The sequence below is a fragment of the Vulpes lagopus genome, chromosome 11 (genome assembly GCF_018345385.1).
Source record: "Vulpes lagopus strain Blue_001 chromosome 11, ASM1834538v1, whole genome shotgun sequence".
Taxonomy (NCBI): domain Eukaryota; kingdom Metazoa; phylum Chordata; class Mammalia; order Carnivora; family Canidae; genus Vulpes; species Vulpes lagopus.
In genome coordinates this window covers 48988248-49130988 of record NC_054834.1, presented here as the reverse complement: position 1 = coordinate 49130988, position 142741 = coordinate 48988248, and the positions used below count along the sequence as shown (strand labels likewise).

The 142741-nt window shown below is 48.0% G+C and overlaps 2 protein-coding genes across 9 annotated transcripts in view; both read left to right on the top strand.

Moving 5' to 3' along the window:
* The first annotated feature begins 29849 nt into the window (after positions 1-29849).
* Positions 29850-127816, top strand: ATP2B4 (ATPase plasma membrane Ca2+ transporting 4). 7 transcript variants are annotated; one of them, XM_041773330.1, is made up of 22 exons: positions 29850-30260; positions 74290-74956; positions 87229-87426; positions 88076-88333; positions 88798-88923; positions 89403-89528; positions 90649-90684; positions 92231-92392; positions 95397-95611; positions 95961-96203; positions 96764-97005; positions 100391-100622; positions 101495-101674; positions 102575-102662; positions 104170-104276; positions 109498-109689; positions 110150-110363; positions 111188-111399; positions 112402-112509; positions 114464-114640; positions 118113-118220; positions 123194-127816. In XM_041773330.1, exons 2-22 carry the CDS (start codon positions 74764-74766, stop codon positions 123503-123505), a joined length of 3729 nt encoding a protein of 1242 aa, XP_041629264.1. In that variant the 5' UTR covers positions 29850-30260; positions 74290-74763; the 3' UTR covers positions 123506-127816. The 7 variants fall into 7 exon arrangements, with proteins under 7 accessions (XP_041629264.1, XP_041629258.1, XP_041629261.1 ...); XM_041773328.1 differs by having other exon boundaries at positions 29852-30260; positions 118113-118293; positions 123194-123360; XM_041773324.1 differs by lacking the exon at positions 118113-118220 and having other exon boundaries at positions 29851-30260.
* An 8967-nt stretch (positions 127817-136783) lies between these two features.
* Positions 136784-142741, top strand: part of LAX1 (lymphocyte transmembrane adaptor 1) — a 9199-nt gene continuing 3241 nt past the window's right edge. The window contains exons 1-5 of one of the 2 annotated variants that reach the window (XM_041773512.1): positions 136784-137040; positions 137265-137443; positions 140312-140424; positions 140853-140963; positions 141748-141833. In XM_041773512.1, coding sequence (XP_041629446.1) covers positions 137349-137443; positions 140312-140424; positions 140853-140963; positions 141748-141833 — 405 coding nt within the window. In that variant the 5' untranslated portion in view covers positions 136784-137040; positions 137265-137348. The remainder of the gene's footprint in view (positions 137041-137264; positions 137444-140311; positions 140425-140852; positions 140964-141747; positions 141834-142741) is intronic. The other variant, XM_041773513.1, reaches the window with a different exon arrangement.

Genomic DNA, 142741 nt, shown 5'->3' with positions numbered 1-142741 from the left:
GAATTATTCATCAGCGGGAGTGAGCCAGTGAACTGACTGCAGAAAACCACCGACAAGGGCTTGATGAGCTGTTTCGATATCTCTTATGATGCCCTGACATCATAAGAGACTCACCATCATCATAAGAGACCATCATTTTTCTAACTTGCTCACATCCCACCCAACTTGAGGCATGGAGACCAAAGGACCATGCATGGAGATCTGACTTTCTTACTCTCTCATTTGTGTGTCTGGCTAAAGTACTTGATTTCTCGGGGGCTCCCGACTCTGGCAGAGAAAAATGGTGATTTTGTCCTCTGGTTTCCCAAACATCATAGGAAACATATAAATCTTCTTAAAGTGCTTAAGAGGTTTCTTTGGAAGTTTTTGAAGAAAACGCTATGCTTTTATATTGGCTCCTCACCCTCCTGCTGGCCAGGGGCTCCCAGCAGGAGGCAAGCTTCCTAAGCAGTGGGACCCTGGATGGAGGACAGGATGTAGGGAAAAGGTAAGTAGCCCTCCCTCAGGGAACTCCATTCCGAAGACACATGGCCTCTGCTCTCAGGAAATTTCCAGTCTGGGAGCACCAAGAGGCACAAGAAGGACACATTCACAAAACAAAATAATAATGACACAAAGCCCCCTAAATCATAAGTTAAAGGTAGCTACACTTCTCTGGTGGAGGATGGTGAGGACAGTGAGGGCAGCAAATGCAAGGGGTGGGGGCAGGTGTGAGCACTGCTCCTGGACACTGACCCCCCGCCTGTCGGGCTTTACCCATAGGAACCCCCAATAGCAACCCCTGGGCCATAGAGAACAGATGGAGAAACTCAGGGCGACAGCCTCAGACCTCATGTCCCTGCCTTCTGAGGCTGCTGCCTGCAGAGAACCATGGGCTACCTGAGGGCAAAGGGCCAGAAGCTTGCCCAGACTACTCTTCTCATCCAGGGCAACCAAAGCCTCCTCTGACTTCAGAGGGGAAGATCTGGGATGTCGGTGTTTGCTGGTCCAGTTTGCTGTGGAGCTGACTCACTCACTTCCAGACCAAAGTGCTTAAATGGGCCAAGGGGCCATTCTGTTCTATCCTGACCACTAACCTGTCCCATCCAGCCCAGGCTGCAGTGGTAGGAGGAGAGGCAAGGCAGAAGGGCGGAGGGAAACCTAAAGATGAATCGGGAGCAAGGGGGAGGGTGCAAACCTGAGGGTCCCAGTCTTAGCTGCTGAGCTTCTCTAGGAAAGGAAAAAGTCAAAATTTTGGATGGAAGAACTTCTCTGCACTGGGCACAAAAGAAGCTTTTTATTTTACTTTATTATAATTTACAGGGTGGGAGGGGCAGAGGAAGAGAGAGAGAATCTCAACCAGGCTCCACACCCAGCGCAGAACCCTATGTGGGGCTCCATCTCACAACCCTGAAATCATGAACTGAGCTGAAATCAAGAGTTGGATGCTTAACAAACTGAGCCACCCAGGTACCCCCAAAGAAGCTTTTCTTTTTTAAGATTTATTTATTTACGAGAGAGTGAGAGCATAAGTGGGAGGGGCAAGGGGAGAGGAAGAGAGATGTGGGTCTCTCCTTGTGGAGCATGATACCAGTGCAGGCCTCGATCTCATCATCCTGAGATCCTGACCTGAGCTGAAACCAAGAGTGAGTCTCTCAACTGACTGTGCTACCCAAACACCCTCCAAAAGAAGCTTTTTAAAACGTATGTTGGATGAGCTTTGGTGAACTGATCTCTACCACACATCCTCTGTCCCTTCTTTCCTGCAGATGGGGCTGTCTGTCACCAGCCTAGTCGGTGAAGACAGTAGGTCTTCTCCCCACCCAACCTGATCTGGGCCCAGTGCTCTCTGCAGCCAATTTGGCCAATTTGAGGCATTACAGAGCAGAACAATGCAATTGGGCTCAGCCAACTCCAAGGTCCCAAATCCCAGCCCCTGCTCAGAGGAAGGGCTGGATGCAGCCTCAGGCCTTGAAAGAGAAAGCCTGAGACTAACCCAAAGGGGCTGTTAATAAAAACAGCAGATGTGTGGCCCTGGGACTTACAGATACTTGTGTATACATGCACACATGTCCTCCCATTTACACAGATTTGCCAAACCACCCCTTTTTCAGGTACAGAGATACACACACACACACACACACACACACACACACACACACACTCATAAAGGCAGAGATGCTGACTTTCAGGTCCTGATATACCCTCCCTTCTCTCCCCACCCCACACTAGATAGTCACACAAAGTCACACTCCTACCCTATTCCAGTTGCCACTGACTCCTTCCAGAGAGAGCACTTTCTGGGCTTCTTCCAGAAAGTCCAGGGCCCAGGGAGGGGGAGTAACTGGCACCATCATGCATTTTTCCCAGGGAGGGAGTGGCACCTGCAGCCCATGACCTATCCTTGCCATAGACCGACAGCCTGACACCCCTGGATTTCACCCAGCTGCTCTGGGGGGACGTGTCTTTCTCTGCTCCCCTCCCAACTGCTCTTCTTTCCTCAGGATGGCTCTGGGCTCCAGCCTACCAAACTAGATCCTGCGTCCCTGCACACAACACCCCAGGACGCTGACCTGCCCTCTGAGGGAGTCCAGCCCACTGTTCTCTCTCTGGGTGTCCTCCTAGCACCTCTTTTCCATCCCTGCCCCATACTTGCCTCCTCCAGGAAATCTTCTCTGATTCCAGCTGTTTTGTTCTAGATGTTATGACTCCCAAGACTTCTGGAAGGAAATGGCTTTTTATCCATTGCTTATCATCCGTGCTTATATCAGGTTGGACTCACCAAGTGCATCTCCCCCATCAGATGGGGGCTTCCTGATCCTCAAAACCATGTCTCTACCACCACCACCACCACCACCACCCACCTCCGGTCCTGCAGAATCCTGTCCTGGGAGCAAACTCAGGAGCAGGAGTCCTCTGTCCGGGCAGCGCAATTTTCAAGACCTCTGTTGCTGGTTGGCAGAGGAACCTGATGGTGCTCAGGACCCCTAGGAAATAGGAACAATGATACCAGGCTAGAGCCATTTGGGTTCCAAGAGTTAAAAGCTTTTCCCAGAAATGATGATTAAGTCTCTGTGGAGAGCAGCTCCCCAGCTGGTTCCTGAGGTGGGAGATGCTTCTTACCCATTTCCTTGAATTCTCCGAGGAAAGGCATCCTGTGCCATGGACCAGAGCTGGCGAGGTGCGCAGAGCAGTCACACAGAGGTCCAGGAGGACAGGAATCAGGAAGGAGAAAGGAAAAGGGAAAGAGGGCAGGGAAAGAAAGCATGGAGTGGAAGACAGCAGAGAAATAGCACGTAGGGGAAAAGGTAAGAGGAGAAGAGAAACAGAAAAAGGAAAAAATAAAGAATGACCAAAAATAAAAAAAAAAATTTAAAAAAAGCACTGTGACAGAATGAGAAACTGGATGACCCAGAAACACAAACCAAGACCAGGACAAAACTATAAGAATATCTCCATCTGGAGCTTCAAGAAGTGTTCTCAGGAAGCGAAGTGTCCCAGCTGGGGGCCGGGGATGTCAGCATCTGCTCACCTTGTGACACCCCTAGGTGGTCAGCACTATTGTTAGTGACTCTTTACCCATCAGGAACCCCAGATTAGGGAGGTGAAGTGACATCCCCCTGGTCACACAGCTAAGACATGTCAGGGCTAAGATTCAAGTCCAAGTCTGACTCTGAAGCTTGTGCACTGTGCATTAGGCTTCCACACGGTTCTCCAGCTATGAAAGCACTCCCTAGGCTTTTTCCCCAGCATGTCAACAAACATTAATTACCTGCTGGATGCCCAGCAGCATCAAAGAAGAGGTCTCTGCCCCACATGGTTTACAGTCGGGCTGGGGTTGCCAAAATTCCTCTGGCGTTCGATGGCTTGGTCTTGAATCTCCCCAGGCCGACAGGATCCCCCTAACGTGGAAATGGCTATCCCTTTGCTTCAGAGTCCTGTCCAAGTTCCTGACAGGGACAGAGGGGATTTCAACCCCTATCTTGGTCACCAAATCTGGATCCATCACATAGGGACATTTTCTCATGGAAATTCTTAGCCTACTCTGTCCCCAGTACTCCAAGAAGTCATTTGTCTTAGGAAAATGGGAATAAAGGAAGAGGGAAGTCAGAAGGTTGTCTGGAGTCTGTGCTTCTCTCCCAAAGGCCCACTTTCCCTGCAAGGCCTCAGACATCCCTTCCCTTGCTGGCTGCTGAGACTGTGGGGCCAGCGGGGCAGGAGGAGGAATAAGAATAATGGAAGCCACTGCCCAGAGCCCACAGCAGAGGTTGTCCTTCCTCACCCAGAGAAGGCACACCTTGCCCTGACCAAGCGGGAGGAAGGGCACAGAGCAAGACGAGGCCCGGGTTGTGTTGGGGACTTAGGAATTCCTTTAGAGCTTTAAACTTAGAGCATCACCAACTTCCAATGGACTATTGGCAGGTCTTGCACAGAGGCTGGAAGAAGGATTCCCCGAGCTCTCAGGGTCACTAAACACACTGTGCCATGGACTATTCACATACACAGAAAACATGAAGAACAAGGCCATATTCGCACGCTGTAGCTGTTCTTAGCTTGCATCAATAAGTGGCCGTGAATACCTCCGGAGGCCCTGCTCGCTCTCCTTGATGATAAGCTCCTCTTCCTCCCCCAGATGACCACTCTCAGAGATTCGGTATTTACCACCTTCCAGGGTACTCTGCACCCTAGCATCCCTGCCTCTTCTATGCGGAGCAGGCCAAAGAGGTTCTTGGGTCCATCTTTGGCATTAGGATTCCACTCACCCAGGGCTGCTGATAGGACTCCACCTCCCACCCCGCTTCTCTCTCCCTTTCCAGATGGCTGAGCAGACAATCAATATTTATGTGAATCCACCAGGCCTGTTGGACAGGGAGGCCCAGCAGACAGAGGCAGAGTTCCCTTCCCCAGCATGGACAGGTTATAACTCAGACACAAAACAGGTGACTGACGAGCCGGCCAGTCCTCGCGATTCCAGTGGCCAGGTATGGTGTTTGCTCCTTGTCCCATGGGGGCATCTCCTCCCACCCCTGCCAGAGGTCCTCAGTGCCTGTTTACTCTGGTGGTAGGCAGGGCACAGTCCCTGCGTGAGGCTGCAGAGACAATAATCAGCAGTTTATTCCCCTACTATGCAGACAGCAGCACAGCTGCCTGGCTGTGGGGAGTCCTGGGGCGAGAACCACGGCACCCCCAGGGTCCCAGCCCACCCACGAGCAGCACTCTTTCCTCCAGCTCATTACATGCACATCACTCTCCTGAAGGTACACCTGCTGTCCAGCATTCTGCGTGGGTCACCCCACCTCCTCTCAGCGTGCCTCCTGGTTCTTGTCATACTGGCTGGGCCTCGTCCTCAGGAAGTTGTTCTTAGCTAAGCCTCTCTGGCTCTGGGTGCACATCCTCCACATTCCTTAGTCCTCGCACAACTGACTGGCACAATTTCCTCTTGTGAAAATACAGCCTTGTGTGCTATGAATGGTCTTCTGTAAGCTTCTGTAATGTCCCACTGTTAGCTTCTAGAGAGCAGGGACCATAGCCGATCCATCCTGGGCATCTTTCACACCACTTTCACAAGTGGCTCCGTAAGTATTTATTGAATGACTGGATGACTTCTACCCCCCACATCTGCCTGAGGGTTTCTCAAGGATGGGGCCACCCATCTCTTATCTTTTCCCAGAATCTTCCAGTAGAAACAATCAAAGGGACACCCATTCCTGATTGTTGAGTGAGTGGAGAAAAGCCCTAGTAAAGTCTCTGCAGCCAGCCCACTCAGCCTCTTTCCCACTCACTGCTTGCCAACCCACCTATAGGTCCCTCTCAGGCAGCTGTAGCACCAATCAGTCTCATCAAGCCTTTGAAACCTGTGGCTGATCCTGTTTTGCTTTGATGGGCCTGACCTGAGGGTTTATCTACCCATTTCCCAGTTTCTACAAGTGTTTGCATCCAAACCACCCCAAGGCAATAGAAGCATGCTTCACATGGCTTTCCTGCTTCCACTTATACTGCAGTTATGATCTTTACAGCCATAACTCCATTCTACAGATGAGGAAACTGAGGCTTAGGACACAGGCCTTCTGACTTCCGTCCACCAGGTGGCCCTGACACTCCTCAGGCTCTCTCTCCCACCCATGCAGCCTCCCACAAAGCACAACCTCCAAGAAAGGCATAGAAAGCTCTCTGAGGCTAATCAAAAGCTTTTTGCAAGAAAGAATATGGAGGCAGCCTTTAAGTCTATGCACGGTGGAGGTTGCTTTCCGGGTTCCTGGCCAGCCAGAGACTTTTGGGCAGGCCCAGCAGTTGCTGATGGAAGCCAACTCTGCCTGGGCAAGAGGGCACAGCTGCAGAACCAGCACTAACAATCTGCACAGATACACTCAGGCATAACCCGGAGGCCTTCCAGGATCCACGAGGCATCCTTGCTCTTGACCAGACACAAACGGCACTCGGAATCCTACTTTTGGTCTCTTCCGGGGCCCGTGGTGGCCACAGCTGCCACATTCTGAGCACTTAGCACAGACGGGCACTCTGATCACATGCCTGCATTACCGTGTATCTCCCCCTTTAGAAGAACCTGTGAGGAAGGGGAACCCCTATTTACACCTGAGTCAGCTGGGACTCAATGACTAACTTGTGGGAAGACTTGTAGCTAATAAGTGTCTGCATGCAGATCCAAACGTAGGTCTTCCTAAGGTCAAACCCCACAGCTTCTTCCCTCTCCGCTTCCAGTACACCATCACCCCCACCTCCACCTTTCTGCTTATTAAGACTGCACCTCGCCTAGATCAGGATTTTTTTTTTTTTGTATAGCTCACCCAATGTTACATGAGTTTCAGGTGTACCACATAGTGATTCAACAGGTTTATACTAGAATATTTACTTTTAATTTTATTTATTTTTAATAGGTCATGTATTCAAAAAGTCCCAAACTCATACATGACATAAGAATATTCCATGAAGTCTTCCTCCTACTCTTGATCCCCAAACATGTAGTTATTCTTCCCCAAAATAACCACTGTTGTCTGATTCCTGTATCTCCTTCCATATATACATTATGCAAAAGAAGTAATTATGTATAAGCATTCTTTCCCCTATCCTCTTCTTTTTTTTTTTTTTTTTGGAGGAGGAGGGGGGATGGGGGGAGGTACAGGGAGAGAGAGACTCTTTTTTTTTTTTTTTTTTTTTGAGAGAGAGAATCTTAAGCAGGCTCCATGCCCAGCACAGAGCCCAACATGGGGCTCAACCTTGTGACCCTGAGATCATGACCTGAGCCAAAATCAAGAGTTGGACGCTTAACCTGCTGAGCCACCCAAGTGCCCCTCCCTTACCCTTTTTAAACAAATCACAGGATATTATACACATTGCTCCATGCTTGCATTTTCTACTAAACAACATGTTCTGGGAATTATTCCATATCCATACATAAAGTGTTTTTCATTTCTCTTGATGACTGCAAAGGATTCCATCGTCTACCAATCATATTTAACCAGTCCCCTGTGATGGGCATTTGGGTTGTATCTGATCTTTTGCTGTGAAAAAGAATGTTCCGGTGAGAAAATGTGTATGTAATGTCATTGCGCCTGTGTGCACCGACATCTATAGGATAAATTCCTAGGTGTGAAGTTGCTGAGTATGTAGGCTCTGGAATTAACCATTCTCAGTGGGCAGCAGAGTAGATTGGTGAAGATGTCCTTATACCCTTCACCCTGGCTCTGTCACTTCCCGGCCGTGTGACCTCCAGCAAGATACGGAACCTGACCAACCCTTGGTATCCTAGTCTGCTAAAGTGTTGGCTTCCTTGCAGGGTAGCTGTGAAGATTCCAGTAAAAGAGACAATTAAAAAAAAAAAAAAGCCTAGCAGGAAACCTGGTTCATGGAGGAACAGAGCAATGATCATTTCCCCTGTCCCCAGTCCTGGGAAGCAACATCTCCCCAACTGTCCCTCCCCACCCCTCTCCTTTTCCGTGTATTTGGCTCCCAGTGACTCCTTACCCTGTCTACCTGACATCATGGTTCTCAAAGAACTTGTGGAATTCAACCCATCTCTTGCCCACTGAGTAATAAGTTTCCAGAAAACAGAGACCCTCGTAATCATTTCTGAAGCACCCTCACTGCCTGCCAGAGGTCCTGGCACACACTGGATGCCTGGCAAAGGTCTGCTGCATTGAGATCAGCTCTGTGAGGTACCTCTCCCAGCTCCACCTCCCAGATCCTCAGTACTTTGGAAGCACAGAGGGCCAAGGGTCACCTCCAGCCAGGAGGCTGAAGAGGCTCACAGAGGCTAGGTAATCAGAGAGGTTTTGTGCCATATATAAAATCCCCAGCTCCCGCACCCCCCCATCTCCCACAGCCACCCACACACCCAGAGCCTGGTAGAAAGCCTCCAGATCAGCTACCTCTGGGGAGGGGGTGGAGAATACTCCCTGGCCCCTGTCCAGCCCCTCCTGCACGTGTCCCCGGTTTGGACTGCGCACCACCGGGGAGATCATGGCTAGGAACTGTTGCCCAGAGAGCGAGCGTTAGGGAGGTGGGAGGAAATTATTTCAATTTCTCTCTGGGAGCGTAAATGCTTTTTTAATTGCTGTCAAAGGCAGCTCCTCAGGAATGTATTATTGATAGCGATTGAAATAAAAGAGGGGGAATGCAGCAATCTCTCCTTTGCTGGCGGGGTGATCTTCCCTCCCCGGCCTTCCTGCCCCCCACCCCTTTCTCCCCTGCTAGACTTGGGGACCAAGGCGCCTCCTCCTCTCCCCACCTCCCACCCCCACATCTCTCTGCTCGCCTTCCCTTCATGCTTCCCTGTTGTCCTCTTTCTGCTCCTCAGGCTGGCACCTTTCTGGCCCCGAGGTAGCTCTGTCCCCCTCATTTCCTGCCACTTCCAATTACAGGTCTCTCGGGCTGTCCAGCCCGGCCTCTTACTTTTCCCCACTTCCTCCTCTCCCCATCCTAAACATCCACCATGTATTCCCTCTCCCTCCCTCCCCCATCCCAACCCCTCCAGCCACCACGTCCCAGCTCCTTCTCAGCCCCTCGGCCCCTCCCTTTTCTGCCTGGGCTCCTTTTCTCCATCACTCTCTGTTATTCCCTCTTCAACCAAAAGAGGCTGGGTTGCCCAGGTGGCATTCCTGACCCCCCAACCAGGAGAGGGAGGTCTTTGTTTCCAGCACCCCCTCCCCAGACTTCCACCTATTCCCCAAATTCCCAGCCTTTAATTCTTGGTTTGTGCCAGGCGGTCAGTGAGCTTCCAGCATTAGCAGAGCCCAGAGAAGCTCCCCTGAGGACTCAGGGGGGAGAAAACCCAAGCTCCTTCCTTTACTGGAGCAGGTAGCTCCTGTCCTATGCCATTTGCCCTCAGGGGGTTTTCCCTGCCGTAGTACCAAGTGTCCCCTCTCCTGAAACTGGAAGCTGCCAAGAGCTCCGGTGGGGCCTAGCCCCCGGCCCTCCTTTAAGGAAAGCTTAAGAAAGCACAAGCCTTCTGTGCCTTTAAGAAAGCACAAGCGTTCTAGCACCACTGGCTCTGCCTGTACCCCTTCCCCAGCCAGGGGGAGGGGAGCCAGGATGGATATACCCGCAGTTGCCCCCTCCAAAGAGCTCATAAATAATAGCTGATCTTCCCATGGGGAAAGGAACTGTTCCGCTCTCCTGGAGCCTGGGAGAAGGGTGACAAGGCTCGTTTATCTACCTCCTCCTGTGCTCTCACACTACTGGGAGAACACGACTCTTCCCCCCCTCCAACCCCATCTTGCCTTGCCATGCTCTCCTGCTCAGAATCTTCTAGAAGGGAACCGGATGAGGCAGAGGGGAGACTTTCAGTCCCCCCACACACACTGCCCTCACCCTACACCCCACCCACAAGTATTCGCTGAGTGGCTACTAAGTGCCACTGGCTCAGAGCAGCAAATCCCACCCACCCTTCCTCCACATCCCCCAACCCCACCTGTCACCCCGGGATGCCAGAGGCCTTTCTCAGAGCCTCACCCCACATCCCAAGGGCCAGAGTGGTAGACCCAAAAGTTGTAGTGAAAGCAAGTCAGGTCGAAGCTGCTGTTAGTATGCTTTGAGATTTTAGAACAAAACACAGTGAATTTCCCAAACCTCTTTGACAGCTCACCAGTTCCTGCTTCCCTTCTCCTCTACTGGGGCTCCAGCACCCCCTTCTCTCCTCCCAAGACCTCCCACTCCTGGATAGCCCACTTTCCACCAGTCCAAGCCCGCTCACACTGCCAGCCTGGTCTGGTTCTACTCAGCTGAGTCTGACCCTCCCGACTGGGTTCCAAGTCAGTGGTCCCACCAGCCAGAGAGCCCTGGGGCCTTGGTGAAGCAGGTGTTTGGAGCTGTGGGAGCAGGTTTCTCCCAAGGTTCTCTGAGGCTGCACCCTCTCACTCTTGCATCCCATAAGCCGTTCCCACTCCAGTCAGGCCATCCTGGAGTCCCTAGCCACCCACCCAGAGGGCACACACCATCACCATGATGAGGAAGTGGGGCTCTGCCCCGACCCTGGCCCCAGGCAGAGCAGCAGGGACCTTATAGCTGCCTGGGATGCTGCCTTGGGGTAAGCTAGTGGCAGGCTTGGCTCCCAATGAGGATGAGGACGATGAGGACTCCGGGAGGAGGAAGGCAGGGGTCTAGCGAAGCAGCTGCCTGTGTTCTAATCACCTGTGGCAGATAAACAACTGCCAAGAGCTTTGGGTGGTTGCCAGACCAGGGGCCTAGCCTCGGGCTACCTGTGTGTCACCCTGTGCCCCACCCCACCAGGCTAGCACCCTTTAGCCAAGCAGGACTGTAGAGATTTCCTGTGATTCCAGGTGCACCTGCTAGTTCTGCCTGCAATCCAGCTTGTTTCCATCCCCTTCCCTGCAACTCCCCCCTGCACCTCTTCCAATTTCCTCCCCAACTTTTTTTCTGCCTCCCCTTCCTTTCTTTATTTCTCCCTCAGTCATCGCTGCCTCCTTTCTCTCTCCCTCTGCCCTTCCCCCATCCTCCACCATGTTCTCTCCCCCTCCTGAGTCCCTCTGCACCTCCCAAATCCACTCCACCTTCTCTCCTGTAACTATACTTAGCTCAGAGCTGGGGGTTTGGAAAGGCACACAGGGCTGGTGGCTAGTCTTGAAGGGTCTGTCAGTGTTTCCATAAGAGTGTTGGCTGGGATGAGTTTATAACTGAACTGTTTCTTTTTCCTGACACCAGGCCCTGGGGAAGTGTGGAGGCAGGAAGGGGACCTCCAAGTACTGGGGTCCTCTCCCCAAAGGTGGGCTGGCTCTTCAAGAGAGAGAAAGGAAGTGCAGATTAATTCAGAGTGGATCCAGTCTCATACTACCACATATGTTAGGACTCTGTCCTGGGATAGGACCTTTGGGAGACTAAGGACAGAGCCCTTCCTAACCCTAGATGAAGCCAGCAGCTCTTCTCATGTGACCAGAGGAACTCTGAAATACATCTTTCCCCAAAGAATGCCACCAGCCTGCTATGGACTCTGGAACCCCTACCACTATAGCCATTCTTTTCTGTTAAGCCAACACCTCTAGAAGTCCTGAAAAATCATATCCACTATCAGAGGAACACTTACCCACTAACTATGTGGTTTGAATACAGCATTGCTTTTGATACTCACAATTATGAAATTGGGAGGGAGAACTAGTACATGAATAGCTTGCTTGAGGACACCCAGTATAGTATGCACTAAAGCTTGAACTTGAACACAGGTCTTTTTTTTTTTTTTTAAGATTGACGACCATTTATTCATTTGAGAGAGAACATACGAGTGAGAGGGGCAGAGGGAGAGATAATCTCAAGTAGACACCACGCTTAGCACAGGGCCTGACGCAGGGCTTGATCTCATGATCCTGAGCCAAAACCAGGAGTCAGACACTTACCTGACTATGCCCCCAGGTACCCCTCAAATGCAGGTCTTTCATCTCTAGCTGTTGTATTCTCTTCACTGCTGTGAGTACTCCCCTTCCCGGCCTTGGCCATCAGCCACCAGAATCCACAGCCACCTGGAAGGTTGGAAGCCCCCTCTGTGGAATCAGAGAACTGGCTACAATCCTGGTTCTACCATTCAATGCTGTGTTTCCTAGGCAGGTCCCTTCACTTGTGTGGGTCCCACAGAGGACTCATGTGAGAATCCAAGGAGATAATGTTCTAAATGCTTAACACATACAAGGAACTGAAAAAGGGTACATGGTACCTCTGGTAGGTTAATGTAGAGCACAGTCACATTTGAAAGGGAAAGATAACAAAGGTCTGACCAGGTGTGGAGTATGGCAGGGTGGGTGAGCAACAGCCTGGTTAGCATACAGCAGGTGTACAGAGGCAACAGTGGGGAGGTGGCTCAAATGTGAACTATTATGTCATCTCTGGTATGGCCCAGAATCTTATGATACATAAACAGCATTCACATCCATCTGTTCATTCACTCCTAAGGGCTGGAGGATGACTTGGAGGGAGGGACGGGGTCAGAATCATAACCCCCATTTTACAGATGTGGAAACTAAGATCTAGAAAGGGAAAATAATCTGCTCAAAGTCACAGCTAATTATTTCATTCATTCACTCACTCCATCAGATACCTAGTGAGCACCTACTGTGTACAGATGCTTTGTTATACTTTGGGCAGACCCAGAACCCAGGGTGGGGATACCCAGTCCTGTGAGGTATCTATGCTAAAACCACCGTGCAGCTTTTGGACCAGAGTTAGTTACTGGTTCAACTGGTGGTGAGTGGTGGTTGAGCTTGAGCAGGGGGCCCTATATGGACCGTCTCCAATGCTTTTTAGCCCTTCAGTCATTCCACTGAAAGGTGGGCAAAGAGGCAGAATAAAGGGAATTTGAGTCAGTGGACTTCTTAGTGTCTTGGGCCCTTCTAGGTTCTTTACCTTTCTAAGCCCAACCACAAAAGCTCTGTGGGAGGATGGCTGTTCCCTTGGGCTTAGGACCCAGGAGTCCTGACTCTTCACCCAGACTAGGGCTTGAGAGACTTCAAGCCAACCAGAGGACAGGTGAGAAGAGACATTCCATTCTATCCATTCCTCACCTTTCTGGAACAAAGGGAGTTCCTTCCCAGCTTCTTAAGCTACACCTGTGGCTTCTTCTTAGGCTGGGAGTACCATTGAAACCTGAGATAATGGTGGGCTAAATGGTGAGGGGAGGCAGTTGTCAATGGGGCTCTGGGATTGGGAGGGTATTCCCTGAGGTGATGTGTAATGCCCCAGCATCCCCTCCACGCACCCATCAGAACACCCCCACTCATCAAGCACCTAAAATACACTGCTGACACTACTGTGATTCTTTCTCTTGCTTCTTTCCTGCACAAGATCCACAGGCAGGAGCAGGGAGACTTTCCAGAAGTCACCTCTCTTATCCCGCCGCCTGTAGGAAAAAGCAGGCTCATTCCCCAGGAGGACAGCTCAGGTAGTTCATGCCTGTCTTGAACAGTCTTTGCTGACCAGAAGATTTTATTACATTTAACCCAAAGGGCTGGTGGCACCAGCTTAAGCTGCATCCACCACTCTCCCCTGAACACTTTGTCCTCTTCACTGTTCTGTTTTTCATTTGCTTCTTTATTTTCCTGGCTCCTGGGAAGAGCTGAGGACTGGGAGTCAGAAAACCTCATTCTGAATCCCAGCTCGATCACTCACAATGGACTGGACACAGCCTCAAATTCTTTGAGCCTTAGTTTCTTCATCTGCACCAGTAATATAATAATACTCGCTTGCCGTCAGGATCCAATGAGCTAATGGGTGGGAAGCAGTTTTGTGAACTGTAAAATGCTGTAGTTGGGTGAAGGCTTATCATTAATTCTCCTTTCTCGTACAACAAAGAAAGAAGGGCTGGGGAAAGCAATAGGACTCCAGATCAGAGATGGGGATTATGCATATGAATGCTAGCTCTGCCCTCTGGCTCTCCAGGTAACTATGGGAAAGCCCGGTGACCTGTGAGCCTAGGTTTCTACATCAGTGAGGGAGGAGACATTATGCGCATTTGCCTCCTCCCCTGAGGAGAGGAGTTTGCTCATAAACAGTGATTGCTCACTCTCTCTTTTAGAGACTCTCTGAGCTCACCACCGCCAATTACAGTTTATTGAGCACACATGACACAGTCTCCTGCGCTGGATACACAGACCTTTCAAAGGCGTAGGCCTTGCCCAGGAAGAGCAGCCAACCTAGCCTGGCCCTGCCAAGGGGCAGAGCAAAGCTTCATGTGGGCACATGTGTTCCTCTGCTCCTGCTTGGTCTAACCTTAGCTGAAAGGACAGCTGGGTCTCGCCCCTGCCCTGGCACAAGGCCACCAACACCCGCTTGCGACCCCATGTGATCAGAAAGAAGGATTTCCTCATCATGTCTGGGACTACTCTGTGTCCCTTACAACTGTCCCTCATGTTTGCTCCTGCCACTGTTAAGGTGATATTGTTGCAGTCACCGCCCCCTCAAGTCCCCACAGCTTTGGCTTGCTTCTCTCCCATCCATCCTACCCTCTGTGGTCCAAAGAATCTTCCTAAAATACTCCTGTAACATCTCAGTCCCCTGCTTGTTACCTTCACTCATTCTCCAATACCCAGAGGATAAAGTTCAAGCTGGACCCGGTATGGCATAGGGGTAAAACAACTTCAAGTTCAAGAGGAGCCTGGCTCTGGCTCTGTCCCTGGTGGGCAAGTGGCTCCAACCTCTCTGAGTGTCCATATCCTCAAGTGCAAAATGAGGCCAGTGGTACTGATACCCTACTGGGATGAAGCCTGAAGGGGCATGGAAGGCACAGCGCCTGACTCACAGAAGCTATTCAGTATACGTTAGCTCTTCAGCTTTCCTCACTGTGACCTCACGACACATCTTCCTCAGCAGGGGACATTGTGTGCACCTAATTGCACACCTACCCTGGGGATTCTGGGAGACTGACACTGACAACCAAGACATCATGTTTAATAGGGCCAGGAGAGCCTGGAGAAGAAGGTAAAGGGTTTTGAGGTGATAATCAAGTTCCCCATACATCAGGCTTAAGGCTTCAAACAGAAAGGAAAGATGAAGTCTACCCCAAGCCCTGAGAGTGGGAAAGTCAGAGGCTCCAGAAAGGCAGGAAATGTGCCCCAAGATAAGAATACTTGTTCTTTATACATAAGAAAGATGCTTCAGGGATCCCTGGGTGGCGCAGCGGTTTGGCGCCTGCCTTTGGCCCAGGGCGCGATCCTGGAGACCCGGGATCGAATCCCACATCGGGCTCCTGGTGCATGGAGCCTGCTTCTCCCTCTGCCTGTGTCTCTGCCTCTCTCTCTCTCTCTGTGACTATCATAAGTAAATAAAAATAATAATAAAAAAAAAGATTTTTAAAAAAATGCATTAAAAAAAAAAAAAAAAGAAAGATGCTTCAGATAACTGAGCATATCATTTCAATGGCCCTGGCGGGGGTCCTGGGGAACCTGGTCCAAATTCTTTCAAAGAACACTATAAAACCAAAGAAACCCAGGCACCATTGACTGCAGAGCACTTGCCCCAGCAGCCAGTGAGCATGGCACAAGCAATGTCAGGATGACTTCATGTACTGAGTTATCAAAAACCACAATGTCTGCCAAGCAAGAGTGTAAGTCACCGGAACCCACAGGAAAGAGGGCCCAGGGACAGTGTGGGGTGAGGTGGGTAGTATGACATGGTGAGGAAAGCAAGTATTTTGAGGACATACCGGTTCAAATCCTGATATAGCTCTGAGACCTTAAACTCTCTGAGTTTCGAGTCTTTATCTCCAAAAACAGGAATAATCCAAACGCCAATTGCATAGTCGTGTTCGGGGATTAAACGAGTTCATCTGTGTAAACGGCTTTAGCCATAAATGTGTCTTATTTTGATAGCCAAGTTCTTGATTTATTCAAAGTTGGGGAAAAAAGGGGGCACATTCTCTCCTCATCTTCTACTGCCCCTGGCAAGAGCCCTGGGCTTCAATTAGACTGACCTCAACTCTGATACTCTTCAGAGGAATGATCCTCACCAAGGCTCTGGCCTTCCTGTCTTGGTTCTAGCCATTCCCCGGGAAGCCAGATGACCTGATCCAGGCCCGTGGAAGAGTCAAAACCTGCATCAACCCCTGACATGATGGCCTTTTATAACTCTTCCTGCAGCGATGACAAACCTAAGCACATACCCGATACTAAGCTGTTTGAGTGAATGAGCCAAATTTAGTTAGAGCATTAGGTTGCTGAGATCAGGACTCAAGGACCAAGCTATGCATGGCTCTCAGAGTCCAGGTTACTCTTACTGCTCAGTACTGCTGGTCACTAAAGGATGGATGAGTGTGAATGAGCCTCCCACCACTCAGCCAGAACTAAGGCACTTGCCCTGCAGAGAAGTCCAGAGCCTTTCCCTCCTTCACCTTACTGCTTTCCATGATACTGATCTAGTTCAAAGTGACTGAAGGCTTGTAGGGAAAGAAACAACCAGATAGAGCCAGACTGAGATGACAACGCAGGCATTGATGTTTGGGCTAGGCTGGGGACAACTTCAGACAGGCTAGAAACATAGTCCAAGCGAAAAAGTGTCCCCATGCTAACATGAAAGGAGTTGGTGCTGGGGATCTAATCAGCTTAATGGACATAGCAGACAGACAGCCAATTGTCTGAAGCCTATGAGAGTTGGTGGCCACTGGGAGAACGGTTCAAATCCAGAAGGACCCCAGCCAAAGTAGCATCAAGCCTTGGGGAGGTAACTATGGACTGGGCCATAACCAAGCTAAAGACCAAAAGACATTGGTCCCCTATCTGATTGGAAAGAATTCTAAGAGGGGACCCAGGAGCTGGCAGGTGTGGCTGCCTCATTAGTGCTAGGTTGGAACATTCTTCAGCTTGCCTCCCTCGGGCATTTGCTAGTTAGGATGTTCTTCGTCTCATCTAAGCACAGAATCTCCAGATGAAGAAGAGGAGGCCAGAGGTGAAGAGTACTGTGGAGGTTAATTAATGCAAGTCCTGCTTTTCCCAATGGTAATTCAAAAACTGGGGTTGGCCAGAAGCCAAGATGGGTACAGGTGCCAGGGAAGGCAGAGGAAGGGAACAACCAGGAGTGATTGACGTATCTAGCTACACTACATAAGAGAGCAGGGTCCTTTTAGTCTAATGAATTTAGCAATATCTTACCTCATAGGTAGAGAAATCCCCTCGTGGTGTAACCTGTCTAAAATGTGGCCTTGAGATTTGATACCGATACCAAAGTCCCTTTGCTCTTGTGTGTAAAATCCCCGCCTGCACCCCAGCTGATTCTCTTAATGGTAGGGGCCTTGGATTGAAAAGGATGGGAGCAAGGCTTCCAGTATTCCAGGGTTTTGAGGCAAAGAAGGTAGTTACTTCAGTCTCAGGAATGAGGAGGTAAAGGGTGGACAGCTTCTCAGGAAGATATATAATTGTCTACTGACCAACTGTTACTCCCTCCCTCACCCAACCTTAGAAACCTAACATCGTTAGGACTGTTCCTGGGATTCAGTGCAAGTGGGGGTCACCCCAAAAGGAGGGCTCCTATGGAACACTGTTTTGCTTCTGGATCTCCCCATAGCTTCGCCTGTCCTATCAGGACATTACTGCCTAGACGCTTTCCCTTCCTTCTCATCTACATACTCTAACATCTTATCCTGATGAAATCGGGTGAAACCGAACTCCAGGGACGACCAGGAAGGGGAAGGGAAGTGATAAATGGTCAATGTAGAACAGGAGATGTAAGGAGGAAGAGAAGTTCACTCCTGTTCCCTGGGACTAGTGGGAAGAGACACTATATATATTTTAATGAGTATGGGTCTCAAGTCCAAAATTAGGATTTCTTTTTTCATTGCAATGTAAAGAAACCTAACTCTCCCTGGCTTGAGCTAAATCTGTGAGTACACAGTCCTGGCTGCATTCAGAGCTCTCGCCATGTGGTCAAGAATGATTTCTTTCCAACTTACAGCTAGACTTTCATCTACATTGGCCCCATTCTCTGGCAGACATTGACAAGATGGCCCAAGGAATGGCAGGTGTTAACTCTACTAGCTTCCATTCTACTGGAAGGAGTTTCGACCAAAGTCCCAGAATTGAATCTTGTTACTTGGTTTGGGTTACATGCCCGCCCCATGAGTGGAGTCATCTGCTCCCAAACTACAAGATCTGAGTATGATGGAGCAGTGATTTTTCCAAGAAAAGTCAAATGCTGTTACCAGGAGCAGAGAAAGCAATAAATGTCCACTATAGTCCCTACTTTGAGTCAGGGAACCAAGGACATCCAGTTAACCACGAAAGTATGTGTCAGGGACGGATAACATGAGGAACTTCTGACATACTCCTGGTCCCCCAAGGACTAGAGTCAGTTTTATCCACCTTTGTCTTCAGTCTTAAATCACAAGGTCAGGGCATTTGACTTGAACTACCTCCCAGGCATTTAGGAAAACTGAATTCAAGAAAAATGAAGAATGTTTAGCAAAAGTGTCATTTTTCCTCAGTGTCTAAAAGAGGCAGAAACTACTTGGAAAAATATAGTTTTCCTAATTCAGGGGATTTGTTTACTTTAGTTAGCTCCCTGGGGTTGAGTCTATCCACCAAGATGCCAGACCCAGTAAGAAACTATTTCGTGAACTCTAAACTAATGACTAAACGTTAAAAGAGAGCAAGTAGAGGTAGAGAATGTGGGTGGAGAGAAGGCAGAGGTCCAGGAGCCATGGACTCTAGGCTCTGGAAGAGAAAATACAGGCTCTGGAGTGAGGAAACTAGGTTTGAAACCAAGTGCTGGGGTGCCTGGGTGTCAGTTGGTTAAGCATCTGTCTCTTGATTTCAGCTCAGGTCATGATCTCAGGGTTATGAGTTTGAGCCCCAAGTCTGGCTCTGTGCTAGGCGTAGAGCCTGCTTAAGATTCTCTCTCTCCCTCTGCCTCTTCCCTCTATTCCCTCTCCCTCTGTCCCTCCCCTCCACTCTTTCTCAATCTCTCTCTCTCTCTCTCTCTCTCTCTCTCTCCCTCTGTAAAAAAAGAAAGAAAAAACAAACAAGCAAACAAAACAAAACAGAAACCTAGTAGTGCAATATACTAACTGTGTGACCTTGGGAAAGTTATTAAACCTCTCTGATCTTCAGTTTCTTCTTCCATACTATGAGGATAATGATACCAACCCCTCAAATTGTCATAGGCTCGGATTCCATAGCATAACCAAAACCTTTATCACAGTATCTGGAACTTCAAAAAGTATATGATCAATGGTGAGTATAGACTCCACCCAAGACTTCCTATTTCAAAGGTTTTTTAAGATTTCAACATTTGCTATGCCATAAGGAGCCTCAGAAACAAATGAGGGGGGAAAAAGGGTGAGTTCTTAGAGGGAGAGACATTGACCCTGCTCTTCACACCCCTGCTTAGTATCTGTGGCTTCCAAAGGAGGCAGAGACCCATGGCCTTATTCCCAGGCCCGGCAAAACTCAGGATTAGCCCAGACCAGGCAGGTGGTGTGTCCCTCCTTCTTAAAGATCTCTTGGCTTCCTTGCCTCTGGAATTCTATTAGGTAGGATGCTCTTCCTTATGACCAACTCTGAAACCTCCAGCATCAACCACAGTTTCTATCCATCCAGGCAGTCATTCAACTGGCTGATCCATTCTTGGTATAATAATTATTGGGCCCCTGTTATGCCAGCTACCATGCCAGCTGCTGGAAATACAAAAACGAATAAGATGCCCTAGCCTTCAAAGGGCCTGGAGTCTCAAGAGAAGGAATACATTGACAGTCATTGCAGGACGTGGTAATCACCTTAACAGAGGCCAGCTCTGAACAGTTTGGGGCAATCCCAGGGGCACCTCACCTGAGTTTGAGAGAGAGAGAGAGCTCAGGGAAGGCTTCTTGGAGGAGGTGACCCCTGAGCTGAGTCTTAAGGGACAGCTGAGCAAGCAGTTCTGAATTATTTGGTGACTCTTGCTTTTCAGCCTGTATCATACAAGAAGACAAACACTGGTTATTGTCGAGCTGATTATCACATGGAAATGATACCACATTGACTGCCCCAGGGTCATTACCAAGCAGAAGTTGTAGCCCAGTGCCTGTGAATCCACAGTAATGACAGCTCAGGCACTATGACCTCTTGTGGTGAATGATACCCTACAGTCCTGAACAGGATGCACCGTAGGGCTTGTCGCAGCCTCCGCTTTCAGCGGGAAGTTGAGGAAAGCTAGTGCAAGTGCCTGGTCCTCACAGAGATTGGGAGCAATGGCCCACTGGGAAAGAGTGTGGAATCATCCTTTTCTCTTGATCCAGAATCAGCTACGGTGTGGATGGTGACAAGGACCATCCTGCCCAGAATGTGGAAGGAAAGAACCAAAGGACCTGTAGAGACCCCCCTTTTATCAGGGGAGTGGACAGGATGAAGAATCTGGCTATTTCTAGCTTACCCCAAGAATCTTGGCTCAAGGGACTCCTGTTGGTCTTCCCCTCAAACTAGTTAGCCAGCCTTCACACCCCAATGGGGAGGCGTCCTGTGCTCCCTTGCCACAGATGTGGAGAACCCACCAGAAGGCTTCAGAAGGTGAGCACTTTGCAAAAGGCTGCACAGCAGACCCAAAATACAATGCTGGCCATTAGCACAAAGAAGCTGCACTCCTCCGCACAACACAATGAGGAATAGCTTTCCCTGCCCGCACCCTTTCTCCTCACCCTGAACACCAAATCCCAGAAGAAACTGAGAGGGAAACAAAACAAAACAAAACAAAACTGAGAGGATACGTGAAGTCCGAGTGAAGGATTGCAGCAGCAGGTTGAAGAGATCTCTCTCCCCCTCCCCTTGGCCCTGGCTGGTACCCCCACAGACCTCACCTCCTGTTCCAGGAGACTAAGGTGCCTGGAAAGTAGAACCCCTGGCTACAACTGTCAGTGTGAAGTGGGGTGCCAGAGAGGACTCGGTCAAAGTGTTCCAGGGTTTCACATCCCTGTTATTGGCCTCTTTCTGTTTCTGGCAGGTGCCTGTCAGGATTTTTGATAAGAAGGGCTCAGGTTAGACCTTCTGAAGAATATGCTTGCTTCTCATCAATAAAAGCAGGAACGTGTAACCCAAGAAGTCAGCAGTCTCTTGAGGGGGATTCTTAAGAAGAGCATTCTCTACCTGTTGAGTCATATGCAAGCCTGCTTTGAGGAAAGGAGGCAGAGAGATGGAGGAACGGATGGAGTGACCTCCCCACAGCAGAGGGTGCCAACTTCTCCGGAGCTTGGGATGGGACACCGACAGGTAGGGAGTGGAGCAGGACGGACAACAATTGGATAGTGAGCAGTTTTTGTTTAAAGACTCACGGTCCCAGCTCTCCAGACCCTTTCCTTCACACTTGGGTCTGCCTTCCATTTGCCTGCTCCCCTCTCCTCACCCCTTCCTACTTCCCAGGTTAAACACAGGAAATGGTTATCACCTTCCTTCCTCCTTCTTCCTCTGCTAAGAGCCTTTGCGGGGGGCACAGATGTTTCTGCCATCCTCAGTTCCTGCCTTCTGGAATCTCTTAAACTGAGATGGACGCACAGACTAGCCAGACATTTAAAAAAATGTCTCCTCCCTGCCCCTGCCTCTGGGTTGGGCCTGGATACCGCCTCCTCTCAATGTCTATTCTTTCTTTTCAAGTAGCACCAAGGGGTGGGACTGAGTCTGAATAATGACAGCTGGCTCCAGCTTTGTGAGCTATTGGTCAGCAACCCTCGCTGAGCATCACATCTGTTTCTTAGGGACTGCCAGAGTGAAAGGAGATCATGCAAGAGAAGTGGCTTGCCCATTGTTTGGCATACAGTAGGGCTCAAGAAATAGTTGAATGAATGATTGAAAGGTAAGTGCCCAATCCAAGCACTTGCCCGGGCCCCAGTGGGAAGCCTTGGTTCAAGGAGTCATAGAGATGGGGCATAAGGAGCTACTTAAATCATGGTAAAGACTGAAGGTGCCAGATGCCTGAGCCTCAGCTGCAAAGCCAGTCCGACTCTCAGTTTCTGTAAAGGCTTGCCTCCTATGGTCCTCCCCAGGTGAGGTGAGGGAAGGGGAATTTCTGCAATTGAGGATCAAATCTTAGTTTGAGAATGAACCAGAGGGCAAAAATCCAATTACTGGAATGGATGCCCATTCCACTCCTGCCTCCCTTTTCCTGCAGCCCCTCCCAGCAGGGCTGCTCTCCCCTGGTCTCCCCAGCTCATCTCTCATCTATGGATCCTGAAGCCTGCAGAACCAGCCTGAGCTGTGTAGGGTGAGAGAGCCTATCAGCTCAAAGTAGGGGACAAGAGCCCTGAGCCAGCCATCAGAGGACCTTTGTTTTATTCCTGCCTGCCAAATGAATTGTGTGATCTCAAGCAGTCCAGTCAACCTGTCTGAGCTTCAGTTTCCCCATCTGCAGCATGGGAATAATATCTCACATCCCATTCTCCCTACCATATAGGACTTCTGCAAGAATCGAATTAAATATTCCATGCAGAAAAAGCACTTCGTAAAGCTGTGAAGTTCTCTACAAACACAGAAGAGCCAGCAGAGAGCAGAGGACCTCAGAGACCGTAAACTCTTCCTGTCTGGCATGGGGGCCAGGATGGATTCTTGCAGTTGACTTTTCTTTGATCTGCATTTGAAACTTAATGAGCACTTAAGACATTGCTCACACTCTAATTAAGATTAAAAATTAAATTCAAAAGCCATCATTTGCTCCCTTCTTTCCACACTCACTCCCCCGGCTCCGCGGAGCACAGCCATTAACCAAAAACTATTTTTAAAGTTGCTGTACACTAATTTTCTCTACACTGAAACAAATGAGAGACAAATATTTTGTTAGAAAAACAAATCGCTAACCAAACTTGAGTTAAAAAAAAAAAAAAGCAAACCTAGTTAATGAGTTCAAAGTGAAATTAAAATTAAACCACTACAGCCTCCAAAACAATTGAACCAGAATACAATTGGAACTGCAAAATAGGCTCCCAAGTAAATCAAACTGATTTTGCATATCATCAAAGGCCCTGGACCCAAAACCTGCTCCTGACCCTTACCTCTGCTGGTTCCGGCTTTCCCACATCAGATTCTGTACTCCTTCATTTTCCAGGACTCCCCCAACGTCCCAGAGGTGCTAAATCACTGGGGATGCTGAAATGAGGGAGACAGTCCCTCCTGTGCATGAGCACATGGTTCAACACACAGGCTTTACCTCCTTGAACACACTCCAATGCCCCACTCCAGTCCCTTCCCCTCAATACTGCTCTGCCCAACATATCAAAGTACAATGGAGTTCTTGGCATCCCCCACTAAACCTCGTTATTGCCAGAATCAGAGCCTGAAACCCTCAATACAACAAAACACCAAAACCCCACAAACAAAAGTTGAGCCACAAAGACCTCTGTGGTGACAGAGATTGATGATCCTGAGACCAGCTCCTCCAAGCCAGCCAAGAAGGTGTGCTCTGATTTAGTTCTGCATCGTACCAGTGCAGATTCAGAAGTACGCTTTCCATAACGGTTTCCATAAAGGCTGTCCCATCCAGGCTTCTCTGCAGGAATTGCAGGAAGTGGGAAAAATGAAATTGCTGCTTGTCAGGTGTAGATGACCACCCACACTCAGCAAGGGAGTGAGCCAGAAGCCAGGCCTCCTGTGGAGGAACCAGCAAGGCTCCTCAGGGGAGAAAGGGCCTGGCTTGCTGCTGAGACAGCTGCTGAGATTCACTCCTTGCTCAAGCAAATATGTATGGCCAGAGCTGCTAATCCTTGTTGCCCTCAGACCCTTCCCACTAAAGCCACTATTGTCTTCCAGGAGCAGAATGCTCCCTATCTGGTTCCTGAAGCAACCCTCACCACAGACTCAAGAGTGAGCTGTTTGATTATATTATCTAGAATCTTGGGGCTGAACCTTGGCCATGTTATCTAGTTGTAGCCTCCTTTTATCTCCTGCATCTTGGCCCAGGCCAATTTTATGGACTTTTGTCTTGATGTCTCTGCTTGTCCTTCTTACCTCAAATCCCCAAGGGGGCACGTTTGTCCCCAAGCCTTTGGGGCCAGCCTGTGGTTACATTAGTTTCCCAAGCTCTGTCTTCCTGGATCCAGTTTCCTCCTCTTGCCCTGGGTTATGAAGGACAAGGACTAGGAGCAGGGGGCAGATGTGGCTTAGATAAGTAGCTTGCCTTCAGCCATTGCCAGACTCCTTTACGGGGGAGTGGGAAGAGAGATGTTGGGAAGAATTTTCAAGTCCACCTAGAGCCATTCCCCAAAGACTCCAGCCATCTTCAGCTTCCCCTTCACTAGGCTTTCTTTAGATTTTTTCATCTAGATCCAAGTTTAGACATGATCTCATACTGTTTTGTTGTTATCCTTTTTTTTTAGATTTATTTATTTTTTATTTGCGAGAGCGTGTGTGCTAGTGTGCACTCACACATGCATGCAGGGGAGAGGGACAGAGGGACAAGGAGAGAGAAACCTGAGTAGGCTCCACTCTTAGCCCACTTAGCCTGGTTGCAGACTCCATCCCATGAACCTGAGATCATGACCCAAGCCAAAACCAAGAGTCCAACACTCAACTTATTGCACTACCCAGGCACCCCTGTTTTTATATATTTTATGTGTCTCCATAACTAGATGGGAGGCTTCTAGAAGACAAGGACTGTGTTATATATAACTATGTTATATGCAACTGCCCAGCATTGCACTGGGCACAGATCATCCCTGCCTGCCACCTAGGTTTCCAATCTACTTCTCACACCACTGCCACAGTGAGCTTACTCAACACAGACCTAGATGAGTCACTCAGTGCCCCAGGTAGTCCAGTCCCAGTCCAGCCCCCCAGCCTTCACTCCATTCTTCCTACCTCTGTACCTGTGCTCATGCCATTACCCTCATGGCTTTACCCCACCCAACCCTCCAAAACAGATTAAAGCTTACTCTTCAAGGTTTTTCAGATACCTCCAAATACCATCTCCTTTCTAGAGCCTTCTAACATTCTTGTTGGAAATAGTCACTTCCTAGAGTGTCCAGGGAAGTATGGTAGTAATTGCTGTTAATCTTTTACTGTACCTCATTTACAAATCATTTTTTAAAGTATTTATTTATTTATTCATTCATTCATTCATTCATTCATGAAACACAGAGAGAAGCAGAGACACAGGCAGAGGGAGAAGCAGGCTCCCTGCAGGAAGCCTGATGTGGGACTTGATCCTGGGATCACACCCTAAGCCAAAGGCAGAGGCTCTCAATAGAGCTACCCAGGCGTCCCCTTAATTTACAAATTAAATTTTATCATAGGTATGTAGGGGGGTACATATAGAAGAAACATAGCATATCTGGTGTTCAGTACTATCTACAGTTTTGGTGTCCATTGGGGGTCTTGGAACGTATCCACCACAGATAAAGGGAGAGACTACAGTGGGGTCCCTGGGTGGATCAGTTGGTTAAATATCTGCCATCAGAGCTCATTCAGGTAATGATCCCAGGGTCCTGGGACTGAGCCCTCTGGCTAACTGCTCTGTAGGGAGTCTGTTTTTTCTCTCCCTCTGCCTCTCCGCCCAGCTCATGCTCTCTCTCTCTCTCTCTCTCTCTCTCTCATTCTCTCTCTCTCTCTCTCTCTCTGTCTCCCCTCTCTCAAATAAATGAAAACTTTAAAAGTGGGGGAGGGGTAAAGAGGGAGAGGGAGACAAACCATGAGAGATTCCTAACTCTGGGAAACAAGCAAAGGGCTGTAGAAGGGGAGGAGGGTAGGGGGATGGGGTGACTGGGTGATGGGCACTGAGGAGGGCACTTTATGGGTTTTATACTATATGTTGGCAAATTGAATTTAAATTAAAAAAAGGTGGGGGGAACTACTCTATTTTCATTTTTCACCTTTTAACATGTACTAAATAAATATATTTCAAAAAATAATTATAACACCCTCTATTGTGGTTACTTATGCTATGAATTTATCTTTTTCCTTCCCTAAACTATAAGCTTTATTATCTCTGTATGTTTTGTCTGGGCCCAATGGATGTTGAAGCAGCAGACGTTCAAGAAATGCATCCTGAATTGAATAGCAGGTGTTCAATAATGAATAAAACGAATGAATAAAATTCACTGAAATGAGTGTACCTAAATGGTAGGTACCAGCTCAAAGGGTTTCTATATTACTTTCTATATTGCTTTGCACAAGGGACCAAAAAACCCCAATTTGGTGTAGCTTATGCATGCATAATGAGTCACGTAACCAATTCATTTGCAGGAACAGCAAGGGCACAGTAGGATATGAGGTACAGTTGACTCAGATGTTGCCAGGACTCACTCTTCATCTCTCCTCCCAGTTTCTCTCCACATGTAAGCTTTACTCTTTCCCACGGGCAGCTTTCTTCCACTTGCAGGAAACATGGCCAGTGGTAATTCCAGAGCCTCACTCTTCACAGTGTCCACTGCCGGAGGGAAGCAGATCTTGTTCTCTCTGTGGTCCTAAGTTCCAGAATCCCAGGGAAGGATGTATTTGGCTCAGTTTGGGTCAAGGAGGGGGGGGATCTCTAATAAAATGACAGTTCCCATGTTAACAGTGAGTAAAAAGACCATCTTAAAGAAGTGGGTGTGGATGTGGGGAAGATGGTTGCTGTTCCAGATAGGGAACACAGTAGATACCCCCAGGAGGGAGAGATGCAGAGATTCAAGGAAGGTGAGGAGAATCGGCAAGTATGATTTGAGCAGGAAGGAGCTCCCAAGACGCCAGAGGAGCATATTCTGTTAAACACGTAAGAGAAAGACAAGGCTGAGTGCATTTTCTTCAGATGAGAGGAGGGTGCGAACAGGGTCCACAGTGATGGCTGCCCTGCCAAGACCGGTTTGCTCCAGGGAGGCCATGGCCTAGCTGAGGAAAGCCAGGTGAGAGCTAATGAAGCAGAGAACCTATAAAGTCAAGGGGGCTGTGAGGATAAGAAGAAGAAGGGGCTCCTCAGAGGCTACGGCAGCCAGCCACACACAACAGCCAAGTCAGGAACATCTCATGGTAGAGGCAGTGACCTCCCTTTTGTGATGGTGAGGGGAAGGGGCAAAACTCCACTGTCTTACATTTAGCGGTTATTTTTACGGGTGGATTTATTTTTATCCATTCTAGACCTCAAGCCTGCTGTCACAAGAAACTAGGCACCGAGAGTTCTGGGTTTCCAGAAAATACAGGTCCCCGTGGCTGGCTCAGCTATAGAGATCAGGCTGCAGCCACCCCTGGAGTCACCTTGACCCGCCTCTCACATCCTTCTCTCCAGCCTATGCAGGGCAGAGGGCTGGAATGGGGTGGAGGGTTCCTCTTCTCTCATCCCACAACGCCCACTGGGCAGGGGTGGGGGCACTGGGCTCTGAGAGAAGGGAGGACCTCCCTGATGGCTACCATAGAAGCCATATTCCTGGCCTGCCCATGAATCCCAGCTAGCCAGAAGTGGGACACACATCAGAGCCTCTTTGGCAGCACCTCCCCCCACAGAACCTGTCTTTCCTGAGCCAAGAGAGTTTGAAGAGAGGATCCTGTCTTTCAAATATTAACCAGCTATGAACAGCCCCACATGCCAGGCAGCCAAAGGAGACTTCTCCTTTAATGGGACCACACATCTGGCCTAAATTGTTACTCCCCCAAGACAGGTTTACTGAACAGTTAGGCAATGCTTCCACGCACAGCCACTGCAGACGAGCTTAAAATATACTTTAATACATTTAAAGCACCATTCTGGAGACTGGCTTTCTCATGATAAAGATGCAACTGACACTCATTGGACTCTAAAATGTCAAGTTATTGCAATCCAGCAGGGAGCCTGACAAACCATTAAATCTGAAGCTCTGTTCAGCTTATGCCTTTCCTTCCATTCCCATGTCTTCTCCAACAATTGATCTGGGCTCCTGAAGCTGACATTTCGGTAGGACCTTCCAAACTCTAACAAGATGTGGTCTCTATCCCTGCTAGCAGTTCATCCATGGAAAAGCCTTGGGGAGTGGGGTCAGAGGGACCAAAGCAGTTGGGAGGGGGCAGGGAGTGAGTGAGAACAAATCTCCCCCTTGGTGTCCTCTAAGTGCCAAGGAGGATAAACAAGAAGTTTATGGATGGTTACCATACAAGGTGGCTCCTGAAGTTCCCTCCATACCCCTGCAACCTTCCACCAACCAGGCAGGAGAGAAGAGGCACAGGAAGGCAGAGGTCGATTTTGGACCTGGTTCCCAAAAGAGCTGGCGGCAGGGAATCTCCAGGACCACACTGGGGAGCTCTAAATTCTGAGCCCTGAGCAACAGATCTAAAAAATCTCCCTGCATTTTATCTGTTTAATTTTCCTGAGGTCAGAAATAGGATGTGGCCGGGGAGCCTGGGTGGCTGTCAGTTAAGCAGCTGTCTTTGGCTTAGGTCAGGATCCTGAGGTCCTGAGATTGAGCCCCTTGTCTGACTCCCTACTCAGCGGGGAGTCAGCTTCTCCCTCTCCCTCTGCTCCTACTTCCCTCACCCCCACCATCTGCTCTCTCTCTCTCTCAAATAAATAAAAAGAATCTTAAAAAAAGAAAGAAAGAAAGAAAGAAAGCAGATGTGGATGAGTTCCTGAGAAACAATAGGATAGGAAAATAGGGGAAAAGAATTCAAATGTTAGGAAACTAGAGAGGATGCTAACAGGCAGAAAGAAAGTAGACCCTGGGAGTCTAATTCACAAGTCTGTTTCTCCATGTGCATGTTGTTCTCCATCCTGGACAGTGAGGACAGGCTGCAAAGCAGGGCAGTAATGGTGTGACGGGCTGGGTTGGGATGGAAGGATCTAAGAGGCCTCTTTCCAAACCCCTGAAGTTGTAGTAGGTCACCTTCTTCACTGCACATTTGACAACTCTGACGGGTGAAGCGTATGTTAACCTGCCTTCCAGAAGCACATGAATATGAATGAGGGGTGTGCTGAGGTAGGTGTGGGAATGTATCAGTCACCGTAGATTTGTTGTGTGAATCAGTGGATGGTGCATGTTTGTACTTGAAAGCCACAAGCAAAATCCAGGCAAAAGCTATGGGTGGCACTCTTGCACAATTGCTGGTGGGAGTGTAGCTGTGGAGGTGTTATTGACAATTTATAGGCTGTGTCTAAGTGCACACTGATGTCTGAGTGTGGGCAAATTAAAATGGAAATGTGTGTCCGAGTAGGATACAAGCACAGGAAACCTCACAGGCTTCGGAGTCCATCTGACTTGGCTTTGCATCCCGGCACTGTCATTAACCAAGTGGGCCAGTCACTGATTCTCAATGTCCTCAACTCTGAAATGAGGATAATAATAAGTACCTTCCAAGATTGCCATGAGCATTGGAACTAATGCCAAATATGCAAAGCTTTTCTGCTTTAGACCACACAGTAGGGCTCATAAGAAGGCAGCCATTATCATGCAGGGTGGATGGGCCTCTGGTAAGTACTGAGGCAAGAGGGCACAAAATATGACCCGCGAAAGTGCGCGTGTGAAGCCCGGGTGAGGAGGTGTGTACTAAGATTTGTGTGTAAGCAAAGCTGTGTACCTGTGTGCATCCAAAGCAATTCCTCCTCTCCAGGGAGTCCCCTATGCAGACAGGGGCAGGAGGGTGGGGGCCCCATGACACAAAGTGCTGCAGACACCTTGGGTTCCTGGGTCCCCGTGTGTCTGAGTGAGTAAGAGGTTGAGAGGCCCTTAGGAGCTGCAGGAAGCCAACCGCCAGCCCTGAAGCTTCCTTTTTTCCCTCCACCCAGCAACGGTTGAATACCGCCACCCACATCCACCTCCACCCTGCTTTCCTTCCTACAAGTGACAGCAAGGGCAGGGAGGAAACCAGAGAAAGGATTCCTCCCCTCCATGTCTCCATTCCCCCTTAAGACAAACCAGGGAGCAGCTGTAGCTCCAAATCGGGCCACCTTCACAGTGGAGTAATCGTCTGGCCTCCCGCCAAGCCCCACCTCCGGCCCAGCTCTCGCTCCTCCCCTCCTCCTCCCTCCCTGCTCCGGGAGAGCTGCTGAGCCCGAGTCTGGCCCGAGTTGGCTGGAGCTGTTGCCATGACAAGCATTTTCTTAAGAAAGCTCTGCTGTTAAGACAGTCCAAAGCTGGGGTTTGGGGGGGGCCACGAACTTCCTGAGGAACCTTCCTTCGGAGGAGACCAAGCCAGAGACACCCGTCCAGCTCCCCTGAACCCATTTTCTTCCAGGAACCTGAGAGGTCCTTCCCTTTGGGAGGGCCGGGGGAGGAGACCCGGCCCACTCTGGCCGTAGCTGGAAAGGCTGGAGAGCAAAGCCGGCATCTCTAGCGTGGCTGCCCCACTGGGGAGACCGGTGGGTGGTCACCCCCACCCTACCAGGTCCATGGAGACCCGGCCGCAGAGTCCCGCTTGGAGAAGCCTGGATCTTTGCTAGAAAGACAGGTAGGCTTGCGGAGAACGAATTGGCTCGCGATTTGCAAACTTTCTTTCTTTCTTTGCTCTCAATGGCTTCTAAAACTCCCCGCATTTCCCCTTCCTAGCATGTTTCTTGCCACCGGGTTTGCAGTGTGCGTGTGTGTCTGTGTGTGCGCGCCCAGATTTGTCAAACACTGTATTTCCTAGATTCCGTTCTGAGAGACCGTATGATCAGACAAGTGATTTTTTTCTCCTTTCCCAGGTTCTTGGGTTTTGTTTTTTTGTTTTGTTTTGTTTTGTTTTTTTGTCATTGTCATTTTGGCCTTGGGGGTAGGGAAATGGAGAGTCTGTCTTTTTCGCACCAAAACTGAGCTTTTGGAAAAAGCATTTATTCCACCACCCCCCATCCGTTCCTGCCCTCCCCCTCCCCCTTGGCTTGGGAATGAGACGCAGAATGGAAAACTGTTGCAAAAATATTTTCCGCGTCTGTTCCCTTTCTCCAAAGCCCCAAAGAGAGATGGAAAAAAAAAAAAAAAAACCGAGTAAGAAATTTTCAACTGGAGGGAGGGGCTGCCATGGGGACTCGCTGGGGGGTGGGCGGAGGTAGGAGAGGTTGAGGGGTGGGGAAGGGGAGTGCACAAATTAAATTTCTGTAGCTTTGTAGAGAAACCTCAGCAGTTTCTCTGCCGCTTGCAAAACGTCCTCAGGCTTTCACGTCTATAATTAGCTGTGGAAAAAGCTGGGAGTTCCCTCGCCCCGCTGCTGCTGAGTGTGGGCCGAGCGTCAAGAACCAACTGTATGAGTGTCTCTGCGGGCACCGCCCCACACATCTCTGGTCCCAAAGGGGAGGAAAGAGCAGGAGGTGACTTGGAAAGTTTGCAGTGCAAGGCCGGGCCCGCGGGGCTGGGCAGCGTTGGGCGGCTGGGGGTCGGCCCCAGGTGTCCCGGGGAGGGTGCCCGAGCGGGGCACTGCGGGGTCGCTGCGCCGGCGGCCTAAGCGCTGGAAGTGAGGCTGCGGTGGCCGGTCCTGCCCTCCCGCACGCGCTCGCGCGCTCCCTCGCATACTCGGCGGGCTCCTGGGCTGCAGGAGGCCGACTGGCCCCCCCAAGGCGAGGCCCGCCTCACGCGCTCCCCGGAGTCGCGCAAGGACCCAGCGCTCCCCTCCAGCCGCGTGGGGAGGGCGCGGGAGTGGCCTGCGCGTCCGGGGGCCGGCGGGCGCTCGGCTGGCCGCAGGCGCCTCCCCCGGGCACTCCCGCCGGACTCACAACAACTTGCAGACGCGGTGCCGGCGCCGGCTGGCCTGGTGGGGGGATGGCAGATGGAGAAATCGCGGGCGCGCAGCTGACACGGCGGGGGAGGGGAAGCGAACCCCGGGCTGCAGCGCCATCTCCTCGGGTGGGGTGTCTGGTAGGAGGCTGCAAGATCCTCCCCTCCCTCCTGGAGCTCCTCCCCAGGGCTGCCCCTTCCTGCCCTTCCTATTCCGCGGCCCCCTCCAGCTTCCTCGGCGCCCGCCCCCTCTCCGAGGAAGGAAGGGAAGAGACTGGGGTCGTTCTAGGCCGGGGCAGGCCGTGGCGAGGGGCCTAGGGGGTCAGGACAGGGGAAGGCCGGCTGGGGGAAGGTGGAGGAGGAGGAGGGCATGAAGAGGCCGGAGCTCCGAGGGCGTAGTGAGCCCGGGTCCCTGTTGCCTAGGGGGGTGGCCCGGGGAGCGGGCTCTGGGCAGTGGGTCTTCGGCGGGGTCAGTCTGGGGGCTGGGGGCGGGCGGGGGGAGGAAGCACCTGCCTCCCGCCCGAGCTGGTTTGGTTGGAGGGCTGGCAAAGGTGGGAGTCAGCAACTGGAAAGAAGGAAGCAAAGGACTCTTGGAGGAGAGCTTAAATGGGGGCCTGGGAAGCAACAGGAACCAGTTTTCATTTCGAGGCGTTGGATGATTGATCTGACTGCACCCCAAGGGCAGACAGCTTCTCCCTCCTTGTCTTCTGATGGAGAAGAGAATGAAGGCTTCCCCCGTGGGCAGGGGATCCACGATAGGATCCCTGACCTTGTTCTGTAGGAAACGGAGAGGGGAATCCATTCCTTTGCTCCTGCTGGGGAGCCCCATCCTCCCTGCCACCATCTTGCTGAGGTACACCCCGAAATCACCCCTCCCTCTGCGCGCCCTGCCAGCGTGAGAGCCCAGAACCCCACCATCCCAGCGGCTGGCCTTCCTATTTTCAGTGCTCTGGCCAGGGGTAGATTCTGGTCGGTTCCGGAAGGGCTTCTCCCCGAGGAGCAGGTCTCCATCTAGCAGCGCGCCAAGGCGCCGGCTCCCCCAGCGCCCCCCCCCCCCCAAACGAGGCCTGGAGTCGCGGGGCGGCGAGGGCACCTCTTCTCGGTTCCGCCCCGGCGGCTGCCGCCAGCCCCTCCCGCAGCTCGGCTCCGCCCCTTGCCCCCCACCCACCCTTCCTCCGAGGCTAGGTTTGCTGCCCCCCTGGCTGCTGCGCTGAGCCTCGGTCCCCTCCTGGACCCTCCCCGTCCCGCTGCCACCTCCGTGTCCCTGGCTAGATTCAAGGGCAAGTCTGGAGTCACTGGATCGAGGGAGTCAGTCTCAGCCCTGGGACTCTAGGCACCTGGCACGGTTCCTGGCACGTTATACGGTGCTCGTCAATGTTGGTTGAAAGAATGAAGTGACATTTTGGAAGAAGCTGGGAATCACCTTCATCCTGCTAATGCCTCTCTTGGCCCGTGGGCTTCGGTTCCCCTCCGCACCGTGGAAAGCCTGTACTCACTGTAATGGTGGGAGGGAGTTGGCTGAGTCAGATTCATTTCTCTGGGCTTTGGTGTCAGAACAAAGTCAGAATGGGAACGCCCAGTTAGGGGCAGAAGGAGAGCAGTTAGCTCGCCCAAGGCCTGAGTGCTGGAAGAAGTAAGGCCCGGGGAGGAGGGGGTGGAGGGCCCTGGGCAATGATACTGGGTAGACTCACTCTTCCCCAGCTTTGGCTGGAAGGTCTTCAGAGGTACTGTGGCCCTGGGGCTGCTGGGCCCAGCACTGACTCGCCTGCCACCTGTCAGCTACTCAACATTCCACAGGAAAATGCGTCTATTTCAAGAATTCAGCTTCTCTCACTAATCTTCATGAACTCTCTTCTCTTTTTTGTCTCCAATCTTGGACTTGCACCCAACACCCAAAGACATGGCTAAGCCCTGTTGGTGGAGGGCCTTCCAGATCCATGAAGCTTTAGAGGGAAGGAAGGAAGGAAGGTGATGGTTCTGGCTCCCCAGGACCTTAAGAATCAGGTTTGGCTTAGGTTGGCCCAAATGTTTGGTTTGACCTCAAAGGGAAATGCCCTGCCCTGGGGCCTCACGCTTTTTCTGGAGGAATTCTTCACGCCCTCTGATGTCTTCTCCCCAGCCTACTGCTCAGACAGCACTCCCTTCCCAGCTGCTTCCCTGCGCCTCACACTTGCAGTTGATTCCTGTTGTCCCCAGTTGGTATTTGGTCAAACTCATTTCCCCTTTCCCTTTTCTGTAGAGTGGATCATAGACAGCAGGCCCTGGGGCTGGCGTCCCCCAGTCGTGTGTGGAATGTTTCATGCTTCCTCTCCCAACATCTCATTGTCTCCTCTTTCCTCTTTCCCTTGGATGAGCCACTCTTGCTCCACTGACTTATTTCCTCTGCACATGGTAAAAAAGAAATGACAGGGACTTTTGAGTTCTGCCTCTACCTTAAGCCAGTCCTCTGAGTTCAGCCCATGGGAATGGGAGTTGAGGAGGGAGACCAGGCAGGATCCAGGTATGACCAGTGCCAAGGGCTCCCAGTCAGCAGAGCAGCCGTTGGATGCAATTTGTAGTGGGGGTGGCAGGTGGCAGGTAGAGGGTGGGTTAGTGGAGAGGCCAAAGGAGAGAAAAGGGAGGTGAGAATTTAGGCATAAAGGGACAAGGATCCCTCCTCTCTATTGCCTTCCCTTCTCTAATTCCTCTCTAGCTGAGGTCTTCGGCCCCATCATCTCTGCTCTTGTTTCCAAAGTACAGAAAGCTCTGCGACAATTCAGGATGATGAACTAGGATGGAATTCAGTGAGACTGTTTGGTCTTGCCTTCCTGACAGATCACTAAGGCAGGGGGAGTTTGAGGTAGTGTGTTTCCCAGTGAGGAGGTCAAGGACTCTCAGGTATAGGCTCAGGGAAACTCTCAGCTCAGAACACCTCTAGCAAGATCCACCTTGGTTGCCAAATCAGTGCTGAAAGTGCAAACCAGTACAACTCCTACAGAGGGCAAGCTAGCAATATCTAACAAAACAACATATGCATTTACCCAGTAGTCCTACTTCTAGGAATTTATCCAGAAAATGCACAGTCACAGATACAAGAAGACATATGCACAAGGTGATTCTTTGAGGCATATTTGTAGCAGGGAAGGAAATCACTGGAAACTACCCAGGGCTCATCTTTTTTTTTTTTTTAAGATTTTATTTATTTATTCATGAGAGACACACACACAGAGAGAGAGAGAGAGAGAGAAAGAGCGAGAGAGAGAGACAGAGACACAGGCAGAGGGAGAAGCAGGTTCTATGCAGGGACGTGGGACTCCATCCCGGGACTCCAGGATCATGCTGTGGGCCAAAGGCAGGCGCTAAACCACTGAGCCACCCAGGGATCACCCAGGGCTCATCTTTAAGAGACTGCCTGAATGAACAACAGCACATCCACACAATGGAGTACTATGCAGCCAAAAAAAGTAGGAGCCCTGTGAACTGATATCATGTGATTTCTAGGATATGTTAAGTGGAAAATGCAAGATGCAAAAGATTCTATATAGTAAGTCACCTTTGGGTTGAGAAAGCAGGAGAAATAAGAATATATTTTTGCAAACACACACATACATACACACACACACACACACAAACACACACACAGGATAAACCAGAAATTAATTTAAATGGTTACTTATACCATGGGTGGGAACAAGGTAGAGGAGATAGAGATGGGAATGAAACTTTACTGATTATACCTTTTTAGACAGTTTTGGTTATTGCACCGGGTAAGTATTTTACATATTCACAAGTTAAATTAGATCCAAAAGAGAGAAAATAGCAAACCCCAAAGCATGGCAGAAACAATGAAACTTACTGAGTGTCAGTTTGATTACTCTACAAAGCAAATAATTAATTCAAGTAATTTTTTAGTTTAATGCCTAGACTCCTGGTAGAGTGCTTATTCTCAGGATAAACAGAACTACAAAAAAAAAATCTTGAACTTTATAATTGTGTCACGGTGTTGTGGTGTCATAAATTGGGCACAGTTTTTTGTTTATTGTAGGATAGATCAATTTCCAGAGCTATTGTAGGTAGCTCTGGAAATCAGGGTTTCACTGTGGAAGAAGAGAGAAATATGGGATGGGGGCAGGTGAGACAGAAGAACCCTGTGATCCTTTATCTCCTAGGTCTGTTCCCTGGAAGGGTCTAGAAGCAGTGCTACCCGGTAGCAGTGAACACACTTTGCACCCAGAGGTTTATTTCTAAGTACTGCTTCCCTGTCCCGGAAACCAGTGCTCCCTGCAGAAATGGCTGATTCTAAGTGTGGGGCTGGGCGAGGACACATGAATCATGTTATGCCAGAAAGCTAGAACATGCTCATGTCAAAAGGACACAGGAGTTGGCTTCAGGAGGCTCCCACAGGGCAATTTTGGGACACATTGAACATTGAAAAGAAGAACAGTAATAGATTGTGAGACACTGAGTAAAAGATGCCAGAGTCCATTCCAACAGTTCAAGTGGAGCAGGGAGGGAAAACTCTTAGCACAGAGTTGCCAGCTGATGAAAGATGGAGGCAGTTACAGAAGTATGCATGTGCCTGTTAGCAGCCCCTCGTACAATAGCTGCTTCTGGCCAGACTTACTAGTGAATGCTAAAACCATCAGGTGAAAGGCTAATCCCAACACATATCACCTCATGGAAGACTTGCTCCTTGCAAAATGGAAAACCTGCTTTTACACCAGGGAGATTCACCACTGACTACCCTTATCAAATACACAAACCTCAGCTGTAGTGGGACCACCCAGCCTGAGTTCCTCCAGATGTGCTGTACCTGCTACCACGTCACCTCTATTGTTGTCAAAACTGTTTCTCTGGAATCTTATCATGAGGAGACAAGAGACAAATCTAGAATGTGAGCCATTCCGCATGACAGCTGAGTGAGACTTCAAAGAAGTGGATGTCATTAATAGAAACATTGAAATTGTGTGCAAAAGGAGAAGGGCCAGGAGGCAGAAGCCGGGCTAGATGTAAAAAAGCTAAAGAAACATGATAGCCAAATGAATGAATAAACTTTAAGTGGATCTCAGGTTCAAAACAAACAAACAAAAAAGGGACCATAAGAGACATGCTGGGACAATTGGACAAATTTTAATACAGATATGAGAAGATATGTAATTAACAATTGTTGAAGATATCATAATGGTAATGACAATGGTTTTGTAGGAGAATATCCTCGATCTTAGAGATTATGCAGAAGTATTTAGGGACAAAGGGTTTGTAAGTGATTGTCAAATAGTTCAACAAAAATAATATGTGTGTGTGGGTATGTACATGCATACAAAATGCTAACAATTGGTGATATTGAGTGAAGGGTCTGGGATTGTTTTTTGTTTGTTTGTGTTTGTAGATTTTATTTATTTATTCATGAGAGACACAGAGAGAGGCAGAGACAGGAAGAGGGAGAAGCAGGCTCCCTGTGGGGAGCCCAATGCAGGACTCGATCCCAGGACCCTGGAATCACAGCCTGAGCCAAAGGCAGATGCTCAACAGCTGGGCCACCCAGGTGCCCCTGGAGTTGTTTATTGTACGAATTTTTTCAGGATTTCAGTTTTGGAGTTTTCCTAAGCTGGGGAGAGAAGTCAATACCAGGAAGGACCCCTAGATTCCTGGACTCCTCTCCCTCCGAGACTCCTGACCAACAGGACCATCCTTTCTCAATTTCCCCAGCCCTACACAATACACGGAGGGACCTTCTTGACAGCGTGGTTTCCCCTGGGGGCCTTCCTTCTCCCCCTCACTACTGTCAGCACCAAGCTTTCCAGACTTCAGGTGGGAGCAGCTAGGGCACAGTGGGTAGGCCAGCTGGACCAGTGACAACAGGTGGGAGCAGCTAGGGCACAGTGGGTAGGCCAGCTGGACCAGTGACAACAGGTGGGAGCAGGCATTTCCCCACCATGCTGATGGGTCAGCTGAGGAAGCCTAGGGACTGCAGGCTTCCAGAATCATCCACCTACCTTTTGGGGAAGGGTCTCAAGCTATGAGAGGAGGAATCCACCAATGGCCCCGAGGCTGTTTTTAACCAACCTTTCCCATCCCTCCTGCATTCTATAATATGGTGATTCTGAGAGAACCTGGCTGTGCTGCCCTAAGCCTTCATGCTTGGGCTAAGCAAGGCCTTCTGGGCCCACGCCCCCCACCCCCCCACACACACACACACACCTTGGCAGGGACTGTGTACCGGCTGCACTGTCAGTGACCCAGATCATCACCATGCTATCCGCCTCCGCCTCTCCAGCCTGGTCCCAGCTCTGGAGAAAGATCAGGTTTCCAGGACTGCCATTCTCTCTCTCTCTCTCTCTCAGTCTCTCTCTCCCGTCCTTAGAAACCCTGGCATGACTCAGGGCTCTTTTCATGCAGGAGAGGGCTATTGATCCTTCAGTTAATTCCCCTTCTGTCTTGCTAGGGAGCCTGTGAGAGCACAAGCCAGGAAGTTGAAAGGGGGCAGACAGGGTCGAGTTTGTTCTTGCATGATGCTGGGCCTGCCAGAAGAGCGTGGGACTGGGAGTCTGCAAACTGGTGATCTGGCCCCTTCCCTGCTGAGTGACCTTGACTAAGGCAATGATGTCTCTGGACTTTTGTCTCCCCCACTGCAAAATGAAACCAGGCATGGACAAAGGCATTTCTGATTCAACACTCCTTTTCTACAAAGGGGCTAAACTCTCAATGCCCAAACCAGTCTCTTTTTATTTTAGAGTTGGGCACAATATAGCAGCCTGTAGCTAAGTTCCATCCTTCTATCCAGGATGACCAGAGGTAAGGAGGTCTAAAGGAATCTATCCTGTAGACAGCCACTCTTGAAGTTTGGGAATAGGACAGGTCCTCAGATTCCCCACCTCACCTGCCTAGATGTTCAATTAAGAAGTACCTACTTGATACCTTTCATTCTGTTATGTCCTAAGCCAGAAACTAAGAAAGGCTGGCTAGAGATACAGAGGTCCAAGCCTTCAAGGGGTTTACTATCTCCTAAGGAGCATGACATCCCCAGAGTTATTAGATTGAACCATGAATCATATGAAATTGCCAATATGCAGTGACTTCTGACCTACAAAAGGCAATTTCATATGGTTCAGCCTCATATTAATATTAATAGAAATTGGAAACCAGTGAGTGCACTCAGTGCTATGGGATAGAGAGATGTTTTCATCAGAACTATGTGTTGGATTTGGAGAAATTTGGCCAACTGCTGGGCCAGCCTTCCTCCCTCTCAATCTAGACTTTTGGCTTTAGAGGTAAACACATTGGCCAAATCCTTGTCCAGACTCTGGCTGAGCTTCCAACATTATCCTTTCTGTTAACTGGCCAGGTCAGCTGCCCATGGGGAGAGAGAGAGTATTGTTCATCCATAGTGCACTACTCCTGTGCCCTGAATGCCCTGCTTCTGCTTCATATCTTGGGATGGGCAAAAGTCAGAAAGGAGAAAATGAGGAATATCCACTCTATTCTTGCCCCACCTCCCCCAGTCTGGTGGCAGACAAGAGCAAGATCATTCACTTGAAGCCTCATCTGGCACAGGAACACATGACCTGGTGATGCTTGGATCTGAAGGTATTTGTGGGAACGTGGAGACCCAAATTTAGCAGGGCTCACCTGGAATTATTCTTGGAGGAGGTGATTGCCAAACAGAATCTGAAGGAGGAGAGAGGATAGATTTGATGGAGGAGAGGTTGGGGGAGGGGAAGTGGATTGGGAGGAAGAACCTTGGTGCTGCTGCTGCTGCTGCTGCTGCTGCTGCTGCTGCTGCTGCAGAGGACACAGAGTGCCCTGGAGAGTCAGATGCTCTGGCAGGTGAGGGAGGCTGTCTGCTGCCCCTGCTGGAAGAGCTCCAGCCTTTGTCTGAGCCAGCACCCGTGTCTCCGGCAGGATGGCATCTGGCCTTAGCAGCAGCCTGCTGCCTCTGTGCTCTTCTGGTGCTTGTGGACTATTAGGATGACTTTTTTTTTTTTTTTTTTTTTTTTATGTTTCCTCCCTGTCTTCTGTCTGTACCACAGCCTTCTTTGTGGGTCGCACTCAGATGACATCTGTTAACATGCTAGGACAGACACAGCTGGCATCCACACTTTCAGGGGCTTTCTGACCTCGGTACAGAGGAGGTCAGTTACCACCAGGCTTTGACTGGGGACTGGGGGGTCGTTCATGTTATTGAACCAGAGCATTCGAGATGGATCGAGTTGGGAAAATGGTGCAATTGCCGCCTTTGGCAAGTGAGAAAACTGAAACCTGGAGACTAACCTGCCCAAGGACACCAGGCAGGTTGGACAGTTTGAGGCTGAGCCAGAACGGCAGCCACTTCTCCCCAGTCTGAGTGCAGCATGTGTGACCCAGATCAATGCCCAACCTTCTCACTACCCAATCTCTACCCAGGTAACAGGGAGGACCCACCCAGCCCCTCCAAGGAGGACGTGTAGCATGGAGAGGTCATGTGTTAGAAGCATTCGGAAAATGCCAGAAACCATAAAAGTGCTGTGCCATGATTGTTATTGTTGCTTTTCTTAATGATCAAGGTCATTAGCACTGAAGAAATGCAAAGGAGAAGCACTCCTGGCACCGCCCTCATCACTGTGTAGCTCCTAATGGAGCTGGGTTTCCTCTCTTAGTGCTTTCCCTGGCTCCTCCCAGACAGTGGGCTTGGCACTGGGAGAAGCAAAGTGATTGAGAGAGGAAGCAGAAGTCCTGGAAAGGGGTGGGCAGAGCATTCCTCCTGCCTGGGTATCCCTGGCCTTGCCCTTTTCACAGGGTGTGGCACCCCTGAGAGGTCAGAAGAAGCATGAAGGGGAAGCCCTCTGATCTCCACTTCTTCCTCAACCATGCTGAGTCTGCCACAGAGCTCTGATTTGGGAGCTAAGGGTTAGCAGGTCAAGGCTGCTATAATGTTATCAGCACAGGCTGCTTTTATTGCCAGAATCAATCTGTCATTCATTTGCTCGTTCATTTATTCATTTATTCACTCAACAAACATGAAGTGAGCACAAACCATATGCCAGGCACTATGTGAGGATTTGGGGAGAAGTCACATCCAGGATGCAGGGTGCCTATGAATCACCTAGTTTCAGCTCAGGGGCAGGTGTCCTAAGCCTGGGACCACAGCAAGCCCTGAATGGCACAGTGTTCCAGAGAACTGGAATTTGTTCCTAGAGAGCAGGGAAAGATAACCCCTGACCTCAGAAACATAAGGCCTAGACTCCATATGTAGTTGAGCTGAGAAGGGCTCTAGAGATAATTGCAGGGCAGCCCTGTGTCCCCAATGAACCTGTGGCCAGATAGTGAAGGATGTGCCCTTGTCCTTTGCCAGAGGAAGGCTTCTCCTGGTCCAAGGCATGTTGCTTAAGCTGGGTGTCCATCTAGCCTGGTATATCCAGTCCTTAGGCTGCCCCCATCCTCCCGTGTTGTCTGACTTTGCACTACCCTGCTTACATCCTGGAGCCTCTGAGCCTAGTAGGGCTGAGGCATTGCTGGGCTGCCCAGAAAGGTTCTGAATGAAACCTTGGAATGAAAAACTGAATTTCCCAGAGAAACCCTCCAGTTTCTCCTCCAACCCTCACTTCTCATTTCAGCCCCTCTGATTTCCAGAGACAGTGTGGTATCACAGGATCACAGAGTGGATGTAGATTTGGTTGGAACATATGATGCAGATCTTTAATGAACTTCAATGCTCCCATCTATAATGTGTATATGTTATCATGGTGTGATGGAATGGTGTGATGGACAAATGAAATATGGTAAGCAAAATCATTGCATAAACACTAAAGGGCTAGGGACATATAAATGCTAAGTAAGCATAAGGCTTCTTATTCTAGGGCTGCTTCTCATTCCCCACTGCTTCTTTCTTTCTTTCTTTCTTTCTTTCTTTCTTTCTTTCTTCTTTCTTTCTTTCTTTCTTTCTTTTCTTTCTTTTCTTTCTTCCTTTCTTCCTTTCTTTTTTTTTTTTTTTAGATTTTATGTATTTTTTTAAAGAGAGAGAGAGAGAGAGTACATGCAGGGGGAGGGGCAGAGGGAGAGAGAGAATCCTAAGCAGATTCTGCACTGAGCACAGAACCTGATACAGGGCTTGATTTCAGAACCCTGAGATCAAGAGTCAGATGCTCAACCAGCTGAGCCACCCAGGTGCCCCCGCTGCTCATTTCTGTTCCTTCTCTCTGCTGCCTAGCCCCTCAACCCCACTATGTAGCATATCCTCTGTTCTCTCACTGCTCACTCTAGATGCTGCTTTTCTTGGGCCCTCCCTTCTCATCTAGATGAAGACCCAACACAACATGTGTTGCATCTTAAATAATAGTGACAATAGTAGAAATGACAATCTGACCTACCATTCATTAATTATGTGCTAGGTACTAGGATTGTTGCTTTAATATTTGCAATAGGCAGTCAAGTCTTTATTTTACAGATTAATGAAGGTACTCATATAGCATAAGGCTGAGGTCCAACCCTAGTCTAAAACACATATAGATTTCCTCTCTCCTTTGCCAGAGTGACTGACTGGTTGACAAGAACATGGAGAGATTTTACAGCATTTATTGAATGTCAACTAAATGTCAGCTGCTTTCACATTATGTCACAACAACCACCTTTTGAGACAGGTACAGGATTCATCTTCGAGATCATCTGATTACAAAACAGAAAAAAAAAGGTGAGGGGCTTTATTAGAAGTTTACAGAGAAGTACTACAGACCTTAGTAGGGGAGAGTGCAACCCCTGGGTGGACCGTGCTTTCACTCTACAGCTGTGTACACTCCCTTCTCTGCTCTCTTGTCCACATGCATAGCATCCATCGTGGTTAATGCAAGCAGTGGGTTCAGCCTCCAAATCCATATGACCTTCCTGCTTAGCTCTCCAAGTAGATTAACTGAGTCTCAGTCCAAAGAGATGCCAAGAGATGCTGATTCCAGCTTAGGTTCTGTGTCCAGCCCTGCTCCAATTATCTGTGGCCTGCTGGAGGGAAGTGGGAACTAAGCAAACATGGCCACCCAGGGCTCTTTTTTCAACAGGTGCTACAGGAAGGAGCAGATGTTTCTAGAGAGGGGCATTCCTAAGGAGGCATTCCTTAACCTTACATAGTGGGTTCAAACCCAAATACGCTCTTCATCACACCAATAGTGTAGAGATGATGCCCTGGTTTCAGCCTGTAAATAGAGAGCATGTGAGTTGTCCCAGAATCTGTGGTTTCAGCTAGGAGGCTTGGAAAAATAAGATTAGCATTTGCAAACCCTGCTATATGCTAGACATTGCATATACATTATTTTTTTAAGGTTTTATTTTTGGGGCACCTGGGTGGCTCAGTTGGCTAAGTGTCTAACTCTTGATTTCAGCTCAGGTCTTGATCTCAGGGTTGTGAGTTCAAGCCCTGTGTTGGGCTGTCTGCTGGGAATGGAGCCTACTTAAAAAAAAAAAAAAAAAAAAAAAAAGAAAAAGAAAAAGAAAAAGAAAACCCAATGTGGGGCTTAAACTTATAACCTCAAGATCAAGAGTTGCATGCTCTACTGACTGAGCCAGTGAGGTTCTCCCTCCCCTTTTTGCATGTACGTTGTTTTTAATCCTTACAGCACTACTGTAACATGTTATTGTCCTAATTTTACAGATAAGAAAGCTAACACCCAGTGAGTTAAGTAGCTTGCCCAGAGATCTTCTGGCTGGTTAAGGTTGGGCTGGTCTTTGACCCAGGCCTCTCTGACATCAGAACTCATGTCTTTCTATCATGCAACACTGCCTCACACAAAAAAGGACTGTTTTACTTTGATTCTTCTGGAATGTACACTCCATGAGGGCAAGGTTCCTTAGGTTCTTTGTTCATGATGTATCCCAGGCAGCTAGAATAATACCTGGCACATAGTAAGTACTCAGTAGAAAATTGTTGAGTGGATTTTCCTTTGGTATCTTCTATACTCCTGGGCTTCCCATGGTCAGAGGAAAGAAGAGTAATATTCTAACCCTTGGAGAATGACCTGTTAGGTGTGCCTCTGATCCCTACTCAACTCCCACAGTCCACTTTGATGGGGAACATTAGGAGCAGTCCCTCAGTGTGGAGGAGTCCAAAGGAAAGTATGGTCCTAGAACTATCTATGATGCCTGGCTGGTATACTGACCTAAGACCGTTAGTCCTGTGAGGGGAAGAGGGGAAAGGTTGATTTCCTGAAACTGGAAAATCTATTTCCTGGAACAATGAATGCCAAGTTCCTCCATCACTAGAGAAAAGAATGCTAATTTCCATTAGGTTTCCAGCCACAGGGGTCAGAGTTTACCAAATCCTGGATCTCTTCCCATGCCTTTCTCTATAGCAATGCTCTGTGTTCTTGGTCACCCCATCAGCATTCCTAGTCCCGGCAGCACGAGTGTAAGGATTTGAGATTGTCTGGTGGAACTGGGTTCAAGTCTGCCTGGGCAATCATGTGACCATGGACAAATTATTTGACCTTCTGGACTCAATTTTCTTATGTTCCAAGCTGCTGGCACATAAAGATTTTTTTTTTAATTCATGAGAAACACAGAGAGATAAAGGCAGAGACATAGGCAGGGGGAGAAGTAGGCTTCCCTCAGGGAGCCCGATGTGGGACTTGATCCTGGGACCCCAGGACCATACCCTGAGCTGAAGGCAAAGGCTGAAGCACCGAGCCACCCAGGCATCCTGCTGCTGGCACATCGTGGGTGTTCACCAAATTAAAATTTTTCCTCTTCCAACCCTTCGTTTCTCTTTTTTCTCAATGGATCCTGCCATGATCTTGCCTACCTGCTCCCTGCTAATCTTTGGGCTCAGTACATTTATAGAAGGGTAATAGCCCATTATCCCCCATTAGCCAAAAGGCCCAGAGGCCCCAACTTCCTGCAACCCTCTACCAAGAGGCCCATAGAAGCCAAATGGGTTCCATCATTTCCCATGACAGGTTACCCTCTGGGTGCCAGTTCCAGGGTTGTGCTTGATATTTGTGCAACCACAGTCCTGGAAAATAAGACAATCTTACCTTGTTTGCTCCTGCCCGGCATTCTTCCCCTGGAAGATGCTGTAAGAGCCGATGCTGGGAAGTCTCTTGTCGATGGAGGGAGCCAGGCTGGGTCACAATGCTCTCTTTGCTTGTAGAAGCCATGACCCAAGGATGCAATTACTCCTTGCTCACCCAGGTCAGCACTCAGCTGCCACTTGGAATTGAACAGGCCACTTGAGAAACAGGCAGGAAAGTCCCAGGCTAGGAGCCCCTCATTTCTTCCCAGCACATACCCACACAGAAACTTCAGCTGGTAAGGGGTGGCAGCTGGGCCAAGGTAACACATAAAGCAGAACTTGCCTTCCCTGAGCTGGAAGGGGCTTGGCACCAAGTGGCTGGGTTGGGTTCCAGTTCCTGTTTCTGCTTCCTATGGATCACTTAAGTGTTCCAGGCCCTCTGGGAGTGAGGGACATTCTCTGATTCCCTCCCAGTTTCTCAAGGATGGCATCCATTAATGGGAGATGCTTTCAGAGGAAATGAGGGTGTGAATTTTAGCTAAGAGTTCATGTGACCTATGGCAATGTGGTTGCCAGGCTGCGTCAGCTTCTGGCCGCTTCTGGCTACAGCGTCAACTGAGCCCACTCACAGCCTGTGAGCTGCTTGGAAGGAGGGGTGGTGCCTTAGTCATCTCTGAACACCCTGTGTTTAGCACAGCCCTGGGTTCATAGGATGATCATTGCTAAATGTTGGATGGGTGGATGAATAACTGAATAAACAAATATAATTTTTTCATCAAACTAGAGTTGAGATCATAGCAAAGTTTACCTTCTCCCTTCCCAGGGTACCATCCCTGTTCAACACTTCATCATCTGGTGCCTGCATGTGGCAGAGGCCTTCTACTAACAGGCAGGGGCCTCTAGGGGAATGAGGTCTAGATTAGAAGTTGGGACACCTGGGATTTGAACCATTCACGTTTGCTTTATTACTTTTGGGAAATCACTGAAAACTTTCTTTCTAGGCTTCAGTTTCTTCCTGTGTAACATGAGCAGTTTGACCTAAATATACTTCAAGGATGTTTCAACTCTCAAATTCTCTGCCTTCTCCTAACCAAACAACCCTACTGATGAATGAGAACTAGTTACCAAATTTTTAAAATCTCAAAATTTCAAATTGAAATCCAAATTTCTTGCTTCGTCTCCAAAGTCAGAAGTGCTGACCCCACTGGCCCCACCTTTTTCTCATGGTGATGATTAGCAGGAGCTGAGGACCTGCTGCCGCCTTCAGACAAATGTTTGCCCAGTTCCTTCTCCCCCGTTACCTAATACTCAGCCTGCTTTCCTTAGTTTTGTGCCTGCCTGGTCCCCGAGGCATTCAAATTTGCAAACCTAGAATGGGAAAAATAAAACTTCTAAGTGTGGAGGCAAGGGCACCGAGGACGGGGTGACAGCCCTTCGAAGCAGCTCATCCTTAGCTGGGCTTAGATGGAAGAGACTGGAAACAACTTCCCAGAAAGTGGGGTGATTGGTGCATGAACAGACACAATAGTCAGTGCCCCAGGAGGCTTAGCATAGGGATTTGGCACCCCAGAATTGTTGAGCCAAGCTGAATCTCCCCCTCTTTTATCTCCCTCCCTCCTCTTTACCTCCCTGCCTCTAATCTCCCAGGCCCTGGACCCATGCGGGGAGTATAACTCTGTATAACTGTGTTGGTATAACTCCATAGCCACCACTTCAAGGTGGGAGGAGGTCTGGGGCCCCTTACAGAATTTTCACAATGGTGGTAATTCCTTTTTTGCTCCTTTCTGTTGTCCAACCTCCACAAGTGTCTTTGGCACAAAGCAGGACAGGGCATTAGAAGGCCAACTGCTCAAAAGCCACGTGAGACAATCCCGGATCACAGCTCTATTTGGATGAGTGGAGCGCACATTCTCCTGCTCACCAGCTCAGCTGGTCTCCTGCACCGTTGCTATGAACAGCTACACCCCAGAGCTCCGGGGCTGGCCCAGTCCATGGTCCCAATCCCAAAGTACCTTGTCTAACTGGGAGCTAACTTGTGCCCCAGTTTAAGGCAAAGCTGTTTCCCAGTTGGATCCTTAGTCACCCTGCCCAAGCCCCAGGCAATGGTGCCTGTTACCTTAACTAGAGAGAGCATCCCCTACTTACCCACTCACCAAATATTTTCTTCACGCTTTCTGGTTTGTATGCGTTTCTTTAGCTTGTTACTTTTAGTTTGGTCAATTATTCTGGGGTCTGTTCTAATCTTGTGAGTGTGTGTGTGTGTGTGTGTGTGTTTTGTCCTTAAAAAAATAGCCGTCTGTATTTCCTTTCCCTAACCAGGCATTAGTCACAGTCATCATGCCTCATTCAACACCTTTCCTATGGACATGACATGTCTAAACTCCAGTTTACATGACAATTAACGCTTGTCCCAGTCATTTTCAGAGACACTACATGTTCAGACAGGCTTTCTTTTTCCAGTGTCCTTTAGTCCAAATGGTGGATATTGAGCAAAGTGGTTCTTTATGTTTTTACAGATCCCACCCCACCCCCAAATAAAAGGATTGCATAAAAATTGCTAACATTTACTGAGTGCTTACAATGTTTCAGGCACAACACCAAATGTTTAAACTGCATGACCTCCATTCCTCCTCAGAACAATCCTGGGAGGAAGGTGTTGTTTCTATTCTCCTTTTTCCCAGAGAAAAAAACTAAGGCCCAGAGAGATAAAATATTTTATCCAAGGTCCCACATCTACTAAGTGGGGAATGTGGAATTCAAACCATGCCTCTCAAATTCCAGAATCTGAGCTCTGTACTGCTTCCACACAAGATCATTCTAGACAGTTTGGAAAATTCAGAAGAGCATAAAGGAAAAAATAAGAAGTCCCTAAGTCCAGAGATAACTGTTAGCATTTTGGTGTACTCTCTAGTATTCTTTTCTTTTTTTTTTTTTTTTAAATTTTATTTATTTATAATAGTCAGAGAGAGAGAGAGAGAGAGAGGCAGAGACAGAGGCAGAGGGAGAAGCAGGCTCCATGCACCAGGGGCTCAACGTGGGATTCGATCCTGGGTCTCCAGGATGGCGCCCTGGGCCAAAGGCAGGTGCTAAACCGCTGAGCCACCCAGGGATCCCAGTATTCTTTTCTTTTTTAAAGATTTTATTTATTTATTCATGAGAGCCACAGAGAGAGGGGCAGAGACACAGGCAGAGGGAGAAGCAGGCTCCCCTCAGGAAGCCCCATGTGGGTCTCGATCCCAAGACCCCAGGATCATGACCTGAGCCAAAGGCAGATGCTCAACCGCTAAGCCACCCAGGTGCCCCCCTAGTATTCTTTTCTATCTATACATTTGTGAATATATAGATTTTGAAAAATTGGAAACGTATTAGATATTGAAGTTTTTTTTAAGACTTTATCTTTAAGCAATCTCTACACCCAACTCGAGAGCTTGAACCCACAACCCCAAGGTCAAGAGTCACATGCTCCATCAACTGAGCCAGCCAGCCACCCCCAAATACTGTGGTTTGGGTTCTAATCTTTTCCTACACAATCCTATCTGTATCACGAGTATTTTCCTACATTATGAGGAATTGGCCACAACTCAGTCTCAAATAGGGTCCAAGGAATCTAAAAAGAGCAGGCAACCAGAAGCAAAGGGTTGGTGTGATTTTAGAAGAGAAATAAAGATACGGATCCCTGCAGCCTTTTCCTTGAGAGTGGACAGTCTAGAGCCAGCCTGGGTGGGGCGCAGAAGTCTGAACCTGGGCTGAAGAGATCAGAGAAGGATCAGAGAAAGCTGGCAACTCTTGAATTGCTTTTGAGAAGTTCCCTCCCTCATATGTGTCTGGATCCCTCACGAAGGTACTGGCCAACTTATGTTTGAAGTGAGAGTTACAAATGCAAAGTGGCTTCTACACAGGCCAGGAGTTCTGGAAGAAGACACAGAACACTCTAAATCAAGCCCCTATAAACCTGTGAGTGGAATTACTCACTAACGGCAGAGAGACTGGCTCTGCCTGGTGACTTTGTGCTCTCACACTGGCCTCTGGTTGGAAAGAACCATGAGGCTTTCCTGCTGTCTTCTCTTAAATGTGTATGTGTGAAAGAGGCTGGGTAGATTTTATCTGCAACTATATTTTTAAAGAAAACAAACTTTTAAAAAATAAATCATCCAAGAATAGAGCAGGGAGGGGCAGAGGAAGAACAGGAGGCTGTCACCAGCTATAAGATAATGAGCAAATACAGGGCTGGGGGGCAAAGACCATATCTAGCTTATATAACAGGACAGAGTTGATGCTTGCAGTAGGTAACTCGACACACATTTGGAATGACAACCTGAATTGCTAGCCTCTTGAAGTTTGTACCAACTGCCTGTTATAAATTCAAGAGTGACAGACCCCTGGTGACAGATACAGTCTTATCCAAAGAATGTTGGCACGTGTTCGGCGCAGGCTCCAGGGCTGAGATAGGAGGTTTTGGGTTCATGCATGAGCTCGTACCACCTCACTGTGTGACTCTAGGGAAGACTGTTACTGTCTCTGCCCATGGTCTGTCTCCTGGCACACAGTGAGTTTCCATCCCTGCACATTTCTCCTTCCTAGGCCATCTTAGGGAGATAGATGAGAAAAATGGAGAGAGATGCTTTGGGTTTCCGTTTTGAATGTAAGAAGAATCTTCATGATTTGTTGTTCTAGAACCTTCTACAGCAACACAGGAAGAAAGCAGGGTGCTATCATTGTACATGTCACTTAACTGCTAAACTGTAGCCTTTTCATTCTATTCAAAGTATCAGTTAATAGAGTCCTAAATACCTTATAGGGTTATTACAAGAATCACAAGGGATAATGAATATGGGAGTACTTTGTATACTGTAGAGTGCCTATAAATGTGCAGATTATTATTTATGAAGATTCTTGGATGAGGGAAACCCCTCCTCATTTGCCTGACTCCTCTGAGGTTTGGAAGGCCATTTCTTCCTCTTATATAAAATTTGAGCCCTCATCGCTTCTCAGCCTTTTGGCTAAGATCAAGTGTAAAATTTGAGCCCTCTTCCATGCATTCAGTTGATTTTCTCTATGGCTGTAGATGAGAGTCACACCAGCCAGTGTGACCGCATTGCTCAAGGTAGGTGGAAAATCTGGGACTCTCAAGGCATTAAAAAGAGCCTCTTGATTGAATTCTACTCTTGACCATGCCACTAGCTAACAGCATGACCTTGAGCAAACTCCTTAATCTCTGAGGTCAGTTTCCTCATTTGTTATTTGTTCCTAATCACAAAGGATCCTTACAATAACCAGGGGGAGAGTATGGAATCTGCATAGAAGTGTTTGAGAAGTTAAAAGCACTCTCCCTATGTGAAAGTACATCTTTAGTGCTCAGAGGTGTTTGTGAGGATGCTGAGCTGAGCCAGTAATTGATTAAGACTTAGAAGTCCTAGAATCCTACCATGTCAGCGCTGGAAGGAGCCACAACTACAGCCCCTCAATTTTACAAGAGAACTAAGGCCACGGAAAGCAAGAGGTTTCCTGCTTGTGCTCTGACCAGGCCAGGCTCTGTTCTAGGGCTCAGGTTCCCCATAGGCACAGTGGGGTACCCTCCAGTTTACCTCCCTGTCATATTAGCACCACAGAGTGAGGACTGAGACATTCACTATGTATATACTGTAATAGCCTGTGTCAGAGCATCTGGGATTTTACCTCGCCCTTCCCTTCCAGCGGGATATAAACAGTGCCTTTCATGCTGACATCTGTGAATCACCTCAGTTTTCGTCCCTGCCCTCGGACATCATGCAAGCATTGATCAACATTTAGGGAGCCTGCCCTGCAGGGCAAAGTGTGGAGCCGGGCCCTGTTCCCAGAGGCCAGGGCTGCCAGGGCTGCTCAGCACGGGGCTCTCCAGAAGAAACCCTGCTGAGCAGTCGGCTGAGCCACTGAAACCACAGGGCGTTGCTCTTGGGGTGTGAGGCAGGCCAGGTGAAGAGAAGGGTGGGGTGAGAACTGGCTGGCTTCCCCACGGTGTCCCCAAGGCTGAAGGGTGGGGATTCCTCCCCAGGGTGTGGCACGAGGAAGACTGGGTCCTGGGGGAGGGAGCGGGGCACAGTGAGTCACTGCTCCTCTGAGCCATCGCTAGCTGGCCAGGGTGGAGCCGCCCACCTTCTTGGGGGGCTTTGGTGTCCAGCCAGACTTGGAAAGGGCTGAAGCGTTAGTACCCCAGCTGCTCCCAGGCCGGCAGAGCCGGGCTGCAGCAGAGCTGGCCAACACGGAGCTGGCCAACGCGTCAGAACTGCCCAGCCCCGGGCAAGGGCGGGGGAGGGGGGGCACCGCAGGGCGCACAGGGCCTAGAAGTCCTAGAATCCTATCATGTCAGGGCTGGAAGGAGCCACAGGGCTTACAGGTGTGGGGCTCTGCCTGTCTGCTCACCAGGACGAGGCCACTGCATGGGAGGCCGAATGGGTTGTGGTGGGAGGCTGGGCAGCTGGTCCCCCTCCAGAGACCTGGGCCCAGAGCACCCTGGCTGGGTGGGGTTGGCACCAGCTGTAGGACCCAAGAAGTCTCAGTGGGAAGGGGTTGGCACTCTCCCCAGACTGTTTCACTTTGCATCCAAGAGGAGAAGCCCTCATGGGCCTGGGCCCCCATTTGCTAATTCCCTGAGTCTCCCTCCTTTATGAAATGATACCTCTCTTTCACCTCTCCCAACCCAAAGCTGGTGACCAGGTCACTGTGGCCTTCTCTCTCCCACCTTCCTTCTGTGTGCTCCCTTCTGGCTCTCAGCCCCTGTGCCCTGTTTCCCTTTACTCCCATCTCCACCCCACCACCCTTATCCCCACCTGCACCCCACCCCCAGAATTAGAATATCTAAGTTGATTGTTACTTTCATATTAGGCTCATATGGTCCAATACTGACTACCTTGTTCAAGGACATTTTTAGACCATGAAACTGACAATAGAAGTTCTCATCTAAAACAGTCTTACTAAGTTTTGGTAGATCCATGGCTATCTTTGATTGTGAAGATTAAAAAATGTTGCAGACAGATATAGTGGAAACCTATTTTTCTTCTCATCTCTAGCTTGCTTTATTTCTCAGGCATACGAAATTGAATATTTATGATAGATTTTCTTCACTGGTTTATGCATATCTCTCTTCACTACTTATTTATATAGGTTATTTATGTATTTTAATAACCTAACGAAGATACCTGAACCCATCACCTAGGCCAAAAATAAGATCTATGCATCCACCTATGTGCCCTTAATATCCCATGACCCCACCTTGTCACCCATTCCGACCAATATCCTGAATTTTGTGTTTACCATTCTCTTGATAAATGTATGTATGCCTAAGCAAATATAGTACTTAGTTTTGCTTTATATTCTTTATTAAAAGTATATGTTGTAAAAAAAAAAAGTATATGTTGTATACAGTCTTCTGGGGCTTGTTTATTTTCATTCAGTGTTGTTATACTAAGACTTATCCCTGTTGAATGTGACTGAAGTTCATTCATTTTCACTGCTATATAATATTCTATGGGTGAAGGTATCACCCTGTTTCACTGTTATAAACAGTACTGCAGCAACATTCCTATTTATATCTTCTGGTACATGTGTGCAAGTCTCTCCTGAGTATAGATCTCAGAAGGGAATTGCTAGGTCTTGGTATATGAATATTCAACCTTACAAGATAATAGCAGGTTGTTTCCTGATATGTTTGTAGTAGTTCTGCCCCTACCAGTGAAGTATAAGAGCTACTATTATTCCATGTCCTCTCAAGTACTTGATATCATCAGATTTTTAAATTTTTGCCAAATGAGTGGTGTAAATAATGTCTCTTAGTGGTCTTGATTTGCAGTTCTTTGATTACCAATGAAGCTGAGCAACATAAATAACACTGCATAGATCAGACCCACAGAAATTGCAGATATTAGAGTTATTAGGTATAGAAAATAGGAGCACCTTGCTGCCTCAGTTGGTGAAGTGTGTGACTCTTGATCTTGGGGTTGTGAGTTGGAGCCCATTGGGAGTAGAGACTACTTAAAAATAAAATCTTTAAAAACATAAAGTGAAAAAAAAATATTTTTAAAATATGTTATCAGAGGAGCTCCTGAGTGGCTCAGCCAGTTGAGTGTCTGACTCTTGGTTTTGGCTCAGGTCATGATAGAGGGTCCTGAGATCAAGCCACATGTTGGGCTTTGCACTGATCTCTGCTTGGATTCTCTGTCTCCCTCTTCCCCTCCCCCCATGCTCATGCACACACACACTCTCTCTCTAATATAAATAAATAAATCTTTAAAAATATGTTATAAGAAATAAGAGGGTACTGAAAGAATGATGGACAAGAAACTCAACTGACCAGGCAGATATCCAAGGGAACTAATAGAAATGAAAAAATAGTAGAAGTAGAAGAAACTTAAATTCAATGAATAGTTTTAAAAATAATATATTACAGCTGATGGTAAAGCTAGTGAATTGGAAGATATTTCTGAAGGAATTATATAGATGATGGAAAAGAAGATGAAATATGTGGAAGAGGTATAAAGGCAGGAAAATAGAGTACATGTTGACAAACTTTTTCTGTAAAGATCCAAGGAGTAAATATTTTAGGCTTTGAAGCCCATATGGTCTCTGTAATAACTACTCAGCTCTGCTGTTGTAGTGTGGAAGCAGCCCATAGTCAATATGTAAATGAATGGGTATGGCTAGATGCTAATTAAACTTCCTTTACAAAAACAGGCTGCAGGCCAGATTTGGACCCTGTGTTATAGTTTGCCTATGCTTGGAACAGAATAAAAAGATCTCAGTACACCTTTAATTAATGTTCCAGGAGGAAATAATGGAGAAAATAGGAATATGACAAGATTTGAAGAAGCAGTGGTCAAGAATCATTGAAGTACAATCATTATACCTAATGAATCCCAATAAGAATAAATAAAATTCACCCCTAGACACATCAAAATGAAACTACAGAACACCAAGGATAAATTATTTTAAGAGTAACCCTAGAAGGTAAATTGCTTTCCAGGGAATGACATTTAGACTGACAACTAATTTCTCAACCTCAACCATTAAGAGCCAGAAGACAATTGGAATAATATCTGCAAAGCACTGAGAAGATAACTGCTAATGCAGGATTCTACCATCAATGACAGTCTTCCAAGAATGAGGGCAAATAAAGGCCTTGGTGTATAAATTGAAAGGTGAGTAATTGGAGTTCAGGTGATCTAAGGTCCATGTGTTGTTTGGGAAGAGGTTAAAGATATTGGTTATTGAGAATTTTTAAGTTAAATATACATGTTAAAAAAATATATATATACATATATGTATATATATATATACATGTTAGTATTTCTAGGCTAACACTAAAAAACTAGGAATAATGTAACTTCAAACTAAGAAAATGGGAAAAAAGAAAAGGAAACATGAATGAAGACCATAGAAAATGTGGCCATTAAAAGATATTTAAGATTGTGATCTAGAAAAAATAATAACTATTGCCACTTATTGAGTAGCTACCATGGAGTCATTTTGATTTGTTAACATTCATAATTTCATGTGATATGCGTATGAGTACCATGCAAAAAGAAGGCATAAAAATTATAGTTTCCATTATCACTGCATCTTTGTGCTCAAAACAAAGTCTGGAACTCAGTAGAAACTCATTTGTTTAAAAAAAAAAAAAAAAGAAACTCATTTGTTAAAGAATGAATGAAAAAGAAGTGAGTGTTGATACTATATAAAGATGAGCAAACTGTGGGATCCCTGGGTGGCTCAGCGGTTTAGCACCTGTCTTCGGCCCAGGGCATGATCCTGGAGTCCCAGGATCGAGTCCCACGTTGGGCTCTCTGCATGGAGCCTGCTTCTCTCTCTGCCTATGTCTCTGCCTCTCTCTGTGTGTGTCTCTCATGAAGAAATAAATAAAATCTTAAAAAAAAAAAAAAAAGATGAGCAAACTGTTTCCTGAGAAACAGCATTCTGAAAGGAAAGACATCAACATGAATATGAAACTCACCTTCCCTACTTAGGAACTTTGTGGTATTGAACATAAAAATGCCCCTCAGTCTTTTTTTTTAAAGATGTATTTATTTATTTTGGAGAAAGAGAGAGCAAATGTGCATGTACACACACAGTGGGAGAGCTCCACTGAGTGTGGAGCCCGACATAGGGCTCTTTGTGGGGCTTCGTGCTGGGCTCAATCACAACTCTGAGATTGTGACCTGAGCCGAAATCAAGAGACCGACACTTAACAGACTGAGCCACCCAGGTGCCCTGCCCCTCAGTCTTCTTATCTGTAAAAATGGTCATAGAATACTTGACACCAAATAATGCTCATTAAATGCTAGATGCTTGCTAAATGGTAGATTTGGAATTCAACCATAGCTACTTTCCCCTCTACTATGTAGGAGATTTTTCCTCTCTTCTCTAATGCTGCAGTATCATGTGATAGCTGAGAATATGAGCTTCAGAATCCGGTAGACCCAAGTTCATGGCCCAGCTTGACTGCTAGTTAACTGTAGGATTTTAGGCCTCAGTTTCTTCAATTGTTGAGAGGAGATAATAGAAGCTATCACAAAAGAGGTTATAAGACTCGAAGAATGCATACCAATCCCTGGAGTGCTGGAGATCACAAATTAGGCCCCAATTTAATATAAGGGAAAGTAGGAGCTAATGAGTAGGCTCATAGGGAGCAGTAAGAGGAGAATGGTTTCTTTTTTTAAATTTAAGATTTTATTTATTTATTCATGAACAACAGAGAGAGAGGCAGAGACCCAGGCAGAGGGAGAAGCAGGTTCCCTCTCGAGGAGCCCAACATGGCACTTGATCCCAGGACCCCAGGATCACAACCTGAGCCAAAGGCAGACACTCAACCACTGATCCACCCAGGCGCCCCAAGGAGAATGGTTTCTAACACTGGACAAGAGATTAGTCTAAATGACTTTAAGTCCCTTCCAACCATAATGTTCCTAATGCCAGGGAAATACTGTGTTATTTCCACACTCACTTTTTAGACTGCTGAGCAGGCCCCTCATGGCTCTACACCCACGAGGTGAAATGGGCTGATTGATAGCATTCCATAATAACCACAAGAATTATGTTTGAGTGCTTACTATGGGGCAGCACTGTGTGCCTTTTATGTGGATTATTTAATTATCTCAAAATCTTGCGAAACATTTTAAATGGGGTTAGTATGATGATCCCTAGTTTATCACTACCCAAACTGATAAACAGAGACAATAACTAACTTTCTCAAGGTCAAACAGGTAATGACAGTGGAACTGGGTTTTGGGTCTGTCTGCTTGCAGAGCCTGTGCTCTTGATCCCTGTACCCTAAGAGACAAAGAGAAAATGAGCCCTCGTATCTGGAAAGCAAGGCGATATTGTGGCAGAATACTATGTGGCCCTAGACAAGGTGCTTAGCCAGTTTTCCTCTCTGTAAAATGGGGGCAGTATTATCCATTTCCCAAGTTTGTGGGGAGGATCAAACAAAATAATATACGAGGCCCTCAAAAAGAGGAAGACCCTGTGTTTCTCTTGTGAGTCAGGAAGGCCTTAGATATACCTGCTCTCCACAGATGCCTATGTGCTCTGAGCCAGTGATAGTGTGGTTTCGGGAGAGTAGGTGAAAGCCAGCGTATTCCCTTCTGTTTGAAAAGAGAACGGTCCATCACCCTCAGTGCCCTTCCACCACGGCCTGTACTGCCCTCCTACACACACACACACATACACATAGAGCATGGTGTCCAGAGAGCCCAGTCTATTACCCTCCCTTTGGCCTTACCACTTGGCCTTGCCAGGTCACCTGTTGTGTTGGGCCAGGCCGTCCATGGGCTCCTGACTCCGGATGTGTCAGAGGCCACTGTCTGGGATAACTGACCTCTGTGCCACTGGGGCTCCACCTCCATTACCAAGATGGGCCTGAGCTCCTGGTGGCAGCCGCAACCAGACTCCACAGTGAACTTCATTCTGCTCCTCCCTTCTGCCTTTCTCACCTGCCTACACCAGCACTGTTTCATTTGCTTTCCTATCTTTTGTGTGTGTGTGTGTGTGTGTGTGTGTGATTTTACTGTGGTAAAATAGAACATAAAATTTAACCTTTTAACCATTTTTAGGTGAACAATTAAGTGGTATTAATTACATTCACACTGTTGTGCAACCATCACCACCATCCATTCCCAGAACTTTGTCATCATCCCAAACAGAAATTCTGCACGTGTTGAATGTAGCATCCCAGGGTGCCTGGGTGGCTCAGTCAGTTAAGTGTCCGACTTGATTTAGGCTCAGGTCATGATCTCAGGGTCATGAGATTGGGCTGAGACTAAGTGTGGAGCCTGCTTAAGATTCTCTCTCTCTCTCTCTCTCCATCTCCCTTTGCCCCTCCCTACTCTCCTTTTTAAAAAAAAAATAGCACCCCACTTTCTTTCCCCAGCCTCTGGCAACCCTCTACTCTACTTCCTACTTCTGAATTTGGGCCTAGAGTAGGCACTTCATCTAAATGGAATCCTACAATATTTGTCCTTTAGGGTCTGGCTTCTTTCTCTGAACATAATATCCTCAAGATTCATCCATGCTGTGGCAGGTGTCAGAATTTCCTTCCCTTTTAAGGCTGAATAATATTTCACTGTCTGGATAGACCACATTCGGTGTATCCATCCATCTGTTGATGGACGCTGTCTTGAATCAAACCTCCTCATGTATATCATAGTTTGCAGTAATATGGAGAGAACAGTCTCCTGGAAGCAGGAAACTGAGGAGGTGGTGGTGAGTGGGGGGAGGGTGCAGTGCAGTGTGCTGTTTGTAAGCTCTGGTCTGGAGCCTCTTCTGGGGCTTCACCCTTCCCAAGGTCTGTCTTCTCAACAGATAATGTGAGTGACATCCCCTGAACCTGGATGTGCTAGCTGGAGAGGAGAGCAGGGATTAATTGGGGCTAAGACTTTGCTTTGGCCTGCTTTCCTGGGGACAGAAACTGCTGTTACCCCAGGCGTGCTCTGCTCTTGGGATTGTAGGCAAAAGGTCTGTTTGTAGAGCAGTTTTTGTGTGTTCTACGCTTATATTTTTGAGTACTTGTGTATTTCTTCCCCTCATCAATCTGTCATTTCTGGTGTCCTGCTTGGCTTGATGCACCTCAGGATTTCTGTAGGCCCTGTACTATAACTCTGGGGCTTCCTCTGCTTATTTGTTTGTTTGTTTTAAGACTGTATTTGAGAGATAGAGAGAGAGAGAAAGTGTAAGTGGAGGGAGAGGGAGAAGCAGACCCCCCCGCCCCGCCTGCTGAGCAGGGAGCCTGATGCACGGCTCCATCCCAGGACCCTGAGATCATGACCTGAGCTGAAGGCAGGTACTTAACTGACTGAGCCACCTGGGTGCCCCTTAACACAGGCATGTCCTGTCTTATTTAATGAGACTTCGAGGTCTGCTAGTTCCCTTTAGGAAGGCCCCCTTCCTTCCTTTCCCTGAAGCTTCCTTACCCTCTTCTGTTCTCCTTTCTGTTGTCCCCCTTTTCTACTCCTTTGGTGCACCACCAGCTGTGCTGCCTCTGTCTGGACCTCAGTCTATACCCCCAAGGTGTCCACAGGCTAAGAGGATGACACACACTGGCATCATGCATACCTTCAGTGTGTCTCACAGGTACCTCTGGGAGGAAGTAGAAGAACCTATATTAAGCCTCTGAGTTCATCAGGACAGGAATCCCCCAGCTCCAGTGTCCTGGGTGGGGCCTCACATTACCTGATGGTTAACTAGAGGCTGCTTTCCGGTTCTGATTCCTCTACCTTTGCCTGCTGTATAGGACTGTGCAGCATGTAGTATGTCTTAGCTTCTTTCTGGCTCTTGCATGGCCCTCACTGAGTCACATCCCCTTTAAGACCATGTGTTATAAAATTGGTAGAAAGTATAATATCATCAGTCCTGTCTACCTTAAAAGGCTGTCCCAAAGATCACACAGAGTGCTTTGAAACAGTGAGGCGTTACCCGGATGTGAGTTCTTACCACGAGCTTCTTTGACTGTCATGAACTTTTCTGCCTTTCTGCTCAGTCTTGCTGACACCACGTAACAAGGAACCTCAGGCAGACCATTCCCCAGAAGGAGCTGCAAAAGTTGGAGATTCTGGAGAAGTCCATGAGTGGGGAGGACCAATGTATTCCTGGTACATAGAGCCCAAGACCCAGACCCAGGACTGGGAATCATAGGAATGAGGGAGCCGGAGGCACTGGGAGACTCTGAGCGAGAAGCAAGCCTCCTGGGTTGGCTTCCGTGGCTCAATAGCTTCTTAATGCAAAGTCCGTGGGCCTTTGTACATAAAAGTAGTGGCAATCCTCTTAGCTTTCATCAGAGTTGGGCTATTCTCATTATCCTTGGCTTTCAGCTGAGAATTCTAAGGCCCAGGAAAAATGGATTTGGAGGAGGGGCCTCGGAGGGAAAGGCTGCTTGGGAAGAGCTGTTATGGGAGAGCCCATGAGCTGAGAGGGCAGCTCTGGCCTGCAGGCAGAGCTCCGGGAGGGACTGGGGCCATGGGGCTGGCAGCTGTGGTACCTCAACTCCTCTGGTGCATCCCCTGGTCAAACTGGATTCACTTCTGGTTTTCTTCCTTAGATATTTCTTAGGGCCTAGGGATCCAAGGCCATGTTCCAGGTTGACAGCTAAGTGCAGCTACTAGCCTAAGGCACATTTATAAAGATGTTCAAAAGATGCCCCCTTCAGATGGGTACAGCCTCTAGGTGTATGACCTATCTGGCAAAACTTACGCTGTTTCACTCCCAGCCATCTCCTTACCTGGTATCCATGTTCAGAGTGCACTCTGCACAGCTGGAAAGCCCTAAGAAAGCCTCCCTTTGCTCCTGGTGTGGGCCTGAGCCCACCAGGGAAAGTCCATACTGTGAGTGAACTCTTCCTGGAAGCAGCTTGATGGCTGCAAGACAGCCTGCGGGGCAGAGCCTGGGGGTGTTGGACACACGCAGGGGAACAGGTAAGGGAGAGATCTCCACCCTTCATTTGACATCTGATAACAGATTTCTTGGCCTCCTTGGCCTCTGCCTGTATTCTACTTTTCTATTGTCGATTGCGTAGCCTTTTTGTCCCAATGCCTAGCACCGTGCTTGACTCATCTGTGCTTTGCTATCAAGTGAGGGGGTTTGTATTCTATTTTCCTTAAAGTTCCCTTCATGACTGTGATTCTGGAATTCTATGAGATGTCTGATACAGTTGGTAGGAAAAGCAGAGGTTCTGCTCCCTGAAAAGGCCAGGAACTTACTGGCAAGTGCAACTGCCAGTGATGAAATTGGGATTAGGTCTAGCCTGCCTCCTAGTTTGTAGTCGGTCAACCCCCGGCCCCACTCTGCTTTGAGAAGGTGGCAGAGCACACGTGGTACTTAACCTACAGAGGTGCCATGATCACTGCTTCTGGGTGTGGCAGTCACCAAGCAGCTCCTTACCATGTCCCCAGGAGGAGCCAAGCAGGCACCAGCTCTGGAGGAGGCATCTAAGGGGTTCTCGTGCAATGCAGATGGCTTCCGGAAGTTTGCAAGGAAATTCCTTGGCCAGGTGGCCCTGCTTCACGGGCAGCCCCTGCTAGGAGGACATGGTAGCATTTTGGCGCTTGACCATGTGCTGCCCCATCTGGCTCCTTTGGAAAAAGAGTGAAAGAGTCCTGCCTGGGGGGCCTGGGAAGGTAGGGTGCTGTTGTTGGCATTAAGGATGGCTGCTGATAGGATGGGCTTCAGTTCTGGGGATCAGCACCTCCATACATCACTTCTGGGGATGGTTGGCTCCCGGCCCTCCTTGCGAGCAAAACTCAGAATCTTTGGAGGTCCTTGCCTTTCCCAAAGCAGCTCAACTTCTGCTCCATTCTTCGAGGTTGGCTGGGCACTTTAGAGAGAGAAGTTGCTTGTCTTCCTATACTTCCTAGGTTTATCTCAGCCCCTGAGAATTGCCTTAATATCCTGTTAAGGGGGCCTTCCACCCCAGCCTCCCCAGAAAGAATGGGAATTGTCAAGACTGTCCATTTTCTTTCTCCTAGAATTTTCTGTGACCTCCTCAGCATTTTACCATATCCCCCTCTTGTCTTGGCTCTTGAAACTATTCCCATAGGAAGAAAAGGCAGTTCACCCTCCTACCCCTCTTCAGAGCCAAACCTCTGTTTGTTCTCTAAGAAACCATGGAAACCTGGCCTAAGAGGCCACTTCTACCATCTTGGAAGTTAATGTCCCAAAGCCTCACACTAACAGCTGTGAGCTCTCTGGGCTCTTTCTTCCAAAAGGGGACAAGAGCCACTGATCTTTCAGATGTGCTGAGAGGAGAACATTTCAGACAACCCAACCCCTTCTCACAAGCAGGTTAGCAATGGGAGTGAGGTGTTCTGTAGAGTCTGGAGTATAAAGACAGGCAACACTATCCGGGAACCCTGAAGAGCATTCTGAAACGTGGTCTATACTTAATTTTGCTCCTGCACGTTTCTTCTCCCCCCTCCTCACGCTTCCTCAGCTACTCAGAAGACTGGTGTTGGAGGTGGTTATCTGTTAGCTTCTACCAACTGTTTTTTTTTTTCTTTTTCTTTTTCATCTCCTCAACATGTTTGTCCTTCTTGCTCTGGTGCTACCTTTTAAAGCCCAAATCAGGAATCCAGGGAGCCACAGTGATTAACTGCAGGAGCCCAGTAGAAGAATTCCACAGCCTTAGACGGCAAAGTTTCCAGGCCTCGCTGCCCCGGGACTTCCCCCTCCGAGGAGTCCTCTTTCTCGGGCTGCCTACAGGAGGAGGGGGCAGGGAGAGCCGCTGATGTGTCCTCAGCTTCTCCTGGGACTTGGCTGCTCACACAGGGAGGGTTCAGGGCTGAGACCCTGAAGGGAGAGCACTCCCCCACTTCCCCCAGCTGGCCTGCCGAGGAGGATTGTTCTCTGGTGATGGAGAGCTTACTGATTTGGAGCAGCTGGCCAGAGTGTGTGAGCCTGGGGCGGCGGGGGGGGGTGGGGGGTGTTGCTCCTGTAAGCTTTTACAGAAGCAAACGTTGGGCAGATACTGTAAGATGCCAGCAGAGGTCTGGCTCTGGTGGGTCACGGTCCCTCTGTGAGTCCTCGAATCCTCACAAAGTGGTTGGGAAGAAGGCAGCCGTGTCGCCAGGGAGCTGGATCCAGCCTCCATAAGTCTGTTCCCTACGCATGTGTTCTACACTCCAAATGAAAGTGAAGTGGGAGAATGGAGCTATCTTGTAGCTTGTGGTTGGATAGCACTAGCTGATTGTGTTGGGTTCTTGACTTTTCCACTTCTGTGGGTGCTTTGAGAGGAGCCAGAGTCAGATTGTGGACTTAGGTGCCTTTCTGTCTGTCCAGCTCCCAGCCCCTTCCTCCATCAGGCTGTCTTCTTATTTATGCCAGACTGGGAATGTGGCCGAGCATGCTAAACCTAACTTTAGCTTTTAATCCACTGAATAGTCATACCCTTTCTTTTCTCCCATCTCGTTAGGGCTCCTCACTTCTGGGGCCTCCATGTTGGCCATTTGCCTATATTTCAAGCACAGTTGGATGCTACATAGTTCGTTTAGCCAGGCAAGCTGCAGAGGCTGTGGGAGGATGCAGATAGACTCAGAGAGTTCATTCTGTGTGCCCTTGGTCCATTGCCCATGACCCCAGAGGCATGGATTGGCTCTGTGTTGGTGCTTACTGTGACAGCCCCACAAGTGCCCAACTGCTTCTCAGCATGCCACTGCTTGAGCCAATATGCACTGGACCGGGTTGATCGGTTCCAGAAACTACCACATAAGGAGAATGGAATTCCATCCAATCATGCTGTTGCAGAATATGTGGGAAAAAGAATGAGAGATTTTGAGACCGAGATAGATGGGGTGGGGGGAGCTGGGAGGGAGGGAGAGAAGAAAGGAAGGAGTCTGGTAGACCAGGAGAGAGGGAGAGATGGGAAAAGTGATATACACACATATAAAAAAATAAAGTGAGAAGCTTGGAAATGAGGTATAGGGAGGAAAAAATGAGATCCAAAGAGTTTGGTGCTGGGTATTTTTTTCTATGATTTCTGGCAGCACAGTGCTTCAGAAATAATCCCGAAAGAATCCTTTTTTGCCACTTCCTACAGGCGTCCCCACTACCATCACCATCACCATAGTTCTCCCAGGCTTTTCTTTGGAGGTACTGCAGTGGTGTTTAAAATACTGTGTGTGGGAGTTTAGAATTGAATGGGTGTTGGGAGAGCTTAAATTTTTTACCTTTGCCTCTCCCTAGTGAGCGAGCAGTTTCTGCAATGATAGCTGGTCTCCCTCTGCCTGCACCAGAAGAGCCCTGGGACTGTGACCAGGGGAACAAGAGAGATGCACCAATCCAGTCAGTCTTCCAGGACCCCAAGAGAGAGGAGGGGGATATGGAGCAAGTGGTGAAGAAGTGTTTCTTAGGACTTCCAGGTCACTGATTCTCTCTGGAGATTGAGTCTCCTTCTGGGACATCCATGCTTCTTCTTTCCTTGGAAGGAAATGGAAGCATACTGGAGCAGAGTAGCCTGGTTCACTTATTAAGTCCATGTTAGGTCAGGCACTGGCCCAGGGGCTGGGATAGAGAGGTAAGACAGCTTTCTGCTCACCTGGAAGAAGAGGACGCAGCACTCTCCACTTTCTCTCCTCTTTCATCAACAATGGCCAGCTGAGGCTGAGTTACTTCTTTGCCTGCCATTTGTGTCTTCAACAATGGGCTCTGTGTCTATCACCATGGATCTGGGCTTTTGTGAATAGATGTTCTTTCTAGCCCCCCATGATTTTTGGAAGCTTCATCTACCTTGGAGGTCCTGAGACATGTCTGCTTCTCTTTGTCTTTTTATGTCTCTCTCAATAATGGCCACTTAGTTTGAGTTAATATCCTGAGACTTAGGAATAGAAACACCAGTGCCTGGGACACCAGCCTTGCCATCAGCCTACTCACTCTCAGCTGTCCAGGACAGTGCCCCATACCGGACTTTTTCCTCTTCTCCCGTCCTCCCTTCTTATCCTACAGGCACAGTGGGATGCTGATGACAGTTGGTTTGACAGGCTTAGAAACCACAACCACTCTGCTCTTTTGACCCCAAGGTACTGCCAAGACAGATTTCTGTCCCAAGTTTTGACTTTCCCAGCAAGCCTTTGTCAGCTAACCAGGGCTGTCCTGGGGCAGCCAGGGGTGCTTTCCTGATGGAAAAGCAGCAGCTTCCCCCTTCTCCTGCCCTCTTCCCATCTCATTGGGTGGTTTCCCTTAGTATCTTTCCACAGTTACGGCGGCATCGGAAAACATTCAGTTAGAATCTGAGATGGAAGGAACTGGAACAGTTCGTTGGGTTTGCTCTTTTTAATACTCCCCTAACTTGATTTTATCTGATTAACATACCCATCAGCAGTGGGGTCTTTCTGATCCCTCCTCCTAAGGATATACCAAATCCAAAAGAATCTGGAATAAGGTGGAAAAAGAGGGAGATAAAATCCTGGAGCATCTTTTGTATTCCCTCCAGCTGTTTCTGGAAGGTGACTCTCTCTTACTTGGATGTCATTTAGTGATGGGCAGCCAGTAGCATGTTTGTCAAAGTTGGTACACATATTTGGCTTAGGGGTGTGTGTGTGTGTGTGTGTGTGTGTGTGTGTGTTTACTACATGGGCTAATTCCTTCCTCTCTCTGGCCCTTCTTGAGCTGCCCTATCACCCACTGCCCATTTCTTTTTTCTTATTTTTCACTTCATTTTGGGTTGGACGAGTGGAGGAAGCAGAAGGCCACAGTGACCCCAGCCAGTGGCTACTCTCTGATCACTCCCCACCTCCTCTCCCAGAAACCTTTTCCATGTGCTGGTGCCTTGAAGACGTGTGTGTCTGAGAAGGAATCAACCTCACTTCTGATTATCTTTCAGCATCTGAGCTTTGAGTGCCAACTCCTTGGTACCAGCTAGGGGTCCTTGGTATCCTGACTACGACTTCCCATCCTGTGCAGGGTACCCATTCACCCCAGAGCTCCCTGAGGGCTGAGAATTCGATGAAAGTTCTCTGTATAAGTGGGGAAGCACGGGTCCCCACAAAGACACCTCTAGAGTCATACCCTGCAGACCTCCAGCCAGGGGGATGTTTTGGGGCTCCTTTTCCATGACTTCTGGTGGGATCCTTGGTGTCTTCACCCTGATGACACTGGCAGCCAGTGGGGGCTGATGGCAAGAGGGCAGGAATGCTGCTGGCTGGCGCCCACCTTTAACAAAAAGGAGACAAAGTGGCTTTGTCTCCTTTTAATATTATATGTGGTGCAGAGGTGAGAGGACAGAGTTTGGCCTTGCTCCTTTAGGAGCCAAGGCACAGGCCTGTATAAGCGAGAAGCCACACCGCCCCTGCTCGAGATGAACGTATCATACTCTTCACTTCAGCTTTCTCATTCCTGGCTCAAGTCCTAAGCTCTGTTTCCCAGCTATACTCTTTTTGTTCCTGAGGAAGTTGCGGTGGCTTTTTTTTTTTTTTTAAGCTGTATTAGGGGGTTGGGGAAGGAAAGCTTTATAAGTAAAATAATAAAAAACAGACCACTCTGCCATTACAGGCACATAAATAGCTCCACTGTAGCCCGGCTACACACTTGCTTTGCCATAGCAACCTGGAGCGGGTGTTTATAGCAGCCTGTCACCCCGACAGGAAAACAGCTGCTTCTCCCCCAGCTGCACTGGCCATGGCCTGGGCCTGGAGCAGCAGGCAGGACCCCCCAAGGGGGTGCGAGGGTTGGGGGGTTGGCGGGGGAGGCTGCCAGAGGTCCAGATGGGCCAGGGCAGGAACATTGGGAGAGCCCAAAGCGGGTGGTGAGTGTCTTGGGTTTGCACATTTCCCATCACCTGCGTTAGGAGCCCTCTGTCTCCTATCTCCTGCTGTGGGCTGCAGGAAACGGGTGCAGAGGGTGCTCAGCTTCCCCTGAACCTAGGAGAGGTCAGGGTGTTCTGAAGCTCAGGGGTAGCTTGTTTCAACTTTCCAAATAAAACTTGGCTCCCGTTTGCAAGTTCCGGGAGGTCCTCTTAAGTCCATTTTCTCGAGGACTCACAGGAGAGAGGCTTTCCTAGGGAGGATTGTGGGTGCCTCCAGGAAGAGGGGGTACCCTGAGATGAATGGTGAATGGGAGCAGAGGTCACCACCCTGGGAGAAGGAAAAGCAGGAGGAGATTTGTGACAAGATCCTCCTGTGCCCCTCTGCTATCAGCCTAGATCCAAGAACACTGCCCGAACTGGGCCCCTGTTCAACGCCCACAGAGTACATTAAGCTGGTGTTGCGGGAGGTGCTCGGGATGTGGTTGTGGAGACGCTTCCTAACCTCTGTGGGGTCTTCAAGGTGTGGGTCCCAGACCAGCCATGGCAGCACCCTTGTTAGAAACACATATTCCCAGGCCTGCCCTCACACCCCCAAATCAGAAACTCTGGGGGCAGCAGCAGGGCCCAGCCATAGGCGGTATCCACCCCCGCAGGGATGCTGATGCTTACCTGAGCTTGTAAACCACTGCTCCGAGGCAGGCTGCAAATGCAGGGGACAATGGCTTGTCCACTTTCTAAAGCCCAGGGCTGGCATAGTGGCTGCTGTCTGTACAGTTAGTGAACAGGAAGGGCAAAACTGGGCTGATGGGGTGACATGTTAATCAGGCTGATGGGGCAAAACTGGGCTGATGGGGTGACCGAGTGCCCTCGGTCCCCTTTCCTAATGCACGCCATCCTCTCAGGGGTAGAGCCCTTGCTTATCTGCCTGGAACTTGCAGGAGATGGGTGGGTTGAGGGAAGGGCTGGGGAGGCATAGGGGGGTTCTCTGTGCTCTGTATAGGGGAGACTGCCATGAAGTAGAGCGGGGTGATGGGACTGTCATTCAGGCCTGACGTCCATGTGCAGTGCCCTGGCTGCTGTCTGGGTCATACAGGAATATTACTCCCTCCTGCTCAGCTCTGGTGGCAGAATAGCTGCCGGCAACACTCCCTTCTGGTGGATGAGCTGTGGCCTCCTTAGTCCGAGGTCAGGGGTCTCCCCACTCCCCTCCGAGGGCTCCACCAGAACCTGACACCGAGGAGCTACCAGATCCTGCTCCAGTACCCAAGGGAGATTGACCCTCCTCTCCCTCTCCACCAGCCTGGCATGACTCCGCTGAAATTTGTTTCTAAAAATAACACAAGATCCAATCCAGCTGCTAAAAAGCCCCTTTGTTCTCTTGGAACCAAAATGTGGCAAAACCACAGAAAGCAGCCCCAAGAAAGGCAATGTATGTTGTCCAAGAAAGTATATGTACTGGACTTTTGCGTGTTACTACCCAAGGTCTGTGTCCTGTCCCAGTTCTGGGGAGCTGCTCCCTACTTGGGTGTGAGAAGCAGAGACCCTTGCAAACCCACATCCTGAGCATTCACCATGAGCAGGTGGGAGGCTGCCAGCACCCCTTTCATTAAACAACAGACCTTCTGCATGGCACTGTCACTCCCACCTGAAATTGGCTCCTGGCCTCTTTAATCAACTGAAGGAAGTGGTCAGTGTTATGGTTCCATCCTCCACATTTTTTAAATCTACAGCTTGCTGTGAATGCTCCCCCACACCCATTGGGTCACAGGAGGCCACAGAGGTGACCAGGCCAGTATGATTCAGATTATGTGGAAGAGGGTACATTCCCCATGTCTCTGAGTCTGAGGGACTGCCCTTTCTCATCTTGATGTATTGATGCTATTTTAGGATAGAGCCAGACACTGCACTCTCAGGCACATTCAGCTTTAGCATCCCAACCCATGCCCTGAAGCTTCCTGTCTTCATCTCGATGGTTCCTGGGGCCTTTGACATGAGCTGAATCTCAGCAAGCCAGATGATTAGGAACAGGCTACCAACCTTGGATCGATTCTTGGTATCACTGTGTAGAGAAAGTTTGTGCTCTCGATGGGCCCTACATTCTCCTGCCCCCGAAGGCATCAGGCCCAAACAGATAAGTTTGGTCATCATTACCATAGCATATTTTAGACAATACAACCCCTATAGGACTGCAAGTTTTCAGGATCATGGTATGTTTTGCTTTTCTTTGTGTGGATCTCAGGTACAGAGCAGGGAGCCTACCATACCATTAGTTCATGGCCCATGCAAACCAATTTGTGTGCTCACTGTTACCCCCTATCCCACATCTATCCCCTTCTCTGCCCAGGAGCAACATTCTAATGGGCTCACATATATCTCTTTGTTTAAATACATCCCTTAAAATGTCTAGCATCACTTTAGATCATGTGTTTTTGTGTAAGAGCTATTAAAGCACTCCGCTCCACCCCAGTAATATTTCTAAGATCACTAGTGTTGTTGTGTGTACATCTGATCTGGGTTTCTAACTCTTGCATAATATCCCCTATTATCTAGTGCACGTATTCTGCCTCTCACTGGACGAAAATCCCAGGTTGCCTTCACCACCAGTAACGTCCCAGTGAACGTCCTTACATGTGCCCCCTTCTGAACTTGCATGATCATTTTTTTTGGGGAGGTGCACCCGAGAGTAGGTAATGAGTCCAGGGTGTGCAGAGACTTAGTTTTAACTTAGAAGTACAAAGTGACTCTGGAGAAGAAGGGAGAATTCTGGATCCCTGAGGCTCAGGGTTGGAGGGTGACACATTTTCTCCAGAAAGATGCTTTGATTCTGGCACTACATTTCTGCTGTGGAATTGAAGAATCACTCAGCATGGCAGATGGGGAGGAGAAGAGTAAGCAAGAGAATCTCATGTATACTACCTCCTAACTGGGAAGTGATGTTCTGTCTTCAGGAAGGGAGTATCCTCTAGAACCCAGGTCCTAGGAGCTGGCTGCAAATTAGCACCAGGTTCCAGGACCTAGAGCAGGACCACAGGTCACATCATGCCATCCTGTGGTCAACGTGGAGGCCTGGTTTTGGTGCCCTAGCCCCCACTTGGCTTCCTGTCATGGGCATGGCTTTGGGGGATGATGATGGGTGATGCCCACCACATAAACTTTAGCCAACGTACTCTGTCTCTAAATTTCTTCCCATATGCCTCCAAAGGGCCTCAATAGACTGAGAACTCAGTAGACTCAGTAGATACTTAGTAGACTGTGTGTGCTCAGGCCTGCTTCTGCAAACCAGTGGGCATTGGAGGAGCAACCAGGCAGGGCAGGCACGGGGAGGAAAGGAAGAGCCCAGCACCGTGATGAGGATGGCTGCCAGACCTGAGTGGCAAGAACTGGCAAGAGTGGGCTAGGATCTGGGTCATGGAAATAAGAGGCCTGTAATGAGGAGGGAGCAGATAAACCTCTGTGTGGGGTTTAGACCTCCAGAGAGTAGGGCCAGGGATGTTTCACTCCAGGCAGACATATTTTTCATGCCATGTTCAAGTGCTTATTAGATTTTTTTGACAGGGCATGGCCCTCTCAGAAGCATGGGAGTGCCTGAAAGGAGAAGTAAACCTTCGGAAACTGTAGGTGATGGAACAAGAAATGCCTCTTCTGGAGACAGGAGAGAGAGAGAATCTGGAGCAGGCTCTGTCTCAAATCACCACTGAGAAGGTGTTTCCCTGACCTGTTTCAGAGCCTTTAGGGCTGGTTCTTGGACAAGGGACAGAAAAGTTTGCGTGGACCTTCTCATCAGGCTTTAGGAAATAAAGCCTTTTTCCTTTTTGTCACAGGATTGTCCTTGTCCTTGAAACAGGGTGGCTTGGATTCAGACTAGGGCGTGAATCCTGGCTCTCTGAAGCTCTGTTTTCCTGCTATAAAAAGGCGGTGCCCTCCCTACTGGGCTGTTGGTAAGGATTCAGTGAAACAATGTATGTAATGATGGTAAGAGCCATTGCGTGTGGAGCAACCACTACGTATCAGCCACGTGCCAGGCACTGTATAGCACACACGCATGTGCCTTTGTGTGTGATTTCTCTCTCATTTCCACACAAAGTGCCTATGATGGTATCTGGCTCATTGTGTGCGCTCAACTAATATTTTTTCCTTCCCTTCCAACCCCCCACCTCATCCCTTCCCTGTTGCTGCAAATAGGGACAAAAACAGAGCCTCACTTGGGGGAGGGAACCTTGGGATCAGAGAAAAGAAAGCAGCCCCCTCCCCTCCACTGTAGGTTTCATTTTTCAGTTTGGTGCCTTCTGTGGTGCAACTGGCCTGCTCCCCCAGCCCCTTCACAGTCTTCCTCCCTCCACCTCTCAGTCCTGCATGACAGTGACCCATGATGTTGGCATTACAACCAAAGCATCTCTGAGTGTTCCAACTCACCTCTGAGCGGAGGCTCTTGCCTGATAAAGAGGACAAGCCAGGGGCACCAGACTCTGCTCTACTGAGCGGCAGCCCTGCTTGCAGCCTGGAGGCCAGAGTTGAGTATAGCCCTTATTATTCCAGGCAGGTCTGGCTGCAGTGCTGAGCCAGCCTGGTTCCCTAACCCCTGGCCCCTCCTGCTTCCCTTCTCCTGTTTCCATTCATACTTCATTTCCCATGCATCGTGCCAGATTCAATAGCAGCCTTTGGCAGGGGCGATTCAGAGGGTGGGTTCCTCTCAGATTATCAAAAGACCCTCCTCTGTCCCCTACACAGGAGCTACCCTTTCTCCTCGTAGTCTGGGGATGGATCTCTTCCTTAGCACTCGGGAAAGTTTCCAAGAGTAAGGGATTCCTTGGACAAAATTGGAGGAAACAGAGTGTCTCACTATTGTTTATGGTTTGGTGGCTTAGGGCATGAGGTTCTTGTCTCTGGCAGCTGTGTCAGAACTTGCTAGCAAGCCTCACTGCGGACCGAGTTACTGTGAAGTGTGGGGTGGTTTGCTTCTCAGGTGTGTATTGGATCGGGAGGGGGTGTGTTTCAGCCCCTGTGATGTACTGTAGTTGATTCTGAAAGAGAAAGAGCAAGAGGAAGAGTCAGCATTTTCTCTAAGTGGAAAGGGGTATTTTCTGTACTCCAGAGATGCTGCATTTTAACGGATCTCTTAGATGTTTGTCAAAAAATGAGGAGGTCCAGGCTCAAGGGGAAGAGTAAGGGGGAACGAAAAGAACACCAGACAGCCAAGGGCGCTGACTTGCCAAAGACTAGATCATTTCTTACCTCGTCAGACTGCAGTGTCTTCATCTGTGAGGTGGGGGATTCCCAGCAGTCCTACCTAGAACTGATATGTGACAGTGTTTTCACAGGTCATTCCAAATTGCAAAACAGATGTTGCAGGACTTTAGGAAGAAAAACATTGCAATGATTCAGTGATCATGTAAAGTAATACAATTCCTTGCCCCTGAAGGAAGCAGTGGGAGGGTTTGCTCTTCTGTCCTATCATCCTTTACGCTGACAAAATGCTAGAAACTGGGAGTGAGAACATACCTTACCCAGAATGCCCCGAGCTGAATGACTAATCCTGACCTGACAAGAGGTGGTACCTCCCAGGCGTCTTGAGCAGTTGTGTCTGAGGCTGAGGCTGAGGCTGAGGCTGTGTGAGCTCCTACAGATTACTCGTTGCCAGTTGCCTAATAAGGATAGGGGCTAGGCAGCCTCCGCAGTTGCAGAGAGCTCACATTCTAAGAGCTCCGAGAGAAGTATGGGTGCCTGCAATGCCTGCGAATTCCAGAAGAACTTCCATAGAGATCACACCTTAAGCCAGGGCCCCAGCTAACACTGCCCACTTTGACTCTGTGCCAGCAGCTTGGTGCTTGACCTTCTCTGTCTCTAAAGCAACCTGAAGCAGACAAATCTCATTCTTGTCCACATGCCCCATCAGTTTTAATCTTAAGTGTCCCTTTCTCATTGGTTGCCTACGTGAGTGAAAAAAATCACTCTTCTTTGGTATCTTGAGGGGAGGGGTTCAAAGTAAGGAATTCTGACTCAGACTGTCCTTCTTTTCTAGAAATGTAAGGCTGCCTCGCCTAGTGGCATTGCCAATGGTTATAACCTAGCGGGTGGTTATTGCTAATGAAGCTGCCTTGGGATTTTCCTTTTGTGTGTGTGTGGGGGGGGTGGGTGTTGGGAGTTCCCTCTGGCAAGGAAGGATGGAGGGGCACATGGAGCTTGCCCTGCTTAAAGGGCTAGATCCCAAAAGTTCATTAAGATCAAAGTAAGGGGAACCCTGGGTGGCGCAGCGGTTTAGCGCCTGCCTTTGGCCCAGGGCACGATCCGGAGACCCGGGATCGAATCCCACGTCGGGCTCCCGGTGCATGGAGCCTGCTTCTCCCTCTGCCTATGTCTCTGCCTCTCTCTCTTTCTCTCTCTCTCTGTGACTATCATAAATAAATAAAAAAAATTTTTTTTTTAATTTAAGATCAAAGTAAGCCTTCTCCCATCACTCAAGACTTACTGGACGCTGGGCATCCTTCATCCCAGATTTCCAAGCACTATTTCTATCTCTCATTCTGGTCCTTTAGCACTTTCTTAGGATGGTGTGAAGAGGTAGGGCTGATTTCTCCCCCAGGCAAAGGTGGGAGGAACTGAGCCCTAAGGAAGGCATGTGACTTGCCTGAAGGATGCCTGGAAAGATGGTAAACCTGGTTCTGCATCTGCTACCAGGTATTCAACAACAACAACAACAAAGTAGCCTGATGCCCGCTGTGTGCAGGCTACCTTCAGACACTCGGGGATACAACAATGAACAAGATGAGGGCAGACCTTTGCCTTCAAGGGGCATATATTACAGTGGATGGGAAGAGAAAAAAGTCAAATCTGATTTCTACTTTAGCACTCTATCAGCATAGTTTTCAACATCCTCTTAAAAGGTTAAGGAGTTTCTACTTAAGGGTCAAGATGGGGCTTCTGACTGCTATGGCCCTTCCCAATGCTTCCAGGCTCAGGCAGGAAGCTGAACTGGTGGGGATAGTCTGCGGTACCACCTCTGCCCCTGTGCCAGTCAGGATGAAAGGACTTTAATGCACTCCTCATATTCCTGCTGGACCTCTGCTCCCCAGGCTACTAGGCGACAACTAAAACAGAAAGGCAGAAAAAAGGGAAAAGAAAGAAAGGCAGTATGATATTTAAAAAACAATAGCAACAACCCTGGTTGCTTAACCCCCTGTAAGTCAGAGTCGCTCTAAAAATCTCTGGTAAGGGACACCTGGGTGGCTTAATGGTTGACCATCTGCCTTTGGCTCAGGGTGTGATCCTGCGGTTCTGGGATCGAGTCTTGCATCAGGCTCCGGTCCTGGGATCGAGTCTTGCATCAGGCTCCCTGCAGGGAGCCTGCTTCTCCCTCTGCCTGTGTCTCTGCCTCTCTCTGTGTCTCTCATGGATAAATAAAACCTTTAAAAACCAATCACTCAATCAGTAAATCTCTGGTAAAAGGAGGAGGCAGAGGGTGTCACTATGGGAGAGAGGAGTGTAACCAACTCTGTCCCCTGGAACCTGCCAGGAATAGGATTGATGGGAGTCAGCAGGAATTTTGACCACATGGGATTTTTGGAAAAGTAACTAGTAAAAGAGGCAAGCCCTTATCTGAGGGTTCTTGTGCTTCTTTGTTCACTTTCTAGAAGGGAGGGTGTCATCGATGTATTGGAGAAGGACTATCCCGAGCTTCTTGCCACCTCCTGGTAACTGAACTCAAGTCACTGGGGACTGTTTAACCAAGGCTGGGCCCCCATGTTTGTTCTGGTGCTACAGTCAGAAAGAGCCCCTTCACAGTTTATTTTTAGTCCCTTCACATTGAAATGATGTGGGGACATCTGGGTGGCTTGGTCGGTTAGGCGTCTGAATCTTGATTTTGGCTCTGGTCACGGTCTCAGGGTCATGGGGTCAAGGCCCCATCAGGCTGCGCATGGAGAGTGGAGTCCGCTTGGGATTCTCTCTCCTGCCCATCCCCCGCTCTGTCTCAAATAAATAAACAAACAAATAAAATAAGTGGCTGATGCGTGGCAGTGGGTCCCACATGACTCATAGGAGCTGCTCTCTAAAGCTCAGGACAGGGCAGGAATGAGCCTGGCCACCTCCAGCCCTTTATATCCTCACCTGTGCATGGCTCTGTCACTCGCCCTAGTCAGAGGGGGAGCACAGGCCTCTCTGAGGGGAGAACTGCTGATCTGAGACCATCTGGTGCTCACTCACACACCAGCTAACACTACTGTCCGCTGACCTTGCCATGACCCTGGGCTCGACCCGAACCAATAACCATCTTACCCCTGACACCCCAAGAACTTGAAGAGTCATATGCTTCAAACTCTCTTCCTTCTCCTCAGAGGCCCTTCTGTCCCCTTTATGTAAAAAGGCTCCACCCTATATCTCCAATTGCCAGAGCACTTTATTCTCCCTTCTTGGACAGAATGAAACTTTTCAGAGGTGTGGGGCTTAGCTCCAAGATCTGAATGCAGTACCTGACCTGCTGACCACCGCAGCAGGTTGCAGGATTCCCCTACAGCTGGCGACTGAGTATTCTCAGGGGTCCCAGAAGATTTGGACATCATCTACCAGGCTTTCCTCCTGGTCTCTAATGTGTGTGTCAGATACGGGGTGCTGGGTATGGGTGCAGGGTTCCGGGACATGGGTGGCAGACTGACAGGCCAGCCTCCAGATCACTCTGGTCCAGCCTCCTCTTCTGACCTCTTCACCCCAGTTAGAGGCAAAGGTCATACTAAAGGATTTCATAGTGAGGCCCTCAAGTGAATAGACAGGGAGAGCAAGAAACTCTTGGAAACTTATTTCCAAGTTTCTGAACCTGCCGGAATCATGTCACCTGGCTTAAGAGCAGCATGATGGGGGGATTGGGGTGTGTGTGACGTTACTTCTCTACATGGCAGTTTACAGCTGCTGGGGCCTCCTAGGGAGGAAAGGGCCCCTCTGGAGTCCTTTCACTTAGCTCAGGCCTCAGATATCAGCTCAGCTCGGGCATCAACTGTCACCTAAACCCTCGTGCTAGAATGAGTACCTCTTGTCCTCACAGATGCTGGATCCTCATGGCCTCTCTAATCGTTTTTGTCTGTCTTTGAATCTTTATTCCAGAGACCTAGTTGCCAGTGGTATCCAGGGAGCCCTCCTCTTCCTCCTCCTCCTCCTGCCGCCTCTCTACCACTGCAGTTGCTGGTTGTTGCTAAGGTGACCTCCATGGTAACATGCACATCCTGTTTACACCTCCATCTGGGCAAGCTGGTCTAAGCTAGGAACCTACCTGCCCTGGACAACCACTTCCATCACTGCCTGGGGACCCCAATCATCGTGTCACGTGGTCCGGCTTCCACTCAGTTCCCCCATCCTCTTCCTCCTCCCGCTGCCAAGCTTCCCACACAAAAAAGGATCTGGGCTAGAGGCCGCCACCCTGAAGCCTCTTACACAGGATATAGTCCCATCTCTTTCCTCACTGGGTTCCCAGAGAAGCAAGAAGTAAGAAGAAGTGAGGCAGGAAGGCAGGAGTTCCTGATCAGTTGAAGGGAAACCCCACGTTTTCTCTGGTCGAGGAGCCGGGTAACGGTAGGCAAGATGACGAACCCAACAGAACATGCTTTGCCGGCCAACTCGATGGTTGAGAGCCGTGAAGGGGACTTTGGCTGCACAGTCATGGACCTGAGGAAGCTCATGGAGCTGCGTTCCACTGATGGAGTCGACCAGATCAATGTCCACTACGGAGGCGTCATGAATCTCTGCAGTAGACTGAAAACCAACCCTGTGGAAGGTAAAGGCCATGTCAGGGGCGGGGAGCCAGGGCAAGATGACCAGTGTCCGAAACTACTGCTTTCCTAGCTCCTGGAGAAGGCAGTGAGAGACCCCATTGGTGTGTATCTGTGTCTTTTGAGAAAAATGCAGTATTGGAAGCACTGAAGGGGGGAGGCCGTGGAGAGCCATGTCTTTCCTAGAGGTGGTGCTCTCTGAAGATCATCCATTCTTCCTTTTTCTCTATCAAGGTACAGAAAGGAGACTATGTATTTCGATTTTACCAAAGTTTATGTTAGAGATGCTTTCATTAGTAAACAATCAGGCCTCTTATTCAGTATCTGTCTCTGATTACAAAAGAATTTAAGATACCATTCCACTCCTCACTCATCTCACCATGTAACTGGGGAGAAGGGGCACAAAAGAAGGGAATACATCCATCTACCCAATGTGACACTTCTCTGTCATGGACAGTTAGAAATAGGATGGGCAGTTTTAGGGTACATAGTTGTACCTACCCTGTCTTTCGATTATTCACTTTGTCTCATGTCAGGAAATTATCGATGACTTTTTCAACCCCAGCTGGTGCCCTTTTAATATAGTTCTTCTCAATCTCTTCTTAAAAGAGAATGGGAAACCTGGCTTCACGCTTGCCCGGCTCAGTTCAGGGGCCTGATAAGCCGTGGTAATATAAAATTTTGCCTCATTAAAATAGAGACAGAACCAAAGGACCTTCTTTCCTCACTTATACATGGTTACAGCATCTCTGCTCCAGGTTCTTACCTGGTTCTGTCAGTGAGGCAGGACATAGCTGAGTAGCATAAGATAAAGCAAAGATATTGCCCTTTAGATGCCTTTAGCCTCTTGAGGTGTGCTATCTCTGAGATCTTCTTCGAGGCTACATCATATTTTTTGCCAAGTCTAAGAAGTTTTGACCCGTGGCCAATGCTGTAAGTTTGTGACTTGGAATCTAGACTCTTCAGGATTAAAAAGAGAGATAGAGAGAGGTTTTTATTTAGCTATCTGTATATTGCCCATGTCTTGTTTTCTTGGCAGTCTGAGAGAGCTGCCCACCATGTTCTCTTTCCTTCTAGAATTCAGTTTCCTCTCATGAGTTCAAACACTAGCTCTGCCATTTACCAGTTGAATATCACTGAACAGTTTACTTAGCCTCCCTGAGTCTCTTTCTTCTTTGAAAATGATGTTAATACCTAGCCATACAGTTATAGGAACTAATCCACTGGGATTATATATACATATGATGTGCGTACCCTGCTCAGGCTTATCATGGGTGTTCAAAGAATGGGTTGTCTCAGATTAAAACAGAGCCTGTGTGTGTGATACCAGATTTGCCAAAGCGTGAGTGCCCATGGAGTGTAATGTATTATTTCCTCTAGAAAAACTACCATAGCTCCTGGGCATTTCTTCCTTTCACTTCTTGATGTCAAAGACATCTGGTTAGGATGGCAGTGCTTAGCCGCTTTTGCAAGGCTTGCTCTTTGCCTTCTGGCTAGAATCTAATGACTACCTTTTGGGCACTGCTTACTTTGTAGCTAGATTTCTTTATTCTGACACTTTTATAGTAGTATCAGCCTTAAATAAAGGCTATCCATATTATATGTTCGATGAGAAATACAGGAGCTCAGGAACACCTGTCAGAATTTAGGCAGGACCTTTCTTTTTTTTTTTTTTTAATTTTTATTTATTTATGATAGTCACAGAGAGAGAGAGAGAGGCAGAGACACAGGCAGAGGGAGAAGCAGGCTCCATGCACCGGGAGCCCGACGTGGGACTCGATCCCGGGTCTCCAGGATCGCACCCTGGGCCAAAGGCAGGCGCCAAACCGCTGCGCCACCCAGGGATCCCTAGGCAGGACCTTTCTTTTCCCTTCTTACCCCATTCTTGATCACTGTGGTCAGTTCTTTCTCTCACAAAATGAAATTCAGGAGTCCAAATCAGCTGGAACCTGGGAAGCTCCTAACAGCAGGATCCAGACTTTCCTCCCAATTTTCCAACTCCTTTCTTGTAGCTGCTACAGTTCTTCCTGATTGGGAGCTTCCATTCCCAAAGGCCATCCTATATTCCACTCTAATCTCAACTTCAGATAGCAAATATTATATATGTAGTTAATGCCCTTAGATTCTTTCCCAGTCCTAGTTTCTGACTGAAAGTTGAAAGCCACACCTTCTGATGGCAGGTGCCTCTGCTGCTGCAGACCCTGGCTGTGCCTGAACCCCAGCACCCCTACCCCTACCATTGGTGCCATTGTCTGCTGCCATCCCCCTGCTTCCTTAGATCACAAATCTGTATCCTGACTTGTTTCAGTATAAGACTTATCACAGGGCTACTCCTGGAGCTAGGGAGGCAGGGTGTCTGAAAACAGCTTTTCCATGGATAATATTTATTCCCCAGTGCCAACAGTTACCTCCTCGTGTGTAAGAGGAATAAAGGCATAGAAAAGGACACACAGAGGAGCTATGACACGGAAATCTCTCCGCAGGCAGAGGTGATGCTGAGCTGTTTAGTGGGGCAGGCTGAGAAAAGAGCATCACTATCCCAGTCCCTCGTTGAGCAGATGCTATAAAAAGCCAGCCCGTTCACTGAAGACCACACTGAGGTGCCTGACAGCCTAGCATAGTTTTGTCACCCATGGGAGGCCCCTGCAGACTTGAACACCACGGTATTTAGAAGAAGAAAGAAAGAAATTCACCTGGTGCTTGAATTCTGTCGATTGGAAACTTGGTGAAGTAAGATTGGGGAGATGGGTTCCTAGAATATGACCCTTCCCTTTTATTCTCTGCTGGGTTGACAGCATCTTTTGTGTAGATTTGGTAGACTGTTTTAAACCATAGCTACTAAGGGGCCTTATGGAACTTGGAGTTTATAATATTTATGACCCTAATGTGGTTTTATTATTCTAGATTTACACAATTGTAGAGGCAGGTGAGATTTAATTCTACTCATCCCCCAAGCCCCCTTCCAGACCCAAAGGCTTGAATGACTCACTTAATTTCTTAGGTGAAGTAAACATGATGGAATAGATCTTTCTTTCTTTCTTTCTTTCTTTCTTTCTTTCTTTCTTTCTTTCTTTCGATTTTATTTATTTATTTATTCATGAGAGACACAGAGAGAGAGGCAGAGACATAGGCAGAGGGAGAAGCATACTCCCTGCAGGAAACCTGATGCAGGACTAGATCCCAGGACCCCAGGATCATGGCCTGAGCCAAAGGCAGATGCTCAACCACTGAGCCACCGAGACACCCCTAGATCATGTTTTCTGACTGAGTCCATGAATGCTCTCCGCCTCTTACCCTAGAGCTTTACCTGTGTTGCTTTTGGCAACACAGAGAATCTCAGAAGGAGAGATGATTTTAAAAGTTTGTTTTATATTTCAGTGCCTGATAAAATGTCTAATTGTGACCCAGTGCTAATATTAATGTAATGATGGCTTATGTTCCCTGAGTACACGTGGCTGATTGGAGCCAGAGCAGTTGCCCCAGTGACCGAGAGCTGACTAGATGCAAGGCTACTGGGAGGTGTTCAGCTTCCACAGCATTCATTCACAACCAGACACAAGGCTGAGTGTGTGTGTAAAAAAACGGAAGGAAAGTTAGGGAAACTAGATGGGATGGGAGAGCCGTGAAAGAGGATACAAGCTAACATCTCAGCAACTAAAGGCCTCAGGCTTCATGGCTCTGTCAAACAAAAGCAGAGAGGCAGGGCTGAGGCTATAGCTCCCGAGTGAGAGAGCGACATGGCCTAGGTTTTATGTAGGGAAAATCTGAGCATTTCACATCAATGGAAATTTCTTAGTTGGCTTGCTTCTTTCTTCATTCCACTTCCTTCTATTATCTATTCTTTCTCCTCTCCATCACCCCCCCATCCCCCAACAACCTATCTCTCCAATCCCCAGAGAGAAGAGTGTTTGGATGATACCCCCTGGAGGATAGGCTTTTACCTTTCCAGTGGCTTTCTGTGGTGGTTCGGTGAACAGGAGAAAGCTTTGTGACTCTGGAATAGGAATCACTGTGGCTTAGGGGGAAGAAAAGATATTTTCCTGAGTCTCAGTCTTTGTGTCTAGTAAGAAAAGACAATCCCAATGAGATTCTTTGGTCTAGGGAGAAGGTTGTATGAATTGTTTCTCTGTAGAACTTTTTCCACATTGGTCCTCAGCTCTGCTTCCCTTTTTAGGAGGAAGAATGATGTCTTCTGAGGAGGAGCTAGGCCAGCAATTTGGAGGAAGGTCTGGGCCCAGGCCAGAAAGGGCAGACAAGGAGAGCCCTGACTTGACAATAAATCATTGCCTGTGGGCTTCTCTCAGAAAGCTGTAGACAATTTCTATGGATTTGGATCAAGAAGAATGGTGGTGGGAATTTCTATTTCACTTCTCTCTGTACCCTGTGACTTCTTTTCTCCTCTGCAGAGCTGAGGGCCTCAAAAGTATACAGAGGGCTTCCAGTTCCTTTGCAGCCACATTTCAACACACATTTAACATCCATCAGGTACTGGGGACACCACAGTATTTACAACAGGCACAGTTCCTCCTTCCTTAGAGTTGACAAGAGGATACAGTAACTAAGGCAGTTTCAGAAATACTGTCACAGTGCTGTGGTGGGGAAGAGCTGAGTGTGATGGAAGCATACAAAATGGGCTCTTAAGCCAAAGGGACTGCAGGGAACAGGAAGGGACTTAGAAGGTGAATATGGACTCCTGTACATCTGATTGCCTGGGGAAGCTCTGGCCTGGCCATGCTCTATGGTGATTGCTACCACTCACTGAATGTCCCAGACATAAGGTGCAAGCATCTTTGCCTTGCACAATTACTGAGCAGCCACTAAGTTTGGGGAGCTGAGATTCTTTTTACAAGCAAGAGGTGAAAGAATCTGCTTTAAGACAATCCAGCCCCCCAGCCCCCCCCCCCACAAAAAAAGACAATCCAGCCCAAATTACAATCCTGGTTCATTAATTGTAGGATTTAGGGTAATAGTTCCTGCCACCTGATGATCTCTTGCATTCCTGTTCCCAAGCCTTTTGAGGTCAGTGGCATGTTCTACCAAGCATTGTCCATTTTTCTACAAGCTGGGACACACAGGGATGGGCCCTTCCTCCATGTGGCAGACTGAAATTTCCAGTAACATTTTCGATCTGCAAAAAATTGAACACGTAGCCCCAGTAATGAATAATAAATGTTTACCCACAACACTACAGCATTGCTATTAGTGCTTCCAACACTAGTATTGTTTACACAGTAATATAGGCAAGAAATTAAAGTGGATGACATAAGGCAGCTGGGTGGCTCAGTCAGTTAAGTATCTGCCTGCAGTTCAGGTCAGGATCCCAGAGTCCTGGGATGGAGCCCTGCATTGGGTTCCCGTCTCAGTGGGGAACCTACTTCTCCGTCTCCCTCTGCCCCTCCTCCTGCTTGTGCTCTTTCTCTCTCACTGTCTCTCTCAAATAAATAAATCTTTTAAAAAAGTATTTTAGGGGCACCTGGGTGGCTCAGTTGGTTAAGTATCTGCTTTTGGCTTCAGGTCATAATCCCAGGGTCCTGGGATCAAGCCACACGTCGGGCTCTCTGCTCAGTGAGGAATCTGCTTCTCCCTCTCCCTCTGCTGCTCCCCCTGCTTGTGCTTGCTTTCTCTGTCAAATAAATAAGTAAAATCTTTTTTAAAAAGTATTTTAAAAAATAAAATAAAGTGGATGAAGTAATATAAAAAGTTCTGGTATTTCTCCCACACTCCAGCAGATGGATGCATGCGCTCTACTTAGAGACCATAGCTTTAGAGAATGTTAGTGTTGGGGGGGTAGTAAAAAACCAGGCAAGTGAATATGGGATGGGAGGGATGTGAGAGGAAGAAGGCAACTGGATTCTTTGACATCTTCTTCTATCTTTAGAGCATGTAGTGTGTTTTAGAATATCTGTATTGAAGAGCTTGTCAATTTCAGAATCCACGTGAAATCCTTCTCTTTCCTCCAGCCCTCTGCCCTGTAACCATCATCTTGAACTCTTGCCCCAACTCCCTAAAAGCAGTGTATGTGGGCATGGCTGCAGAGATCAACAGTCTGGGGCACTCTGCCCATCATGCTTTGGGCAGATCTATTAGCACTACTCTAAGATGTGAGAGAGAATCAAGCCAGAAGAATATCTTGGAGGGAAGTGAAAGGGTGCAGGTGGGCAGACCAGCTCAAACAGCCAGGAGGCAGCTACGCTGCAATGTGAATATTTGAGGCAAGTCCAGTAGCTTCATAAAAGAAATACTTGATACTTTATAGAGGGGTGGGAAAGGCCTCCACCAAACCACGGGAAGCAGCATCAACAGCTGGAAGGAGGAGGGTCAGTGATGGAGAAAGAGGAGAGTGAAAGTGCCCCCCTCCATTCCTCCTCCCCCTGCAGGGAATTCCATGTTGCATCCTGGAAGTTCCCTGTCTGACTTGAGTTCTGTGCCCAGGGCTGAATGAGGCCAACAGTGTGTGACAGCTCTGGGTCTTCTCTTCCCAGCCCAACCCCAGGCTCTGCGAATTCTATTCCAGCCTCCTTGCCCAGAGCTGGGCTCCTGGGCAAGCTGGCATAATGCTGCCAGGCAGTACACAGAGAAGGCTTGATGGGGAGAGGGGATAAGTCTTCCTGGGCCCCTCCCTGGTCTGCTCTCTCCCCTTGCACCAGGCCAGGAATCCTTTGTGCCACATCCCTTTGGGAGCTCAGCAGAAACTCTTGCAAGTTCCCTTGTGTTTTTGAATTTTCTTGTTGCCTTGCATCGAACATCAGCTAGAGGTGGGGAGGAAGATAGCACTCCCTCCTTGGCTGAGGCAGATGTTTCGTCTACCCTTGGAAGTAGGGCTTTTGCTCTTTTTATTTAGCTCCAAGGTGTGAGCACCAGGGAGCATGACACTGGAGGGAAGCACATGCACAGTGTAGGAGCAAGTGGCCAAGCAGAGGGCTGCGGAGGGCAGATGAGGGAGCTTGCTTTCTCTGTGCCAGCTTTGGAGTGGTCAGAAAAGGCATAGAGCAGAGGGCCAGACAGAGAGAGACATCCCCTGCCGGAGCTTTTGGATTTTCTGAACCGAGAATGACGAAAAGACCATTCTTCCCTCAGTCAGGCATCCTCTTGTTGTGACTCTGGGGAGATGGCTTTATCTCCAGGGGCTGGAAGTCCAGCAGAGGGAAAGCACATCTCCCAGCTGTTAGTGGTGTTAAGCTGGAGAGGGGGACATAGGGAAAGTGCTCTGCCTCCTCAAGAGGTGGCATTTGGTTAAAGCCTGTGGTCCCTGCATTGTTTTTAAGCTCCTCTTCCCCTTAGCCCCCAACCCAAGGCTTTTAGGGTAGGACCTGACAAGTATTCTTTTTTTGGACCTGAAATGTGTTCTGATATCCGTTCTCATACCAAGGAGGACTGCCTTCGAAATAATCCAGAGAAACCTCTCCTTTGTGCTCTCTGTATGGGAGAAGATTCTGCTGTCTCTTTGACAAAGCACCATAACTCAGACAGCTGGGAAGTCCCTCGTGATGTCTAACCTAGCCCCACCCTTTCTGGGGCTGAGCTGGTTCTCATAAGGGGTCCTCTGCCGACAGTCCTTGGCGTCCTAGGGAGGCTGGCCCTGGCCCTTCCCTGCTGGAGCCAGGCCACTGAGGGCTGTGCTACAGCCTCTCCTCCCAAGCCCTGGTTCCCTGTACAGGCTCCCAGCAGACATAGATTTTCCACTGCTGCTTTTCCATCTCCTGCCAGCCTGGGCAGGGGCCGTGTAACTCCCCAGCATGGGGTGGGGGCGATGACTTCACAGCCTGACATTCTCGCCGCCTCTCCCAGCTCATGTGTTCGGTCTGGTTCTTAGGGCCAAAAGTACTCCTGATTTGGGTGGGGCTTTTTCTCTCATGTTCTTGGGGACAAAGATTCCTCTCATTTAAAAAAAAAATGTGTTTCTAAGGGAAATCCTTTTCCTGTGTTTCCAGCATTCTCTCCCTGCCAAGTATTCCTTTCCCTCTCCAGGAAGTTGTGTATTTGAGAAGCAAGTGCAGAGATCAGGGACTAATACTCTCTCTTTGGCTAGACAAGTATTTATGTGAAATTACTGCTACAGAGAGCAGGGTCTGGGAGCCTCTGAGGGCAGGAAGAATGGAATGAAAAGCCCAAAATTGGGGATTGGCTGAGCTCCCAGTCTGGCATGGCTTTCCTGTGTCCGGCCACATGTCAGAGGAGGATTCCCAAGACTACTATGCTGACAGCCACTGCAGGCCCTCCCTGCCCCCAGGTACCCTGCTGGGAACTGGGACAGCCACCTGCCAGTCCTAAGGTAGCCACTGTGAGAGCTTAGGGTCACTTAAGGTGGAACAGACAGATAAGAGAAAGAGGCAAAAACGAAGTAAGTGTGTGACTCTGAGAGCAGGTTCGTGTCTAGGCAAGAGCAAGGCCTGAGCTTCTTTGTTTTCCTTAATGGGTCTTGCTTGGTTTGCTCGGGTCCAAAAAAAGGCCAGCATGGACCTTTTCTTGAGTATAAGATCCATAGGCTGGACTCCGATGGACCTGGCGTCACCATCTCTAAGCACTGGAAAAAAGACAGAACTAATTCAATTCAGCCCAGTTGTGAACAGTGGGAACAGGGCTAACTTGCTCAGAGGCGCAGAAGAAAGCAGCATATGGGTCGCTCTGTCACGAAGGAAGCAGGGTGATCAGCCATCCTGTTTGCCTGGCACATGGGGGGTTACGGTTTCCAGGAGGCAGGAGCTTCAGTGCCCAAACCCAGGAAGTCCCAGGCAAACCCCAGGCAAACAGGGACCAGTTAGTCCCCTGGAATGAAGCCTCAGCAGAGTGTAGCTGCTTCCACACCCCAGCCCTCTCCACGTGTAGGTTGGCATCCAGCTGCTTCCTGGGGAGTGGTGTAGACTCTGCTGCATACTAACCAAGTGGTTACATAACCTCTCAGGGCCTTAGTCTGCTTGTATGTAAAATGGGGTTAACAGTAGCTGCCACATAGGGTTTTACAGTGTCTGAATGAGAAGACACGAATGTGCCTGCTAAAGCATCTGGCACATAGTTATCACTTAAATGTTAGCAACCTGATTTATTACTCATTCATTCAGTTCATTCAACAGATTTGTATGCGTACTATGTGCCAGGCACTGCTGTACACCTAAAGAACAGAGACAAAAATCCTGCCCTTGTGGAGAAGGATAGACAGACACAATAAATGAACGCGTCATATAATGTATTAGGGAGAAGACGTCTGGAGAGGACTAGTTACACAGGATAAGGGGATTGATAATCCTGGAGCAGAGAAGCCATGATATTAGATAGGATGGCCAGGGTCGGCCTCAGTGAGAAGGTGATATATGTTCAGAGACCCCAAGAAGATAAGAGAATAAGCCCTAGCTAGTGAAACAAGCTGAGCAAGCAAAGAGCCCGTGCGGGGCCCTGGAATAGAAGCTTGTCTCATGCATTCAAGGAAATGGCAGGAAGGCTCACTGGGCACAGGGAACAAGAGCACACAGTAGGAGTTACAGGACAGGAGGCAGGGGGCTCTCAAGGGGCTTTACGGGTCATCACGAAGGCTTTGGTGACCAGTTTTTTTTTTTTTGTTTTTTATTTTTAAGATTTTATTTATTTATTCATGAGAGACACAGAGAGAGAGGCAGAGACACAGGCAGAGGGAGAAGCAGGCTCCATGCAGGGAGCTCAATGCAGGACTCGATCCCAGGACCCCAGGATCACACCCTGAGCCAAAGGCAGACACTAAACCGCTGAGCCACCCCGGTGTCCCTTGGTGCCTGGTTTCACTGCAAGTAAAAGCCACCAGAGGATCCTGAGCTGATGACTGGTAGGGGTTAACTGAGTTTGAAAAAGATCATTCCAGTGACTGTGTTGGGAGGAGACTGGGCACAGGATAGCAAGGGTAGGAGCAAGGTCACCAGTTAGAGGACAGTTGTCATTACCCAGGCAAGAGATAGTGCCAGCTCAGCCCAGGATGGTGGCAGTGGAAAGTGAGAAGCAAGTGGACCTTGGGTATACTTTGAAGATAAAGCTGCCAGGATGTGAGGGCTGAATGGATAGAGCAGGAGAGAGAGAGAGATCACAGGGTATTAATCTGAGACCAGAGAGGGCAGGATGACCTCAGATGGGGGCTCTTAGCCTGACCTTCATTGTTGCTGCTCTTGTTTTGGCCTCCGTTGGGCTCTCAGGAGGTCCCTTAAAGATGATCTCTAATAGCTGCTATCTGCTTTGCCCTCATAGTCATTTACTCACCTTATTGGGGGGGGGGGGGCGGGGAGAATGGCATCTCCTCACTGCTTCCTTGAGAAATGTCCCAGGGAGATGAACAAATGATCGGAGCTCCTATTTCCCTGCAGCCAACCTGGCTGTCCAGTACAGCAGTCCCAAACTGTCACAGCCTCGCTCCCTCAGGTCCTCGGGGAGAAAGAACCAGCCAGGATCCCCTAGCTGCTCTGCCTCTGCCTGCCTGGGGGTCAAGATGCCCTGCCCAGAAACACTCCTTTCCCAGGCCCTAGCTTGCCCTTCCCACTGGGAACCTGACTACCCAGAGTGGTGGAAGCAGAGAGCCTCTGAGAAGCAGCCCAGTTTGCTTCTAGTGCTTTGGCCAAACCCACTCCCCCACAGAGCTTGGCTGTGCCACTGAGCCAGAGGCCAGGGTGGTGCACCTGGGCACCAGGAGGCAGAAGGCCCTGGATAAGAACATGGGCACCACTCCCCTGACTATCTTCCCTGTTTTCCCTCTTCTAAGCACTGGCAGGTGAAAGTGGTCTCCATTCCCCAACTCCACAGGTGCAAGTGCCAGTTCACCCCACACATACTTTCCCTCCATGCAGGACCCTGTGTCTACCCTCCCAGACAGGTGAGTGTCTGGAGTACCTCCCCTAATGGTTTTGTTTTTTGGGTGGAGAAATGGAGGCCATCTCAGACCCTGCAAGCAGTACCCCTTTCGGGTACGTATTTTCCTATTTTCAAAGTCTTTTTCTGTCCAGATGCCTTCCTTAGGTCTGACCCAAATCTTTCCTCTTGCCATGTAAGATACCACTCTCAGATCCTGCGGAGTGGAGATGGGGAGGAGAGGCTTGTACCCCGATCCCCGCCCGTGGAATGGCTCCCCATGTGGCCCCAAGTGCGCAGACAGCCTCTGGCCTCAGTACCTCCCTGTCCTCCTGGCTGCTGCCTGGGCATCCCCTTTCCCTCATGCTCTGTGTGAAGCTTTGTGGCGTGTCCCCATCCGCTGATTCTCACTCTGCTCTGCTATGACCTTTTTCCAAGACAGAGGTTGTACCGCCCCACCTATGGGTGGGAACCTATTGAACAGCGCAGCCAGCAGCCTCAAGTGCCAAAACCAGGGCTCATTTGCCGCTGTGTATAAATGCCAACTGGCGTTAGGTGAAGTTTTAGGCTCTCCCTCCTCATACAGCGCGGCAGAGGGGCACAGATAGAAGGCCCCAGGACTAAGTCTGCCTGGTTCTCTCCTCTCCAAGGATGTACCTGGAATGTGTGCGCCCACCCACGCAGTACATATGTTCACGGGGAGCAGGCCGGTCACCAAGGCCTGCGTACTGACTTAGTGGCTTCACCTCTTTGTCCTCTGTTTCCTCCACACAAATAATAGTGCTTCTCTTAGTCCCTGACTTAGTCTAAGTAGTACTTCTCTAAGTACACAGTACATCTCTGGGGTGAGCTGTGTCTGTGTGCGGGCAGGTGAGCAAAACGGAGGGAATGCGTGCTTTGAGTGGCCACACAGGGTTAGAGTCTGAGAGCCCCCACTGTTGATCTCCTGAAGCCCCTGGAACTTAGAATCAGGACACCTGCTTGGGCTCTGTCTCTGAGCCTCCGAACCTGATCTTGAGCAGAGAGCTTTCTTCTCGCAGGCCTTTGTGGGTAAGCCAGTGGATGGCAGCTAACTGTGCTTTGAAATCATCACCAGCAGATACATGTTGATAAGAGAGAAAAGCTCAGTCGGCCCTAGGAACCACTGGGATGTTTATGTCCTTAGAGCTGGAGCCTGCAGGGTCCTCGCGAGGAGGTGGTGATGTGTTTTTAGATCCAGGGTAGCTGACCCTAAGAGCAGTGAGTGGCCACTTTGTGATCACGTTGTCCCAGTTTGCCCATTTTGAGGCCAAACATTTTGCAGCCTCTGAGCCCTGGGCAAACTGGGGGGATTGGTCACCCTACATGGATCCTGGGCCTGAACAGAACAGGAAGCAGGCAGTCTTTGTTTAAAGGAGTCTTTGACCGCCTTCTCCCATCATTCATTTCTTCCCCTGGTTTTTCTTACCTGCTCATCCCGCTCATATTTCCCTTTCAGGTCTATCTGGGAACCCTGCGGACCTGGAGAAACGTAAGCAAGTGTTTGGACAAAACTTGATCCCCCCCAAAAAGCCCAAGACCTTCTTAGAACTAGTGTGGGAAGCCCTCCAAGATGTCACACTCATCATCCTGGAGATCGCAGCCATCATCTCCCTCGTTCTGTCCTTCTACCGCCCCCCAGGGGAAGAAAATAAACGTGAGTGTCTGGAACAGCCCGGCATGACTCTGATCTGTGTCCTTTCCACCACCACCAGAAAGCACTAGTATTCACGGTTGACAGGTTGTAGCTGAAAAGTTTACCCCACTCTCCAGGGTGGGTTCTCCAAAGAAAACCAACAAGTAGCTAAGAAGCCATACTTCCAGCCCATCCTGATTCCAGGGTCTTCATCCCCTTCTCCCACCAAATCCTTATGTAGAATATCAGAAGTCCTCTACCCTCCCCCAACCAACAAAACCTGCTTCTCAAAGTGCCCCCCACCAATCATCTGGCATTATGGGGAAATGGCAGTGACCTAGAGCCCAGTGGAGCAGGGGGCCTGGCTGTGTTGGGAATCATATGTTCTGTATGTATGTATGGCCAGTCATTTGCACTGACATGCTCTGTGCTACTTAGTCATGAACTTCTTTCGGGCTAACATAAATACTTATATTGGTGATGACATGATGCCCGACTCTGCTGGCCTCTAGTATCCTCAGAGGAGAGTTCCTCTGCCCAAGAGTTGTATTTTCTAGTATTCTCTTTCCCTGACTTTTCACTCTGGGGGATTGTAGAAGCACTACTCTCATATTTAGTATTCATCAAAGCCCCCAGGTGACCCTTACTTTCTGTCCTTTCCCTGGGCTAGAGTGTGGTCTACCCGTAAGTAGCCCAGAAGATGAAGGAGAGGCGGAAGCTGGCTGGATTGAGGGGGCAGCCATCCTGTTCTCCGTGATCATTGTGGTGCTGGTGACTGCCTTCAATGACTGGAGCAAGGAGAAGCAGTTCCGTGGGCTGCAGAACCGCATTGAAAAGGAACAGAAGTTCGCCGTGATCCGAAACGGTCATATCATCCAGCTGCCTGTGGCTGAGATCGTGGTGGGTGACATTGCCCAAATCAAATACGGTGAGAGCTCATGCTTCTTGTACCTATGTCACCTTCTGTATTTGAGTGCTAGGTCCTTTGGCATGGGGGTGCTGGGAGTCGCTGAGGACCCAGAAAGATAAGACTTCAAATTGTGTTAGCTTCTAGGTTAGTTGAAGAAGTTGTTGAGAAGGATTCAAAGAAAGAAGCAACTCTCCCCAAAGAAGGTCACACTTGTACCCTGTGTGTCAGAGGGTGAAAGATACATAATGTTGAGGCCCCGGGGAGGTGCTTAGGGATCAGTCATTGTTTGAATTTATGAGGAGTCTTGTCCCAGGTTGTCAGAGATGAAGGTATCTTTCAGGCTCCCCAGGTACCCCCTGGTCCATTGCCCTGTAGGTAGGGCCTGTGGGAGCAGCCCTGAGACGAAGCTGGATGATTCCTACCTTCTGCCAGGCACTCACCTACCCTCCTTCCCTGTTGCCCCTTCCCCTCTTGCACACTAGGTGACCTGCTGCCTGCAGATGGGATCCTGATCCAGGGGAATGATCTCAAGATTGATGAGAGCTCTCTGACGGGGGAATCAGATCATGTCAAGAAGTCCTTGGAAAGGGACCCGATGCTGCTCTCAGGTATGGCCTCTGGCTGCTGCGGCTCCCATTCTGCCTCCCCCAGACAGCAGGCTACAGAGACCCGCTGCAGGCCTTGCACTCCATAGTGGCCCTGCCGCATCTCCTTCCCCTAAGTTCATCTGGGGCAGTAGCATGTGAGTGGGTTGAATACAAGGTTATCAGGCAACCTAAAAGAGGTGCTCTACAAAGCACGTGCTGTATGGGCCTTGAAAGGGCTCTGCTGGTTAGGGGTGCAGGTGGGGGAAAGAGCCTTACCCTAAAGCAGTTAGACACGTTTTTCTCCTTACCCCCCTGTTTGCTTTGTCTATTTTAAATGGGCCCAGCTCTCTTCCTTTCCCTGCTATTTACTGGGTATATCATTATCCATGGGGAAGGAAGGAAGAGGGACCGGTTTTTTTTTTCCTGAGTTTGTATTCCACACCAAAGCATGGCTATGTATAAAACACAACACTCCTTCCATCTTCTCCTTTCTCATATAGGGACGCATGTCATGGAAGGTTCTGGCCGGATGGTAGTGACCGCTGTGGGTATCAACTCCCAGACTGGAATCATCTTTACCCTTTTGGGAGCCAATGAGGGAGAAGAGGAGGAGAAGAAGAAGAAAGGTAAAGGGTATTTGGGATGGGATTCTGTCCCCTGCCATCCCCATGAGGAGTCTAGGAAGCAAGGGAACAGACCTGGATGGAAGACCTGGTAGGAAGAATCTACCAGATGAAGACTGCAGATACTCAAACTTCTGGCAGAGCTAAAGATGTCACACCTGGCTCCCCAGGGTGCTGTGATGAAAACTAAATCCGGTCACCCCTTTAGCCTCGACTCCTGTGTCTGTCAGTGGGTTGTGAAGGCATGAGATGGAAAACTTGTCCCAAATGAGCTGGCCCTGGCAGCCTTCTGGGCAGTCTCCCCACCCTTGCCCCTTCCTTCCTCAAACGTGAGGGACAAAGCAAACCATTGAGGCTGAGGAAAACTGCTGAAAGCGTGGATGGTCAGTAGAAGAGAGACACAGCTAGGAAGGTGGGAGCACAGAGGCAATATCTACCCCCAAAGTTAGTCCTGTCTTGGCCACTCACTTGCCCCTGAAGGAAGGAAATACAAGGAAGGAAGGTGAACAAGAAAAAGATCCTAAAGAGAGATCTGCATATTTTCCCTCAACATTCCTTCTTTCCCTGGAGAAGAGAAGGATTTCTTTCACTTGGCTGGAGAACCATCTCAGGCTGTATTGTGGAGGGCAGTTTATCAAAAGGAAACAAGACGCATTCCCTTGGGAACTAGACTATAGGTTTTTCTGGCTACCTGCAGATGAGTAAAGAGGAAGCTGGCCTGGTGCTGGAGAATTGACACAAAGATACCTTTCAGGGCCTTTGCCATCAGGTAGAACCAGTTCCAACCTCTCACTCTCTAACCCCTACCCCATTTCTCCAAGTGATGTGACTCAAGCCAGGAGCAGCCTCCCAGCAGCGGCTGGGCTCTGGGAGAGAGTAGTTCAGGTGCGGGTGTGCATTCACTTGCATAAATTGGTCTGGTCCACATCGCAAAGAGTCCAAGAGGCCCTAGAAAGCATGGACATGAGTGGAGACGTGAACTTCCTTTACATTGCCTTCCCTGCCCCTCCACCCCTTTGCTGTGGCCCTTCTGGGCTCTGAGCAGGACCAACAGATTGGAAACCTGATCTCTTAATAGTCACCTTGGGTCTCCACCCCACTTTTTTCTTTCTTGTTCAAACAGGTAAAAAACAAGGAGTCCCTGAAAATCGCAACAAAGGTAACCTTTCCACCCACTCATTTACCATCTCTACCTGCCTACACTCAAACCAGACCTTTCCAGGCCATCTGCCTTCTCCCTTTTCCTCTCCATAAATCTGTTATCTGCTGCTGGGGCCCAGATGCCTCATCCTGAGGAAGGTGCAGAGATTTTAGGGGTGGTCTCCAGATCCTGATCCCCATGGATGACAGCACAACAGCACCCCCTGCTGTTGTCTCACAGACCCTCCCATCAAGATTTCTCTTGGGGAGTGCGTGGGATTGATCTGCTCTTCCCCAGGGGGCACTGAACTCCCTGCTTCACTGCCCTAGGCCGGATTTAAACACCCACGGTACCCCGTTTCAGGCCTAGAAGATGTCAGGGTCCTGACGGTAGAGGGAGTTGGGGTGGGCAGTCCCTGCACCCTCCTCTTGCTACCTTCCTCATCGGTGTCCTCTTCTGGTCTGGATTCCTTCTCTGCTAGTCTTCTTGGGGTGCTCGGACAGAGCCCGTCCTCTGTACCTCTCCTCACCCCTCTTTGTTTTCACCGTCTGTCTTCTTCCTCCCGATCTGGTGTGTGTTTCTTTTTTTGGTGGCTGTGTCTTCATCCCGTCTCTGTCTTGTTTGTGAGTCTGACAACAGAGACAGTATCTCAGGAAGTGCCCTTCCCAAGCCAGAGGGGCCGAGCTCCGCAGGGATGAGGCTGGAAGGGGGCTGGGAACCAGGGAGAACTGCTCTCTTGAGACAGCTACTGGAGATTTTTTTCTTTGTACCCATGTCATAGGAGTCTTTAGGAATAAAGTCATCACATTGGAGAACCAGGGCTCCACAGAAAGAAGTCTTTAATTTTAGGTCTCTTTAACTCTTCTTTTGAAAACCAAGTGGATTTATATGTCTGTCTTTATCCCTCTTATTCCAGACGGCCCCTCCTACCAGCTTCTTCCCTCTCCCTCAAAAGACAACCCTCTACCTACCCACTCTGTACCTCCCCAACCTTCATCAGACAGGGGAGAGAGGGCATTTCCTTCCCCAGTCATTCAACTGATATAAAAGGAGGAACTGAAAAATACTGTTTGGGGGACTGTTTCTTCCCTGCCAGTCTATAGGGAGAGAGAGAGATGAACTTTTTAACAGCAGACTAGGACGCTTATGCTCTGGAAACATCTACCAGCCTTCCCCATCAGCCCCTTTCTGCAGCAAAGATTCACTATTTTAAGCACTGAATTCCAGGAAGGATGGCTGTTGGTAATAGCACTTAGTGGCATGACTAATCCTCTTGCTGGAATAAACCTGGCTTGGGGCTCTGAGGTGGTGCCAGGAAGCTGCCACCGAAGAGGAAATCCATAACCTCCCGTTTCATCCCTAGTTGTCAGAATATCATTGTAAAGGCCCTAGTAGAGGGTGGAAGGCATGCTCCTTGCCTGGCAGGGGTGAGAGTGGTTGGAGCTGATGCTGGGGGTCCCAGGTGGATTCCAGGAAGGAGACAGAAGAGTTTGGGTCCTCACGTGCCTGCTACTCAGTGATACCCCCTGCCCACTCACCTGTCCTATTTGTGTGCACACCCTAGCAAAGACTCAGGATGGAGTGGCCCTGGAAATCCAGCCACTCAACAGCCAGGAGGGGATCGACAATGAGGAAAAGGAGAAAAAGGCGGCCAAGCTACCCAAAAAGGAGAAGTCGGTGCTGCAGGGCAAGCTGACACGCTTGGCCGTTCAGATTGGGAAAGCCGGTGAGTAGGGCAGTGCCTCTTGCTATCCATGCTACTCTGCTGGGTCCTCGCCGCTTTGACTGCCTGCCTTCTGTCCCAGCTGGGCTGGCGAAAAGAGCTGAACCTTCCCAGGGGGCTGGTGCAGCCTAGGTGACCATGCCCCTCTCTCTGCCACCCTCTGGCCACTCCCTGGGTCTTTTCAGAGAGAAGTGTGCCCCTGTGTGCCAGGGTTAAAGACCCCACGGCCCCTTCCCTCCAAACAGAAGGGTAATAAAGAACTGTCACCCAGGGGAGATTTACCTTAGCAAGAAGGAAGACTTGAACAACCACTCACCTGTTTCCTGTATTGGCTCGTAAGCTCCATAAGGGTAGAGAAGGCTCCCGTTTGCCAGCAGTAATTCCCTAGCATGGCGCTAGCACCTAGCTGGCACAGCACAGTACATTCAAAATAAGGACTAGAAGAAACAGGAAGATCATGATTTAGAGAGGCTTTTTCCAGAGGAGGGGTTGCTAATGGCACTCTTGTGTATGGTGAGAGGAAGTGGCTTCTCCGGCCCCTGCCTCTACATTCTCCTCTCTTGGGGGTGCTAGGAACGGGGGTTGGAGGAAGAAACAAAAGGAAGATCGCTCCTTCCCTGGACATTTCTTCCAAGGGGCCACCTGGTACCACTGTTTAATTTTCTTCTGAGCCCATCCCTCCGCTGACTGCCATCAGTCTAGTCTGGTACATTCTGTGCAGACAGTTCACCTGGGATCTTGTTAAAGTACAGATTCTGATTGAGGAGGTCCAGGGTGGGGCCCAAGGTGCTTCATTTCTAACTAGCCTCCAAGCGACGCCAATGCCGCTGATCCATGAACCACACACCGGGTGACAAGGATCTGTAAAAAGGCATTACGGTAGCCACTAACCATGTGTGGCTGTTTCCCCTTAAATGAATTACGATTAAATACAAGGGAACATTCAGCTCCCCAGTGACATCAGCCTTGTTTCAGCTGGTCCATAACCACGCGTAGCTAGCACCTCCCTTATTGGACAGAGCAAACTGAGGATGTTTGAAGCATCACAGAGAGTTCCGATGGACAGCATTAGTCTAGCATGTTCATTCAGTTCTAGTACCTAGCTTACAGTGACCACCATGAAATCTCTGGCATATCAAGGGTACACGGGGGACATGAATTGCAGGTATGGAATCAAGTGGCTAAGCCTGGCACACAGGTGTGAAACATTGAATAGACCCCACCCACCCACCCCCTGTTGTCCTCCAATCCCTGCTTTGTTCTTTAGGGAGTACAAGCTACCTGATGGCTGGCCCCTGGTCTCCTCTCTTGTTTTGGTTTACATTTCAAGCTAGGCCAGTTGGGGGTGAGGCAAGTAGGGTGCTTTGTACCACCCTCCGGGGGGAGTGCTTCCTTAAATTTCGGACACTAGGCACTTTGTTTGCCTGACCTTAGCCCTGACCCTGATGAAGCAAAATTCAGAAGAATATGCTTTTACTGATATAATCACCTCTGGCCTTGCTCTGATTCTTTTGAATCATTAGGCCCTCAGGAAAAGCAAAGACCCATACCAGACTATGGTTTGAAGCAAAGCTCTTCCCAGATATTATGCCCCAGATAATCTGGTACAGTTGCCCAGATATTGATCCCCTCAGCCTTCAGGGTGGCCAGGCAGCACCCAGGGCAGTTGGAACTCCTAAGCCAGTTGCTATCTGACCTTGAAAAACTTCTTCCATTTGCATCAGTGTGTAGGACGACCAACTTGTCCCAGCTCGCTTGGGGCGCTCTTGATTTTACCGCTGAGAGTCCCAAGAAGCTGCTCAGTCTCAGGCAAACCAGAATAGTTGGTACCCCAGTTTTCCAAAAATCCCTCTGTGGGGAGGTGGGTATAGGGATGGGTGAAATAGGTGATGGAGATTAAAGAATACACTTATTAGGGTGCCTGGGTGGCTCAGTCAGTTAGGTGTCTGCCTTCAGCCCAGGTCATGATCCCAGGGTCCTGGGATCAAGCCCGCATCAGGCTCCCTGCTCAGGGGGAGCCTGCTTCTCCCACTCCCTCTGCCTGCTGCTTCCCCCCACTCTCTGGCTGTCTCTGGCTCTCTGTCAAATAAATAAATAAATAAATAAATAAATAAATAAATTTTTTTAAAAAAAGAATACACTTACCATGATGAAAAGAAATAAGATTAAAAATTTTTTAAATCATAATTGTGTTTTGATCTTCTTTAAAAAACTCTCTGTGCCTCAATCTACTCATGAAAGGGGATGATAATACTAACTTATCTCACAGGGTTTTTGTGAGAATTAAATGAGTTATTATATGTGAAGTGCTTGCCTGGCCTATATAGTAACTATAGACATCTTTGCTTATTGTAAACATGTAAATTATTGTCATTCTCTGCCTATGCTATGTAAAGAGAAAGGTCAGGAAGCACCGTTCTAAAGGTTAGCCATGTAGATGATGGGCTGACACCATAGCAGTATCACTGTAAACAAGTCGTAAATTACCCGACAGTTCCCATCTGCTAGGGGAGAAGCCCAAATTGATAAACTACTAGGAAATAGGCAAATACGGTCACTACATTCTGAATTGTGACAAGAGGGTAGGTCTGAGAATCACAAAATTTCTGTTTTAGAAAACTAGACCAACTCCTTATTTATGAATGAGGAAACAGGTCCAGAGAGAAACCAAGACTAGTCCAAAGCCACGAGTCAAGTTAGTGCAGTACAGAAACTGGAACCTGTGTCCATAGAAGATGAAGCCAGCATTTTTTTCCTTACATGATAATGTACAAGCAACAGAGAATGGGTGGGGGATTTGGGGATGACTAGAGATGGTGGTTTTAAACATTGGTAGCAAAAATAATAAAAAAATAATACAATAAATAAAAATAAAAATAAAAGAAAATAAAAGAAATAAAAGAAATAAACATTGGTAGCAAAGGCTGCACTTTATGCCAGCCCCCTTCTGGCCAGGGCCCCAGGGAGGCCTTTGAGCCTGGGCTCATGTGATGTGTTTCCTGGACAGGTCTCATCATGTCTGCCATCACAGTTCTCATCCTGATCCTGTACTTTGTGATTGACAACTTTGTGATACACCGTAGACCGTGGCTATCGGAGTGCACCCCCATCTACATCCAGTACTTTGTCAAGTTCTTCATCATTGGCATCACTGTACTAGTGGTGGCTGTGCCAGAGGGGCTGCCACTGGCTGTCACCATCTCACTGGCCTACTCTGTGAAGGTGAGACTGGAATAGTGCTGTCTCTTCTTTTAGGACTGAGATGGGAGGGGAGGGTGCCACATAGCCTTCAGTGAAAGGATAGGCCATACTATCTGCACAGATTGAGTGGTGCCTCACAAGAGCAGAAGCCACTGGCATCCTCAGAGATGAAAAGGACCATCTTGATCCGTTGCATCAAGGTTTAGGTAACCCAGTAGAATCTGAGGACGATTCACAAAAACAGTACCCTGCATTTTTGTGCAGACAAGAGGATGAGATACAGAGACATGTTGGCAAAAAATGGCCTTTGACATATATTTGGCAGAGCTCAGTCGGTCTCCCCTCAAGTCTATCCTCATCTCCTTTGTAGAAAATGATGAAAGACAATAACTTGGTGCGGCACCTGGATGCTTGTGAGACAATGGGCAATGCCACAGCCATCTGCTCTGATAAGACCGGCACGTTGACCATGAACCGCATGACTGTGGTACAGGCATATATTGGAGACACTCATTACCATCAACTCCCAAGCCCTGATGTCCTTGTGCCTAAGGTCCTGGACCTTATTGTCAATGGTATTTCTATCAACAGTGCCTATACCTCCAAGATTATGGTAAGCTCCTCCTTTGCCTAGACACTTAGAATGGGTGGTTGGAGGGGGCAATTCCTTTTCTCTGGACAGAGAAATGTTCTCTTGTTTATCCTGCCTTAATTGCCACTGCACATCCCATGTCCTACTCCTTGGTGAACATGTTTGGGATGACTGGGGATTGATTCATGGGAGTAGAGTGGGGGATAGGGAGGCAGGTAGAAATCCAGATCTATGAAATGCCCAGCAATCACCATATGATGGCAGTATCCCTAGGAGAGATGGGTTTATCAGGAATAAATTCCATACTTTCTAGAAACTAAGGGATGGTATTCAAATGAGACCCACATGGGGTGAGATACCAGCACCATCCCCAGGGCAAACTAGAACATCCCTAAGCCCTGGATGGCTTAGAAACCACAGTTACCACTGACCACTATCTGCTTACCCTTGGGAAAGAGATAAATGCTATCCTCACATGGGCGCCGGGGACATATGTGAACATTTTGTAGGGGTGTTCTTTCCTCCCAAGTTCTCCCTAGTAGAAGCATGTTACTCAACAGCACATACAATTTTTCTCTCAGCCTCCAGAGAAGGAGGGAGGTCTCCCGCGGCAGGTGGGCAACAAGACCGAGTGTGCTCTCTTGGGCTTCGTCACTGACCTGAAGCAGGATTACCATGCCGTGCGCAACGAGGTGCCCGAGGAGAAGCTCTACAAGGTGTACACTTTCAACTCTGTGCGCAAGTCAATGAGCACAGTCATCGAGAAGCCCAGCGGGGGCTACCGCATGTACAGCAAGGGCGCCTCTGAGATCATCTTGCGCAAGTGAGCATCCCTTCCCCCACTTCTCTTCCCTTCCCGATCCTCCCCGTGGGAAGGTCTGGGTGACATGCATCGTGCTAAACCCATCCAAAGGGTCAGTGAGCCCCCTTTCCAGTGGGTGACATCATCACTAATATCTGAGCATTGAATCAGGCTGAGGCTTGCTTTTGAGTGCCTCGGGGGGCCCATTCTACTTAATCTGCACAACCCAGTGCAGTAGATGCTATTAGCATACCCGTTCTACAGATGAGAAAACAGACGTACAAGAAGTGAAGTACTTGCTCAAGGTGATACAGCTCATAGTGGTGCAGCCAGGATTCAGAACTTGACAATCCAAGCTTCCATCTTCTAATCTGAAACCCAAGGAATACCCTCAGGGTTACTATGATTAGGTGATTCGTCACACGTTGGTGCACCTCAGAGCTGTTGTGAGTTCAGTTCTAGACTGCCCCAATGAAGTGGAGCAGATGAGTCTTTTTTTGTTCCACAGTGCATATAAAACTCATAGCTATACTAGGCTGTAGTCTATTAAGTGTGCAACAGCATTTTGTATAAAAATACAATGTATATACCTTACTTTAGAAATATTTTATTGCCAAAAAAATAGTCACCATCACCTGAGCTTTAGCGATCATCACCTTTTTGCTGGTAGAGGGTCTGCCTTGATGTAAGTGGCTGCTGGTTGATTGGGGCAGTGGGTGCTGAAGGATGAGGCAGTTATGGCAGTTTCTTAAAACAGGACAATGAAAAAAAAAAAAAAAAAAAAAAACAGGACAATGAAGTATGCCGCATTGTTTGACTCTTTCCGTGAATGATTTCTCCGTAGCATGAGATGCCATTTGATAGCATTTTACCCACAGTGAAACTTCTTTCAAAATTGGAGTCATTTCCCCTCAAACCCTGCTGCTGCTTTATCAACTAAGTTTATGTACTATTCTAAATCCTCTCTTGTCATTTCAACAGTCTTCACAGCATCTTCATCGAGTAGTTTCCATCTCAAGAAATCATTTTCTTTGCTCATCTGCAAGAAGCAACACCTCATCTGTTCAAGTTTTATCATGAGATCGCAGCCATTCAGTCCCATCTTCAGGCTACACTGCTAATTGTAGTTCTCTCACTGCTTGCACCCTACCTGCACTTACTGCCTCACCTGAAGTCCTGAACGGTGAGGGTCAGAGTCATCCATGAGGGTTGGAATCAACTTCTTCCAAACTGCTATTAATGTTGCTATTTTGGCCCCTTCCCATAAATCATGAACATTCTTTATGGCATTTAGGCTGGTGAGTCCTTTCCAGAAGGTTTTCAATTGACTTTGCCCAGATCCATCAGAGGAATCTCTATCTCTGGCAGCTATAGCCTTTACCAAAATGTATTTCTTAAATAATAAGTCTTAACGCCTTGATTCATATGCTGCAGAATGAGTGCTGTGTTAGCAGGCGTGAAAACAATGTGAATCTCTTGGACAGCTCCATCAAAGCTCTTGGGTGATCAGGTGCATTGTCAGCGAGCAGTCATATTTTGAAAGGAATCTTTTTTCTGAGCAGTAGCTCTCAATGGTGGGCTTAAAATATTCAGTAAATCATATTATAAACAGATGTGCTGTCATCCAGACTTTCTTGTTCCATTTATAGAGCACAGACAGAGTAGATTCAACATAATTCTAAAGGGCCCTGGGATTTTCAGAATGATAAATGAGCATTGGCTTCAATTTAAAGTCACCAGCTACATGAGCCCCTAACAAGCAAGTCAGCCTTTCCTGTGGAACTCTGAAGCCGGGCACTGACTTCTCTCTAGCTGTCAAAGTCCTGGATGCCATCTTCTTCCAGTATGAGGCTGTTTGATCTACACTGAAAATCTGTTATTTAGTGTAGCCACGTTGATTAATGATCCCAGCCAGACCTTCTGAATCACTTGCTATAGCTTCTACATCAGCACCTGCTGCTCCACCTTACACTTTGATGTCATAGAGACAGCTTCTTTCCTTAAACCTCACGACCCAGTCTCTGCTGCTTCAAACTTTTTCTGCAGCGTCTTCATCTCCCCCAGCCTTCATAGGATTGTGGAGAGTTAGGGACTTGCTCTGGATTAGGCTTTGGCTGAAGGAAATGTTGTGGCTGGTTTCATCTTCTATCCAGACCACTCAAACTTGCTCCATTCAGCAATAAGGCTGTTTGGTTTTATGGGAGAAATGTTTTTCATTTCCTTCAAGAACTTTTCCTTTGCATTCAGAGCTTGGCTATTGGGAGCAAAGAGGCCTAGCTTTCAGCCTCTCTTGGCTTTTGACTCACCTTCATCACCAAGCTTAATCATTACTAGCTTTTGATTTAAAGTGAGACATGTGAGACTCTTCCTTTCACTTGAGCACTTAGAGGCTATTGCAGGGGTATTAATGGCATAACTCCAGTAGTGTTGTCTCTCAGGGGATGGGGAGGCCTGGGGAGAGGAGGAGAGAACGGGAAAGAGCCAGGCAGTGGAGCAGTCAGAACACATACGACATTATCAATTAAGTTTGCCATCTTATATGCATGTGACTCGTAATGTCCCCAAACAATTACAATAGTAGCATCACAGATCACCGTAACAAATACAATAATAATGAAAAAGTTTAAAATATTGCAAAACTTACCAAAAGGTGGCACAGAGACATGAAGTGAGCAAATGCTTTTAGAAAATTGGTGTCATTAGCGTTTGATTCAGGGTCGCCACAAACCTTCAATTTGTTAATAAATAAATAAATAAACAAACAATGCCTGCAAAGTGCAATAAAGCAAAGTGTGATTAAACAAGGTTTGCCTGTATGTAAAATGCCAGGCACATAGCAAATACTAACAAATATTAGTTCTATGTTCCTTTTTCCTTCTCATGCTCAACTCCACTTATAGGAAGTTGCATGACTTCATCAAGTCGCTAGACTGTTCATGGGTCATTATAGGCTGACCGACATAGCTATATGGGCCAGTAGCTATAGAATTAACCAGGCCTTTATTTGGCTTTAGCCACCTTCTTTCAACCAACCCATTCCTGTGGAGCACACCCTATGCACTGAACACCATTCTAGTACTAGTCACGTACCGGGAATTTAAAATGTCTCTCCACCTTTGAGAAGTTCAAAAGAGGAGGTAATCCACAAATGACTCTTGGCATCACATTCACATATGAGTAGGAACAGACAACATGGGAGAATCATACCTTCGACTTCCCTAGACCGGATCCATCTACAAATCACCCCACCTTGGGAAAAGGGACTCGGCTGGATGATGGATAGAGATTTCTTACCCAAGAATGCTGTCTTTACGAGTAATGCAGGATTGCCAGAATGTCTGCAAATGAGTGTAGAGACATCTGGGGTGGGAAAGGGTTGCTGCTTCCTGACTGTGTGCCTCCCCAGGTGTAATCGAATCCTGGACAAGAGAGGGGAAGTGGTTCCATTCAAGAATAAGGACCGCGATGAGATGGTCCGCACTGTCATCGAGCCCATGGCCTCTGAGGGACTCCGAACTATCTGCATCGCTTACCGGGATTTCAATGATGGCGAGCCCCCATGGGACAATGAGAGTGAAATCCTCACTGAACTGACGTGTATCGCAGTGGTGGGCATTGAGGACCCTGTGCGCCCAGAGGTGAGGCTTTGGCTTGGCAAAAGGGTAGGAGAACATGAATGGAAGTCTTCCAACAGCCTCTGGCCTACATGCCAGCCGAGCACGATGTAGGGGGTAGTCCCCCAATAGATGGGAACTGAGGTACTAGTTCCATGTTTAGCTGTGACCCCAGGCACGTTACCCAACAGCTTCTCACGTACAGGGATAGATGTTTCTGTGCCTTCTGCTTCCCAAACCACTGTGGAGTGCTGAGCTGATAGAAGCTGGCATTCTGACAGTGAATGCTGTCTGAGGGGTGAGAAACATAGGTTGTATTGAGCTTATTATTGGGTACCTAAGAACAGTCACGAGGCAGAGTTAACTGGGACACCAACTTTGTCTCTAGCCACCTTCTTTCAATCAACATATTCTTATTGACTGCCCCTAGAATAGCTGAACAGTAATCTAGAAACTAAGGCGTTGAAAAGGTCTCTGCTTATAATAAGTTCAGACAAGTGGACTTTTAGTTGTCAAGGCCCAAGGGCATAGGAGACTATAAAGAATGGATTGGTTGGAGTATGGGCCAGGGAAGTGGAGAATGCTAAAAAGGGAGATGGTGGCCAGATCCCAATGAGGTATGGATGTGCCCTGCTAAGAAGTCTAGATTGTAGGGAGAGTACACTTCCACACCTGGCTCCTCAAGCAGATTTTCTCTTCAACTCATGCTACAGTAAGGCAAATTCAAATGTAGTATTATGAATAGGGCAGAAGTCGGGTGGCACCAAACAATATAAAAATGACCAGACCTAGCCTCTGCCACGTGGCACTGCTCCTAAGTGCCTCTCTCCTGTCCACAGTGAAGGGACCCTTCACCACCCCCACCTCCTCCTTTCCTCTCACCTTACTCTCCACAGGTACCTGAAGCTATTGCCAAATGCAAACGAGCTGGCATTACTGTCAGAATGGTGACAGGTGACAACATCAATACAGCCCGGGCCATTGCCACCAAATGTGGCATTGTGACCCCTGGGGATGACTTCCTGTGCTTAGAAGGCAAAGAATTCAACCGACTTATCCGCAACGAGAAAGGAGAGGTGGGTCCTGGCTAGGAAGACCTCATCTTGCAACGGGGTGGGAGGCAGCTCTCCTGTAACGGATCCAGGACACAGGAAAGAAAGTGATTGGGTTTTGTTTTTCTTGTTTGTTTGTTTTTGGGTTTTGTTTTGTGTGTGTGTGTTTTGAAGATCTAATTGGCTTTATTAAATGATTTCATGAATCAGGCAGCAACCCATATAACCAGTAGGGGGAGCTGTGAGGAGTTGGACCCCAAGTGGGTGGGGTTTTTTTTTTTTGGTTTTTTTTTTTTCAAGTGGGTGGTTTTTAAACTGAAATCTATTAGTAGTGAACTATTCCTTCTACCGCAGCTGCTCAGGTGGTAAAACTGAGAGGTTTCTTTATTCTCATTATCTTCGTTCATAAGCTGTCTTTTGAGACAGCATCACTGACTTTTTATGTCTTCCTTATTTTTCAGTCATGGGATGATTTCATCCTGATTTCCCTCCACCTCACCCCCCTGTGTCACTGCCCCATGACTAACAGTGGCACAGGTTTGCAAGAGGATGTGGTCTGGGTATGGAACAGACCAGAGCCTCCTGGTCTGCATAGAAACCAAACCTAAGACCTTAGGAGCACTTTAGCCACCTGACGCAACAGCCAACCCTGGCCCACCTCCTGCCAAGGGTCTAAGAAACAGGAGACAGACTCCCCAGTAGGAAATTGGGAGGGAAATGAAGACACACAGGGTCTGAATGGTCACCATCAATGAATCTGCCCTTGGAGACTGAGCTGTTTCATCTCCCTTGGAGGCCATGGTAACACCCCCCAGGGGCTGTGGAATGTGAGCTCTTCCAGAATCTCGGGGTATGGGGAGAAGTAAACTCTCCCTGGATGGCTGTTCTGAGCTTGACTGACCTGGTGTGCTCTGGTGTTGGCAGGTGGAGCAAGAGAAGCTGGACAAGATCTGGCCTAAGCTTCGAGTCCTGGCACGATCATCCCCCACTGACAAGCACACATTGGTAAAAGGTGAGCTCAGCTCCTGACCAGATGCCTGGAGCAGATGAGAGCAGACTGGGGCAGACAGCCAAGAACCATGGGCCAAAGCAACTCTCTCATCTTGAATAGGGAGGTCCCAGGAGAGCTCTCCAGCTCATGGTGGGGAGCAGACAGTTTAGCAAACATCTGTACATAAGACATATAATGAAGTTGTTCTTAAACATCATATCTTATTTGCCAGTAGTACTATGTACTAGTCAGAACAGGTTAAATTATTCTCATTTTGCCAATAAGAAGGTTTGAGGCTGAGAAGACAAAGGACTTACCCAGACTGCCCAGCTTCAACCCCCAGGACCCTGTCTTCGGATCAACTGGTGCTTTCTCCACCACACCCTAGCTGCCTTAGGGCACCAGCCAGGCTACCTGCTGAGAACAGACTCAAGGCTCAGAGCACCCTGCGGGGAAACAATTTATAACCTTTGGGTGATACTACAGAGCCTCCAGCAGAAGGAAGAAAAAAGGGAAGAATGAAGTAGAAAGAGAGGTGGTACACATACACATACACTCACACTTCGATGGCCCAGCTTGGACTCCAGAGAAAGGGCATCCAGATATCAAGTATGTGTGTAGATGTGTGCACACATGCATTTGTGTATATGCTGGTGTCCAGCTCTGACATCCCGATCTTCTGTCCTCTCCTCGCTAGAAGAAGCCAGCCTCCTGGGAAGTCTAATTTCTGGCTTTAACACACACACACACACACACACACACACACACACACACCAGCTGTTTTGCTTTCTTTCCTGCTTAGGGAGCACGTGGCCCTCTTTGGCTGAGATGGGATGGAATGATGGTTGGGCTTCACAGCTGGCTTTGGGACCTTGCAAGGACTTTCCCCTCTCTTGGTTTCAGTTTTCTCATCTGTAAGGTGGTGGGAGTTGCTTAAATCATGGATCTCTCTGGGTGCTCTGCCACCCTCCAGCTGTTCCTGTTCCCTTGGCTTCTCTCCCCATTCAAGCTGCTTTGCCTCCTGGCCCTGGAGGCTGAGACACTGCTCCCCTAGCCACCAGGGGGAAGGAGCAATTATGCCAGAATGGCCGCCAAGTGACCAGTCAGCCAACTCACACCCCTGGGGCCTGGTCTTCACTCCTTCCTGTGGTTGTTTTCAGCTGGTAGCTGGACTTCTATTTACAAATTACCTGTGTTTCTATGCCTGCTGCCAGAGTGAAGGCCAGATAAGGTGCTCCTCTAGCCCTTCTTTACCTCAGAACAGAATGAGGCAGACCAGTAGCAGCTTCTCAGAAGCTGACAGATCTGTCGCGGCTCAGAAGGGTGGTTATACTTTCAACATGTTATAAAGTGAGCTTGTTACCCACAAAAAAAAAAAAAAAAAAAAAGGAAGAAAGGAAAGAAAAAAGGAAGGTGGTAGCAGGGACCACAGAGGAAGACACAAAAAGCACCATGGTGGGGAACAGAGGGCTTGCCACATGCCTGGGATGGCGCATGTGGATTCATTGGGGCACATCTCTCTTCCCAGGCATCATCGACAGCACTGTTGGGGAACAGCGGCAGGTGGTGGCTGTTACTGGTGATGGCACAAACGATGGGCCGGCCCTGAAGAAAGCCGATGTTGGCTTTGCCATGGTAAGCAGCTCGGCACACTGTTTCTGCCTGCAAGCCACCTTCTCTAAGAAACCAGGATGAGCTTCTTATAGCCTGGTGCCTCCTGTACCAACACCCCCCACCCTGTGCTCTTTTCTCTGACACTCTTCTGCTGACCTGGTTGATAAAAGTCTGTGTAATGGGAGACCCATCAAGTGTGATGATCCAGGCAGGGAAATCATGACACCTCATTACCCAGGAAAGCGAGACCAACTTAAATTTGCCCATGAAGGTGGGCATATTGTCTGTGTAGGCACACCATAGAAAATTCATACTCTATATGAAGCATGGCCAGAACTGTTCATCACTCTGCTTTTCACTTGTGAGGTCAGGAGCATCAGAATCACTTGGAAAGTTTATTCAAAATCCCATATTCCAAGGTCCCCCAGGTGGCTATCTTGATTCAGCAGCATCTGGGTAGGTCCCAGAAGTGCTTGGCTTTTCCTAACAGGCACACTTGTTGCTTCTGATGTTGCAGCAAATGCAGAAGCCCCCAGATTGCCAAGGACATCCTTACACTCAAGTGGCTTGTGACTGTAAGCCTCCCATATGTATTGAGCTCTTGGTGATTTTTAAGAGTGGAAGGAGATGCAAGAATTAATCTGTCTGTAGGGTGTGCTATTTAATACCAACAACAAAAGCTTTGATTCTAGGAAATTTCAAGAACACACAAAAGTAGAGAGAATAGTCTAATGAATCCCCACGATACCTGTCACCCAGCATGAATTATCAATACCTGGTCCATCTTGTTCCACAGAACGTTTCCCCCAGTCCTTACTTCCCCCGTCTCAGGCTGAACTGTCTGAAGCAAATAAAGGACATCACGTCATTTCATTTGAAAGAATGTTAGTATATACACACCTCTGATAAGTGTGCATCGAAGACTTCTGTCTAGAAGAATCATAACACCATTGCCTCACAACAATTTGGGCCCTTACTATTGTTAGTCATCTAGTCCATGTGCCAAGGGCTTCATAAATCCTGTCTTTATTATTTCTTTGTCCAAATCAGATCTAAATAAGATCCATATGCTGCAGTCGTTTCTGTATCTCTTAGACCTCTTAATCTATAGCAATAGTTTTTGAAGCAAGCTCCTTCTGGAAATCTAAAGGAATACAGATTCTCAGGCCCCACCCCAGCTCTACTGGATCAGAAAGCTCAAAGTTGGGGCCCAGTTGGTTGAGCATCCAACTCTTGGTTTACACTCGGGTCATGATTTCAGGATGATAAGATCGAGCCCCACATCAGACTCCAAGCTTAATGGGGAGTCTACTTGAGATTTTTCCCTCTCCCTCTGCCCCTCCCCATGCTCATGCACATGCTTGCTCTCTCTCTCTCTCTCTCTCTCTCTCTCTAAAATAGATATTAAATCTTGAACACCTGGGTGGCTCATTTGGTTAAGCATCTGCCTTGGGCTCAGGTCATGATCTCAGGGTCCTGGAATTGAGCCCTGAGTCCAGCTCCTTGCTTAGCAGGGAGTCTCCTCCCACCCCCCCACCCCTACCTTGTGGGCACGCACAGTCTCTCTCTCTCCCAAATAAATAAATAGAATATTTAAAGGTAAATAAAATAAATAATTAAATCTTAAAAAAATATATTCCAGACTCTGGGAAGAAGGGAAGCTGGTGGTTCAAGAGAACACATATTATTCAGGCACAGTCTAGGCACAATGAACCACTAATTAATTTTCAGTTAATTGTTGACTGGGAGCATTCTGAGAGTCAAGGTTCCAGATGCTACCCAGGACCAACCTCACAAATAGGCATTTCTGAGTATAATAGACACTATGTTAGCTTTCCAGCCCACCCCATCTTTTTTCCTAGCTATTTAGTTTTGAAGGAACCAGGTCGGTTGTCTACATAGAATAATGCATAGTGTGGATTTTGTTGATTGTATTCTTGTCACACACAATCAGATTCTAGATCCCATCTTTCATAAGGGGCTACAAAATATTGTCCAGATTTTCTCTATTTATTAACTTCAAGACTTCTATAGAACCTTGCCCTCGTGGACTATTTAGTTACTCTAAGGTTCAGGTTCCTATATGAAAGGTAGCTTTTTCTTTATTTACTAGTTTCAAAATGAGTTGACTTTTTAGGATCCTCCAAAGATGGCAAATGAATTACATATATATTTTTAAATTTTACTTACTTAGTAAATAGGCTCCATGCTCAACAGGGGGCTTGAACTCATGACCCCAAGATCAAGAATCACACACATGGGGCTCCTGAGTGGCTCAGTTGGTGAAGCATCTGCCTTCAGCTCAGGTCATGATCTCAGGGTCCTGAGATCAAGCCCCATGCATTCCCTGCTCAATGGGGAATCTGCTACTCCCTCTGTCTCTGTATGCTCTCTCTCTCTCTCTCAAAAAAAAAAAATCTTTAAAAGAAAAAAAAGTCACTCTACTGACTGAGCCAGCCGCATACCCCATGAGTTGTATTTTTTAAATTAACTCTACTAAGTTACTCTACTAAAAACAGTTAATTGTTTATTTTTTAATATCGTTATGAACTCATGGATTTAAGTATCTTTGATGTGTTTAATCCATTGCTCTTGTTATTATTATGATGTTCACACTGATACATCATTAGTCTCATGAATACTGCTTGGGTCCTCTAGATACAGCCCCAGTTATCTTTAATACCTTACTTCATTTCTGAAGTGATAAGATGTTCCAGAATCATGCATATTTCTCATCCTAGATCTGGAATCATCCATTTCTCAAAGGAATCCTGCTTTTTAGTGAGAAATGGTACTTAGAGAACACAATCTGAATGCCAGGGTGTTCCTTACTACTAAGTAAATCATTGTTTCTAGATCTTTTCAATGGGCTAAGCTAGGAAATATATCTTATAAAAGATATATATATTTCTTTTTTGTTTTTGTGTTTCTTTGTTTTAAAGATAAAATATTTCAAGAACCCATATTGGTGTTTTAAATTCACTTTTAGAATTATAGAACTTGGGGCATCCCCGGTGGCTCAGCGGTTTAGCACCATCTTCAGTCCAGGGCGTGATCCTGGAGACCCAGGATTGAGTCCCACATCAATCTCCCTGCATGGAGCCTGCTCCTCCCTCTGCCTGTGTCTCTGCCTCTCTCTCAATCTGTGTCTCTCATGAATAAATAAATAAAATCTTGAAAAAAAAAAGAATTATAGAACTCTAATTTACGAATTTTATTTAACTTCCTTTATTTTATATTTATATCTCTTAAGATGAAAATTTTGATTCTTGATGGTATTCACATAATCCTTACTTTGTTTTACCCTAAATATAGGTAATAGTCTCAAAAAAGCAAAAACAATACAATTACTTTTGAAAAAGCAGTTCAAGATTTTTCTCATAGTTCCTGTTATCAAAAAGGTATATCCTGCTAGGTTCTACCATCAAGTTACTATGGTTTTTTAAGTCATTTGGGACATTTTTCCTTTGTGTGATTGTGCTACCAGCTGGTTTTACCAGTTCATTTATACCATGTTGCTTTCCATTTTAGAGATTGCTTCTTCTTCTTCTTCTTTTTTTTTAAGTAAGTTCCACAACTGTGAAATCCAACACAGGACTCAAACTCATGACCATGAGATCAATACCTGTGCCAATATCAAGAGTTATACACTTAACCAACTGAGCTACCCAGGCGCCCCTAGAGATTGCTTTTTAAATTTAATTTTGTTTTATACTCAATAAAATAGTTATATAGTTCTAAAGTCAAATATACAAAAGAAAGTCTGTTCCTAGAAATCCAGCTTCTATCCCTATCACCTCCACCCTGTTGCCTCCCCTCTTAACTCCAAGTAACATTTCTTTGTTTTGGGTATATCCTTCTGTTTGCTCCTTTAAAATATAATCAAATATATAATATATTTGTATCCTATCCTCTTAGATAAGTGATACTTATTTATACTACTATGTATACTTATCTACACACATACCATATACTCTTTTTTTACATTGCTATTTTTCACTTAACCTGAAAATTATTCCATAGTAGTAAGTATATATAGTTCTTTTTTCTTTTCTTTTCTTTTTTTTACTTGTATCTTTCTTTTTACAGCGCATGTAACAGCATTTGTGTGGATGTGTTAGAGAACTCTTTGATGGGGAAACTGAGTTGTATAGTCTACAATAGATATTTGTTTATTGCAGTCTGGATAGGAAAATATTACTACCAGGTAAAGAGAACAAATATCTACTATTGCAAGCCAAATTAATGAATAAGCTCCTCTGTGGATTATAGGATTTATAAGACATGGAATAGAAGTATGGGCTGGAGGTGTTAGGGATGGTTTTGCATCACATGGACTATTAAAGATAGAGAGGATTTAAATAGACAAGGAGGAAGGATGTTCCAGATTTAGGGAAATGGTGTAAGTAGAAGTCTAGACCCTAGAAGTGAATGAGAGGTTCAGAGAATTGTGAATAAACCACCAGGTTTTAAGCAGAAAGATTATATAGGAGCAGGCTGGAAAATGAATCCAAGTTCACCTATTGGCTACCAGTCTAGAAAATTTACTATTTCTAAAAGCTAAACTTTCAACCATTGATATGTCTATTGAGAAACCTTTAGTGGTTCCCCAGGAACAGGAATTTGTACAAGGATAGGACATCTGAACTGTGCTGCCAGACTACTCCTCCCAGAAAAAAATGTAAGGTGACTTAGAGGTGTGGGGGAGACAAGGACTTAAGTGGGACATTGACAGTGGCAAAAGAAATACAAGAATTTAGGGATGCCTAGCTGGCTCTGTTACTGGAGCATGCAGCTCTTGATCTTGGGGTTGTAAGTCCAAACTCTGTATTGGATGTAGAGATTACTTAAAAATAAAATCTTTAAAAAGAAAAAAGAAGTGTAAGGATTTGGACGTAGAATAAAACATGTTCCCTATCCTTCCCTTCATTTCTCAGGTGAAGGAGTAGCAGAGAAGGGAGAAAGGAATTTCAGAGATAACTGTCATTTCCAGTCTAGCATCAGGTCCCAGCCCTGCTTTCTGTGGACTGACAATGACACATTTTCCCTTCCTTTTCTTTGGAAGAGATGAGAATACAAAATACCCTGGCTTAGTCATTAGCATTTGCATGGCAAGTGTGCCCTCTTGTGTTTATGGCTGGTTCAGAAGCTTGGTGGAGGTCTGGAAATACAGTCTAGGTTCAGAACGTAGATAACCTGCTTTATCTAGGTCCTCGCTGTTCTTCTTCCCTTTCTCACTTAGGGTATTGCAGGCACAGATGTGGCCAAGGAGGCATCAGACATTATCCTAACAGATGACAACTTCACCAGCATTGTGAAGGCAGTGATGTGGGGGCGAAACGTGTATGACAGCATCTCCAAGTTTCTGCAGTTCCAGCTCACTGTCAACGTGGTGGCCGTGATTGTGGCCTTCACTGGAGCCTGTATCACTCAGGTGAAAGGAGCGTGGGGTGGGCCGAGAGGAGAGGGATGAGGGGGGAGGCTAGGGAACATGGCAGGTGGGGTCTTGGCTACTGAGGATTAAGGACATGTTCCCCCAGTGGTGTTGGGGCAGGAGTTAGCTCTACTAGATCCCCATCTGCCCATGTAGGAGGATGATAAGTTTTTTACCACTAATGTAGCACATTGCATGGCAGCCGCTATGATGAGTACTTATATGGTCTCCACAAACAACCTTGCAAAGTGCACATTATCCCCCATTTTACAGGTGAGGAACCCAAGTCTCAAAGAATTTAAGTAACTTTCTCAAGGTCACTCAGCTCATAAATGGCCAGATCCAAAGGCTAGGTGGCTAGTGGGAGCTAGGCCATTGCAAGGGCAAAGCTGAGGCTGATGAGTGAGGTGAGGGCTGTTTTCTAAGGAAAGCTAAAAGGACCGGTACTTCTTCCCACCAGGATTCCCCACTGAAAGCCGTGCAGATGCTATGGGTTAACCTAATCATGGACACTTTTGCCTCATTGGCCTTGGCCACAGAGCCTCCTACAGAGTCTCTGTTGAAGCGTCGCCCATATGGCCGAAATAAGCCTCTGATCTCACGTACCATGATGAAGAACATCCTGGGCCACGCAGTCTATCAGCTCACCGTCATCTTCTTCCTCGTCTTTGCTGGTGAGCCAAGGGTGGGGTTGGGGCTAGAAACAGGGGTCGCAGTGCTAAGTGGAGATGGGGGTCAGAGAATGGCACGGAAAAGGAGGGAAAAAAGGCACGAAAGAAGGATGGAAAGAAGGAGGAAAGAAGATAGCACGGGAGCTCGCTGAGCAGGCTGAGCACAGCAGTAGAGATGATGGCAACTCTCCTCACTGGGTGTGTCCTCTTGTCCTGTGTGGTGCATCATGCTAGTTGACGTACTCCTCCTAAGAATTTCGCAGGGTAGCTTTCTGTACTTTTTTTTTTTTTAATGATTTTATTTATCCACTTGAGAAAGAGAGAGAAAGCACAAGTGGGCATGGGAAGGACAGAGGGAGAAAGAGAAGCAGACTCCCCAGTGAGCAGGAGCCCGATGGGGGCTCAGTCCCAGAACCCTAGGATCATGACCTAAGCTAAAGGTAGATGCTTAACCAACTGAGCCACCCAGTACCCCTATAATAGTTGGGGGTTTTTTGCAGATTATAAAACTGAAGCTCAGGTCACATGGTGAGTAATTAGTGACACTAAGCTCAAATCTGTGTCTTCCTGACCCTAGTAGTTTTCTCACCACACTGCACTCTAAGAAGTCAAAGTCAGTGGAGCAAACTGGGGAGAGAGGGTCAGATATGTTGAGACCACAGCTAACACTTAAAGTATTTGATACAGTAGCTCAGATACTGAACCATTAGAATGGACACCAGCTGTAAGCCACCAGCTTGGCCACACCAACGTGTGTTGTTCTGACTCAACCTGAGCCCTTGCTGAGACCATACTTAACCCACTGATGCTTCCTTTGCCCCCACTAGGTGAGAAATTCTTTGACATTGATAGTGGGAGGAAGGCGCCTCTGCATTCACCACCCAGCCAGCACTACACCATTATTTTCAACACCTTTGTGCTGATGCAGCTCTTCAACGAGATCAATTCCCGCAAGATCCATGGAGAGAGGAACGTCTTCGCAGGCATCTTCCGCAACCTCATCTTCTGCTCCGTGGTCCTGGGCACCTTCATCAGCCAGGTGAGCCTCTAGCTGGAGTTGGGGTAGGAGGGCTGGGATGGCAGAGGTTGGATGCTGGGAACAGGGTTCCCTAGGTACCCAGGAGAAGGAGGGAGAGAATGATGAGGTCTCTGGCTGTGGATTGAACGCCTTTGGATTCCCAATTGGCTTCCATTTGCACATTACTCAAAACTGAAGCCTGCTGGGCCAGGTGCTACAGTGCAAGCCAACTCGTTGATAGCAAATAAAATAAGACAGATGGGATCCTTCCCTTGTCTTTCAAAAGCTCAGAAATTTCACAGAGTGGCCAAGAAGAGGGTCACTCTTCTAGGTCATTCCATGCCTCCTGCCAACACACATGAAATGTGCAGATACATACCGAATGGGCTCTCCTTGTCCCTGCCCCTTCATTCATGGGGGGTTCCTGGTTGAAAACACTGCACAGTTCACAGAGGGAGAGAAGTGGTGGGATGGTACACAGGCAGATGACAGATAAGCATGGCCTGGGTTCCTCTTGTAGAACTGGGGTCAAAGACATGGCTGCCCTGATGGTACAAAGATTGGGTTCCTTCCTCCTTGCCCTCATCAGAAGTACACTAAAACCTGCAGATACAAGAAAGAGACTATGAGCTCACCTGGTAACAAAGGGCTCATGCCCCTCCCTGGCCAGTGTCTCCCTCATCTGCTCCTCTCTTCAATTCCTCCTCTCCATCTCTGTGCCTTCTGCTGGTCATCCACTGGCTTTAGTCACCAGAAGCCACCAGCCCCCCTGAATCCACCAGCTCTTACCTTAACAATATTCATGGTAACTAGATCTGTCTCCCCAACAGGGTCTCTATAAAGACTGCCTTCCCTTCTCCCCTTCTGGATTTCTTCTTTTTCCTTCTCCAATGAGCAGATCAGGGTTTGCCCCACAGGGATCATGGGTCAGGGGGCTGACATAGCTTTGGTGGCCTTGGCTGGAGGGCTTAGCTGCCTCTTACTCGCCTCCCCAATGGTGGGCTGCCTCTTTCTCTGTTCTAGATTATCATCGTGGAATTTGGGGGTAAACCCTTCAGTTGTACGAAGCTCACCCTGTCTCAGTGGTTTTGGTGTCTCTTCATTGGCATTGGAGAACTGCTGTGGGGCCAGGTGAGTACCAACAGGCTCGCCCTGCATGTGCGCACAGCTGGCACACTCTCTCCTCTGGAGGAGATGGGACATGCACCTGTGGAACCTCCCAGCTCCTACCTTCATCTTCCTCTTCCCTCCCCTACCTACCCCGAGTTTTCAAGGTCTTTCCATCTTGCAGGATCCCAGAGTAGAATGGTCAGTGTCCAGCAGCACTTCAGCGGCTTCAGTTTTCTTCTCTAACCATGCCTAGAAGCATGGCAGGTCCCTTAGCGTCTCTGAGACAGGAGTGGAAATTTTCAATGAAATTTTGCTGAAAAGGAAAAAACAAAACAAAGGGTCTTAGAAGTAGAAGAGTTTATAAAGCAGAAGTCTTTGTTCAGGTGAAGTAGCAGTCTGGCTGTGAGCTACTGGGCTAAAGTAGTTTACGGCTCCCCTGCCCCCCTCTTGTTCACCATGACCTTATCTGGATTGAATGGCTGACTCTCACTTGAGATAAATCCAGACCCACAAGGTTTCTAGAGAAGCAGCAGGGCACACAGATGGGGAGAAGGGAAGACAGTCGCTCTGGGACCAACTCCCCAGGTTTGAATCCCACATCTCCTTTCTAGGAGTTGAATCTCCTTGAGCAAATGTCTTAACCACTCTGTACCTCAGTTTCCTCAAATTAGGACAGGATCATCATTAATCATTGTTAATCAGCCAATCAGTTAGGACACAGAAATGACTTAGAACAATGTCTAGTACACTGTAAGTACACAGTAAAAGTTAGTCGTTAATATCATAATAATACGATCAGGTCTGGTAAGTTTTATTCCTTCCCTGATACCACTTTGCACATCGTCCTCATCCTCAACTCTGACCCAGTCTAAGCTCTGCTTTGCAGACCTCCAAGCTCTCTTGATGGGCACCTCGCCACCTGGATAATGGCTCTGCTCTAAGTGGCCCCAGAGATCCCTCCCTGGGACTGCAGGCCTTACCCTAGACCTGCAGTTGTCTCTTTCCTACTCCTAGATGCCTTCCTGACTCATCACTATCCCAGTTCCTACCATGAGTCCCTCCACCCTATTCCGTCTGGTGCTGTTTCTTTACCAGTGGGCCCTTTTACACCTGGGTGAAGCTTGGTTGTTTCACCAACTACCTGAAACCCCCATCTGAGTCTAGTCTTACCTGTAGCCATGCAGCCTTGATGCCAGATAACAGCCCCTCCTTCCAAGCATCTAACAGCAGACATCCTTCCCATTTCAATATGCCTGACTCCATGTTGAACTCCCTCTCTCATCCCAGCCCTGTCTACTCATCGGTTTGTTGAGGAGAACTGATTGACTGAGCTTCCTGAGTGATTTGTTTTGAATTGCAAGCCCAACTGCCTGCCCTGTGTCTTCTGATGATACTCATATGTCCCTTCTTCCCTGGCCTGTCCCACCCACTTCCTTACTCCAGCCCTCATTTTCTAACACAGAAATTACTTTGTACATGATGACAAAAAGAGGGTCATTCTCTTCCAACACTTCTCTTCCCTTTGGCCATACACATGCGACATGACCATCCTCTCCCCATCCTCTCTGATCCCCAGATTTGTTTGCCCCTAGCTCTGGTCTCTGTCCCTCACTACTATGTACCATGCATTATAGTTCTACTTCCCTTAAAAGACACATGACAAAATGGAAAAGAAGAAGTGAAGCAGAAGGAGAATCCAGTATATAACCAAGTAGGCAGATGGCCGGCCAAATACTTGAATATAAATTATCCTTTGTATGTCCACAAATACAGAAAACCTTCCTGAGGGCCTGCCATTCGGTAGGAACTGAGGAGTGCTTGCCTGGGTGGGTTGGCATCTCTCCCACTGCTTCCCCCACAGCACCAATGGTGATGGGGCAGAAAGTGACCTATGCAAGGGCCTGACCGCACAAGCCAAGTGACAGCTCTCTCATCCTGATTCTGATGTTTCCCCTTTCACTGCACCTGTTCTCAGGTAATCTCCACAATACCCACCCAATCCCTGAAGTTCCTGAAGGAGGCTGGGCATGGCACCACCAAAGAGGAGATCACCAAGGATGCAGAGGGGCTGGATGAGATTGACCATGCGGAGATGGAACTGCGCCGAGGCCAGATCCTCTGGTTCCGGGGCCTGAACCGTATCCAGACTCAGGTACTCTGACAGTGGCCTGTCCTCCCCCAGGAGAAGAAATCTTTCTGTGGTGGGAGGTGTGGGGAGGGTGACAGTTCTCAGTGGCCAACATCTCTTCCCTCCCTGGGGCTTAATCCTGGTGGGCAGCCCAAGCTCCCTCACCTCAGGACAGATGGGCGGCAGCCACTGCCTGGACTTATCTGCAAGGAAGGTAATCACAGGGTCCAGAGCACTGGACCCATCGTCCTTTAGCTTCAGGTTGGTTCTAAAGCCCATTTTGCCACCCTCCATCCGGCCGGCAAGCTTCCTGTGGAAGGTTTCTTGCAAGCAGCAGCCCTGACCTCGGGGTGGGAGGTGTTCAGAGTCTCTCCTTCCCCACCAGGAAGAAGGAGTTAGACAGCATCTCTAAGCCAGTATCTCCAAGGTACACCTACCTCGTGTGCATCCTCAAGCTGCTGTGAGGGTAACATAGCCGTTATCTGGAGGGATCTTTTTTTTTAAGATTTTATTTATTTATTCATGAGAGACACAGAGAGAGAGAGACAGAGACACAGGCAGAGGGAGAAGCAGGCTCCATGCAGGGAGCCTGACGTGGGACTCGATCCCAGGTCTTCAGGATAAGGCCCTGGGCTGAAGACGGCACTAAACCGCTGAGCTACCCGGGCTGCCCTGGAGGATCTTTGTAAAAGAAACTCACCCTCTCGAATCTTCCCCACTCCAGCTTTAAGGCCATGGTGGGGAATCTGATGGCTATGTGTGTAAAAATGACAGAAGTCATTCTCAGTGCCTGAGTATCTTTTGCAGGATTCAGACTTGCTTCCCCAAAAGGAAGAAGCTATAATTTCCTCAAACCTTTTCCCTTCACGTAATTTCTGAAATGGCAGAGATGCTGTTCTTGGCCCCCTGCCTGTGTAGCCCGACAGTAACTTTTTCTTCCCACTTTGCACGCAGCACCTATAACCACCTGCTCCTGGGTGGGAGGGCTGGTCTAGGCACACTGGTCAACCTACCACTCTCCCTGTTCTTGCCCTGTCTACCTCTATTGGATAAGTCCTGAAGTTTCCCATCTCCAGAGAACAAGCCTATCCGTCTCTGCTGGTTGGCTGGAGATTCCAGAAACAAGTTCCACTCAATAAAATGAGCCTTGCAGATGGTTTAGGAAGTTCCCTAGTCAAGCCCACACCTCCTTCGGGTGTAGGGAAGAGAAATCAAATGGATCCTCACCACTGGATACCTGCTGGGGGCTTATCTCCCACAGGCCAGACGGTGATGGAGGTGGGAAGGGAGGGCTAGCTCAGGAGCACTGGGGCTCCCTGGCTATCCTTCGGGTTCCTCCCCTAGAAAGGGAAACTCCCTTAGGACCTGCAAACACTACCCTACCCTCCAGGCTACCAGCTCCTGTCTCTAAAGCCCCAGTGCTTTCCTTCAGGTATGCTCCTTTCAAAATAACCTGTCTGCTTTTCTCCCCTTTAGGGTCACTGCCTCCTCTTCTCCTATGTGATTTTTTTTTCCTAGACAGGATTCCCTCGTTCCAGCATCTCTTGGCCCGTCGCCGGTCTTCTGTCCCCGGGCGGGAGGTGGGGGGACACTGAGATTCATGGATCTTCCTTCCCCTCCACTGCTGATTCCCATCCCCTTGACTCTATACCTCTGGGTTCGGTTGCACTGCCCGAATGGCTTTAGGTATACCGACTTTCCCTGTGGGAGCCAGACGTAGCTAGGCGAGAGTGACATTCCAACCTGAGCTCAGGCAGCAGATGCGACCCTAGAAGATGCCACGGTCACCAAATCCCTGCCTGTGGTGTGCACCTAACCCCATAAGCAAACAAGTCTGACTGTGCTCATCTGAAACCCAGACCTGAACCCTCTCCTGACATCAGGTTGTCAGCCTCAGCAGGACTCTAACGAAACCCCCTGCCAGCGGGTTGTTGATCCTCCTTGTCATTCTCATTGAAACACTTGGGGGTGGCAGGTGTTGCCCAGCAATTGTCCCATCCTGGTCCCTTTAGTTTAGAGATACCTGAAAGCATTAGAGGGTAAAAGCTTGGGAAGGTAATCCTGGGATCCGTTCTCACGGTGGAAGTGGGGGCCTCATGACACTGACAACCACTAAGGAATGTATCTTCACCCCAGCTGTCCCCTCCCCACATGCAGCCCCTTTGCTCCCACAGGACCAGGCTCCTCGGTCCCCCAGGACTAAAGACTTTGATGAGGGGATGGTAGTTTCTCACACTTTGGTCTGAATCCAGAAACCACCCCTAAACATTTCATCGCTTCTCAGGCAGCTTTATAAATAAGAACATCTGACTCATCAGGTGCCTACTTTCCCACCTTCTTACCTGGGGAAATGAAGTCAAATGAATGGAATCAGCACTTGGTATTAAACCTGTGGGCCAAGAAAAAAAAAAAAAGTGGGAGTTTTTTTTTTGTTTTTTTTGTTTTTTTTTTTTAAGTGGGAGTTTTTAAGATGATTCAAAAACTCCGGAAGGATAGGCCTTATTTTGATTTGTTCTGTGTCACTTAGGGGGTCAAGGATAAGGATAGTAGGTTGGCCCCAGGCCCCAGACCAAGGCTGTCATTGGTAACCAAATGGTATGAATCATCTGTCTCTGAGAAGTAGGACACAGAAAACCAGAGACCACTTGCTAGACTTATAGCCACCATACCCACCAACAACAACCAGCAAGTCTTGCTGCCCTGCCCTCAGTCTAGCAACTGAGTTATTGTCAGACGTCACCAGACATTTCAGGATCTCCAGTGCTGGTGGCATTCTTGCTAAAGAGCTTGGCTGATGGTTCCTGAGCTCCTTTTCCAGAGGCCTCTCCATTTCAGCCCAAGGAGAGGGTATTTCAGAGAAGAAACCCAGAAGCAAGTGAGCCCAGCAGTCGTGGTCTAGGAGCCTTTCCACCCTGGCCACCTGTGTGTGGCCTACTCCATGGCTCTGTTTTTTTGTTTTTGTTTTTCTTAAACCATGAGTTATTTTCCTGCAAAATCTGCAAAAATTAGTAGTCAGTTTATTGGTTCACAGGTTCTTGAGCTTCAAAATTCAATCAATATATACTTTGCCTTCTATCTTAAGTGACACACCTTATTTTTTGAAAGTCCACATAATGAATAAGCTATCACTGTCTATTAGGAGCCACGGGGTGGAGAAGTCCCTTTAAATCGTAGGTGCTTTGGGACACCTGCGCACCTAAAATGTCCTTCATAGGCTGAAAGGGAAGAGAAGACCAGATTCTGGCTGGGTATTTGGACTCCATGGCAAATTGTTCTTTCAATGAAGTGTGCTGTGCAATTAACGGTCTCCCCCCTTTTACTCACCATTCCTTAGTGTATGAGGGAACCTTCTCTCTTGCTCTAGCTCCTGTCAACTTCCTTTTCCCAGCACTTTCCACCACCCCCCCCTTCCCTAAAACCCTCCAGGACATCCCCCCTTTTTCTACCCCCCCTCGGACTGTGGAGCAAAGCTGTCTCACTCTCTGATTCTTTGCAGATCGACGTAATTAACACATTCCAGACGGGAGCCTCTTTTAAGGGAGTCCTAAAGCGACAGACCATGGGGCAGCATCTTGATGTAAAACATGTTCCTAGCTCATCCTATGTAACAGTTGCGCCAGTTACATCTCCCCCCACCACTTCTGTTCCTGCTGCTGTCTCATCTCCTACTCTGGGCAGTGAGTGATAGTCTATTATGATGCATGATTTGCTAAAATGACCACAAGAGAGCACGTGGCATCCACTTTAACCAACCATGGTTATCTTTTCCTTTCGGTTTATTCCCTTTGACCTTTGGCTTAAGGGTTGAAAAATGGGACAAAAATCCCACTCCCCACCCAGGCTGTGGGCCCTTTTATTTTATTTTTTTTAATGTGGGAAAACAATTAAACCATAACCATTTTAAAGACAACAGTCCTGTTTTCTGATTGTTCCTCTGCATTGCTTGTTTCTTCCTGGAGTTTTTTGTTTGTTTGTTTTGCTCTATTTTGGTTTTTTGTTTGTTTGTCTGTTTGCTTGTTTTGCTTTGTTTGGATATTTTGTTCCTCTCCTCCAGCTCCTTTGAGTCTGAACTTGATCCCCTGAGGTTAGATGTGAGGTTAGGCCAATGAAAACCCAGCACTCTCTTCATAGGTGGGAGGGGGCAAGTTTCAGATCTCCAGAAAGAGTAGGAAGAGAGCTACCCTTCCCCTGGGTTTTTCTCCCAGGAGATCCATCATAATTGAGCCAACGTTGAACTTGGCCAATAATAATGGTCCTCCTGGGCTACCACTCTGTCATGAGCTGACAATATTGTTGTAGACACCATAGCTGAGCATGAAGGAAAGGTGTGTTCAGTTCCCATGCACAGGGCTTAGCGTCACTGAGCTTTCGCTTTTCAGGGATGTCAAACCAAGCTCTGGTTTAAGAATCAAGGTGTTCACATCTGGCCAGGAGAAATGTACATGCAAAGATTCAAATAACGTATTTCTCTTCATTCCAATTTTTTTTCTTTTTAGGAATTTCTGAAGAGCAACTTATGTTTTGTTTTGTTGCTTCTCCTTTCCTCTGGTTTGATTGTCTCCCCCATAGCCAGCCCTTCACACCTTATTTTGCATGTAAAGTTTTAGGAGCCTCTTTCTCAGCCAGCCTGTCAGCTGGGATGCTGTCAGTGTTTAACCTAGGATCTGGTGTTCCCATCAGTAAGTCGTTCAATTCTTGCTAATGCTTATGCCTTCCTATTCCTGGTCATTTTACCTTCCCCAGATGAGACACAGGAGAGAGCAGGCACTCTGCTGATAGTACTATTCAGGTATTTGGTGGGGAAGCAGTCTCTGTGTATTAAGTCTATTGTGAGCTTCAGATATTTGACTATTTTATTTATCTCTTCCTCCCCCACTTCCAACCTCCCCCCCCAGAACCCCCGGAAAGGGATGGGGGTGGGGTAAAGAAAGAACGGTTGCATTTTCTGTGGTTCACATGATTGTGAGCTCTGCAGGTTGACCAGACTTAGATTATTTGTTGTCTTTGTGGCCAAATGAAAGTGTTCTGGTGTGAGATATGGCGGGTGGGGTTTTCTATAGATACAAATTTCTTTAGGCTCAAACACAGTCAAAGAACTAAATAAGTCTTACCCTGCAAATATCTGAGCCCGTCTCCCTCTAATCCTTCCATATTCTTCTCTTATTTCCTTATTTCATCTAGTTTTTCCCTGTCCTTACAACTAGTGTCTCTTCCTTTTTAATCATGCCTTTCTGTTAGAAAGGGTTAACATCAAATGTCCCAGTGATTTGAAGGCAGAAAGAGACTAAGCAGAAGACAGAGCCCATTGATTGGGCTCTTATGGAGTTGCCAGTAGAGGGTGTGCCGCAAACCTTCAAAGGCAGAAAATCAGTCAAGAGACACAGGCACACCTGCTCTCTCTCCAGCTGTGCCTTCTTAGTTGGACATCCTACCAGAAACAGTCATGCATTTCAAGACTCTCTTCCCCATCCCAGATCTCCTAGCAAATTCAGTTCTTTATCTAACCTTCGGGAGATAAATCTTTAATATTTCCCTCTACGGAAGAACCCTTTAGTCCCTTCTCTTCCCCTAGTTTCTGAAAAGAGAACAGAAAACTGTAGACTTTAGCTGAGGAGATGGAGTCTTCGTCTGTCCATTCACTGAGCTCCAGAGAGTGGCCCTTAGCCCTCATAGCCGAAGGTCCAGCCTGGTTGAGACTTCTGAGACATGAGAAAGAGTCACCCTTCAATCAACTACCTCTACCTGTAGGACAGGGGCCACAGAAGAGCCATTTCCCAGAGGTTTTGAGGGATAACTGAGGAAGGGCTGATTGCCTGAGTGGAGACTGCCTACAGCTTTCACATCACCCACTGTACTAGCTATATCTTGTTCCCCATACACTGCTCATGCACCAGATATCAGGAAAGGAGGATTGCCACCTTTCCTTGCGGTGGACTGGTGGTGATGTATCTGTGTGATTGTACATCAGCATGTGTTACATATTCTCGGAGGCCAATGTTGGAGTTGAGGAGCATTCTGGCGCAGCCCTAAGCCCTCCACACCTCACCCTTCTCTCCGCCACCAGGCCACTAGATGGTGCTGCTTAGCTCCCTGACTCCTCTTCCTTTGAGCTTCCCTTGCAGGATGCTGGTTTCCCTTTAGATTCTAGAAGCCCTGCAGTCTAGCCGGATGACTGTTCCTTGCTCTCCCAAAGAAGAAATTTTCCCTACACTTTCCATCTACCCATTCCAATTCACTTTTATCTCCCTTACTGTTTACCTGTAACAGTGTTATTGATCACCCCAACAGGTGAAAGGAAAAGCCAGAAAATGGGGCTCCAGACCCTGACTCTAAACCCAATTTTTAAAAATATGTTTTCTCTATTGGACTTCACATATAATTATTTTAAGTATTCAGTTGCTTCAAAAAAAAAAAAAAGAAGCAAGAAGTTTGAAAATCACTGATATTGAAATAACCAACCTGTGGTATAAAGGTACCTGTTCTTCTGCAGTACTTGTTAAAAACTCGGAAATCTCACAAGCAGGTGAAAAGTGGGAGCTGTTATCACTCCTATGGGGTGGTATGACTTGGAACCCATCTCTTGGCCTGGGAAAAGGCACTGGGTTTGGGCTCACTTCACTCAAGGTGCCTTGCTCTAAGATTTGATGAAGATCAGTTAAAGCTTGGGGCCTCTGGAAGACCAAAGGGAGCCTCTGTTCCATCTGATCTCACCGAGATCTGGAGCAAAGACAACATGACAGGTAAAATTCACCCAACAGATGGTCAATAGAAATCACAGAAGGATGGAAAAGTGGGTCCTTCCTTTCTGTTCAGCATAGTGAATATGTGCCCAGGTTCCTTGATTCTTCTTGGCTGAAGTATCAAGCCAATTCTACTGAGTGGCAGAGAGTCCAGTGCTTTCTAAGTTCTGGGTACCCTCAGTCCTGGGTGGGTCTGCCAGGCTATTGTGGAGTGAGGCAACATAAGGAGAGCCTTAGCCAGCAAAGACACAACTTCAGTGAATCCTCTGTGTATTAGTCTTGAAGGGTCTATACAGTGATAGGAAGCATTGCCTGACTGTGTCTCTGCTGTCTGCACATTCTTGCCTCTTCTCCAGGGGCACATTCTTTTCTGAAACACCAGAGGAATGGAAGAGGTGCCTTATGCCAACATTTATCATTCCTCCCTGTGCCTCTCCCACTACAGCATCAGCCCCATTTCTCTCCTGGGGGAAGAATTTTTTGACAAGACTAGGATCAGCCACCTCCCCACAACTAAAACTATCCTCCAGCCACTTTCTTTTCCCATGGCCTATCTCTCTCCAACCTCTCGGAATCCATCCTACTGCCCCTACCCCAATTCTACCAACCCAGGATTTAAATCATACTTCAGAGAGGCCTACAGTTCAGAAAAGCAGGCTGCCCAGAAGAGTTGGAGCCCATGGATGAGGCAAAGGGTGGCCATAGGGAGCAATTATTTTTTCCTTTTCTCCCAATTGACTGAATCCCTTCCTTTTTTGTGCAGTAGAAAGAGACTTTGACACCTAGAGGGCAATGCATTTCCCTCTGCCCATTAAAACCACTTATTATTTCCATTCCTCCATTCTCTTCATCCACCTCATCAGAAAAGGCACTTGTCTGGAGCACAGCCTCCGAGTGGGTGGTTTCTCTCCTGGTCCCAGCCCTTCCCTTCCCCACATAAGATCATACTCTATTCACAGTTAGAAATAGCTGGAGAAAGCTGCAAGACCAGGCACAGGTGCCATGCACCAAAGACATGGACATGCATTTGAACTCTGAGAGCCAGCTCTTCTCTCCAAAGTTAGGATGAAGGCATCTTCTGATACCCGTGTTTCAGCCCCATCTGCCAGGGGAGGGGCAGAAGGGTGGAGTTTTGCTTTCTTTGAAGGAAGGGAACATGGCAGAGGTCGTGGGATAGAAATATCTACATGTTTCCTGACTGAAAGAGCAATTATTAAACTGGAGAGTATAAGAGTTTTAATTTCTTGCATGCTGCTGACACAAATGACAAGCGTTTTGTCTGCCTTGCTGCACGGTATCCATGGCCACTTATCACCCAAAAGTATATTATGTACAAATGGGTATGCGTTTGGCTCTTTACGGGTTTGAAACAGATAACTAAACTTCAATGTGTAATTTTTCCATTCCACATTCACAAAATGTTTGGCCTCGACACAGAAAGCCACATGTCTGAATCATCTTTTAAGTTCGGCTATTAATTTGCACCTGGTTCCAATGTCCTTGCCCTCCATCCAAAAGAACTAATGAATCCTTGTTTTCTGTTTCATTTTAAGAATGGTTTGGGAATGCTAACTTTGCTTTGGGTTTTCTACTTTTTTTTTTAATGCAGCTTTGAAATATTCAGTTGTTTGCCATTACTCACCCCACGCCACCCATGCTTGAAATCTGGTGTTTCTAGCGTTCCATAATCTCTTCTTATGTGTTTGGTTTTGGTTGTTGAGCAGTAGTATTTCATAGTTGGGGTTTTGTTTCTCTCCTCAAACTGCCAGTTCTTTGTTCTACTGGCCAATTCCCACCTTCATGTTTTCTCATCCTCCTTTTCCTTCCCCTGGTATAGATCAAAGTGGTGAAAGCGTTCCATAGTTCCCTCCATGAAAGCATTCAGAAACCCAAGAACCAAAACTCCATCCACAACTTCATGACCCACCCTGAATTCGCCATAGATGAGGAGGTGCCACGAACACCACTCCTGGATGAGCATGAGGAGGAAAATCTTGAAGTTCCTAAGGCTGGGACTAGGGTGCTCCTGTTGGATGGTGAGGTCACTCCGTATGCCAACAAAAACAACAATGCGGTGGACTGCAGCCAAGTGCAAATCATTGCCTCCCACTCAGACAGCCCTCTACACAGCCTGGAGACATCCGTTTGAACTTCATTCTCTGACTCCCATCCCCACTTTCCCCGTGTCCTTTTTCATCTGCCCCATCTATAAGGTAATGATGGGACTTTTCACTGTCATGTCAGCTGCTCCCAAGTATGTGTGAACCCCCACCTGACCGTGAAGAGGCAAGAGCACAGACCTACGAGGATTTCGACTTAAACTTGAGTTGGGGGTTTGTAGCAGGACCCAGTCAAACCCCAGGCAGGTAATGAATGGTAGGATCTACTCCTTGGGTGTATCAGTTGTCATTTTTAAAGAAATGATTACAGTCCTCTTGGCATCTACCCCAACCCAGACTCTCCCCAGTATACATATGTATGTCGGCATCTCCTGACTTCTGGATTTTACCCTATGAGTCTGTGCCATGTTTAAGCTAAATAGAGGATTCCAAGAGACAAATGTTCCCAAATGAAATATGTTGAGGTAGGAATGGAATGTATAGAATCAGCCTCTAGAGTGATTGTTTTTTAAATGACTTTCCCATTTTCAAAACTTACGCCTAGAGCCCTCTGGCTCTTTCTGCCCTTCTAGTCAAATCTCCCTAAGGTTCTTTGGTCTTTTACGACCACTGTCTTCCCTACCTTCACTCTTTCTTTTTCTTTTTCTTTTTTCTTTCTTAAGTGGTGATGATTAAGAAAGTGGAAAGGACATGGCTGAATTGAATCAACTTTGGCCATTCTCCCGTCTGGCCCTAATGGAACCCTTGGTTTAGTCCTAGAGGCAGATAGATTTCTTTGCTACTGGGATCCTCTTGAAGCAATTGAGAGCTGGTAAGAATGTGTTTCTGTTGTTGCCAGGTTACCCTCCACTTCTGAACTGCCATCTTGTCAGGTGTGTGTCCTTTCTAAGTGCCAGGGAGATCAGCCTTGACTGTGAAGCTTGCATATGTTCGTTATATAGTTTTTACCATAAGCCTGAGCTTTCTCCTATTCCTAAAGTGGTGGCAAAAGAATGGATTGAGAATGGCCCTGCCTCCCAACTGGACTTGGATACTGAGGACCAGCAGCTGGCAGGTCTAGGACAAGACATACCATCAGAGGCAACTCTTATGCGATTCTCCCTAGGTTGACCACTACTGCTTTCAAAGCCTTCCTCCACCAAGGCTTTTCTAGGACAGGACCTGATTGTTGGGGGAGTGAGTACTGAGAAGCCTTGGGGGAGGCCAAAGGGCCATAACAGCAGGTTCTGAGAAACCAGACATCTTGAGCCTAGGTGCCCAAGTACCAACTTTGAAGTACTCCTCAGCTTTCTCATTCTGCTCTCTCATGGCCCCTAACTCGTCCTGTCTCTAAACATGCCCCAACCCTTCTTGGATATTCTGCTTTTGAAAATACGCATCCCATGTGGACTCCAGTGACATTTTGCTGACTTAAAGGAGCAAAATACCCACCCTGAAAAGTTCTCCTTCCTCTCTTCCCTTCTTCCACATGTCCCACTCAAGGCCCTCCCCCGAATGTGGTTGACTGCTGCCCAGTCAAGCCCTGTGCCTTCTTTCCTTGAACACTGCCCAAAGCAGCCCCTTCCCACCTGCTTCTCAGGAGTTGGGGACTTCACTAGGAGATTTTTTTTAAGTGTTCCTTGATGGGACAAGGTGGAGCCACATTTGCAGGAGCTCCATGTTTATGCCCTGCTGATGTTGACATAAGCTCTTCTGTGCAGGGTGAGTTAGCTCATGTCTACCAATTCCCGTGAAAAAAAAATGAAGCCTGTCTCCCTCTTTCAATAGAGATGGGAGTGGGGCTCCAGGCTCTTATGAACTGCCAAATTTCCACTTGTGAGAGTAAGGTGGCCTAAACCTCTCTGCTCTCTGGCCTTCTCTTCTGGACCCCTCCTCCCTCACCCCTTCCACCTGAGCTGTCCGAGGTAGGAAGAGCAAAGGAACAATACCCCCCACGTATCCCCATCACTACACAATCTGCCACATTTGACTTGGGTTTTATAAAGGTCACATGCTTCAGCAATCTTTTCTCTGTCTTAAATAGATAAGGGGATAAACAGCTCTACTCATGTGGGAATAAACAGCTCACCTGAGTGAGGTACTGGTGTGCACATAGGTATTTATTAAGTACATTGGAAGATTTAGTTCTGTCGAGTCTTTTATTACCTCAGATCAGTTTTTAAAACAAGCCAATAACAAACTTCGGAGGCAAGTGTACCATTCCTGCTCCCAAAAGACTCTCATGGTGCCTGACAGGCTACTCTTGAGGGCTTGTGTCTACTTGTTTAAAGTCAATGGCTTCTATGTGTCTTCTAGTTTCCATGGTAGGAGAGAAAATATAAAATATTATGCAAAAATATATAGTTTTCTTTAGCTCAGAAATGGATATTTTTGAGTCAGCCATATGTATTTTGTTTAAAGGATTTGAAATAAAGTGCTGTTGTGTTACCCTGTGGAAGGAGCACATAACCAGCTGTTTGACATGACAGGCGACTTAGTATATTTGTGATTGGTTTTAAAACCAATACACCATACTTCCTTTCACCAAACAGCCATCTTTATACTTAGGGGGAAAAAATGTCTTGGGTTCTAGACTTTTTTAATATAAATTTTGTTGATATGGAATTGATAAGTTTGTTTATGTGCATATGTTTTTTATATGTTTTTTTTCTATTCAGTTTTAGTGATCCAACTGGCAGTGAGTAAATATGGCATAAGTTAATAAAGCTTTCCCCCAATATGGTGCTTTAGATCTGGAAAGGGTCTGATGGGGAGAAGGGGAAATAATTCTCCTAGATAAACCTAGGAAAACAGACAGTGGACTGTGGATAGGAAGGAAAGCATCCCACAGAAAGGACACCCAGCAAGAAATGAGTGTGCATCCCACATGGAGTTGGGTGCCAGGCTTTTTCAGTAACTAATGATCAGGAACAGGGGCCTTGGCCGAATGTTGTTTCTTGAGTAGCTGGCAGAGTGGTACCCAAGATGTGAACCTCTCTTGGGCTGCAAGGATGTGCTGATTGGGGGTTTGCATTTTTTTATTGTTCTTTCACCCATTTTTATGGGTTCTTGGCCCCAGGAGTCCTCCATTAGTGAGTTTTTATTCGAGGATCTGATTTGGGATTTCCTCTCCCTTAGAAAGGTTGTGTGCAATATAGGAGATGAGGGAGATAGTTCTAAGTGGAAGTAACCAAGGCCAGTTCTGGCCTAGGGCAACCGTCTTGGGTAGGCCCTTACCAGAGGTGCCCTCTGCCCTCTGAAATGACTCCCCACATCCCTCAAGGTATGAGAGAAACCATCAAGCAATCCTTCTGACACTTGTGGGTTCCTTAGTGTCTGAATTTCTTCTTCCACTTGAGCCTCAGAGGGGAAAGTTTGCACAGTTCTATCTGAGCGATTACCTCACTGCCAAAAACCAGGGCGGGGGGGAGGGGACTGTGTGTGGCAAGTTTGCACGTCCTGCAACCTCGAAATGCCTCATCTCCTTTCTCTCCTGCTTTCTTTGCCTAACAATCAATTGAAGCAGCCCGTGATACCATCACAAAGTGCACACTTCCTCACCTTCCATATTTAGGGAGCACCCACTACAGTGGTGGGGATGAGGCCTTGTAAATGCCTGCTATTCTGAAGCCATTCCAACCTTTTCCTCAGAATAGACCAGACACCCTTCTTTTAAGCTCACTGCCTAGTGCTTTGCCTTCCCGGCTCTGCTGTCAGGCCTGCTGTCCCCTTTCCTCTTGATGAGGAGAGATGGAGGGAAGTGAACTCCCCGTGACCAAATTGGCCTTTGGTTCACGTTTGCTCCCCATATGTATATATGCCATATGTGAATATGCCATATATATGTGCCAACAAATCTATCTTACGTTGTTCTTTTCAAATTGGCACGCAGATAGGAATTTTGAGTTTCTTCCTTTTTTTTTTTTTTTCAGTAACTAGTATAACAAGCACTGGTATTTTTGTATAAAAAAGAAAAACAAACAAAACAAAAGATTGACTATTGTGGTCTGCATGACATAAACAAACGTGGCGATATCCAAGCATTGTGGATGCCAGTGTGTATTGCCATAATTTATAGTTCGGCTTACTGGTGCACCCAATCTGTATTTGCATTCTGATATTATTTAAGCTCTCTGTACAATGTTTTTGCATGTATTTATATGGTTCTTAGGGAAAAAAATATGCTGTAAACTGGCAAATCTGAAATTCAAATATGTTGTCCACTGAGACGGGAAGAAAAGGAGTTTGAAAAGATGGGAAAAAAGGGGATAATTTTTTTTTTGAACCAATAAAGCTTGTTGCTGATGAGCAGAAACCAGTACTGCCGTGCACTGAGAATAAAAACCCATGCCCACTTGTAATTGTGCTGTCCTCAATGTGTCTCCACCTGTGGGGAATGTCACTGAGTGATCTGTTGGAGTTTGAGAAGGGACGCGCCGCAGCCACATGGAGACCCCCATCCATGCCAGCCCAGAGCTCAGCTTGTCACTGGCCCTGCCACATGCCTCTCCGCCAACATGTCCCTCTGGCAACTTGTGGCCCTGCCGGCCAGGCCCATGTGCTGGCGGGACAGACTTCGCTCAGCTTGCTTCAGGCAGAATCCACAATCAGGGCCCTGCGACACTGGAGCCTTTGAGAAAAGATGGACTTGGAAGGATGGGAGTCAGAATGGCAGTCTTTTCTTAATCTCTTTGCGTTTTGTTTTGTTTTGTTTTGTTTTTTAATGAAACACTTTCTGGGAAAATTCATTCCCCTGATATTAGCACTTTTTTCCTGCCTTGCCTCTGGGTCTCTCCAGTCCCTCCTTTCCCCAAGGTTTTTTGTTCAGTTCTGTTCTTTTAATTGTCCCTTGCACCGAGTCTCTGGCATGACCCATTAGGCCCCAGGTTCAGGCCAAAATGGCTTCCTGGCAGGTCATTTGGGTTCTGAGCTTCCATGTCTCAGGACTCAGAACTCCCTGCATCTTTCATCGATGCCCTCGATCAAGTTCCTTCTCTCTCTGAACACATCAAAGGGAGGGCTCCCCACGGTCTGTTAGGAAAAGTATGATGGGGAAGGACAGCCCAAACTCTCCTGGCTGTTTGAACAGGCTGCTTCTGAAGGAGGAGCCAGCCCTAGAGGAAAAAGCTTCTATAGTATGAAGTCTTGTCCCCGCTTCTCCTGCCTGCCCCAGCCTGCTCTCCACAGACACAGGCACACGGCCTACTTCGTTTCTTTCAACAGGGCTTGGGGAGAAAGAAACGAATAATACCTAACAGGGGGCAAGATCTTGTTTGAAGAACAGAAATCATTCGCAGAACAAAACTTACCTCTCTTTTTTTCCCTTTATAGGTTAGGGAACCAATCACCCCTGCTAGAAAGGGTTGTGAAGCACACAGGCAGGTACGCACACACACACACACACACACACATCTAGAGTCCTTTCTAAAGCTGGGCCCTGTATTTCCCCTTACTCTTACCTTCTCTTGGTTGGACCTGAGATCTGTGCCTCTCTACAATGCCAGACTGAATCTTAAGCATCTACACCCCCTAACCCCAGTGTGCAGTAAGGCATGGAGAAGAATGACCTTCAAAGTAGCTCTCTGGCATAGACCAGTGGATCCCCAAGTATTATTTTGATGGTGTTTAAAGCCAGCTCAGCTCCTTGGCCTGAGTTACAATACAGAAAAGTGCATGCTCTTTTCTTCCATCTTTTCCCCTACCCCCAGTTCTAAAAAAGCATAATTGTTCTGCCCTCCATCTTTAATAATAGTTCACAAGCCTTTCTCAGCCACCATATCCTCTCCCTGTGGTCACTGGTTTGTTTGAAGTTCTCCATCAAGACTATTGGTTCCCTCCCAAGTACACACACAACCAGGCAACTCCCTGCTGACTTACTCTGTGGCAAATCCAAAGATTAGTCATTGGCTACCAGTGAACTGATCGCCAGGCCCTGACCTGGGTCTTTTAGGGCATGGCCTTCATGTCACTGCAAGCATGAAGGTAGAAATGGCATGTCCTTTACCAGCAAATAATTTAGAAACCCTGTTGTAAATAAAACATGTAAACATGTTACCATGTTCGTGATGCCGTCAACATTCAGTTGTCCCCAACATGAACCTAACCATGAGAGATAACAACCTGCTGGATCCATAGAATGTAATACTTTCAGCCTTGAAAGGGAGTGGATTCTGGTTTCTGGGCTTGCCCATATCCCGACATGGAACTAATCATACATCTTTACTTCTCTAAAACTTGTTTCAAAAAATCCTTCCCTGTCCTCAGAAGACACACATATGGAAGACAGCCGTCTCTTTGGAATGGCCTCCCTCTGCTATCTCCTCAGAGGCTAATGTCAAAACAAGAAGGCCACTTAACCCTTACAAATGAGAATTTAAGAGATCCACATATTAGAAAAGCCAAATTACAATCAGAAGCTTGGCTTCTGCTCATGAAGTCTGAGCAAGGGGAGTTACCTGAACCATCTTCACACTCAGAGCCAGGTGCATCTGTCTCTGCTTTAGGTAGATCTGGTCCCTGAGTTCAGGCTCAGCCAACACTTGATTTCTCCAATGTCTCCTGTAATGGAGGCCACGAAGACCATCCTCCAGACATAGTACAATTGGTTAGGTTACAGGGGTTTTTTTGCATGCCAGGCCCAGGAACACTATGCTGAAAGACTGTGATTTGTGTTTTAGGATTCCAGATCCCCATGGCTTGGCCTTACTGAAAATAAATACATCTGAAAACTTACTTGAAAGAGGAAGTGGAGTCAAGGAAGTTGGGGCTAGTGACTAACAATTGCCTTCAACAATGTAAGAGGGAGAGCAAGTACCCCCTTGGTAATCCAAAACCCTTCCTTTGAGTCAAGAATCTCTGCATCTTCCCTGCCAAATCTTTGGAACTGAAACTACTGCTTATCCGCTAAGAGAGAGAAGGGGTTTGTGTTTTTTCTGATCACCGCTTGGTGGAGGATCTAAAACAGAGAAGTCAGAGAGGTGGAGTAAGATTCTAAAGTGTGGCAGCCCAGGAGGCAGGAGACCTGCATCCCGAACCCTGCTTCTCGAGTGGCTTGATTTTCCATCTCAACAAGGAGACAGTTGAAATGCATGGATGATTTTCAGATTACTCTTTGAAGATCCAAAAGGGATTCATTTCTTAGAGATGATTCAGAGCCCACAGGTGTTCAACAAAAGTAGCTTTTAAAAAAAAACAAAAAAAAACAAAAAAAAAACGTGTTTGGCTTGTAGGTCAGCAGTCACCTTAAAAAAAAAAAAATGCCTTAAAGGTATTGTGAACTAGTCCTCTCTGAGGTCCCTGCCAGCTCTGAAATGATCCAAACGTGGGTGACACCATAAAAAGTCTCATGTGATTGAATACACAAGCAAGCCTAATTTGGATCCTGTCTTGATTGTTTCCCATTATAGTTACCAACATAAGCACAAATACAACAAGAGTAAAACTTAGTGATTGTAGTCCATCCTGCTGAGATCGTTATCCAGTGGACAGACTCACCTTCACAATTTGCTGTGGAAAGAGCAGTGGGCTGGAGATCCAGAAATCTAACTAACCCAGTGGAATGGCATACAATTCCAGAGGAGAAGCATGATGGCTCATTTAAGCTGTGGTGGAGAGTGCTGGCCTGGAAATGAGAAGGCCTTGGTTATAACCCTAACCCTGTTACTAATTTGTTATGTGACCAAAGGGTCTCCCCAACTCTGACACTCTTTCCTTTTTCAGTCTAGTGTCTAAAATTGCTGTTAATAACCATCAGAGGATGCCTAAGTGACATTTCTCTTTCATTGATTGTGGCATTATCGTTAGTGCATTGGACACTAGCACATACCAGGACATGTGTGGGCAGGCCCGGCCACTTACACCTGCAAATTGCTCGACAGCCCTTAAAGCATGAGAACTCTTTTTCTTGTCTAAATTAAACAAAATCTAGCCCCAAACTAAGGAGCACTCACCAAGATCTGCAAGAGGCCTCTCTTGATCATTTTTATGGTCTCATCTCCTCCTCTTGGATGGATATTGGTCCACTCACTCATTTGACAAGCACACCCTGTGCCAGGCACTGTTGTACACCCCAAGAATGCAGCAGGAACAAAACAAAGTCTCTGCCCCCTTCAAATTTGGTCTCATAGAGGAGAGACAAAATAAAGAAATAAGTACTTAGCATGTCAAATGGTGACAAGGACCAGGGAGGAAATGTAAAATGTAAGGCAAATAGGGAGCACAGGGCATGAGGGTTACTCTTTTGTTGATTTTATTTGAGAGAGAGGCAGAGAGAGAAGAGGAGAATCCGAAGCAAACTTCTTGAGCACGTAGCTCAATGCGGGGCTCAATCTCACAACCCACAAGATCAGGACCTAAGCCCAAACCAAGGTCGGATGCTCAAATGACTGAGCACTGCCCCCAGCCCCACCGGGTGTCCCAAGAGCTGTTTGGGAGAGAAGGCGTCTCTGATGAACAGACGTTTGTGAAGCTATGTGAAGGGAGTCAGAGGGTGAGCTTAGATAAATATGTGGAGGAAAGAGATTCCAGGCAAAGGGCCCAGTAAGTGCAAAGGTCCTGACACAGAAGACCATGATGTGTTTGAGGACGTACAAAGAAGGCAGGGTTGAAATTGAGTGACTAAGTGGGGAAGTGAAGGAGGGAAGTGCAGACACAGGGCTGGGAGCTGGGCAGAGCCTATAAGCCATCACAAGGTTGGCTTTCATGAGGTGGGAAACCACTGGAAGGTTTTCACTGAGGCCTACAAGAATCTGTCTTATGGTTTAAGATCTATCATGTGGCTACCATCTAGGGGAAACTGGAAGGTCGATGTAGACGACTAGCACATGCCATATGTGGCCTAGCTTAATACTGCAGGACATAGGTAAGTCTAAGCCCTCTGTCATGTTGTTGACCTGTGACACACAGAATAGGGAAAAGAAAATGCTTGTTCCCAAAAATGTAAGATCTATCACTTGCCAGCCAAGTTTTTTAACGCCCTGGTCAATGAAGTGATTGAAATGACATTCTACTCACTTGTGCAAGAAGGGAACAAAGAAAATCCTCTTGACCCGCCCTCCATGTCCCAGCCCTTGCACTCCTATGGCCACATTGGCTGTCTGGTTCCCAGGCAGGCCCTCTGCCTTCCAGGCCTCCTCTGAGATGTGCTGTGCCTACATCTGATCCCTAATGCCACTGCATCCCTTCACCCAACCCTGCTGCCCCTGCCCTCTCTTGCCCTCCCTGCTGCTGCTGAGGAGTTGCCTCCTTCCTGCCCAGAGACCCAGGGTCAGAACCTCTGCTTGTGTGGGCTGGCTGAGGGGGGCCTGTGCTCACAGCCCTGGGGCTGAGGTGGCATTGGGGCTGTCAGCAAACAGTTGCTCATCTGAACACACCTCACAGCTAGCTCTGCTCCACAGCTCTGCAGCTGCTGGGACTCCAGAGGGGGCTGCCAAACACAGAAAACTCTAGAAAGACCAAAGAGGCAGAGGTCTGCCCTGCTCTCAGGATACCAGACTTAAGGAACGGGCTCTCTTGCCTGTCGGCCATGCCAATCCACCTCATCCACAAAGGCCTGGCCTAAGTGGGTAAAAACTGTCCTCTAGTCACACTGCTTGCTTCCAAATTCTCCTCTCACTCCTCAAGGGCCTTGGGCGGAGTGGGAGCAGGGAGCAGAGCAATATTTCCATATTTTCTAAATCTTTTTGTCCTAATCCTGCTCTCTTTCAACTTGAACTTAAAAGGAGAATATTTGCAGCCTTTGTTCTCAATTTCAGACTTGCCTGGACTGGAGACGGCCTCCAGCATAGGAGCAAGTGAATAAGGAATGTGGAGGATTGCCACCGTTCAGGCTCCAGCTGTCACCCTGCTGTGGTTTGCCTCAGCCCCTAAGCCTTCGAGAACAAAGCCTGGCTGGAGTTGTCTTTCACACAGGACAACTTTGGCATTTTTCTGGCCCAGAAATATGAAAGCCATCATTAACCCCTCCTTGGGGCAAAGGAAACCCAACACAGGAGCCAGGTTGCCCTTCCTTCGAGGGATAACAAGGGCTTGCTTTTCCCTTTCCTTCGCTGCTGAGCACGCAACAGGAGAAAATACTAGACACCCATTTCTTTCTCAACAGCTCACCCTGTTATACACTTAGGCCATGAATTCACAGCCACAATAAGCACCTAAGAGAACTTCTCAGAGGCCCCGTTTGATTCTGATGGTCAGGCACTGTGTCAGAGATGCAATAAATAAAACAAAGTCCCTGCCCTGAAGGGGTTCAAAGTCTACTTGAGGAGACAGTCATTTAAACAACTAATCCCAACAATCAAGAGCTATCATGCCTGCTGCCATGGCAACCCAGAAGAGCCAAACCCAGTTCCAGGAGAGGAAGTCTTCACAGAGGTGGTGACACTTATGACATATATTTTAATAACCAATTTATTTTTTTATAAAAATGACACTTGATCCTTATAATAATTCAAGCATTAAGAGTCCAATGAAGAAAGTAACAAAATACCTCAAGCCCCACAACCCGGAAATAACCAATAAACTCTTCAAATGGATCTTATTGGAATTTTATGAGGGGGAGAGAGAGAGAGAAAGAAACTGCTGTCACAATGAATGAATCAGTGCAAAGGCCCAGAGCATGGAAATGACAAGAGTGGGGCGTGCATGGAGTACAGAGTGCCTGCTAGGGGGTGCCAGCTGAGGCTCACCACTGCATGTGGGTCAGACCGCATGTACAAAGCCAGTGTGCCCAGTGCCATGTGGTGGGAGACTTTCCATAAATCTGCACTCAAGGAATAGAGGAACACATGGTAGAAAGGTAGGCTGAGCATCAAGAGAGGAAGAGAGGAAGACCAAAGGAGGTGATCCATTAAGTATAAAGAAATGAGCCTAATGTGTAATAAGATAATCACAGAATAGCACCCCCCATTTAATGAGATTGCACATGCCAAGTCCTCAGCAAAGCATTTTTCATTGTCAGCTCAATTTTCATAATTGCATTACCTATGTTGTAGTATTGCTACTTTACATCCAAGGAAACACCCAAAAAGATTAGACGACCTGTCCAAGCAGTCGTTTAGGATCTGATTTTGTATCGATGCTCTTAACACAGTGCTTCTGTCTTTCCAGAAGATTCTGGAAGGTTTTTAGTAATACTAAAAACCACATCACTGAGTTAGTACAGAGTCAATCCCTTCCATTCAAAGGGTTTTGCTTGGATGCATAAGTGTCCGTTTGAAACCAATCTTAGGGATCCCTGGGTGGCTCAGCGGTTTGGCGCCTGCCTTTGGCCCAGGGCGTGATCCTGGAGACCCAGGATCGGGTCCCACATCGGGCTCCCTGCATGGAGCCTGCTTCTCCCTCTGCCTCTCTCTCTCTGTGCGTGACTATCATAAGTAAATTAAAAAAAAAAAAAAATGAAACCAATCTTAGGGGTGGCTGGGTGGCTCAGTGGTTGAGCATCTGCCTTTGGCTCAGGACATGATCCCAAGGTCCTGGGATTGAGTCCAACATCGGGTTCCCTGTGAGGAGCCTGCTTCTCCCTCTGCCTGTGTCTCTGTGTCTTTCATGAATAAATAAATAAAATATTTTTTTAAAATAAACTTAATACTTAATAATAATAATAATAATAATCTTAATACTTTTTTTTTAAGTGGAACCCAATGCTGGGCTTGAACTCGTGACCCTGAGGTCGAGACCTGAGCTGATATCGAGGGTCAGATGTGCAACCGACTGAGCCACCCAGGCACCCCTAATCTTAATACTTTGGGATCACATGTCACATTCAACTCTGAAATCATTAAAAGTGGTTAAAGGGAAATACCAGAGCCATCAGGTTTAAAACATGTGCCCTATTTCCCCGGAAGGAGCAGTTTTCTTCCATTACTACGTTGAATAATTTCACACACCGATTTAGTGTTTGTGGGTCTGACTGGCAGTTGCACAAGCAGGAAGGAAAGGAAAGCAGGTGGCAGGGTGCAGCCAGGTCTGGAAACCTGGAGCTCGTTCTATGGAACCCCCTTTCAGAAGGCTGTTGCCCTCAAGTGTGGGGAGACCGCCGGTGGGGGAGACAGTCAGGAAACCAGAGGAAAGATTAGTCTGACTCAGACACTCTGGATAAGATAAGAAAAAACAAGGTCTTCAGATGATCACACAGGAGAATGTCTTTAAAAAGAAAAAAATATATATATATTTTTTAAGTAGCAGCCAGGGTCATGAGGTTTGGTTCTATCGGCCCTTCTCTTGTACCCTCTCCTACGACCTTCCAAGTTCCCAGCTCCCACACAATCCTCTACGGCCGCCCGCCGCGCTCAGCTCAGGACAGGCCTGGGGAATCCAGCTCACTCTTCCAGTCCTGGCCGCAGGGCCTGGTGCGACAGGTCTTTTTCTCCTGAGGAGCCCTAGTTCTACTCAGACCCTTTCCCAAGGACAGGCGGGCAAAGCCCCAGGGTCCAGCTCTTGAACCAGCTGTCCCTGAACCACCTGTGCTCCTGCCAGGTTAGGCCAGGTGGGGGGATGGCAGCCAGAGCCCAGAGGGCAGAGCTCCTGGGAGAGCCACTCAGGCCACCTGCACCCTCTCCCCTGGGGCTCTGGGGGCACCTGGATGTGCAGACCAGGGTAGACAGCCACCCCCGTCCCCAGGAGCTGGGACCTTAGTGCCCACAGGGAAGAGATGGGAGGTGCTGAGGCACTGGCTGTCTTCCCTGCCGTGGGGAGGGAGCCCATTTCCCTGTGGAAAGCCAGGTCAGAGGCCCCTCACATCCCCGTAAAAGTCCTAGTGGCCTGGCCCCTTCTCTTTGGACCCTCCCAAGGTGCTGAGACTTTCGGGAAGTTGATAAAGGGAAAGAGAAGGGAGCCAGAAACAAATCTGAACAATTGTCTAAGTCTGAGAAAAGACCAGGAATGAGATTTCTTGTCTCTGAGACAGGTGCACAACAAGGGGATGGACCTCCAGAAGAGTCCTGCGAGAGAGCCGGCCGCCAGGGGCCACGGAGGGCAGGGCTCCGGGAAGGAATGGCCAACACTGACCTGGCCTTGGCTCCATTCAGAGGGTAATCCCCAGAGATTCTCAAAATGGAAAACACAGACCAGCTTTGTGAAAATCACCCAGGAAGTGTCTATGAAAATAGCCCGTCCCCAAAACCCATAGGAACAATCATGGATCCCCCACCACCTTGCCCCATCTTTAGTCACACTCCCCACAGACCACAGTGCCCCCCCACACCCCCACACACACACCCGGCCAACCCAGGGAACAGGGGGTGCAGACACGTCTTCTTCTATCTTGCTATAGCTGAGCAGCATTTCCTGTGCCCCATGCCTCATTAGCACATCAGTGCTGTCGTTTCCTGTGACGACTCTCTGTTTCCATTCTGGCAAATGTTTGCTCTTTTCTCTCTGCTCTGGGGGTTGGGAGGGGATGAGCTTCTCACGGAGTCTCTCTCTCTCTTTCTCTCTCTCTCTCTCTCCTCTTGGCAGTTTCCCCCGCTACACTCCTCACACTTCCACCAGGAGGCTGAGCGCATAGCATCTCCCTGAGCCACCTCTCTTGGGGCACATGGCACCAGACTGAGTTCGTGCTTCCCACAGTGGACACTGTAGCCACATCCAGGTAGAACCAAACGTGTTGTTTTTGTGTTTGGGCTCAATGCAGCCTAACATTTCAGGGGTAGACACCAGGTAGATGCAATGTTGGGGGAAAGAAAGTTCTAGAAAGATTGGAAAACATGGAGATGAGGAGGATTTCTAGTCTTCTTATCTACTTAAAAAAGTGGTTATGGTGGTATGCAAAACACAAGTCAATTTTGCCTTTTCTCCTGATGGATGGTCACTTAGGAAGAGCCAGGAGAAGTGGCATGTGTTAGCTGTTGATAACTGAGAGAAAGCTTAGAAGAAGAAGCTGAAGCCAGAGAGGTTTCTATGACCATGGATGTGATCACCCCGACCATTTCAGAAATCAGAGGGAGGACCTTGGAAGCCAGGACTCTGCAGGTAACTGCCGGCAGCCTGGACAGGTGAGTAACTCAGGGTGGTGAGCTCCACCCTCCCCTGATTTAGACAGACAGCCCTGGCTGACCCCGGGCACTTCTACCCCAGCAGTGCTCCTAGCCCTCACGACTGCCCTCAGGTCCCCTTAGACCACCAAATTCTAGGCTTAGAGAAGCTTGCCCAGGACTGCTGGGAGGGAAAGAATGGGTATCGGTGAGAAAAGGAAGTTGCAGGGAGAGAGGGTCCTTAGACCTTGCTGTCTGGCCTGGGTGGATTTCTTACCTCCCAGAGGTCCCAGTCACTGTCCTCAATCATCCCTGTATCAGGTCCCAACAACCACTCTCCTCCTTCCCCCTCAAAAATTAGGAGCCACCATGATGGAACCAACAGGCCTGTTTTCTTTCAGTGATGTATTTTAGGTCCTAAAAACTTTCCATGAATGGAAAATGCAATCATCGATGTATAAAGATATGTTTTTAGGATATAAAATCTCACAGAACTCAGCATGGCTATACATTTTATTGCTAAAACTTGCAGGATCATACTAACAAACATAAAAAGTCCAAGAGCGGTTGAAACTTTAACAACACTTGTAGGTATGAATCTCAGTGCTGTGATAACAGTGCAACTCAGCAATAATAAATTTCAAATCACTGTCATTTAGGGAAATAAATGTATTATCATGACAAACACATATATGTCACCTGCAGGTGGAAGGAGCATGGATGGTACTGAATTTATGAAGCTGTCAGAACCCTGAAGCCCCCCCAGATAACTACTATGTTCATTCGTGTTTACTAAGTCACTCATCTATTCCACAAATATTCACCCTGCCCTTGCTAAGTGCCAGGCACTGTTCCAGGTACCAGGTAAATAGGATGGACAAGTCCATGGCTTCTTGGAGCTTACAGTCAAGTAGGAAAGTCAGATATAGACAAACAAATGGATATATAATAAAATGTCAATCTGTCTTAAGTGTATAAAGAAAAACCAGAACAGAGTTAAGGGGACTGGGAGTAATAGGCCTGTCTGAGCAGGTGATATTTCAGATGAGACTTGAGGGAAATGAGAGATGAAGCTACCTGCCCCCCCACCCCCACCCTGGGAGAGGACCTGGAGGTCTGAGGTGGCAGTGTGCTATGCATGGACACGGACCAGCCAGGAGCCCTGGCTGTCCACGTCAGAAGGAAAGTGGTAGGAAATGAGGTCAGAAGGTAGGCAGAGGGGCGCCTGGGTGGCTCAGGAGGTTAAGTGTCCAACTCCTGATTTCGGCTCAGGTCATGATCTCAGGGCCATGGGATCTAGCCTTGCATCAGTTCTATGCTCAACTTGGAGCCTGCTTGGGATTCTCTCTCCCACTCCTTCTACCCCTCCTCTCTCTCTCTCTCTCAAATAATAATTTTTTTAAGATTTTATTTTTATTTATTCATGAGAGACACAGAGAGAGGCAGAGACACAGGCAGAGGGAGAAGCAGGCTCCCTGCAGGGAGCCCGTTGTGGCACTCAATCCCAGGACCCCAGGACCATGACCTGAGCCCAAGGCAGATGCTCAACCGCTGAATCACCCAGGCATCCCTCAATTAATAAATATTTTAAAAAGAGAAATAGAAGAAGAAGAAGAAGAAGAAGAAAGAAGAGGAGGAGGAGGGCAAAGGCTAGACCATAAGGGGCCATGAAGTCCTCACTGAGTAGGGATTGTGGATGTTATCCCAAGTGTGATCAAAGTCATGTGGGTCACAGGAAGAGAGGGGACGTGATCTGGTTTACTGTGAGGAGGATCATGCAGGCTCATGTGTGAAGATAGTATATGGGGGTCAAGAGTGAAGGCAAGGCAACGCACTAGGGAGACCCATGTGCAAAGACCCATGTGGAAGCCAGGAGTGGCAATGGAGGAGTGGAGGTGATTGGGTTTGGGAAAGATGCCCAGAGTTGAGCAGATGGAATTTTCTGGTTGACTGAATAATTGAGGTGTGAAAGAAAAGGAGCAGTCAAGGATAGCTCCAACCACTAGATGATGGGAGACACCAGAGGAGAAGCAGGCTTATGGGAGAAGAACAGGCATTCTGTTTCAGACATATTTGGTTTGAGATGTCCATTGGGCAGTTTAGCAGAAATGTCCAGGAGAATTGGGTAAACAAGCCTAGGACTAGCTGACCTGGCTTCTAATCTTTGGGTCTGTTGGCCATTCCTGCTGTATCCTCCATTGGCTTCTTCTTGTTCCAGTAGGCAAAGCAGAGCAGCAACCCCAGTGCTGTCAGGGAACCACAAGCAGCAGAAACTCACTCCTGCATTTGTGTGGGTCACATTCCACAAAACAGCAAGTATTGTTGGAGACCAGTTCTGCAAGTCCATACATGGGGGTTGTTCAAATGCCTGCAAGCCGGACTCTGTCCCAGAGCAGCTCCCTCTTCCACACAAGACAGGACACCAAGGAATAGGGAATGAGGAGGAAGCAAGGGCAGGTGAACCTGATTTTGCCAGTTTGGAGGACAGTGTGGTACACTGGAAAGAGCACACAATCTTTGGGCCCCAACAGACCTAGACTCACGTTCCATCTTTGCTCCTTCCCACCTGTGTGATCTTTGATATATTACTCAGCCTCTCTGAGTCTAAATCTCAGGTTTCTGGCCACAAGGAGAGATGAGATGTTGTAAAGATTAAATGAGTTTCACACACACCCAAACCCCTGGCATCCAGTAGGGCTTCCAAAGGGGTAATGCCCAGCTTCCTTCTGTCCACAATGAAGACACTCTCTTCAACCACACAGCCTACCCACCTCAGCTTTCCGGCCGGCTCCCATTCCAAGTCCTCAGGCTCCAATTCCTTCAGAAAACCTTTTCTCCAGCCTTCTCAGCCTCCTACAGCTGGAGAATGGCCCTTGTTTTTCCCCACAGAGAGAAAGACCAGAGCAGAGCCATATTTTCTGGGTTTGCAGGATTCCTTGCCGTCCTACTGACCACTCTGATCTTCTACAGCCTATGGAACTGGAATAAATGGAAGAAGCAGCGTGAGTCCTTTGATTATCCCAAGTGGAGACACACGAGGATCCACCATCTAGCCTGGCATTCAAGGCCAAGTTTATTCTCCAGACATAAACTCTGTTCTCTTCTGTTCTTCCCTGATACACTGGCCATTGTCTCACTTTTGAGAGTCTAAGCCATGCCCCTAAAAGGCTCAGTGCCAATCAGAGTTCCACTTTGCAGGTCATTGCCCTGAGACATTTATGCCCACCCTTTCCTACCACCCCCTACTTGCCCACTTGCTTCTTCTCCCAGTCTTCTGGCTCAAATGGAATTGGGCAAGTGTGAAAATGTATTTTTTATGATACATAGTGAGGATGGGGAATATTTTCAGGGACTATCTCATCCCTAAGGGTCCCTGCATTCCGTACCACTTGCCCCCACTGAGATCTCCATCTCTCTCATTGTCTTGCAGGACACATTCCTTACTTCCGAGTTACCGTCATGCCCTTACTTTCTCTGTCTCGACCCAGACAAGGAGCCAAAAATATTTATGACTCCTTACCCCAGAGGCAAGGAGAGCTGGGTAGGTTTTTCTTTCTAATCTGCAGAGCACAAATATTACTGAACTTCATCCAGAATGCACCTCTCATACCCAGAAGCACCTTTTTTCTTTTTTTAAGATTTTATTTGTTTATTCATGAGAGACACAGAGCAAGAGAGAGAAAGGCAGAGGCACAGGCAGAGGGAGAAGCAGACTCCATTCAGTGAGCCTGACGTGGGACTCGATCCTGGATCTCCAGGATCACGCCCTGGGCTGAAGGCAGCACTAAACTGCTCAGCTGCCCCAGAAGCAACTTTTTTTTTTTTTTTTCAGAAGCAACTTTCTTTACATTTTCAGACCTTTCTGCCCTTCAGGGAGCATGGAGGAGGACGGGATAGTCAGAAGCAGGCTGTAACTCCATTAGGGGCCTACAGAGCTATAAAAAGGGAGCTGGGAGGTGTCTGGGTTGGGGTTTTTTTTTTTTTTATTTGTCCTGATATGAAGTAAGCAAAGGACGTATGGGTATGTCCAGGAATGGGGGACACATACAGAAGAAGAGCATGGCCTCTGACATTACAGGAGCCTCCTCCCCAGCTGCTCTAAACTCTGTGCTAATTAGTGTCCTCTGGTCCTTGTTAAAAACAGAGGACAGTCCCAGGCCTCAGAGCACATCATTCTCCCTAGCTCTGCCCCTCTCACCACAGAACACCAGCCTCAAATACCGACACCACACAAACCCACATCAATCACGATGCGGGGACCATCGAGGTGGAAGCGCTCAGGGGACTGGCTGGCTATCTTCAGGATTTGTTCTCTATCCTTTCAGGGAGACGGCAGTCAAGGAGTAACCATATTTTCAGTACCGAGAGCCTCCTTTCCAGAAATTATGATAGCCCTCCTTCTGATCCTGTGGTAAGAGTCAAGGGAAAGGACAAGCCCCTTGGGAGAGAGGACATTTCTCTGGCAGAACTGGGGTAAATAAGTTCAGGTCACAGATCTCCTTTCCTGGCAAACGACATGTCCCCTGGCATGTCCCCTGTGGCCCTATTGATAAATTGGGAAGACTAGCCTCAGGGACCTCCCTACTGCCCAGGGACAAAAATCATGAAAGGTAGGAACAGTTGTTCAGGATTCTAAGTAAGATACCAGGGCACATGTATTCAAAGATACGGTGTTAGAATGGAAATGTATTGTTTTAACAAGGGTAACAGCTCACTCAAATGAGTATTGTCCCCTTCCAATGCTGTATCCTACCTCGAGAGAGGATACAAATATTCCAACAATGCTGTGGGGGCCCAAAACATCCTTAAAACCCTGCTTTTGGGAATTACTTCTGGGGCCCATGGCAAATGGTTTCAATTATACTCAATAGCAGGTATGTTTGTAAGTCATTGAGGACTGTAGCTGGTGTAGAAAGTGTTTGATCAAACGTGGGGTATTTTTGAGGTTACCATGGGAACACTACAATGAATAGCAATGACCTAGTGTGTCCTGTGATCTGGCTCTAAAGGCAGCCCTCAAGGAGGAGCCCCACAACATTGTGGGGCAGAAACAACCAAGACAGGAAAGGGGGGACCTGGAAGCTCAGGGGCCTCATCTCCAACAGATAAGCTCTCACTTGCTTGTTGAAGAATCGGTCCCTTGGCTCTGTGGTCATCTCAGATGAACACAGTCCTACTGCTGCTGCTGATCCTGCTGCTACCCAGCTTCTTACTACCCAGAGCTTTACGTTCAGTTAGCACTTGGACACCTCTAGTGCTCCTCCCACATATCCCATCCTTGGGCTCTGCTCTCACCTCTACAAACTCCTGGGGGACCAA

Coding starts and splice junctions, on each gene's coding strand:
- ATP2B4 (XM_041773330.1), top strand. CDS start 74,764: ATGACGAACCCAACAGAACATGCTTTGCCGGCCAACTCGATGGTTGAG. Junction 112,510..114,463: donor GAGAACTGCTGTGGGGCCAG/GTGAGTACCAAC, acceptor ACCTGTTCTCAG/GTAATCTCCACAATACCCAC. Junction 118,221..123,193: donor ATGTTCCTAGCTCATCCTAT/GTAACAGTTGCG, acceptor CCCCTGGTATAG/ATCAAAGTGGTGAAAGCGTT.